The sequence below is a fragment of the Phodopus roborovskii genome, unplaced genomic scaffold, assembly GCF_943737965.1.
Source record: "Phodopus roborovskii unplaced genomic scaffold, PHOROB, whole genome shotgun sequence".
Lineage (NCBI taxonomy): Eukaryota > Metazoa > Chordata > Mammalia > Rodentia > Cricetidae > Phodopus > Phodopus roborovskii.
In genome coordinates this window covers 11,680,688-11,817,359 of record NW_026126480.1, presented here as the reverse complement: position 1 = coordinate 11,817,359, position 136,672 = coordinate 11,680,688, and the positions used below count along the sequence as shown (strand labels likewise).

The 136,672-nt window shown below is 43.0% G+C and overlaps 2 protein-coding genes across 2 annotated transcripts; one reads left to right on the top strand and one right to left on the bottom strand.

Annotated features, from left to right (window-relative positions):
• The first annotated feature begins 19,437 nt into the window (after nucleotides 1-19,437).
• Nucleotides 19,438-74,205, top strand: Rnf169 (ring finger protein 169). Its single transcript, XM_051192336.1, has 6 exons — nucleotides 19,438-20,012; nucleotides 45,548-45,621; nucleotides 58,990-59,136; nucleotides 63,336-63,454; nucleotides 69,406-69,505; nucleotides 70,355-74,205. Exons 1-6 carry the CDS (start codon nucleotides 19,460-19,462, stop codon nucleotides 71,531-71,533), a joined length of 2,172 nt encoding a protein of 723 aa, XP_051048293.1. The 5' UTR covers nucleotides 19,438-19,459; the 3' UTR covers nucleotides 71,534-74,205.
• A 4,975-nt stretch (nucleotides 74,206-79,180) lies between these two features.
• Xrra1 (X-ray radiation resistance associated 1) lies at nucleotides 79,181-131,649 on the bottom strand. Its single transcript, XM_051192335.1, has 17 exons — nucleotides 131,552-131,649; nucleotides 125,553-125,728; nucleotides 121,643-121,714; nucleotides 120,575-120,647; nucleotides 117,474-117,571; nucleotides 112,780-112,913; nucleotides 95,702-95,830; nucleotides 94,842-95,047; nucleotides 93,314-93,354; nucleotides 91,387-91,512; nucleotides 86,285-86,378; nucleotides 85,483-85,598; nucleotides 82,865-83,203; nucleotides 81,041-81,239; nucleotides 80,171-80,286; nucleotides 79,912-80,017; nucleotides 79,181-79,628 (listed from the first exon to the last, which is right to left on the bottom strand). The coding sequence occupies exons 1-17, from the start codon at nucleotides 131,643-131,645 to the stop codon at nucleotides 79,369-79,371; spliced, it is 2,379 nt and encodes a 792-aa protein (XP_051048292.1). The 5' UTR covers nucleotides 131,646-131,649; the 3' UTR covers nucleotides 79,181-79,368.
• Nucleotides 131,650-136,672: the final 5,023 nt, after the last annotated feature.

Sequence of the window (136,672 nt, the reverse complement as noted above, 5' to 3'; positions counted from 1 at the left end):
TCTTTTAAGAAGGATCTCCTGTAGTCAAGAGTGACCTTGAACTCTCTACAAGCTGAGAATGGCCTCAAACTTCTAATCCTGACTCCTGCTGCCACCACCCCTGGCTCATATAGCACTAAAGATGGAACTAGGCAAGCATTCTACCAACCGAGTCACATCCCCAAACCTTATTACCTCTGCTTTAAACACAGTCTATTTGATTATAAGTTCATGTAATTTAACTTTGCAATAACTATGTTTAATAACCAGCTTGCATAATGTCTAGATATTTTACTGTTGGCTCTATTTAGCTGTCTCTAAGCACAGTCTGTCCTCTATATCTATGGGTTTAGCAGCCACAGAATGAACCAACTAAGGACCTAAGTTATTAGAAATGACTTTACTGAACATGTTCAGGCACAACAATAATCAAGCATTTGCACTGCAGTGGGTGAAGGTAACCTAAAGGTATTTAAAGTACAAAAACAGAAGGATCTGTGTTGGTTGTTTGTAAATACTGTGTCCTTTTACATAAGGGACTTGAGCAGCCACAGATTTTGAAAGGTCCTGGAATGAACAGGGCTAGATAGTGAGAGACAACTGCTGTCTACTGTCTCTCCTTGATTATCTCCCTAAGGACAGGAAGGAATTGACACTTTAAAGACAGAGGCAATTCACACACAGTGGAAGGAAGTTCTGTTCCCTCAAACCGCTCCCAAGTAACCACACAGAGACTTAATATTAATTAAAAATGCCCAGCCAATAGCTTAGGATTGTTATGAGCTAACTCTCACATTTAAATTAATCCATATTTCTTACCTATGTATGCTTCTGCCATGTGGCTTGGTACATTTTTTTCAGTGTGGCATGCCCATCTTGCTTCTCTCTTCGTCTGCTGGCAACTCCCAGCTCTGCCCTTCTTCCTCCCAGCATTTTCAGTTTGGCTGTCCTTCCTAACCTTATCGTGTTCAACTATTGACCAATCAGCTTCTTCAATAAACCAATCACAGCAACATATATTCACACAGTGTAAGAGAATATTCCACAGTTATTAACTGCAGAGTCATCTCTACAGCCTCAAATTGCCATTCTTCATTCAGTGCAGTTTGTAGTCTGAGGTTCACTACCTCAGTCTTTTCCCCCAGCATTGGAATGATGGTTGAGAGTCTCTTAATATTTTAGTGTTATAACACAATTGTCCCAAGGATCAAAAGACATCTCAAAGGTCAAAGCACACCAGCTTCAGAGACATGTCACCCTCCATCCCTCATCTTCAATCATTGTCTCCTGGTGTCTTCCACTGACTGACAGCTAGCCCAGCAGACTTTCCTATGAAATCACTCCCACCCACTTACCAGGCAGCCCAGAGTGAACTCTTTGCTTGCACGTGCCCACTACTCTGCACATTGTCAGAGCCTTGTCTTTTCACCAGAAGGTGGGCATGCTCATGCTGACCCAGCAGCCCAGCAGCCCAGTCAGGCTGTGCTTCCCAACCTCATGTAGAATGAGCTCCTGAACTACCAGGACACTAAGAGAACTAGCTCTGTCTACACCAGAGTACCCAGCTCTGCAGTGAATAGGTAGACTCAAGATCCTGGCCTCAGCCACACCTTACTGGAGCATTGTGGGTAAACACAGCCCTCCTTGCTTTGGACCTTGGCTCCCTGAGCTTCTCTTGCATGACCAGCCGAGTCTGGGGGAAACTAGGAGAGGATAAGAAAGGAGAGATGGCAGGCCACACCCACTCTGGTAGAGAATCTGATTTCCAGGTTCAGACAATCCCTGGCAGGGTTAAGCCTAGTTTCCCCCTCTCCTTCTGCATTATTTCCCCATGTTGTCATCTGTTCATCCCAGTGAGCAGTGGGAGGGGCCAATGACCCAGAAGCAGCCTTCCCTGGGGCTTGTAGGAACAGGACAGTGACACTTCACCAGGATGCTTCAGGGATAACTTCTTCCCTCCAATTGTGACTTGATGCTCCTCTGTCCTGAGGGCATAGGGGAGATTACTCCTTTCTTCCTTTTTTCAAAAAATGTTCTGTGCACATAAATGGATGTTACTGGCATTCCTGAACCTGCTCATTCTACCTCATTCTATCCACCTCCACCATCTCAGCTTTCCCTCTACCCTTAACCCCGAAGAGCTCAGGCCATCTTCAGTGTAAACTTAGACATTCCCACAGCCTGTCCTCAGGTCTCCTGCCCTAGTCTGGGCCCCTGAGATATATTTTCCTCATATTTTCTATAAGCGCTGAGCTGATCATTTCAACTGCAAACTGATGTCATTGCCTCCCTGCTTGAACTGATTCTGACCAGCCTGTCAGTCACAGGATTACAATGTAAAACCTTTGGCACTGGACTCACTGTAACTGTCACATACCCTACCTACAGTTTTACCAATCATGCGCCTCCACAAAGTGGCCATACATTTTTAGACCTTTGTATCTTTGTATGCACATTTCCCTTCTACTTCTAAATCTTTGCTCTTGAGCCTAGTAGGCCAGCAGTTTCTGACTGAGTTTCCTACCCACTCTTGCTTTGCCAAATTGTCCAAGCTAGCCTCAGTGATCTTCCTGCCTCAGCCTCACAGGATTATTATGTTATGCACCTCCATGCTGGAGCTTGCTATGACCTGAGTTTCTGTTTTTCTTTTGAGGGACTGTGTGTATGTGTGTGTGCCAGTGTGTGTGCCTGTGTGTGTGTGTGTGTGTGTGTGTGTGTATGTGTGTGTGTGTGTATGTGTGATATATACCTAGGCCCTATATACATGTGTGACAGTTGGTCTATTTGTGGGACCCTTTGCAGTGGGATCAGGGCCTGTTCTTAACACTTGAGCTGGCCTTTGGGAACCTATTCCTCATATTGGGTTGCCTTGCTCAGCCTTAATACAAAGGCAGAAGCTTAGTCCTACCTCATCTTGATATGCCATACTTTGTTGATAACCATGAGGGGCCTGCTCCTTTCTGAACAGAACAGAGGAGGAGTGGATGGGTGGAGGGTGCAGGGGGAGGCAGGGAGAGGGAGCAGGAGAAGAGGGAGAGGAAACTGTGGTGATGTAAATGAAAATATTTAATTAAAAAAACAGGCATGGCAGCAAGCATGTGTAACCTCATCTCTGAGGAGGCAGACAGAGGTGGATCCCAAAAACTCATTGGCCAGCCTGCTTAGCTCAGGAGTCAACTACAGTTACAGTGATAGACTCTGTTTCAAAAGGCAAGTGGAGAACGAGTAATGAAAGCACTCAGCATTGGCCTCTGACTTCTGTGTGCACGTATATAGGCAACAGAACAAGCAATTGAGAGAGCCGCACAGTAGGACACTATCTTCTCAGACACATTTGAAATAGGCATTGATAACCACGAGAACATTGATGAAAAATTAGGAAATGGTGTGTTTAAGTATTCATCATCCTGTTCTATTTTAATTTTATTTTATTATTTTAAGTTTTGGTTATTTGTTTGCTCTTTTGAGACAGGGACACTTGTAACCCAGGCTGGCTTTGAACTACTGATTTTCCTGACCGAACTTCCTGAGTGCTGGAATTATAGGAGTGTGCCACCAACCCTTTGTCATTATGGAATGCTGCTGATGGAACCCATGGCTTCCTTAGCAAGCATTCTGCTGACTGAGCCACATCCCCAGTGCTTACTCTATTTTAAATGCAGCTTGTTTCGTTGTAAGCTTACAGCAATGTTTTTGGTAATAGCTATTTAATGACCAGTTACAAAGTATCTAGAAATGTAGCCCTCTCTCCCTCAGTTCTTCATATCTATGGGTTTAGCATCTACAGAGTCGACCAGCTCAGGTGTAAGCTGTTCAGGAAGGGAAGTATACTGAGCATGCACAAACTTCTGTTGTTGTCATTCCTAAACTCTAACGTGTACCAATCTTTGCATAGTGTTTACACTGTTATGGTAAAAGAAGTCTGGAGGTGAGTTAGAGCACACAAGGAGGAGGATGTGTGTCAGCTCTGCACAAATACATTTTGGTATCCGACCCAATCTTGCATGGACAGTGAGGGACACCTGTTCACTACTTTACTTGATTATCTCCTTAAAAAGGGTGACCTCTTCAGAGTCAGAACCTATTCATAACAGTGGAAGGAAATCCTTAAAGGGAGTGCCGTGGGAGGAGAACCCTGCACATCTGTCACTATTCCCTAGCCCAGTGACTTGCGTAAGTAACACATTTATTTTAAAGCCAATATTAAGACAGACATGGTGGTGCATGCCAGGGGTCCCAGTGACTGGGGAAGTTGAGGCAGGAGAATCCTAAGTTTGAAACTAGCTCAGTTACACAGTGAGGCCATGCCAGTATTATTTTAGAATATATTCATCTGAATCTCCAGCTAGTGTTTTCACCTAAATGAATGTCTGCAGAATGGATGAATGAATCCTCAGCACATTAAATTGTTACTGATGCATCGTGAACATTCAATATCTTTGTGAATGAATGAACGCTAGGGAAGCAGTTTGCTCACAGGCTTCTGTCAATAGGTAGGTAGGGTGCCAGAGGGCAGTGCTGTGTAACTTGAGTCATTAAAACAGACGGTGACCCCCACTGCATCCATCTGAATGTGGGACTCAGGAGTCCTTAGAGTCACCATCTGTAAAGGTCATTCGGAAAAGTCTTAATGTCATCCTTACAATTCTCATTGCTTTTGGGGACTGTTTGAAAGCCCCTTCTGAGCTGTCCCTGCTTGCCCTTGAACTTCCTCTCTGGCTCATACTGGAGGCACTTGGCCTTTTTCTGTCCCTTGGATATTGCACATTCTCAGCCTCTCAAGGTCTTTGCTTTGTATTTTTCTGGTTGCAATTATTTCCCCCAGGCTTTCCCCAGAGCAGACTTGACATGTGCTCAAATATCACATCTTCAATGGTCTTCCAGGTCCAACCCATCGAGCAGTGTCTGGCCTCCATTTTCTACCAGATTGCCTTTTTAAAAAATCTTCTCTTTACTATTTTTTTTTTGAGACTTCCCCCAAACTTGCTAGGTTGTAGAGAACGACTTTGAACTTCTGTCTTCCTTCTTCTTCTTCCAGAGTGCTGGGATTACAGCCCCCTTCCCCTTGCCGGTCAATTCTGTTCTGGGGATTGAACCCAGGGCTTCTGAAAAAGAGACTCTACCACCTGAGTTACATCCTAAGCCTCCTGAATCACCTCTCTCTCTCTCTCTCTCTCTCTCTCTCTCTCTCTCTCTCTCTGTGTGTGTGTGTGTGTGTGTGTGTGTGTGTGTGAGTGTGTGCCTGTGTGTATTTGTATGTATGTGAAGGCCTGATGTTGATGTCTGGTGTCTTCCATTATTTTCCACCATGTGTATTGAGTTAGGGTCTCTCACTGAACCTAGAACTCACTATTTGGTCTAATCTGGCTTGCCAGCTTGCTCCAGGGAGTCCCTGTGTTTGCCTCCTGCTGTGGTGTTCAGGAGGGCTGCCACACTCACTTTCATGTGGATCTGAATTATAGTCCTCACTCTAGCACAGCAAATGCTATGCCACCGAGCTATCTCCCCAGCCATAGCATCTTTTATTCACCACATTCTTTTTGAAGACATATTTGTTATTTTTTGAGAATTTCATACAATGTATTTTGATCATATTCATCCCAAACTCCTCCTTTTAACTCTTCCCAGATCCACTCCCACCTCTGTCCCCCACCCCCAACTTCATGTTCTCTTTGTCCTCCTTCTCCACCCCTAATCCAGTTCCTGACACACGGTGTATCCCAGCTGCTCAGGATTTGTCTTCTCACCCTGTACAGCATATCTTTGTGCCTCTAAGTGTTGGCTTCGTTTACTCTCCCTTCCATTTGGGACTTCTTTCTTCTAGGATGAGTTCAGGTTCTTTCTTTGCATCAGGTTCTTTGCTGCTCTAGTAGTGGTTTCCTAATCTACACTCCCGTGTGTTTTAGTATGTTTTATCTGCACCACTCTTTGGCTCCTCCTCTGGATTAGATACAGGTTCACAGATCTGTCTTTCTCATTGACACTGAGCTCCTGTGAGAGCAGGCATGGTGTTTCTTTCTTTCCTTCTTTCTTCCTTACTTCCTTCTTTCCTTTTTTTCTGCCTTTCTTTTTTTCTGTCTGTCTGTCTGTTTTTTTTTGTACAATTTCCCCACTCCCCTTCCACTCTTCTCCTCTGCCCCCCCTCCCACTTTACTTAGGAAATCTCATCTTTTCCCCCTTCCTAGGTGGATCCATGAATGTCTCTTAGAATCCTCTTTGTTACCTAGGTTTTCTGGGGTTGTGGCCTGTAGGCTGGTTGTCCTTTGCTTTATATCTAATATCCACTTATGAATGAGTACATATTATATTTGTCTTTCTGGATTTGGGTTACCTCACTCAGGATGGCTTTTCCTAGTTCCATCCATTAGCCTGCAAAGTTCAAGATGTCATTATTTTTTTTCCGCTGAGTAGTATTCCACTGTGTAAATGTACCATATTTTCCTTATCCATTCTTAAGTTGAGGGGCATCTAGGTTGTTTCCATGTTCTGGCTATTACAAATAATGCTGTTATGAATATTGTTTTGCAAATGTCCTTGTGGTGTGAATGTGCATCCTTTGAGTATGTGCCCAAAAGTAGTATTGTTGAGTCTTGAAGTAGATTGATTCCCAATTTTCCGAGAAATTGCCATACTGATTTCCAAAGCTGCTGTACAAGTTCGCACTCTCACCAGCAATGGAGGTGTGTTCCCTTTACTCCACATCCTCTCCAGCATAAGCTGTCATCAGAGTTTTTGATCTGACAGGTGTAAGATGGTATCTCACAGTTGTTTTGATTTGCATTTCGTTGATGACTAAGGATGTTGAGCATTTCCTTTAGTGTCTTTTGGTCATTTGAGATTCCTCTGTTGAGAATTCTCTGTGAGTTTTTTGTTTGTTTGTTTTTTGATTATTTGGTATTTTGATGTCTACTTTCTTGAATTCTCTGTATATTTTGGAGATCAGTCTTCTGTCAGATGTAGGGTTGATGAAGATCTTTTCCCATTCTGTAGGCTGCCGTTTTGTCTTGTTGACTGTGTCCTTTGCTTTACAGAAGCTTCTCAGTTTCAGGAAGTCCCACCTATTCATTGTTGCTCTCGGTGTCTGTGCTACTGGTGTTCTATTTAGGAAGTGGTCTCCTGTGCCAATGCACTTAAGGCTACTTCCCATTTTCTCTTCTGTGAGGTTCAGTGTGGTTGGTTTGATGTTGAGGTCTTTGATCAATTTGGACTTGAGTTTTGTGGATGGTGATAGATATGGATCTATTTGCATTCTTCTACATGTAGACATCCAGTAATGCCAGCATCATTTGTTGAAGATTCTTTTTTCCATTTTACAACATAGCTTCTTTGTAAAAAAAAAAAAATCAGGTGTTTATAGATGGTGGATTGATATCAGGGTCTTTGATTTGAATCCATTGACCCACCTGTCTATTTTCATGCCAATACCAAGATGTTTTCATTATTGTAGCACTGTAGTAGAGTTTAAAATAAGGGATGGTGATGCCTCTGGAAGTTCCTTTATTATACAAGATTGTTTTGGCTATGTGGGTTTGTTTGTTTGTTTGTTTTGTTTTCCCATAGGAAGTTGAGTATTGTCTTTTAAGGTCTGGGAAGAAATTTTCTGGGATTTTGATGGGTATTGCATTGAATCTATAGATTGCTTTTGTTAAAATTGCCATTTTTTTTTTTACTATGTTAATCCTACCTATCCAAGAACATGGGAGATCTTTTCATTTTCTGATGTCTTTTTAAATTTCTTTCTTCAAAGACTTAACACACTTGTCATACAGGTCTTTCACTTGTTTGGCTAGAGTTACCCCAAGATATTTTATGTTATTTGTGGTAATTGTAAAGGGTGCTGTTTCTCTGATTTCTTTCTCATCCCATTTATCATCTGTATATAGGAGGGATACTGGCTGATTTCTTTAACTTGTATTCTACCACATTACTGAAGATGCTTATCAGATGTAGGAGTTCCCTGGTAGAATTTTTGGGGTCAGTATGCTATCATATCATGAGCAAATAGTGAAAGTTTGATTTCTTCTTTTCCAATTTGTATACCCCTGATTTCTTTTTGTTGTCTTATTGCTATTTCTAGAATTTCAAGTACTATGTTGAATAGATATGAAGAGAGTAGACAGCTTTGCCTTGTTCCTGATTTCATGGGTTTTGGGTTTTTCTCCATTTAGTTTGATGTTGGCTATTGGCTTGATGTATATTGCCTTTATTATGTTTAGGTGTGTACCTTGTATCCCTTTTCTCTCCAAGACCTTTATCATGAAGAGGTGTTGAATTTTGTCAAAGGCCTTTTCAGCATCTAGTGAGATGATCATGTGTGTTTTTTTCTTTCAGTTTGTTTATATGGTGGATTACACTGACAGATTTTCAAATATTGAATCGCCCTGCATCTCTGGGATAAAGCCTGCTTGGTCTTGGTGGATGATTTTTCTGATGTGTTCTTGAATTTAGTTTGCCAGCATTTTATTGAGTACTTTTGCATCTATGTTCATGAGGGAGATTGGTCTGTAATTCTCTATCTTAGTTGTGTTTTGTGTCATTTTGGTATCAAGGTTAACTGTAGCCTTGTTAAAAGAGTTTGGCAAAGTTCCTTCTGTTTCTATTGTGTGGAACAATTTGAGGAGTATTGGTGTTAGCTCTTTTTTTCAAGTAGTGGTCAAATTCTGTGCTGAAACCATCTGGCCCTGAGCTGTTTTTGGTTAGGAGATGTTTGATGACTGTTTCTATTTCCATATGAATTATAGGTTTATTTAATGTATTTGGTCTTGATTTAATTTTGGTATGTGGTACTTACCCCCAAAATTGTTCAGTTCCGTTAAAGTTTCCAATTTTGTGGAGTACAGGTTTTTGAAGTATGACCTGGTCATTCTCTGGATTTCCTCATGTCTGTTGTATGTCTCCCTTTTAATTTCTGATTTTGTTAATTTGGATATTCTCTCTGTGTCTTTTGGTTAGTTTGGATAATGGATTGTCTATCTTATTGATTTTCTCAAAGAAAACTCTTTGTATTACTGATTCTTTGTAGTATTTTCTTTTTTTCTATTTTATTGATTTTAGCCCTCAATTTATTTCCAGCTGTCTACTCCTCCTGGGTGAGTTTGCTTCTTTTTGTTCTAGAGCTTTCTGTATCCTGTTAATTCAATAGTGCGGGATTTCTCTAGCTTCTTCATGTAGGCATTTAGTGCTATGAACTGTCCTCTTAGTACTGCTTTTCTTGTGTTCCATAAGTTTGAGTAGGTTGTGCTGTCATTCTCACTGAATTTTAGGAAGTCTTTAATTTCTTTCATGACCCATCAGGGATTCAGTGTAGCATCACTGAATTTCCATTAGTTTATAGGCTTTCTGCAAGTAGTATTGTTAATGTCTAACTTTAAGCCATGTTGAGTCTATAAGTTACAGGGGGTTTAGCCTAGACACAGGGGTGTGGAGTGGAGAGGTGCCTTGGTTCTGCCTCAACTAGATGATGGAACAGACTTAGTAGACTTCCTATGGTAGGGCTTACCCTTTCTGTGGAGAGATGGGAGGGGGAAAGTGGAGGGAGTGGGAGGAAAGAGGGGGGGAAGAACTGAGATTGGAATGTAAAAAATATATCAATAAAAAAGAAAAAAGATATAGGGGGTTGAGGTTTTCTCTGTTACCAAGTATGTGGTCAATTTTTAAGAAAGTTCCATGGTGTGCTGAGAAGAAAGTATATTCTTTTGTGTTTGAGTGGAATGTTCTATGGATGTCTGTTAGGTCCATTTGAGACATAACATCTGTTAGTTCCTTTACTTCTCTAAGTTTCTGCTGGCAGGACCTGCCCAATGGTGGGAATGGGGTGGTAGAATGTGGGCTTTGATGTGTGATTTAAGCTTTAGTAATGTTTCATTCACAAATAAGGGTGCCCTTGTATTTGGGGCATAGATGTTCAGAATTGAGACTTCATCTTGCTGGATTTTTCATGTAACAAATATGAAACTACCTTCTTCATCTCTTTCGACTAATTTTAGTTGAAGTTTATTTTGTTAGATATTAGGATAGCTACCCAAGCTTGTTTCTTAGGTCTATTTAATCGAAAAATATTTTCCCAACCCTTTATTCTGAGGTAATACCTGTCTGTGAGTTTGAGGCATGTTTATATATGCAGCAGAAGAATAAATTCTGTTTTCATATCCAATCTGTTAGCCTGTATCTTTTTTTATAGGTGAATTGAGTTCATTGTAGTAATTAAGGGTGAAAAATGACCAGTGATTGCTAGTTCCTGTTATGTTGTTGTTGTTGGTATTGTGTGTTTCTTTTCCTAGGGATTTTCTGGTGTGATATTATCTATTGCCGGTGTTTTTGTGGATGTAGTGAACTTCCTTGGGTTGAAGTTTTCTTTCTAGTAGTTTCTGTAGGGCTGGATTTGTGGATAGGTATTGTTTAAATTTGGTTTTGTCATGGAATATTTTGTTTTCTCTGTCTATGGTGATTGAAAACTTTGCTTAATATAGTAGTCTGGGCTGCCATCCATGGTTCCTTAGTGTCTATATGACACCTGACCAGGGCCTTTTGGCTTTCATTGTTTCCATTGAGAAATCAGGTGAAATTCTGATAGGTCTGCCTTTATATGTTACTTTGTCTTTTTCCATTTTTCTGTTGCAGCTTGTAATGTTCTTTCTTTATTCTGTATGATTAGTGTTTTGATGGGACCTTTTTTTTTTTTTTTGGTCCAGTCTATTTGGTGCTCTGTAAGCTTTTTGTATTTTCATAATATGTCCTTATGTAGGTTGGAAAAGTTTTCTTCTATGATTTTGTTGAATACTTTTTCTGTGTCTTTGAGCTTGACTTCTCCTTCTTCTATCCCTATTATTCTTAGGTTTCACCTTTTTATGATGGCCCAGATTTCCTGGACAGTTTGTGTTAAGAGTTTGTTGGATTTAACAATTTCTTTGACTGATTAATGTATTTCTTCTATTATATTTCAATGCCTGAGATTCTGTCTTCCATCTCTTGTATTCTGTTGTTTATGCTTGCATCTGTAGTTCCTGATTGTTTATGTAGACTTTCCATTTCCAGAGTTCCCTTGGTTTGTGTTTTCTTTATTGCTTCTATTTCAGTTTTCAAATCTTGAACCATTTCCTTCACCTGTTTGGTTGCTTTTCTTTAAGGAATTTGTTGAGCTCTTCCAATTTTTTGTTTGTCTTTTCCTCCATTTCATTAAGGGAATTTTTCATTTCCTCTTTAAGGGCTTTAATCATCTTCATAAAGTTATTTTAATGTTCTCTTCTACTTCATCTGCATTGCGATGTTCATGTCTTGTTGCAGTAGAACTACTAGTTTCTGGCAGTGCTGTATTTTCTTTGTGTTGTTGAGTGTATACTTACCTTTTTGTCTGCCCATCTCTTCCTCCGATTGGCACAGATGGAGCCTGTGCTTCAGGGAGCCCCTCTCTCCCATTGATGTTGCTGGGGTCTCTGGCTCCATTGATCACTCCTTCAGGTGCAGACAGGGCTGAGCCTCTGGAGTTCATTCCTCCAGATATAGATGGGTCTAAGGCTCAGATGGGTCTCTCCTCTCAGTGCAGACTGGGCCACAGTCTGGTAGTTATCCCTCCAGGAGCAGGCAGTGTTTTGGCTCTGGTGATTGCTCCTCTGGGTGCAGGCAGTGATAAGACTGAGGCTTGGGCTTCGTTGGTTGGATAATTTCTGGAAGCTCCTTCTGTTGCCACGGCCTGCCATGACCCTGATGCTCAGCATGGTGTGTTTTCATCTCTACGCACTCAGGAATGGTGGCTGAACTTGCCACATGGCAGTTTTTATGATGCTTGGTGTAATCCTCCAAATTGCATATGACACAGGTCTGCAAAACAGTATTGGAGGTGCCGGAGATGCTGGTTGTTGGTCAAAATACAATTCTCAGCCTCATGTTCTTATAACTCAATTGAGAAACTAGTCTTTTCATAAAAAACAAAACAAAACAAAAACATGAAACCCAGTGTTAGCCAGGAATAATGGTATATGCCTCTAATCCCAGCAATCGAGGCAGAGACCAGGGGATTTCTCTGAGTTCAGGACCAGGATATTCTACAGAGTGAGTTCCAGGTCAGCCAGAGCTGTATGGAGAGACCCTGTCTCACAGGAAAAAGCTTAATGTGGCAGAGCTTGAGTAGAACCCATGTTCGGACACTGATTTCAGTTCAAATGATTCATTACATGCATTTTGACAAAGTATAGTTTTGTTGCATGGATTCTAATTGGTCTTAAAAATAATAAAAACTCAGAGTAAGCTATCAGGTGAAAACTAAAGGATCAGAGAAGCAGAGCTGCCAGCCACTAGAGTTGTCACCTCTATCAATTCTCAGCCCAAGAGGGCCAACCTGTTCTCAGACTGTCTCATCAGACTGACTGCTTCTCAGACTCCAGACTTCAGACTGCCTGCTGCTCAGACTGCCCTGAGCTCCTGTCTCACCCCGCCATATATTCCTCTTTCTGGCCAGCCATATCACTCCTGTCTCCACCTTCCTAGTGTTGAGATTAAAGATGTCTGATCCCAAGTGCTAGGATTACTTGTGTGAGCTCTGATTTTCTTTTAGACTGGACCAATTTTGTGTAGCCCAGGGTGTCCTTGAACTAACAGAGATCCATTTGCCTCTGTCTCCCAAGTGCTGGGATTAAAGGTGTGTGCCACCACTGCCTGGCCTCTATGTCTAAACTAGTGTGGCTAGCTCCACACTCTGAACTTCAGGCAAGCATAAACAACATATAACCGCATAGTTCCCCTCTTTAAACCTTTTAATTTTCTTCTCTATTAATAAAGGAGTTTGATTAGAAGCCTCTTGATTTCAAAAGCCAGCAGGGCTCTCAGTGACTTTGGCTCACTGGAAACTATAGGGAAGAGGCTGTGCAGTCTCTGTTTGCCCCCTGGTGGTCACATAATGACATCACAGTCCTGGGAAAATGGGAAACTGGCTGGCAGTCCCTGGGATGGAAGGGCAGAGCTGAGACTAGCAAACAAATAGTGAACAAAGAACAGTTCTTCGACCAGTCTAGAACAGACAAACCAAATTCATCACTGATCACTATGCTCTCTGATCTTGCATCAGTTTCTTCCCAAACTAGAGTCATCCCCCGCCCCCCCCCCCCCGCAGAGGAAAACTCTTCCTTCAGTATTACTATCTATGCATTCATTTATGATAAAAAATGGTTTTCACTGTCTCTCACACTTGTCCCTGAAGAGGACCAAGGCCACTTTCTTTGGGAACCTTGATTTAGGCAAACCAGAGTGAGTAAGATTTTGTTGTTGTTGAGGTTTTCGGAGGCAGGCTCAGTGAGCATTAAACAGGTGAGCTGAAATATAAATGTCTCGTTTCGAAAATGGGTTGAGTGGAGTTATTTGCTCATTTTTCTCTTAGTCCTTCTAGCACAACCCAATATACATTCAAAGCCATCTCTGCCCCTTAAAAGCAACAACTATAAATAATACACAGTTTTCAGTCATCAAAGAAATTTTGTAAATCTAAAATCAAGCTTGTATTATGTAATCCCAGCACCCTGAAGCTGGATACAGGAGGATTGGTGTGAGTTCCAGGCCAGTCTGGGATTAGTGCGAGACTCTGTCTCAAAAATAAAAAGAAGAAAAAGGAAAAGGAAACTGATTGCCTAGAATCACTAGCCAGTGTGTATGGGGAAGAAGGGAAGGGGAGATTCAGAGTCAGGGAGAGATAAAGAAAGGAGAGGAAGGCCATGGCGGTGGGGAGATGAGGAGGAGGAATACTGCGTGGGACAGGCTGCATATGTAATTAAGTGGATTTACAGTTTATAAAGAGGAAATCCAGACATAACTTTTTCCACCACCAAAGTGCTTATTTGCTAAATAATTTTTTCCTTATGCTTTATATTTTGAAACTCCCTAAATGTTAATGGTATTAACTATTGGATGTTATTCCATAATTTCACAGCATCTAGGATATGTCAAATATTGTACCTAAAGCTTTCCCATGTCATCAATACCCTGCCTTCCTTCTTGTGGCTGAATTCTCAATGTATAATGCTGAGTGACAACTGACAGCTTCTAGTCATATCTCAGATCCAGGTGGGCAGGGAGAAGACACTGTCTTTACTCCATGTTCATAATTATAGGTCTGAGAGTTATCCCTATAAAATTCATGTGACATACTCCTTTGGTCCAAATATGAAGTCTTTTGATTGCTCCTAAGGATCTTGTGTTTTTCTCTGTAAAACAGAGATATGCCCATTGTGCAGGGCAGACAGGCTCAAATCACAGTTACCTCCTTCATATGGTGCCTGCTACATAGTGTAAATTCTCTGTAAATTCTAGTTTTATTTTTTAAACCATTTTTCTCATTTAAAAAAATTATGGTTATGTGTGTTTTATCTGCATGTGTATCTGTGCACTGCATGGGTGCCTGGTGTTTCCTGAGACCAGAAGAGGGCACTGACCCTCTGGAACTGGAAGTGCAGGCATTTGTGAGCTGCCATATGGGTTCTAGGAAATCAAACCCAGGTCCTCTGGAAAACAGCCAGTGCTCTTAACCACTGAGCTATCTCTCCAGCTCCGTTAGAAGAAACTTTTGCTTGTACATTTTTGGGGGTATGAAGAGGTAGAGAGGGGGAAAGGGAGGGAGGTCGGTAGAGAGAGAGAAAAAAGAGAAGAGAGAAGGGAGGGAGGGAGGGAGTCCTGTGAGAGCCAGGCTTGTCTGTAGGGTCAGATGGCAGGAAGTCAGTTCTCCCTCTCTACCACATGGACTTGAGGGTTGAGCTCAGCTCTTCAGGCTTGCTGCCCCTACTTTATTTCCCCCAATTTTAGGCTCACTCCCAGCCTTACGTTCTTCCCACATAGAATTGCTTAGTCAGATCCTCCACAAAAGCTGAGCTTTGCTGCCTTCATGTCTCAGCTGTTTCCTCAGCCTGTCTTCCCTTCTGTTCACTGGGTGAGCTCACTTCTCAAAGCAGAGCACCAAAGCCCTTCCCCCAACTCCACGTGTGCTCTCTGGAAGACCACGTGCCCGCTTACTATACTGCTTCTAGCTCTGTCACAATTATCAGTGCATATGTTTGCCTACCAAAGTGGCAGAAACCAAGCCTTACACGGGTTCACACAGTGTCTGGAGGGGTTCAGATGGCTTCAAAGCGATGGGTAGAGGGAATCTCTTTGTGAGAACTTCTTCCGAAACCAAAAGGAGAGAACAAATAAAGGGAGACAAAGAAGCCACCCAAAGAGAAGAGCAGGGCACCCGGAGGTCGAAGGGATGGGTTTATCTCTTGCTAGATGTGTGAGGTTTTCCTGGGCTGGTGTGAAGGGGCTCCTGGCTCTCCTTGTTTCTACCAGGAACTAGGCAGAATTATCTTAATTATGTCACAGTCCATCAGCCCAGCAGATCAAAGCTGGGGTCACCAGCCTGAAGCCAAGGTTTTTAGGGGTGTGGCTGAAGAGGAGAAGAGTTTTTTGTATAGTTTACGACTTCATGGAGCTATTCAAGTTGAGACACTATGTGGGCCATTCAGTCCTCAGTCTGTATGATAGCAGGGATAGCAGAGTGAACATGAGACTCCAATGTTGTTTGTTCTAGTTAGCACATGCACTAACGTGAGTCCATGGCCCCACTTTTTCCTGGAAGTCTGTGGAGCCCTTGAGGGATGAGGAAAGAGTGTGGCCTGCTATTGTCACTATACTGCTGGGAGCAGGGCCCTGACCCTGAATCCTACCCTCCACCCCAGCAACTTAGGTTCAATCATCTTCCCTTAACAGACCAATTAAAAAGACAGTAACAGTGAAAAACGGACAAAGATTTACCCAATGTGGCCACAGTGGGAAGAGGAACAAGGAGGTCTGATGGACCACGTTCTCCTCCTCCGGCCAAATCCAGCTTCTGGGTCCTAATACAACACTAATATTTAAACAAGGTTTAAATATAGTACAAGGGACCGGCAGAGCTAAGCGACTGTGGGCTAAATGTGGTCCATTGTCTGAGTTGGAGTGTCTCCCTCAAGGTGGCCTGACAAGTCAGAACTGTATAGTCTCTTTTTGAGAGACCAGTTTCTCCTTTGACCTGTCACAAGTTTCTAGTCTTTTCCTCCTCCCAGTATAAAATGTCCAGGGAAATCCCAATTCCATGGGGCCTGTTGTTTCAATGGTTTGAAGTGTCTCTTCAGAATACCTTCATTTCTGCCAGGATGGCTACACTGTTTGGACTTGTTCTGTCCTATACGCTTGGCCTAACCTTGTATCATTTCATAATCTACAAAGCACCCTTAACAACCAGACTCTGACAACACTTCAAAACAAGCCAGTGTTTGGGTCAGAGAATTGCAGGATAAATGAGTGGAACGGAGAATGGTTTAAGGAAAGATGGAATCAATGAAGAGAGGCAAAGAGGCCAGGCTGCTGCTACCACAGCACAGCCCTTACCTCATGAACAATCCAGTGTGGCTATTATCACCATGGTAAGGACACCAGCCCTCCCCAGGATACCTACTGTTTTTTTTTTTTTTTTTTTTTTTTTTTTTTTCTATGAACAAGCCCAAATCTGCCACTCACTGAAGATTCAGAGTTTTAAGAGTGGCAAGGGGGTGGAGCCCAAGACCCATGTCCTATCCTGCTTTCTCTGGGCAGGGAGGAGTTAGCTGCTTCCCTATTTCAGCTTCTCTCTGCTTGTCAGAAATACATATAGAATGAGGCATTTCCCAGCAGAAATGCGATTTAGACAAAGGCAGAAAAACGAGACAGGACACGATGCCTGTCAGACCCTACTCTTCTCTGTCTGGTGCTTCTTTGCAGGTGCTCTGATTTTAGTGGCTTATCAATCATGATCACAATCACCGGTTTACACTTGAAACTTTAGAACCATCTTCTTCTCATTCTTGCTCTCATCAGGAATACTCTCCACAGATCTGCCTGGCCCTCTGTCCCCAGCACTGTGTTAATAAGATTACATTAACAACAACTGTGCAGAGGCGAGAAGGGACTGGAAACTGAGAATTGGTCTTCTGAATTCAGGAGACAGAAGAAGAGACTTTTGAATGTATCCGTTCTAACAGTCTTTCTTGGGAGTTTGTGTCTGAATTCTTATAGCAATATGAATGAACTTCACAGATCCTGCCATCCTTCACCTCAGCTTTTAGCTTAGGGAGGTTCCAGGCAACCCCTGAGCTGCCATATGCCCACGCGCATGTACTCAAACTTCCCAGGTTGAGAACTGTTGAATTCTAGCACCATTATTTTAAATATGAGGAAGTAGAGGGCAGAAAGAAGGAAGTGAGTCAATGCAAAGGACCAGGCCCAAGATCAGATCTGGCATCTGGTCCAGTGATACTCAGACCTCTTACTTTTCCTTGTGGAAAAGAAAACTTCCTGGTTCTCTTTGTGTCCCAGCCAGCAGTGAACAGGCCCTTCAGACTGAAGTCCTACTTGAGGGAACAGCTCACAAAAAGGAGCTATTTCTAACTAGGCTTGTTTTCTGCCTTAGTTAGGGTTAGGACTGCTGCAATGAAACACCGTGACCAAAAGCAGCTTGGGGAGGAATGGGTTCATTTGGCTGAGTCACAGTCACAGTCCACTGAGGAAACGAAGGCAGGAACTCAAGGCAGAAACCCAGAGGCAGGGGCTGACATAGAGGCAGTGGAGGGGAGCTGCTTATTGACCTGATTCCCCTGGCTTGCTCTGTCTGCCCTCTTATAGAACCCGGGACCACCATGTCAGGGTCAGACTACCCACAATGGGCTGGACCCTCCCACATCAATCACTAATTAAGAGCTCTACAGGCTTCCCTACAGCCCATCTGATGGAGGGTTTTTCTTCTTCTTCCAATTGAAGTTCCCCCCTCTCAGATGACTCTAGCTTGTGTCAGGTTGACAGAAAACTAGCCAGCACACTCTCTGTACAAGTCTACCTTGTCAGGAACAGGTAAAATGTTCCAAGAACCTCAAGTGATGGAGGAAGTGCAACGCATAAAGGACAGCCCAGCTAAGACCAGATTCCTGTGTCTGGCAGGCTTACTGTCTGGGCTTCCGACTGTCTGGACACAGTATTAATTTCACTGACCCTTCTTCAGTTGCTGACTTTCCTCGTTAGCCACCTGGCTCTCATCTTAGGACTCCATGGCTTGTTGTTGTTTGTTTGTTTGTTTTTTCTGGCTTCTGAATTTAACCAGTCATTGTGCTTTGAATTAGTTATTGCCAGTTCTGCATAACCTCATGGAACCCAGGCCTCTGGATGCCTCCTTCTACATGTGTCAGCTTGACATCAAGTATTAATTGAAAAATTAATGTCGTTACAAAGCCTCTGGTTTTCTATAAAGATAACATCTTGGTCCAAATGTACCTTAGGGCAAAAAAAGTCAACATCAGACTAGTTGGAGACCTGTCGTAGAAGAGCCATCTTTCCACCATGGGAAGCCATTCTTTTTCTAAATCCTCTGTATCCAGAAAGGGACAACAAAGTCTGAGCACCCCTGGCAGTATAGGCTTTGGTTCCAGCACTAGGGAGGGGAAGGCAGAGGCAGGTGGATTTCTGTGCGTTTGAGGCCAGCCTGGTCTGAGCACCTCTCCCTGGTTTAAACTGGACATTATAGCCAGAGCTGGCCTTTAGGAATGAACTCTAAGAGCCATGGAACAAGGCTTAGAGGAAATGGGGCTGCATGGTGGGAGGTCAGTTTGTAGAAGTTGCTGTTGCCAGTTAGGTAAGAGATGATGAGAAATCATGCAGCAAGACCCAGGAACATGTTGGAAAGGAGCCATTTTGGCCAGAAAATGGCAGGACTATGGGAGATGAGGCTGAAGTCAAAGATGCCCGGGCTGACAGTTTGAGAACCTGTGGAGATGGTTCTGTGAATAGAATGTGGGAAATAAGGGCTATTAGGAAAGGAGTGCGGCATTAGGTTTGTGCATGAGGGATGTCCAGGCATGTTTCCATAGCGGTGGATTCAGGAGCTCTGAGCTGCAGACAATGTAGGGGTTCAGAAGGAAGCAAGAGTGAGGAGATCAAGAGAGCATTCTGAGTGAGATCAGCGGACTGAGGACCTAGCTTAGAAACAATCTGAGAAGAGGCCAGGGTGTGTGTATACGTGTGAAATAAAGTATGCTTTTGCTCCAGTAGAGGGAGGGGATCTCATGAAGGGATGTGGAGAGGATGAGTCGAGGGCTGGCCAGGGTTGTTATTTCAACACTCACTCAAGACTTTTGGTCATGGTAGGCCTCATTTCAATCACGACAAACTGTGGCCCTGAAGAAAAAGCACAGGCCCTTACCCGATGAAGCACTTAGGCAGGTTTCTGGATAAGCTTACATAGACTTAATTACTTTATAAAGCTCCTTGTCGCTCAGAATTTCCAAATAAATTCAGTTCGCAGCCTCTCTGAACTCAGTGCTAGGAGCTGCAAAGATTGGAGGGCGGGCCGAAGACCCGATATATAAAGAATATCATTAAATATTAATGAGCAGTCTTCTGCTTGCTATGCTAGAGGTTCGGGAGGAACGTCCCCAGCCGACTAGGTCCTCGCCCCCTCATGAATATGCAGATAGACTGCCCGCCGCGCACGGCCCCGCCCTCACCCTTCTCCCAGCGCAACAGACTCTCCCTTCAAACGGGAAACAAGATGGCGGCGGCAGGTCCGAGCACTCGGGCTTCTTCCGCGGCAGCCACAGCGGCTCTGAGTCGGCGGGGCCGGCGGGGCCGCTGTGACGAGATGGCGGCAGTGAAGCCCGGGGTTCCGGGGCCGGTCTCTAGCCCCGCGCTGTTAGTGTTGCCGCCACCGCCACGGCCGGAGGACTCGGGCTGCGCCGGGTGTCTGGAGACCCCGGGAGAAGTGGCGGCCCTATCGTGCGGCCACTCGCGGTGCCGAGGCTGCGCCTCACGCGCGGCGGGCCCGGGCTGCCGTCGCTGCCGTCCCCGGGGCTCGGGCTGGGCCCGCCGTCGGGCCCGCGACGACGGTCAGGCCGCCGCGGAGCTGCTGGTAGAGCGCGCCCGTCGCGGACAGCCGGAGCGCTGCCGCCCGCGCCGGGACGGGGGCGCGGCCGCCGCGGGGCCCAGGCCGGACCCGGAGCCGCGCGCCGAGCCAGGTGGAGCCTCCCCTCGCCCCCTTGGGGTCCCAGCCAGGCCCGGCCACCCGGGTCTGGCCTGGTAAGCGGGGTGGAGGATCCAGGGCCCTACTGGAGCGGGTGTGAAGAGAGTTCTCCTGGGGTCGCGATCGGGTTCTGTTCTGGCGCAGTATGTGTTGGTGAATGTTGAACTTTGGAGCGAACTGCGGGCGTGTTGCATTTGGGGGGGGGCAGTGAGGGGACCCCGCGCCTTGCGTAAGTCAGAAGTTTGGAAGGAAACAATTCTTGGAACAAGTTAAGGGCATGTTGAAGTTGGTGCGTGGAGGGGGAGGGGCCCCGGAGGATCCCAGAAGCGCTGGTTCTAGTGTTAGGCAGAGGGCTTGGGGTCGTGTTCGAAGAAGGATGTGTTTTCCTGTGCTCGAGTGGGTGAGCGACGGGTGTTGGGTATCCCAGGCTTGGGAGACAGATTGAATTTGAATCTGTGAAGGGGGCTTTGCAGACTTGAGATCAGAGAGGGTTGGAAGATGAGCTCGCGTGTGTAGTTCCTCTCATGCAATCTTGAAAAATACATGCTTATCGCAGAGCCTGGCACATGGTGAGGATGAGATAATGCCATCTATTTATATTTGTGATAATACTAATCATAAACGCCTCTAGTGCTCGGTGAAAAAGCAAGGTGGGATTTGGTTTTCTTTTTGTGTAGGTTTCCGTCTGTGATGCTGACAATTTAAAGTTCTGCTTGCTGTAGGTCTCTTGGCCTGAACTTTTCTCAGCAGTGGCAGCCCATTACTTGTTGGTGCTGAAGTCTGAGGTAGAAAATCCTTTTTGTAACACAAACCAAGACTTCTTTGGGGCATGCCCAGGCAACACTTCTACAACTGAGATTTTCAAGAAATGTAAAATCAGGAAATGATATTTGCTAGCCCTTTTGTGTTAGGAATTCTGTCTTAACGTCGTTTTCTGTAGGAGAAGGCAGGCATTGCTCTGTGTATGAAAGTGCAGTTCGTAGAAACTACAGGGTCCAGAATGCATCTGTTTTGGTTCAAGCAGAGACACCTGCCAAAGACACCTACCTTGCTTTTCTGTCTAAGGGCTGAGATGGTCTACATTTCACTTTCTGTGTTTCTTGTCATTCCTTTTAGGATATCACAGTGCTCTTGTGAAAGTTGTTCCTTTATTTCTGTTGCATAGATGAGACTGAGGTCCAGAGAGATTAAATAACTTGCCTAATGATGAAAGTCCAATTCCATCTGATTCTTGCTCAATTTAGTTTGCTCTAATTTCTGAGATTATACATATAAAGACAATTTTTGACTGACTGGTCAAGTAGGATAGCAGTTTTATTTCTGTATCTCTAGGAGCAGTTGTGGAATACCTGCTGTGCAATTAGAACTATGAAAGAGAGTATTGTTTGTTGGTTTGTGTCAACTTTTCCCCCTTAAAGAAGTTTGTTTTAATAAAGGACATTGACTAAAAATGAGAAAATGAGAGTCCCTAGGATTTATTGAGCTATTTAGTCTCTTCCAGTTATATACAGGTCATAATGAAAAGTATTTTCCTTAAATTTCCTTTTGGATAATTGAATATATGCAATCATATGTTTATTCAGTAAATTATTTTAGAAGACTACCAAAATACTACTGAACCGTCATGGTGATGCAAACTCAGTATTTGGGAACTGGGCTCAGGAGAGTCAGGAGTTCAAGGTTATTATCTTCTAGGTGAGAAGCTGTTCAAAAAAGAAAACCTAAAAAAAAAAATTGCTGAATAGGGCTTGGGAATTATCTTTTAGCTTCAGTGGGTATTTACTGAAGTTATTAACAATATTAAATTAACACTTTGTGTGTTTGGGGGTGGGGAGCAAGATGGCAGCCACAGTGCCAGTTCCAGGCTCACATAGTGAAGGGAGAGAACTGACTCTGGAAAGTTGTCCCTGATCTCCACATGGGTGTAGTGGCATATGGACACTCCCCCCCAAAAAAATCAATAAATAAAATAGTAAGTCAAGATCTTCCCTGACTACAAAGTTTCAGGGTAGCCTGGGCTACATGGGCCTCTATCTCAACCAAACCAAACCAAAGCAAACCAAACCAAAAAAGCCTTTATCATTTATCTGAGGCAAATAGAAGGTGAAAAGGTGCTTTCTCCACATTCCCTGTCTCTAGTGTTTTGTTTACTTTTTGACAGTCTATTCATCTATATGAAATCCTTATTAAAATTAAAGTTTATCTTTTTGGCTTTTTTATAAAAAAAAGGTTCTGTATGTTATGTGTGTGTATGTTACATGGACACATAGAGGACAGAGCAAGATGTCAGAACCTTCCTCTATGCCAGTGGTTTAAACCTAGTGCTGTGACCCTCGTGTTGTGACCCCAACCATACAATTATTTTCATTCCACTTCATGACTGTATTTTTGCTACTGTTATGAATTGTAATGTAAATATCTATGTTTTCTGATGGAGTTAGGTGACTCCTATGAAGAATCGTTCATCACCCAAAGAGGTTACAACCCGTAGGTTGAGAACCAGTGCTTTAAGCCTTATTGTTCTGAAATGAGGACAGCCTTATTGCTTTGAGATGAGGTTTCTGATGGACCTGGAAGTTCTTCATTTTGCTAGGTTGACTGGTCAGCAAGATCTCAGAATCCTCCAGTGTGAGGTGACAGATACCTGTAGCTGTGCCTGGCTTTTTATATAGGGATTTGAACTTAGGTCCTCATTGCAGATCAAGCACTTATAGCCACAGAGCCATCTTCCTAGCCCTGTAAGTTCCTTTTTTTTTTTTTTTTTTTTTTTTTTTATTTAATAATACAGGCATTCTAGAACAGGAAATGTCTTTAATAGTCTTATAATTGTATGGGACTTTATTAAATAGATAAACATTATGTAGCCATTATTGGTGAATGTATAAGTGGAGTCTTATCTTTTTCTGTTATAAACAATTTTTTTCAAACTTAAATAAAAATTTTATGTGTATGAGTGTTTTGCCTGCATGTATATGTGTGTGTACCTGGTGTCCAAGGTGGCCAGAGGAAGGTGTCAGATTCCCTGGAATTGGTGTCAGATGGTTGGGTTGGGAATTGTGGGTGCAGGAACTGAACCTCTGGAAGAGTAGCTGGTGCTCTCTCTCTCTCTTTTATTTCTTATGTGCATTTGTGTTTTGCCTGTGTGTATGCAGGTGTTAGATTGTAGAGTTACAGGCAGTGTGAGCTGCCATATGGGTGCTTGGAATTGAACCTGGATCCTTTGGAAGAGCAGTCATTGCTCTTAACCACAGAGCCATCTCTCCAACTCCAGAGTAGCTAGTGCTTTTAATCATGAGCCATCTCTCCAGACCCATAGGTAATTTTTAAAAAAGTTGTTTTGTAACAATGTGCATTTTTATGAAGAAATCACCTACAACTTTAACAGATGTTTCAAAGGGTTGCTAAAGAAAAGAAAAAGAAAGAGGTTAAGGACTGTTTCATTCTGGGTTCTCATTGTTCCAGAGAGGAGACTAGAATGGAGGGGAGAAGAAAACTAGTTACAAGTTGCAATGAGGTAGTAGAGATAAACAAAAGCTAAAAGAGTGACTGTGTAAAAAGACAAAACAGACTCAGTGACAGTGAAAAGATCCATGTTGACTTTGTTATTTGATAAGATCTCACGTTATAGTCCAGTCAGCCTGAATAAAACTCTCTATGTAAACCAGGGAGGTCTGGAACTTGTGACTCTTCTCCGGCTTCAGTCTCCTGAGTGCTGAGCTACCAGTCTGGCTTATGATGACTTTTAATGGAGGAGGCTGAAATATTTGCATTGTGATAGCAGCAAGAGGTCATTTATAGGAGCCCTAAGAAGTATCTCTTAGTAGCTTGTTACAGCAGAGTCAGGCCAGCTAATGAAGGAAGGGCTGGACCTGCTTTGTAAGCCTGGAAATGAAATTGTATTAGGTTCTTTGCTGTTTAAGTGAGATTCTTTTGTTCTTATTTGTTTGTTTATTTATTTGAGGCCAGGTTGTGTTCTGTTGCACAGGCTGTTTTTGAACTTCTGCAGTCAAGTGGTGCCCTCCCACTTCAACCTCCTGCACATGCTGCTCTAGCTGCTCATTGTATTTTTGTATTTTGAGACAGGGTCTTGCTGTGTAGCCTGGTAGGCAGTAAGCTTGAGACTTTTTAGCCTCAGTCTCCCAAGTGGTGGGATTCAAGCATGTGCCACCACCCACTAATTATTTATTTTTTTAGAAAAGATTTCAAGGAATTGGGAGTTCAGCTAGCAAGCCCAAAGCCTGGGGTTTGGTCTTCAGCTAAAAACAAACAAACAAACAAACAAACAAATAAATAAATAATAAAAAAAGTGTAGTCTGTGTTTGTTGAAAAATTTGGTTGTGTTTTTGACATTTTATTTAATTTGGACAGGATCATACTGTGTATCCCAGGCTGGTCTCTGAGTGCTGGGATTACAGGTGTGTACCACCACACCTAGTTTACTGGTTGCTTTTGTTCACCTGTGAAACCCTGAGTGTGAAGGCTGCAGCAGTGATCATATCAAACTGACTCCAAGTTGAACTTGACATTGAGCAGGTTCTTGTATGTGTGGACATACTAAGTGTTTGTACTGTCTTGAGCAGTATGCAGGGATTCATATGAATATCTGCATTTTGCTAAGCACTGTTCACACCAGTGAACAAAATACTATAAATCCCTTTCTCATGGGACTTAGATTCTAAATTTAAAGGCATTCTAATGTGTTGATTTAAAAATATTATCCACTTAGGCATGCCTAGGTTTAGAACTATACATAATAATTATATTTAAGCCTTATTGAAAATGATTACAGAATTTTGAGAATTAAAGCCAAAGTTGCTTCCAAAATTATACTCTTTGATCTAGGTAATGATTAAAGTAATAAGCTAGACAAAGGCTGATAACCATTTTAAGTTGGCAGGTTTTTTTTTTTTTCCTATTTTTGTCTTAAAATTGATCTTGAAAAAATTAGTAGAAGAAAAAGTGAATAGTACCTCAGTTCTCCTTCCTTGTTCATCCCACAATCTCCTTGCCCAAATATCGCTATCCACACTTCCTGTTCACTTATGATTAACACACATTTTAAACATTTGCTTTCTGTGAAAAGCAAATAGTTCTGGACTATTTCTCAATTATCAGACAACATCTGTGATATGCACTGCCTAAATTGCTTTTAGGACTTGTGAGTAATGAAACTATGAGATTGTGTAAAAGGAAGGGATTTTTCAGGTGTGTAAGGATTTGTTTTTAGATACATAAGGTGACTCATCCCTTTCTCCTAATGACATACATGAGCATGTTCCTTTGTGTTGCACTAAGCAGGAACCATGTGCCTCCTGCTTGCTTATGTGTTTTATAAAACTCAGGTGGACATTACTTCACCATCTCTTTTACCAGTGAAATGAATTACCATACAAAGAATTGCTCAGATCTGTGGATTCAGATGGAGCAGCAGAAATTCAGGTAGTATTTATTTCCTCTCTTAATGCTGCTCCCTGACTTATAGTTAATTTAGAAGAGTTGCCCATCTTGAATTCATTTATATGTGATTTTTCTTAAGAATATGGTATCCATTTTTTTTAATTTTATTTGATTAATTTACTGAATATTTGGTTCCTGTTGTGTTTATTGGTCGCAATAAATCTAGTCTGGCCCAGTGATTAGAACACAGAGTGTCTAGGAGAGAGTAGAAGGATGGTGGAACAGGACTTGCTGGATAGTAATGAGCTTTGGACACCTTGCCCCAAAGTGAGGATGAACTGAAGAATTGCAAAGAGGAACACACATTTGCACTTTAGAGACTCTCTGATGTGGGTAAAGTAACATGTAAGTTGGAAACCCCAGTTGTCTTTGAAGGATGGCTAAAGTAGACTGTGCATAATCAGACAAACTGATGACTATAGAACAGTGACTTCACATGCATTCCTGAGCTTGCTGGGAGACAGTAGTCAACATACATGGAGCTATCAAAACTTAAGTCCTTGAGCCCATGCCTGAGTTACCCCCAGCAGGCACAGGGATCTGGTGAAGCCTTTCTGAATGACAGAGGAGGTTCTGTTTTTCTCTTCCTGGGGGATTGTGTTTAGCCATGTGTGAGGAGATAAGACTTCTGTATAGTGCTGGTGTTCTTCATTGGTTATATTCTCTGTGAAAGGATTAGCTAAAAAACAAAAAATACCCTCTGTCACAAAGAGAGAATAAAAAATCTTGTCTTGATTTGCCTGAGCTTTTTGCAAAGAGGAACTTAAAAAAAAAAAAAAGTTTTCCTAAGAAACCAGAGCACAGGATGTATAAGCTTTTTCACATTCAAGATCTAAAAGGTTTTGGTTCAAATAACCTCATGCTGAGAAATTAATAGAAAACATGTCTCCAAGCTAGTTAACTATGTAAGTCACCTGGAGAAACTAAAACAGGACTGTCAGGGACTCTCTCCTATCCCAGGTAGCCCAGCCAAGATAAACTCACAGTGGAACTGAAGGTATGAGCCAGCAGGGTTCCACACAAAGGAGAGTCCACAGGCAGAAAATGAGGACTGGTGCTCCCTGAACTGATAGAGTATTAGCTCAAAAGATAATTAAAATTAGTGTAGTGCAGGACTAAAGCTATTCAGGATTGAGCCCAGTAAGTGAGATATTCAGGACAAAAGCTGTCTCAGATTTGGCACCCTGGTAAACAAGCATAATTCATGACTACAACTATTCCAGCATCGACACCCCAATAAGTAGGTATAATTCAGGGTTAAAGCTATTCCAGAATTGAACCCGTCAATGAATAAGACATGAAATTTGTAAAGGCTAACTGTGGTAGAAATTGTCAGTGAGGGTGAATGCTCAGTAGGGCAAACAGTAGTTTACACAGATGAGAAAGTAGGCAAGGATGTGAGGAAACTCCTCAGATACACAGCAGAATAGAAATGTAGGAAAGAGACTGAAGAGCTTGATCAGGAAGTTCCACATGTATTCATTCCAGGAGGAAAGCAGGGAGAGCGAGGGGATGTAGAATCTGAAGATGTAACTTGAGATAATTAATTAAAAACCCTGGATCTTTTAAGATTCATGAAGTCCAGCAAGAATTGAAAACACAGAATCCCTATAACTAAGCACATTGTGGCGAAACCACAGAATTCCCCCACTCCCCATGCTGGGAATTGAACCCAGTTTCTAAAAGTGACAAGACCAAGTGGTCAACTAAAGTTAGAAAAATAACAGCACGTTAAATTCAAAGGAGGTACACACATGGTAGAAAAGAATGGAGAAGTTTCCACTGAGAAGAGGGTTAACAAAACCAAACCAGAGTCACTGGAGGAATATGTAAGTACCTCTCGATGAGTCTTTCCAGAGGAGTGCAAAGGTACGCATGCTCACACAGTTCATCCCTGACTGCAGGACTGGAAAAATTGAACAGTTTCCTTAAGAAAACTATGGGTCATTTCTGTAACTGTTATTGCAATGAATGAACAAAGTTCTTATGTATCTTCATGAATAAATCTTGAAAAAAAAAGTGTAGTGAAAGTTACAAAAGACTCTAGATGATGACATTTATATAAATAAAAAGGTGCATAAAAATGGGCTTATTTGAATGGGCAAAGGACTGACTGAGAGATGAAGGGAAAAGTCAGTATGAACTACTCTTTCTGGCAGAGAGCGAAAGAAAGGAGGAGGAGGCCATAAAGGGCAGCAGAGTCCACCTCTACAGAAGAGGGGCAGAACAGATTTTATTCAGGACTCCAGTGCCTTTGCAGAGGCCCCATGGGATTTTGGTAGAACTTGAGAGCTAAAGTGACAGAGATCATGTTTCTCTTTTGCTTCATACTACAGGAATGACCATTTGTTTATGAAATGCTGCTGGTTTTCCAGGGCTGGAGATTATTTACCTCATTTTGGTAGAAAGCAGTTAATGGTTAAAGGAGGTCAAGGCCAGGCCTACCTCGTAAATTGACACTGACTGAAGGCTTACAATGCTGAACACTGTTCTGAATGTTTCTACATATATAATTCCTACTTAAACCATGTGTGTTTTTGTGTGTGTGGGGTGTGTGTGTGTGTGTGTGTGTGTGTGTGTGTGTGTGTGTGTGTGTTGATAGCCTCTGGTGTCATTCCTCAGATGCAATCCAGCTGAGTCTCTGTCTCCACCTCCCAGTGCTGGTATTACAAGTGCATGCTATCTTTTAACATGGGATCAAGCCCAGACCCTCTGAGGGTCTTTATGGCCAGCACTTCATTGGCTGAGCAAGCATTGTAGTCTATTTTTTGTTAATATTAGCTCTAGATATGGAAGGTGATCCCTGGTTTATTGGCATCTAAATATATGAACAACTATTCCCCCCTCCCTCAGGATAACACCTTCTAGTTCTTCTGTGAGTAATGCACATAAATATGTTTATTTCCTGTCTTAGTTTCTTTGTGTTTCAGTTTTCTGGTCCATAAAAACAAACATCAAAAGCTGTACCTGGTTGCTTGAAGGTTTAGGTAAGAATTATGTATAACAGTATTTAGTATAGTGCCCAACATTTAAGCACTGAGTGTGTCCATTTACTAGGTCCCTGTTCCTGACTGTGGATCAAACTTTCTTGGGTACATATGGTATAAATCTTTTATGCCCTGAGTTCTGTAGGCAGACCACCTGCTTCAAATTCTGCTCTCACTTTTTTGACATTGGTAGAGAGAGGTGTTAGCTTTTCTGAGTGTTTGCTTCCCTGGGCATAAATGGATACAATAATGGCAACATTCCCTAGGGAATATTGCAAAGATTAAAGAAGATATCCAATGTAAATGCTTAGCAGTGATATTTAAACAGTGGAACCAGTTTTTTAAAAAAAGGAGTATAATATTTCCAGTTTAGTGTTTTTATGGGATTCCTGGTGAATGAGTCGGTTTCTGTGTCTATATTGTTTCTTGTGCCTTTTCCTGGGCTCCTTTCTTTCTGTTTGTTTTGTCCTATTCCAATGTGTTAGTTTTTGTTTTATCTTATTACATTTTATTTTCTTATCCCTTAGAAACCTGTTTGTTTTCTAATGAGAGACAAAAGAGATGGGTCTGGAGGGGAGAGAGGATGGGGAGAAACTGAAAGGAATAGAGAGAGAAAGTTGTAATCAGGATATATTTTATGAGGAAAAAAATCTATTTTCTTTTAATAAAAGGAAAAAAGGAATGCAATAGATATTGGCACAGTGATCTTTGTTTCTGTTGTACATATGCATTTGCATGATCTGAGGGATGTGGTAAAATATGTTTCTTACTATGGATTATGTTTTTAAAAAAAGTTTGAATGCCATTGGCCAGGTTCTATCTAGTCCTGTCAGTAATGTTAGCTCCTTTTTTTTTTTTTTTTTTAAAGAACTTTAATCTTCAATAGCTACATATCTACCATAAAATGGTGTGTATGTATATTTGGGAATTTAGTCCAGAGTTTTTTACATCTGCTGGGGAAATGATTAGTTTCTTTATTTTATGAAGCTTTTGGTGACTAGATTTGACCTAAAGTGCTAAGATCAAGGATGGGGTCTGAGGAAGGTGGCCTGATCCCTGTTGTGCTACACTACCTGGCACACAGTACATTCTTGAGCATTTTCTGGTTGAAGGGGTAACTGCCGTTCTTAAACTTCAGAAATTTCTTTACATTAACACCAACTTGATAGAGTCATGGACTAAGAGGTTTTTGTTTTTTTGAATTTCTTTTGCGTAAGCAGTCATAAGACTTATTGTATATGTTTATGTGCATCAGCAACTTGATTATAACATTTAGGATGATGTAAGATACTAATTGAGTCATGAAAGTAGTTACCTGTGAAAGGAGAGAGAAGGGCATTCTTCAAATGTACCCTCAGGTCACAGTTTTCTTTTTCAGCTGGATAGGCACAGTAATATTTTTTTTTTTAAACATAATTTCTTTTGGAGTTTCACATCATGTATCCTAATTCTGCTCACTTCCCAGTCCCCCCATATCCTCCCCTCATCCCTGCAGTGCTCCCCAAAGAAAATTTTAAAAAAGAACAAGAACAAAACAAAGCAAGCAAAACCCCTCTTTGATTTTCTTTCCCTCCTCACAAACATCTCTTCATTCATCCTGGTGATTGGGAACAGGGTGTCACATAGTATACTCTTTTGTCCAGTTAGCTGTACCAGTAAATGTTTATTACAATGAGTCACTGGTCTGGTTCAAGGCCTCTAGTTTCTGGTACACCATCATCACTGGCTCCTCACTGGAACTCCCCTAGGATATCATGCAGCCACCCTGAGTCATGGAGATCCTGTAGGTATTGTTTCATTGGACCAGTCCCTTCAGGAGATCTAGCAGGTCCTACATGGGGTATATGTTAAGGTGGTCCTGTGGGCCTGGATGGTAGCTGAGCTGGTCAGTCCAGGTTACTGGGGCCACCTTACTCGGGTGATACCCTTCTCATCAGGGTCCATTCTCCTTCACCTGTGCTGAGGAGTGGGGTTATCTCTCCAGAGTTCAGGGGCCAGATCTTTTGCTGCAGTGTCCAGTGAGAAGCTGGACCAGCAAAGGGTGGCTACCTTAGCATGGCCCTCTGATTTCAACCTGCATGGTTCCTATGTCTCCCTTAGTTTAACATGGACCACAGATACCAACACAGACCCCAGGTGCCGCTGAACCATGGACCCAGACATGGCTCTCAGTAGCAGCTTGGGCCCAGATGGCATCTGGCTCTGGCTGGAAGCACTGGCCAGTCAGATGGGGATGGCCCAGACACCACCAAGGCCTCAGGTTGCAGCCCTAACCCCAGGCATCTGTGTGACCTTTGGTGGCAACACAGGACTTAGACTTCAGCAGCCGTGTCTGGACCAGCAGTATTCTTATGTATTTTACTGAGACAAAATGATTGTAAAATGCATACATGGTTAGTAATAATCTTCCACTCACTACTGACGTGTAATGGTTTGCATATTGAAAAGTAGTGGATCTGAATGTGAATTCTGGCTTGAGGCCCTGTAGTAGTGGTGAGGCTTTGGGTAAGCTGCTTAAACTCTGCACTTGAAACTCTTTATTTCTAAATTTGAATAATAATTGCATTAGAAAGTGGTATGGAGTAGGTGAGATGGCACATATTAGGTGCTTAGAGAAAGAAAGTATCTAATGTTAGTTTTTCATTATTTGTTAATGTGTCCATTAATTATTGTGTCAAGCACAATGCTAGTTACTGGGGATGTAGAGAAGAGTAAATTACAAGCTTCTCTGAAGACTGTTGAGAGAATTGTTACACAATAAGTATGGATTTACTTAGGCATGGAGAAATTTAGTACTCATTTTCATTCAGTATAGGAAAATTGAACACTAAAAAAGCACAGTGAGGACTGGAGAAGATCAGTGTGAAGCTCCTGCAAGTTTTGGAGAAAGAGCTGCAATGTTCTGGATCGAGGGTCTCGCACCGAAGTTGGATCCCGAGGAGATGAAGCGGAAGATGCAGGAGGATGTGTGATCTCCTCCATTCGGAACTTCCTTATCTACGTGACATTGCTTCGAGTCACTCCATATATCTTAAAGAAGTTGGATAGCATATGAAGATTGGGAATCATAGGGATGCATGGCATGAAGAACCTGGTGACAGTTTCTCCTGTCTGCAGATGAATTGGCCCAGAAAGGTGTAAGACTGATTAAATGGACATAAAAACTCTATTTGTTAAGAATAAGTCGGGTCTTGGGAACTGAGCTTCGCCTTCATAGCTGAAATATAAAACTATTTGGGAAGTGTGAAAAGATGTCGTGTGGTCTAGTGTGCCCTTGGGCCTGTGATAGCCACCTCTGTGAGTGTTGATGGAATTGTAAAGATGTCAAACTCTAAGGGGCTTATGTCTGAAATGGTACTGTCTTGGCAGTCATTTCTGTTTACAACTTCTGTTGAAAGTGTATTTGTGAAGAGTCTGTTTGATGGAAGTCAGCATACACCCACAGTGACATTAAGGCACATGACCGTCAGCCTATATTTTTAATAAACATTCTGATGAAAAAAAAAGCACAATGAGGGCTGGGGAGATGGCTTAGCAGTTAAGGACATTGGCTGCCCTTCCAAAGAATCCGGGTTCAATTCCCAATACCCACATGGCAGCTCACAACTGTCTGTAACTCCAGTTCCAGAGGATCAGACAGACACCCTCATCCAGACATATGTAAAGAAAAATAAAAAAGCACAATGAAGTGATAATATTATATGCTATTGTTTTTGCATTTCAGAGAAAATCGTTGTTAATGAGGATAACTTTGCCAGACTTCTTATTTGCTGTTCCAGTTAGGACTAACTGTCAAGTTGATATAGACTAGAATTATCTGAGAGGAAACCATTGATTTACGAATTGCTTAGATCAGATTGGTCTGTGAGCATTTTTGTGGGGGGTTGTTTGGTAATTGATGCAGGAGGGCCCATCTCATTGTGGATGGCACCAGCCCTAGGCAGGTGTTTCTGGCCTACATAAGAAAGCTAGCCAAGCATGAGCCTGGGAGTGAGCCAGAGAGCAAGCTAGCAAACAGAGTTCCTCCATGATTTTGCTCCAAGTCCCTACCCTGACTTCCCTCAGTGATAGACTGTGATCTGAAAGTGTAAACCAAATAGCCACTTTCCTCCCTAAGTGCTTTGGCCAGGGTGTTTTTATTACAGCAACAGAAAGAAAATTAGAACATGTATGAATATTATGTTGTGTGTAAATTCAGGTTTATGTTTAATCATCTAAGTGTCTCAAATTTCAGAGTCTTGAAAATTTCTATTGCTTCTTCTGTATCACGAGTTTACTTAAATTTATCCTGTAGTGTGTGAAATTTAGTAACTCTGTCTCTTGTTCTTGTAATTCTCTCACGATGCAGGTGTTTCTGACTGAATAAGTAGGCTTGTTAATATAGGGTATGAAAGGATTGTCAGATTTAGGCATTGTTCAATATAGGTAGGAAAGTTTTGGAAGTAGAAGAATTAGCATTTATGGAATTTACTTTGACTATTGCTAAGGCTTTATGCTACATTTAATGGAGAACTCCTAGTATCTATAAGGCACTGAACTGAGTTCCTAGAAAGGGTGGACTTGAGAGCAAAATGTATTAAAAAGGAGTAATGCCAAGGCAGTGGTGCTCTTTTGCACTTAAGTGTGCTTCCTTCTGTTTTGGAAGAATACATTCTAAGAAGCTGTAGGGGTGGCGAGATGTTAATGCAAAGGACAGTGTTTGCTGTTACTCATCCCATTCTTCCCAGGGGGAGTAGATGGCACTGCTGTAAAGAGACAGTGAGCTGCTTTGTCCCAGAGTCATGTTATCAGTAACACTCCTTAGGTATTTTGATTTTAGAGATCCTTAGTGCTTAGAAGTAAGTATAGATTCTTTTTGCATCGTGGATTATTCCCATCCTCTGAACTGTTTTGCATCTGTACTATATAGCCATCCTTAGCTAACCTAGAGGTGTGTTTGGGCATTTTTAAAAGCATTTGGTAAGTAGTTGGATGAAAACAAACAATTACATAAACCAAACCAACAGCAGCAACAGAAGACCCCAACAAAATGGGTTGAATTGAGAACTAAAAAAAAAAAAAAAAAAAAAAAAAGATTGCAGAAACAGATAATCTACATGAGTTTGTTGTAAAGGGAGCAGAGAATCAGTACCTGTGGGGTAAGAGCCTAAGAAGCTTTTCTCTTTAAGATAGGTGATATCAAGTCACCAGTAGATATGCTACATTTGTGTATCATGGTAGAGGGGAGAAATTGATGGTTTCAGAGACTTTGAATAGAGAAAACTGAATGTGGAAGTTTATATTCTCATTGGATAACTGAACAAACACTGAAGGCTCTGAAAGACTTGGATACATACTTGCAGATCATCTGTCTTCATCCTTAGGCAGCGAGGCAGAGTCAAGCCTTCATAGCATGTGTGATACACGCTAGTGCATTTTCAGAATGCTGTGAGCGAGTGTCAGGCAGGTAATGTGCTTCTCTCTGGGTTAGTAGGAAACCTTGGAAAGGAGAAGGCAGAGAATGGGCTTGAGGTATAGGTAGAGGACCATCATACAACAAAGGAGAGAAAACCTATTTTAGGAAGAAGTAGCATGTGTGAGGTCATGGTAAGGTTCAAGTATGATATTAGGAATAATGGTGTGGGTGAGGGCTGGGGATAGGTACTTTGTAGCAAGGGTAAAAGGTATACGTGGAATGGTAGTTTTGGAGTCTCATTGTATAGATCTTGGAGGGAGTTATGTAAGTGCTCCAACTCTGAGCTTTATCACCCTCAATAGTGGGGGGTACACATTAGTTTGGTTTTAGCACACATTTATGATTTACTCCTATTTCTCTTCTCATGCTGCAGAGCGTGTGCTTAATTTACCATTAGAATTCTCCTTTCTGAGAGCTGGCTGTGGTGGTCAATCCTTGTCATCACAGCCCAGGGATCGTGTGTTCAGAGCACATGGTGAGACAGACTGCCTTCACAGAAGTCTCTTTTCAGATGTTCCATCTGACAGTGTTGTTTTGAGGTTTAGTGGATAGGCACATACATACTGGGTGAGTTGAAACTGTCTTGATAGTGACTCTCGTTGCCTGTGCATCCCTGTACTTAGTGTATGTTTTGATGAGGTACATATATCCCCTTTTTCTGTCAGGGACATGTTCTAAGACCCCAGTGCATGTCTGCAGCCATGAATAGGACGAAGCCCTGTGTTTGCTGCTATTCCTTACACATGATTAACTTTTCTCAGTGTAGCTGGTTCCAGTGCTGTATTCAGCTGCTCATAGACAGCTGTGGTGTGTTTTTTTTTTTTTTTTTTTTTTTTGGTCTGACCTTTAATATGGAAAAGACCCAAGCTTCTTTTCTGTCTTTGCTATCAAGGTTTTAACCATTTAAAACCTTCTTTACATTTATTTATTTTGTGTGTGTGCCTGTGTGATCACATGCATGGACCTTTATGTATATCACAGTTTGTATAGCGTCAGGACAGCGTCTCTCCTTTCACCATGTAGGTTTCTGGGACTGAACTGATGTTATCTGGCTTGGTTGCAAGCACCTTTACACTCTGAGCCCTCTTGGTGGTGCCGTTTTAACCTTTTTAGAGAGTACTTTCTGTTCTGTTTTCCCATGGGTCTATTAGGCTTGTCTCTTCCTTCTTATTCCTCTTTTATTCTTAGGCCTATGTCTCATTCACTCAATAATAATTGCTCCAACTTAATCTCCTCCATCCATATCACTACTTCTAGAGGAGTTTCCTGTCACTGTGCCCGTGCCTCTCAGAGGCAGAAATGTATTGTTTTGTGTCTAGAAGGAAACCGCAGGCTTTAGTCCCACCTTTTGGCCTGAGCAACCGCTTCCATCCCTGTCGCCTCCAGAGACTCAGCATTGCCTTCCATTGCTATGCACCACATCCTGTATCCCACTCTCACTGGGCGCTCGTTTAGCTCATGAGTAGCTTTCTTGTCTTTGCCAGCACTTTTTCTTGATACCTGCCATAACTCACCTCCTCCAGGCAGCCTGGCCTTTCTTATTAAGTCAGCTCCTGTGGGTCCTTTCTTCTTCCTTCAGATTTATCTGTGTATCCACATTTGCTTTGTAATGTGCTTCATCTCATAATTTGAAAAAAAAAATAGTTTGGTCTCATTTGTGCTGTGTGATTTTTATCATGAAATCTTACTTTTCTTACAGTGCTTATGAAGTATGTAGATTTTAAATTCTTCTGGCTACAGTGGAACAGATTGTAGCAGACAAAAACCCCTGCTGAGAATAACTAGAAGAGCCTTATTTAAAAAAAAAAAAAAAATCCATGTGACAGCACTGTAAGGTTGCCAAGGCAGCCAGGGCTTCAGACATTCGTGGATTCTTGGCGAAGGGAGGAAGCAGCTAGTAAGAAGCAGAGAGTCAGAAGTGCTGTCCTCATGGGCCTGAGAGATAAAATCATAGTTTGGGGTGCCACGCAGCCAGACCCAAGAGGCTAGGTTTTTAGTAAGGAGGGGGCACATTCTCCACCTGCTGTCTAGGGCATTTGCTGGCTAAAGTAGGTAGGGTAAAAGGCTTGGGAGCCTTACAGAGCCGCTGAGAAACAGAAGGTCTTTTTTCTTTCCTTCAGTGTTGAAGAGGAAAATTTCCAGGAGTTTCTGAGGAAGCTGGGTATGATTAATGCCAGGGATCCTTACTGAACCCCTGTGAAGTGAGAGCAAGGGCAGAGTAAGGTTTACAAAGTAGAGGCTGCAAAGAAGAGTCTGGCCATGTCCTGTTTAGGTTGTGGGGTGATTTGCTCTCATTCTGACTGACTGGAGAACATGGTGACCCTCAGTGGGGATGGCCATTCAGAGCTGCTGCATTTTTATGCATAGTAGATGACATCTTACCCCAAATCACCAGGCAAACTGAGAAGCTAGGAGAAAAGCAGACCTTATAGGAATGACTTATAGAAATGGTGCCCCGCTTATATAGTAGTTTGTTTAGTCAGTCTTAATTTGAAGGTCATCCTGATTGTAGTTTTAAGTATTGTGATGATCTGCAGTAAACATTCTTGTACGTACGTCTTTGCACACATAAATATTTTTAATATTTGGTGGCATGCTACCTCAGTTTCTGCGATTGCCTATGTGTGTCAATCATGTTGACTTAGAGGGTACTGTTTTCTTGCTGTCCTCCATCCCTCTGACTCTTAGACTCTTTCTGTCTCCTTTTCTTTGGGGTTCCATGAGCCCCGAGGGGAGGGATTTGATAGAGATAACCTGTTAAGGGTTGAGTGTTCCCTTAAAAAGTCTCTTATTCTTTGCATAATGTCTGCATTTGTTCTATCTGCTGTAGTGTTTGGTTTTACCCCAAGTCCCTGCTATCTAGTTTCAGGTCTTGGTCATCTGAGCAGTGTCAGGTATAGGTTCCATCTTGTGGAGTGGGCCTTCAATCAAATCAGATATGGGCTGATTACTCCCACAAACTTTGTGCCACCATTGCACTAGTATATCTTGCAGGTAGAATACTATTGTAGATCAAGGAGTTTGTGGCTGGGTTGGTCTTTACATTTCTCTTTTAGTAGCCTTCAGAGTACCTTCCTACCAAAGATGCTAGAAAATAGGGGTGAATGCACTGTGTAGGCACCAGCTCTACTTCTCCGTGTTTAAAATGTTGTTTGGGTGTTGTCTTTAGCAATGGACCTTGCTGTCAGTTAGTAGAAAGCAACAACTTGGGTTGTTTGGGGATTCATGTGGGACTGCTTTGGCCAACTAATTAGATGTAATCCAATCCAGGTAATAGAAGGTTTTTTTTTTTTTTTTTTTTTTTTTTTTTTTTTGATGGCAAGAGATGGCCATTTGGGGCTCTCTCCCCCATTATTTGGCTATTTCATTTAGATTGCCTTTATATATGTTTACATTTTAGGAAGTTTTTCAGTATTAGGTTTCCATACTACTCCAGGGCCTGCACGGGTCTGTACAGTTAGGGTCTGAAAGTCGAAAGGGGAAGTAAGCACATGCCCCTTCCTTAACTCAGAAACAATCTCCAATTGATAAGCACTTGCAAATATAAATTTAGTTTTCTCAAAGTGAATTTCACTGGGGGGAACAAACTACTCTTAAAGAGTAGACTGCATGTCCAGCAGTAGATAGTCAACAAAAAAAATGAACTATATGGCATCTTTGGCATTTCCTTGTCTCATAATATCTTGTCAGGACTCTTTTTTTAATTTCTTTTTATCTTATTGTTTTTTTAATTTTATATATTTCTTCTCTCTTTTTACCCAACAGGGCCTTTGCATATATGTTATGACTTCCAGTTTAGTGTTTTTATGGGATTCATGAGTGCAAACAAATGGGTCTCTGCTTCCTGTGCCTCTCTTGGGCTCTTTTCCTTCTGTTAGTTTGTTTTGTCCAATCCCAGTGTGTTTTGTTTTATCTTATTTTATTATTTTCTAATGAGAGACAGAAAGGGGGTGGATCAGGATGGGAGGAGAGGTGGAGAAGAGCTAGGAGAAGTAGAGGGGAACTGCAACCAGGATATAGTGTGAGAAAAAATTACTTTCAATTAAAAACACAGTGTCTTTACCAACTCTTGTCTGTACCAAACTTTTTGAACTTTGACAGCCTGCTACATTAAAAGTATTTTTTTAAAATGGTTTTTATAGTTTGTATAACCTAGGCTATAATTTCCTGTGTCCTTTGTTAGGGGTGTGTGTGTGTGTGTGTGTGTGTGTGTGTGTGTGTGTGTATGTTTTAGTGTGTGAGAGCACAGATCTGAATCCAGATTGCCTGGGTTTCAATCATGGTTTTCTTACAGCACAAGGGCAATAGCAAACTAAAATCTCTGTACCTTAGTTTCCTTATCTGGAAAATGGTTATAGACACAGCACAGAGACATTATGATCAGTAAGTTAGACATGGGCCCAGCATACCCTGAGTCCCACATAGTTGGCTACTGTTGAGGGATGGGTTACTTTTAGGCTGGTACAAGGCACCGAAGGAGGTGGCTGAAAAGAGTGAGAGTAGACCGTTGAGCGCATTTTGGGTACAGATATGGGGCAGAGCCATAATGCATACCATGACTGTCTCTTGTATTGAAATGTAAGGGGTATAGAACCAACTCTGGTGGTTATAGACAATGGTCCCTTTATGTGGAAGAGAGTGCAACACTTCCCAGTTAATTGTTTTTCAGTAGATATTAATCTAACCATGTATTTTATGGTGGTAAATAACTCACCAAACACTTTAATAACTTACAGCCTTTTGAATTCATTGTTTTATATAGTGTCTACAGTTCTAAGATGTAGTTGTTATTATTATAAAATTGCAAATGAGGAAATTCATGCCAAGAAAGGTTTTTTGTTTGTTTTGTTTGTTGAGACAGGGCCTCTATGTGTAGTCCTAGCTGTCCTGGAACTCGCTCTGTAGACCAGCTGGCCTCAGACTCAAAGAGATTTGTCTGCTTCTGCCTCCAGAGTGCTGGGATTAAAGGTGTGCACCACCTTGCCTAGCCTGCCAAGAGAGTTTTAAAAACAATGTCTCAAGAACAAATAGTTAGTCAGTAAGAATATTCTCACTAAGATTTAAGACTTCATAGGTTTTAAGATTGAGTAAATCCAAAATTCTCTCGTATTGTTACTTCATAAGAAACCAAACCTCGTGAAGGGGGTGCCTTAGTCATGTCCAGGAACTAGAGGACAGTTGACTTTGACGTTTGGGAATGGTAAGCTAGCATCTTCCAATACAATAGAGTAGGGTTCTTTTTTTTTTTTTTTTTCTAATAGTACATTGAAGGACTCAAGAGATGGCTTAGTGGTTAAGAGCATTGACTTCTTTTCCAGAGGACCCAGGTTCAGTTCCCATCACCCACACAGCAGTTCACAACTGCCTGTTATTCCAGTTCCAGGGGATTCCAGTGCCCTTTCCTGGCACCCACAGGCACCAGGCAAATACATGGTACACAGACATATATAAAGACAAAATACCCATACACAACAAATAAAAATGAAAAACAGTGTGGATGTTTTTATAGTGACACTGGACTTGGTGCAAGTAGCAAAATGTCTGTCTTGTATTTCATTTGTTTTTACTAACAAATCTCTAGTCCCCCTGCCCTAGAAAGCCCTTTCTTAACTAGGACCTTTAAGGATGTTTTTCTCTTCTTAGAATTTACATTAGACTAAAGTAAGTTCTATGCTTAGGTCCCTGACCATAAGTGTGTATCATCCTTAGGACATCTCCCTTGGGAGTTTCTTTTCTTGGTATGCATAGTCAGAGGGCAGGGGTCTGTCAGCTCCTGGATTTGTTTGTGAATAGGAATATTCTGTGCTCACAAGCATCCAAAGCCATGTCCAGCCCCCAGCCCTTCTTTTTTTTAAGGGAAGGAAACATGAGTGGTTCTTCCTATGCTACTGAAACACTTGGGAATCATTGAACAGTTGGTAGATGTTTTCCTAGGTAGACACTTTTAATCAACTAAGCAACAATGCCTCATGGGATTGGTAATTTATTTTTTTAAATGAACTCTGCAAGAGAGGGTTGTGCTGCTTTTCCTATTGACTGCTCGTAGTAGTGTTGCTGGTATTTCAGCCTCAATTTCCTCTTTTGATGTGGAGGAATCTGACATAATATTCGGAAGGTTAAGGAAGTGAGGAAAAATTAAGTAAAATCCCACACCAGCAGTTGCAAACTCTCTTACAGATCATGGAGCTCAATAGTTCATACTAACTGACAATGTTAAGTGTCTACTACAGTTTCCATTCAACTGGGAAAGCATGATTTGAAAGAGGGACCAGTAGGATGATTCAGCAGACAGGGTGTATAATGCTAACCCTGACCAACTGAGTTCAGTACCTGGAACCCACACAGTGGAAGGAGTCCTGACTCTGAGGCTGTCCTTTACCTCTTCATGCACACAGTAGCACACATACCTCCTCCTGTAAGTTAATAAACATGTAATAAAAATTTTCTGACTTTTGCTTGGCCCATTTTCTCCATACTCATCTGGGCAGATTAAAATGCCACACTTCATGGAGGTTCAGAGACATTAACAAATTTATTTATTTATTATGCATAGTGTTCTGCCAGCATATATGCCTACATAAGAGGGCACTAGATCTCATTATAGATGGTTGTGAACCACCGTGTGGGTGCTGAGAATTGAACTCAGGACCTCTGAAAGAACAGTCAGTGCTCTTAACCACTCAGCCATCTCTCCAGCCTCAGAGATGTTGTTTTGATGTTATAATTATTCTAAGCCAAATAGTATTTTACCTGTAAGATTGAACTGTGATCGAGTTTTAAAGATTTTAGAGAGTATCGACTAGGAAATAAGAATGAATTAAAAGTTGATATTGAACCAACTATAGATGTGTAATATTGCTTGTTTCTCAGAAACAAACTGGGATCTAAAGAATTTTTAGAGCTAGGCGTTTAGTAGTGCACATTTGTAATGCCAGCATCCAGAAGGCTGAGGAGGGAAGATCTTAAAATTATCCTGGGCTACACTGTGTGTGTGTGTGTGTGTGTGTGTGTGTGTGTGTGTGTGTGTGTGTGAAAACCACACCATCAGGAGCACTTATAGGACTCAGCATGTAGTTGAGCTCATAGTTATGATCTAGAGCAGTAAAAGAGTACTGAGCAAAATCAACAGTAAACATTTTGCAGGACAAAGTCTGGTTTCCATAGTTTTCTCTCAGCAGAGGTGTATATTATTACACTGGCAAAGAAAGTGGAACAATGCATGAATGTTACCAAGGGAACTTGCTGGAGGCTTACTGAGTAGAGCTTTCATAATGAATGGATCACATACATTTTCTGTTGAGCATGTATCAAAATTTCATACTCCTAGTAGGTAAGCAGGTATTTCTAGAGTCAATGAGGTGCAACAAACCATTTTTACCAGTGAAGTTAGGGTGGGAAGGAGCCTTCCTGAAATCCAAGTTCAAGGCATCAGCCAAAGGCTAACTTTGTAGGCAAGCCTTCATAATGATGGGCAGTTAGGTCTTTGATATCTGTCTTTTGGTAATGTGTGGTTTGTATGCATTTGATATTTAGTATATAGTATTAACTGTTGCATATTTTTATCATAAAACTTTTATTTTGTATTTTTGAGGCAAGGTCTTGTTGACCTGACTCAGGCTAATCTTGAATTCAGTATGTAAATTGGGCTGGACTGGAATTCACAAAGATCCTTCTTTAGTTTCCTGAAGTTACAAACATATGCCACACACCAGGTCTATTGTAAGGATTCTTTATTGACTGTTAGCACTAATACTACTTATAATTATGGTGTTTTCCTATGAGGTAGATGCATCTTAAGATGATTTATGTCAATTCTAATGTTAGTGGATACATGAAGGCACACTACTCTTGTCTTTTGATTCAAACAAGTTAGGAGCATAGTAAGATATGATAGGTCTTAATAATTGTGGTCTAATTGCATATGAGATAGGTTGGCCAGTATTTTGATTCACATTTAATAGATAGGAAACTGAGGCAAAGAGAAGCTTCGACATTTCACTTCATTGGCAGAACAAGTGTCTAAACCCAATATTATGAACAAGCCTACAGGGTTGTGATGCCAGATGCTGAGTTCCTGTTTAGCCTTATATGAATTTCTTAATAAATGTTCCAAAGTGAATTTAGCTTTCTTGTGAAATATGCATATAAGAACAGCTACACTAGGTCTGTGTTTCTTACAAGTTTAACTTGCTAATAAAATCAAAGAAGATGAGCTTATGCAAGCAATAAGGAAACAGATCTCAGAAGAAATGTTAGCTACTCTTAGCTCTGTGGAAAGTCCTCAGTTTCACTCATGAAATGTCGTTGTTGCCTCTCAGATTGACAACACTTGAGGTGTGCTGAACAGATGTCAATTTCATGCTGTGTTAGTGGGACCATTACCCAGTGTAGCCTTAGGAAGGAGGGTTTGTTATCTGTTAAAAGCATAGTCATCTTTGGCTCAGCATTCAGTTGTTTGTCCTGTAGATACACAAGCAGTCATCCAGAGGAGCACATGTCTTACACCAGTCAGATCATTAACAGTTCCTGCAGATTGAAGCTCAGTATGGTACCTCTCTCCCCACTCTCTCTGTCTCTCTCTCTCTCTCTCCCTACCCCCCCCCCCGTGTGTGTGTCTTAAATCTTTTTCTTCTTGGTTTTACTAGCTCCTGGTTTACTATTTATTTCAGAGACCTATATGAAAAATAGAAATAGCCAATCCTGTCAGTTGTAATAAACAGAAATCTACATTTGCAAATTTAATCAGGAAAGGGATTTAATGAGAAAGAATACTGAGTAACAGTTGGCAGTTGCATACCCAGAAAGCTCAACTTGGAAAATGATAGTCAATGTTAAAGATGAAAGGCTTTATAGTATGGATTCTTTGAAACTGTTTGAAATGTCTTTGTAATGCAGTATATTATAAATATTTTAATTGTTTCTTGTTTTTTTGTTTCTGTTTTTCAAGGCAGGGTTTCTCTGTAGCTTTGGAGGGTGTCCTGGAACTCACTCTGTAGACCAGGCTGTCTCCCGAGTGCTGGGATCAAAGGCATGCACCACCAATGCCCGGCTCTTGTTTTCTTTTAAATAATAAATATTCTATTCATTGGGTGGACACACATATATATATATAAATTTGATCAAATGTAATATTTTATTGCATATTTTTCTGTTTACTTTTTTTAGTTTGCCTAATGCATATTTTTAATTGTGGTATATTAAATTTACTACCATAATTTTATATTAGTTTCTTCTTAAATTTTTACATATTTGCTGTATTGTAGGCTCATACAAATTCACAACTGTTAACTTTTTAATGATTATTTTGTCTTTTTAGGTAAGTAAGGAAGTATACTACTTTTCTTTTTGTTATAAAATACTGACCAAAATCAAATTAGGGTAGAAGGGTTTATTTTAAAAGAACTTGAAGCAGAAACTGCAGAGGAATGCTGCTGGCTGGCTCAAGTACAGACTCACACTTAGTAACTTCTGCATACAGCCTAGGACCACCTGCAGGGAGAATGGTGCCTGAACTTATTGCCACAGTGGACTGGACCCTCCTGCATTAGTCAGTTCTCACAAGACCTTCTCCCACACACGACAGGAAGACTTTTTCAAGAGGGATACCACTATAATGTTTTTTGTAGTAGGGAGAAAGACTGACCTTCATTTTGTAAGCATTGATCTTAAATCATTAAATAATTTGCCATGCACCTGTGATGCTGTGTCAAGCAGACCATTGATACCCACAGTTGCCTACCTCATTTGTAGAATGGCTAGAATGCCTACTGTGATGTTTCTATGAAGGTTCCACTGACAAATGTGTGAAGTATCTCACCTGTAATAGGTTTGCAGTATGTGCCTTTGAAGTACTTTTTTAAAAAAAGGTATTTTCTGTGATGAATGTTTGGCCTGCAGGTAGTTTTGTACAAAACATGTGTGTCTGGTGCCTGTGGAGAGCTGAAGATGGGTTAGATCCATTGGATCTGAAGTTACAGATGGCTGGGTCACTGTGTAGGTTCTGGGAACGAAATTCCAGGTCCTCTGGAAAAGCAGCTGATGCTAGCTGCTGAGCCATCTCCAGCTCCTAAAGTATTTTTTAGAAAGGAGTTCTGTTATCGTTTCTCTTCCTTTTCTCTCTTAAAGTGTTAGCTTGTAAGTGAGCTTCTTGTAAGTGGGATGTGCTTCTGGATATGACTGAAATAGTTGTCAGGTCTTGAAGTGGGTGAGGCTGATAGGTTGTTTGTCTTCCAGACTTGGGGGGGGGGTGAGTGCGGGGATAACTTTATGTCAGTTTCTAAGTGTCTTCATTCCTCAGTGTACTTTCTTTGGAAAATAGTTGAGACAACTGAAAAAGGACAACAGGCTTTTGAGGAATTTAGTTTTCCTAGAACCAACACTGGGGGTCAGGGGTAGAGTTGTCAATAAATTGTAAGACCATTACTATAGTTAGAACACTACCTATCTAGAGGATATAAGTTGTTGTCATATTTACAGAAATAAAGTGTGTACCTCTCTACATTTAAAAAAAAAAAAAAATAGGTTCTTGCTCTGTAGCCTAGGCTATTCTTGAATTTATGGCAGTCCCTGCTTTTGGCTCCTGAGTTCAGGGATTCCAGGCATATACCATCATGCTTGGCTCTTCCTTTTTGGTAATATTTAAGACATGCCTTTTATTCCTGTCCTAATTTTTCATTTTTATTGCCATTTGCATAGCTTCCATGTAGTTTATGTGTCTTATAGACCTCAACTCTTTGATTTAGAAATATATAGAGAAAAGAGAGAAGATAGAATTTTAATGGGAAAACAGCATATAAAATTTAATGTATATGGTTTTTGTTTTGTGGTTAATTAGTCAAGGGTTGAGCAGTATAATGATATTGTAAAGATGATCAGTTAATGGAGCACCTTGAAGAACATGTTAGGAAGTAGTGATTTTGTTCTGTATGCTCATATGAGAACCACTCAAGGCTTTGGGGGCTAAAGAAAGTAGGTTACATACTGAAAAAATATAAAACATTTATTCACACATCTCTCTCTCTCTCTCTCTCTCTCTCTCTCTCTCTCTCTCTCTCTGTGTGTGTGTGTGTGTGTGTGTGTGTGTTATGTGACACAAGAACTTCAAATACAGTTTTCCTTGTGGTCTTTTGGCATGTTTATCAGTGAGCCTTTTCCAGACCACTCGGATAAGACAGATTTTTCCTTCCACCCTGCATTGATTTACTTTCCACTCAGAATATATTCTCACTTGTTTACTTACGTCTGCTTCTCCACAAGATTGTAATTCATGGCACAAGGACTGTATTTGTTCATATTTCCTCCAGTGCTTAGAACAGTCCTGATTTATAACCTTTATTAAGTATTGACTTAATGAATGAGGGAATATTCAAATGAAGATACCCATACTTTGGCCAGGTGTGATTGCAAACGCCTTTGATCCCAGCACAGAGGCAGAGGCAGGCAGAGTTCAAAACCAGCTTGATTTACATATTGAGTTCCAGATCAGCCAGAGCTATATACTGAGACCCCGTGTCAAAAAACAAACAAACCATATTTTTTAAATGTGATTTATAATGTGGTAGTCAGTGGTAGAACATTGTTATGGTTCCTTCTTACAAAAACCTATTTAAAAGTACTTTCCTTTTCTTCCAGAGTTTATATTCAGAGCACCAATCAAATTAAGCAAGCCTGGAGAACTTCGTGAGGAATATGAATGCCTAAGAAAGGTACAGTGTACATATTAGCATGACATTTCTTTTCTTAAAGTTAATTGAAATATTAATGTTAAAGAATGCTTGCTTTTAGCTGGGTGTTGGTGGTGCACACCTTTAATCCCAGCACTCAGGAGGTAGAGGAAGACGGATCTCTGTGAGTTCGAGACCAGCCTGGTCTATAAGAGCTAGTTCCAGGACAGCTTCCAAAGCCACCGAGAAACCCTGCCTCGAAAAAACAAAACAAAACAAACAAACAAGCAAACAAAAAGAATGCTTGCTTTTGATTCATTGGGCCTTTAAAAGTTTAGAATTCATATCCTATCTTTCTACATACCATTTTATAACAGCCCATATAGATTTAAAGCTACACTAGAAATAAACTTAGCTAAGAACCCTTTTGAGTTGGGTTTTCACAGATGAAAGTGTAGCTTATAGGGGCCGTTACACTCTACCAAGAAAGGTGTTGTCAACACTTAGCACAGTCTTTGCTAATAATTGTTTGTGTTATTTTTTTCCTTGCAAGTGCTTCTAGTTACTTGTAGCTACTATTATTTTTATAGGTTTTACTTTATTAAGTACTCTAGGAGGATTATAATGGAGGCCACAGGGCATATGAAAGTCTCTTAATTACAAAATATTTACCACTAAAGAGGCTTTTAATTGTGTTATAATCTTTTTTTTTTTTTTTTTTTTTTTTTTTTGTTCAATATTGGGGATTGAACATAGGGCATGGTGTATGTACTCTGCCACTGAGCTCTAGCCTATAACTGTTGCTTTTGTTGTTTTAATTTCAAACTAATTAGAAGTTTGATGTCAACCCTCCCTAGTCCCCATGCACGTCCCTCCTCCCCTGCATGACCGCTGCTCACATGGGCTTGTAAGTAATTAGGTAATAATTCTGCATGTGGGCATTTACTTTATAAATGTAAATATCTACTTTTACTTAATCGGAATAAAATAGAGGCAAGATATAGTGATTGTTTATCTCATAGTGGTAAAGGCTTGGAAGAAATGGCTCAAGGAAGAAAGGGTTTACAGTAAGGAAAGATAATTACTCATGGTGGAAGGGCATGGTGGAAGGGTTGGCATTATGGTGACAGGCACAGACCTATGGTGACAGGAGCATGGGGCAGCTGCTTGATCATACTTCTACAAGTGAGACAGGAAGTAAGGCTGGTCAGACACTGATACAGATAACTTTTTCTATCTAGCCCCCCCCCCACACACACAGAGGAACACATGGTCTTCAGTGTAAATGAAATGATATGTTTTTATTATTCATATATTTATTGAACACCTGGTATGAGTCACTGGGGATACAATGTAGAAGAAGACACATGAGGTCCTTGTCTTCAGGGAGAGTCCTTTTTAGGAGTAAGACAAGGAATAAGCAACCAAAATTAACATAATAAAGCAGTCTGAAGGGTCGGAAAGCAGTGGGAGAGAACATTAGAGCAGTTTTGGAAAGAGTGGTTGGGGAAGTTACTTCAGAGGCCAATCAGGCAAAACATGAGAAGGGTACCCTGCAGAGGCCTAGACCAGCAGTTTGCCTTTTCAGTGCAAAAGGATGTCAGTGTGTCTGAAGCATACACACATGAGCAGTGTGAAAGCAGATGAGGGGTTATAGGAAATGAGTTGAGAGATGTTGAAGGGCCAGGTCAAAGAAGATGTAGTTAACCTAGTAAAGAGCCTAATGGGATATGGGCAATGTGATCTTATATATAATTTTTAAATAAACAGAATAGGCAACAAGTCAGGAATTGTATTTGTTGTAAATAGCAGAAACTCTAAAATAATGACTCAAAGTAGTTAAGAATAGATTCTTTTTCTTTTGTTCCTGCCATAAAAACAAAGAAAATGACTATGTGAGTTGATGTATGTTAACCATCTTACTGTCTATGTGTATCTGATGATATCATGCTATACACTTTAAATATATCAGTAAAAAACCATTTTAAAGACTATAAAGACTTCTGTCACCTTCAGGTAACACAAACATGGGAGCAGGTAGGTCAGGAGCACTGCAGCACTGTAACTCAGGGCTGTGAATTACTTTGTTTTTCTGTTTACCTATCTCCAGGAGTGCTGTTTCCCTTGTGTCTATTGGATGGGTTGGGTCCTTTGAAAGAGCTTTACCAGACTCATCAGAATTTTAAATTCTGATGTCACAGATCCCTGTTGCTAGGGAGCCTGGGAAGTATAGCATTTTTGCAGGTGCACTAACTTCCTGAGTAAAATCAGGGTTTCTTTAGTAAGAAAAGAGAGCATGGATACTGTTTAAGAACTTGCATTTTCTGCCTCATACAATAGAAATAATACCAATTAATAATTTTTGTTGTAAGCAATGTTAAGTTAAACCACAGGTTTGCTAAAAGTTTGATAGGAAGGGTATAGTAGATTAGAAGATGTATACAAGGACATTAGTAGAGTTACATACTGTTGTTTTGGTTTTGAAATACAAGTCTTACTGTGTAGCCCAGGTTGGTCTTGTGCTCAGTCCTTGCCTCCCAAGATTGTGAAATTATCCATATGTGGCACTGTGCCCACTAGTTATTAAGACTTTGGGTCGTGGGTCTAGGTCTGATAAAGAAGGGACTTGAAAGTATAATGGGCAGTGAAAAAAGGAACAGTCAGGACTTAAGAAGTGAAGTTCACTAGCATAGGAGTCAAGTTGAGAAGCTAGGACATGGTGGTCTAAATGTGAAAGGTTTGAAAGGAAAGTGATTTCAGGAAGCTCTCTCTCTCTCTCTCTCTGTTCATACCTGTGTATGGGTATGTGCATGTGAATGTAGATGCCTGTAGAGACCAGAGGTCAGAGCCATCCTAGCTCCCGGTGCAGGGTTGTAGGTAGTTGTGAGCCTTTTGACATGGTTCTGGGAACTAAACTTGGGTCTTCTGCAAGAGCAACAAGTGCGTTTAACTATTGAGCTAACTTAACTCTCTGGTATCTGAAGCTATATTTCTAAAAATCCCTTTCACTGTCTTTCTGCTTTAAACTATAAAGTAGAATCTATTTTTCTAAAACTTGAACATTTCACTCAATCTATTTGGCTGTATGTATGTTGTGGCATCACCTAGATTTTCTGTTTGTTTGCTTATTTTAGAAAATACTTGCAGCAACCCAGGGAGTTTAAAACGTTCTGTCATATCACAGAGGCAGCAGCTTGCTGGCCTATTTTAAAATGTTTTTCCTATGTTTTTAAGTACAAATGTTTATTCAGTTGTTGATTATCTAATCCTAAAGCCTCTTTATGAAAAGTGATTTATGTAACCATGTTCTTGACTTGTGATAGGACTGGATGCATTTTAAGATTTTTAGTGTTCTTATGCCTATTCTATCTGCTATTTTTTACTACAGAACATTACATACTGTTTGAGAAAATGCCCATTTCTGACATGTGCTAGTGTTCTTTCTACAGACAGAGAAATAGTGCAGGGCCTCATTACCTAAGAACAGGCAAATGCCTGGTACCAGGAAAAGAAAACCCCAAGAGAGTGTCCTTTAATCCCGACTACAGGAGGGAAGACTGTCTCTATGGGATGGATGTTTAAACTTGAAGAGCTGTAGTTTAGGTTATATTCCCCTGTTGCTGTTTGCAACAGCTTTTTTTTTTTTCAGTAATGTACTTTTTGGGGAAAATAACATATGTAAGAAATTCAAAGTATGATCAAATTTATAGTAGGAAGTTATTCAGGTTATTTATGAAATGTGATATTTTGCCTTGCTGCTTTCATATTTATGATAGGATCAATACTTACAAGTATTACTATATTAATATAATTGTTTTTATAGCTTAGAGAATAATTTAAATAAAATCATCTCAATGTTACTTGGAAACCAGACAAAGGAATTATGTATGTATAACTATTTAGCTTCTAGTATAAATAAAATACAATATTAAACCACTCTGATTAATTAGGCTTTGTGGTAGTTTGAATGAAAATGGCCCCATTGGCTTATAGGGACTGGTGTTACTGGGAGGTATGGTGTTTCTGGAGGAAATGTGTCACTAGGGGTGGGTTTTGAGGTCTCAGAAGCTCAATCCAGGCCCAGTGTGTCTCGGTCTCTTCCTGTTGCCTGTGGATCCAGATGCAGAACACTCAGCTCATTCTCTAGCACCATGTCTTCCTGTGTGCCACCATGCATCCCACCAGGATAATAATGAGTTAAACCTCTGAACTGTAGACCAACCTCAATTAAATGTTTTTCCTTTTATGAGTTTCTGTGGTCATGGTGTCTCTTTACAGCAATAAAACATTTAAGACAAAAGTTGGTACCAGGAACTGGGGTATTGCTGTGATAGGCCTGATTATGCTTTTGTTTGGAGGAATTTAGGCGTTGGGACTTTGGGTTAGAAAAGCAGTTAACATTTTAAGTAGGGCTTAATGAACCACCCTAGTAGGAACATGGAAGACACTGATGTTCAGGATGACTGAACTGTGGGGGCTCAGAGGAGAAGACTATTAATATGTGGCCTAGAGACCCTGGTTGTGTTCTGCCCTTGTCCAAAAAAATCTGCCTGGAGCTAAATTGGTTAAATTGAAAAGTTATGGATTCATAGCTTTGGCATAGGACCTTTCAAAACAACCTAGCATTGACTGTGTTGCTTGGTATTAGTGGGCAGTCTTATATAGATCTATAATGAAAAGGAGTAAGCCAAACAAGGAAAAATACAAAATATAGAGTTTGAGGTGAATAAGAGCACCAGGAAAAAGTTTAAAGAAAAGCTCGATGCTAAACAGAATAAAGGGAGTGGTGACCGCAGGGCAGGACCTCACCCAATTAAGCTTCCAACTTGTGAAAAGGAATTAAAGAAAATCTTAGGTCCAGTCACAGTGATAGATGCCATTTCTTGAGTTAAGGGCCAGCCTGTTCTACAGATTGAGTTTCCAAATAGCCAAGCTTAGGCAGTGAAAGAACCATTGAAAACAGAAAGCTGGTGAAGATGTAATTGAACAAGGAGGCCATGTTCCAGCCCCAGCAAGCAGCAGAACTTGGCAGCTGAGGCAACATGGCTTTGGCTTTAAAGTCAAGGTTAGAAGAAAGGAATCTCCCTCTACAACTAAGGCAAGCCACTGAAGCCAGGCATGTGTCAGGGATGTCTGCATGGAAGCCTAGAAAGGCCATTGTGAAGAAGAAGCCTGAATTGCCCTGGAGGCTCCAAAATGTTGAAGATGCCAGAGCCATGAGATATTTGCCAAGGAGAGCTGCTAACAGGGTGTAGAACCAGTCCAAGAGAGAGAATTGTGTTCCAGTTAACACAGTTGGAAGGAGTTGGAAAACTGAAGAAGATTTTGACATCAGTCATGGAGGTGCAGAGTTTGGAGTTTGCTCAACAGGTTTTCGGTCTTGCTTTGATCCAGTATTTCCTTACTCTACTCCCTCTTCTCCCTTTTGGGATGGTAATATGCATCCTGTCATTGTATGTTGGAAGTATGTGATCTGCTTTTTCATTTTTATTTTTGCATGGGATTACAGTAAGAGATTGTATGAGTCCCAGAAGAGACTTTGAATTTTGGACTTTTAAACAGTGTTGAGACTAGTTATATACTATGGGGACTTTTGAAGTTGGACTAAATGCATTTTGCATTATGATATAGCTTTAAGCCTGTGGGGGCCAAGGGGGTGGAATGTTACCATTGAATGAAAATTGCCCCATAAGGCTCATAATTCTTTGTTAATTCTTTGGGAATTTCACATCATGCCCCCCAATCTTGCTCACCTCCCAGTCCCTCCATATCCATTCCTCATCCTTGCATCATGACTCCCCAAAATTAATATAAAACAAAACAAACAAAAAACCACCTTGCTCTTTCATCTTTCCAATACCTCTTCATTCATCCTGGTAGTTACAGCTTGTCACACAGTATATACTTTTGTCCAATCAGCCCCACCCACAAATGTTCATTGCAATGAGTCATTGGTCTGTTTCAAGGCCTCTGGCACACCATCTCCTCACCGAAACTCCTCTCAGATATCCTGCTGTTGCCTTGAGTCATGGAGATCCTGCAGTTATCATTCCACAGGACCATTTCCTCTACACACTCCAGCTGGTCATAGATGTGGTAGATGTTAGGATAGCCCAGTCCAAGGCCCAGGGTGTGGGTCTGGGTGGTAACTGAGCTGGTTGGTCCTGGCTCCACCTCACTCAGCTAGGGGCAGAGCTGAGCTGAGTCATCTTTATAGCCCTTTTTAAAATATGTAAAAGTCTCACTTTTTTTTTTTTTTGAAACAATTTCTATGTGTATCCATGACTGTCCTGAAACAGTATGTAGATCAGGCTGGCCTCAAACTCATAGAGATCTGCCTGCCTCTGGTTCCAAGTGCTGGGATTAAAGATGTGTGCCACCATACTGTCCACTGACCCTCTTTATAATTAAGAATTTACTTGTTTATCTCAGGCTTTTTAAAAAATGCAGATATTTATCAAATGACATGTATTATACAGTTACTATTAACCAAAGCTGAAAGGCAATATTGCAGAGCTAATTGCCTGATTTCAAATCCTGCTTTTGCTACTTACTAATATGAGAATTTAGGCAAACTACATAATCTTTGTATATCTCGTTTCCTGATCTTTAAAATGGATCCATAGTCAGCAGCTTACCCTTATTATGAAATATTGTTGGCATGTGGACATCCATATATGTAATATCAATTGTTCTTACTAGAATTAAAAAAAAATGAAATGAGCTGCTCCCAGTTGCTGTTACTTTTTTTTTTTTTTGGCTTGGGAAAGAAATGAAAGACTTTCAGAAGTTGTAGTTGGAAGCTGGATAGCTAGTGCTGTGTAGCCCAGGTGAATAGCCTTTCCCTCAGGGTGATGATGTTGAGCATCTTTTCTTGTATGTCTTGTATTCTGTATGTTACATTAGATGTTATATCTGTGCAATTTTTTTTTTGCCAGTATTCATTCTTTTTTTTTTTTTTTTTTTTTTTTTTTTTGCTTAATTTTGTTAAGATCTTTGTATAGTCTAGATTCCATTCTTTCCATGGGTATACACTATGCACCATAAGCTTTGGCTATAGATAATTTTCTTAATTAGTGATTGATGGGGGAAGGCCCAGTCCATGGTTGGTGATGCCATCCCTGGGCTTGTGGTCCTGGGTTCTATTAGAAAGCAAGCTGAGAAAGCCATGAAGAGCAAGCCAGTAAGCAGCACTCCTCCATGGCATCTGCATCAGCTCCTGCTTCCAAGTTCCTGCCCTGCTCAAGTTTCTGCCCTTCACTGATTTTGATGATGAACATCTATAATAAGAAACTGTGAGTGAAATAGACCCTTTTCCTCCCAAGTTGCTTTTGCTCATGGTGTTTCATCACAGAATAGTAACCGTAACTAAGAAACCAATATATTGATTTTTTTTTCAAAATGTGAAAACAAAATAAAAACAAACCCCACAAATCCTGCTCTTCAAATCTGTTATTAAAGAAATAAAAAGGTGGTGTGGGAGGTCCTTCTGTGTATTGCAAATATGTATTGCTTTTATTGGTTGATGAATAAAGCTGTTTCTGTCATTTCTCACATTTTTTTGGAAGTTACTTGCTCGCCCTTCCTGCTTACTCAGTTAATATTATTACCTTCTCAGTTTCCTGAGGGAGTTGAAGACTAGATAGTATAGTTTTCATTGTTTACCAGATTCAGAAAAGAAATGCATTAAGATGTGTTAAATGTGAAAGGTTTGAAAGACATTAAAAGATAATTTCATAATACAAATTAGAATAGGAAGTAAATTAGATACAAGACTTTGGACTCATCAAGAAAGAATAGATAATGAAGTATTTCCCCTGAATTTATCAAATGCTAATAGACTAGACATTATTGATGTACTTATTGCCTGCATATATTATATAGTTATTATACATATTGTATATAGTTTTTCTTATATTAACTATAACCTTCTTTATTTTTAGACAAAAAAGGGGGGTATGTGGTGATACCTTGCTTGTACAAATAAAGCTTGTCTGAAGATCAGAGAATGGAGCATGCCACTAGCTAACCATAGAGGTCTGGAGGTCTGTACAGACAGACAGGAAATTAAATGCCTGGGCGGAGACAGGAAGTAAGATGGCTGGGAGGGGAGAGGATATAAGTGGGAAGAAACAGGAACTCTCTTTCCCGCTAGGAAGCTAATGAGGTAAAGGTGGTTGTGGCTTGTTCCATCATCTTTCTGATCTCTCAGCATTTTCCTCTGTTTCTGACCCTAGTTTTTTCCATTTAGACCAATTTAGAACTCTATTTACAAAAAGACAAAACAAAGATTAGGAGGAGATATTCTCAGAATGTATACCTAACAGTGAACTTGAGTCCTGAATATATCAGAAAGTCTTTTACATGCTAATAAGATAATAAGTAAATAAATGAAATTATAAAAGGACAAAAGGTTTGAACAGATATTTTGCAAAAGAACATAGCCTATTAAGGACATGAAAAGACAGTGTAGTTACCCATCTGGGAAATACTAATTAAAACCACAGAGGCAGTACTTTATATTCCCTCTCATGGCTGAACAGACTGAATATAAGAAAAGATGTGAGCATCTGTAACTTCATGCTTTGCAGGTGGAAGTTTACAGTGCTGTACCCACTGTGGAAAGCGTTTTTGCAGTAGCTTATGTTTTTCAACCTGCACTTTCTAATAATGAGTAAAATTTAAAAGTGGGATATGTTCATGCAGTGCGATAGGTCTTACTAATATAAAGGAATATCTACCAACAAACTCAGTTATATGAATAAATCTCAAAAACAAATTGAACAACTGACATAGAGAATTTAGGGCTCTGTGTGTGTGTGCACATGCACGCATGTGTGCATGTATGAATGTGGAAGCCAGAGGTTAACCATGGGGTTATTCTTTAGGTGTTGTCTACCTTGTTTTGAGACAGGGTCTCTTGCTGGGACCTAGACTTCACCAGTTAGATGAGGCAGGCTGGCCAACAAGTCCCAAGGAATCCTCCTGTCTCTGCTTCCTCAGTTCTGGGATTACAAATGTAGACCAAGATACCTGACTTTTTACAAGGGCTGTAGAACGCAGGTCCTCATGTTTTCATGACAAGTGCCTTCCTGACTGAGCTGTCTTTTCTGTCCTTGAGTGCTATAATTTAAAATTGCCAAAACTAGTTTATAGTAGTAGTAATCAAGTTGATGATTCCCCAAGATTGAATGGGTGGGAGATTACTGAAGAGTCTTGGGCATTTGAATGGTTGGTCCCCAGTTGGTGGTGCTGTTTGAGGATGCTTAGTAGGTGTGGCTTTGCTGGAAGGAGTATATCACTGGGGGCAGGATTTGAGGTTTAAAAGCCGGGTGCCTTTTCTTTGCTCTTCTTCCTGATGGTTCAAGATGTGAACTTCTAGTTTCCATCTTCAGTTGTCATGACTCCACTCTACCATCGTGGACCCCCACTCACTAACCTCAAGCCTGAATAAACTCTTCTGAAGTAGTCTTGGTCATGGTGTTTTATCACAGCAACAGAAAAGTAACTAATACGAATTAAGACGGCAAGTGTGCTAGCATAGCACATCTTCTCACTAAGAGTCACTAAGAGATCAGGAGGACCCCGCCCTCATGACTGCATCAAATCTTAATCTCTCAGAGCCCTGTCTTCAAATACTGTTAGCATACAAATATAAGGGTAACATTTTCAATACATGGACTTTGGGTGAACACAGAGACATATATGTAGATACATGTATGTATATATTTTATCCTGACAGTCCTCATATCCAAAGAATATAGATAACTCTTACTAGCAGGGCAAAGATGTGAATACCCATGCCGAGAAAAAGATGTGCAAGGAGCAAGCTTAGGAAAGGTGTTCTGCGGGGTTGTTATCAGAGGAATGCAGATTGGAGTCATAATGCACTACCAACCCACAGGATGGCAAAAATAGAGCACTGAGTGGTGGAGAATCTGGGAGCGACTGTTGTCCTCCTACACTGAGGGGCTGCCGGTGGGAGTGTAGTTTGATAACCAACTTGAAAAGCTGGCAGCATGCCTATACCTTATGACTCACAGTTTCTCCAGATACTCTTCTGTGGCATGCACATACCTAGAGAAGTGATCAAGAATATCAGCTTATTTCTAAATAGCCACAGACTAGGATGTCTCCAGATAGCTATGAATAGTTAAATTGTTTTAAAACCAAACAATAGAATACAAAAAGAAAAATGAGAAGGAATTGAGCAATCAATGAGTGGCAGTCAAAAAGCATTCCATGTAAGTGAAATTCAAAACTAAGCCAAGTATATGGGCACATGCCTCTATTCCCAGCATTTGAGAAACGGAGGCAGTAGGCTAGAGAGTTCAAGTCCATCTTGGGCTCTAAAGTGACCGCTGCTTCAACCCCCCAAAAGTAAGTAGATAAAATGATTTTTGAAAGAACCAAACAGGATTGGGAAAAAAAAAATGAGATGGCTCCTAATGATATTCTGCTATACTTATAGATCAGTGCCTAGCCCAGTTGTCAATAGAAGCAACATCCAGCAACTGATAGAAACAGATGCAGGGACCCACAGCCAAACATTAGGTAGAGCCAGGAAAACCCTGCAGGAGAGGAGGAGGAAGGACTGCAGGAGCCAGATGAGGATACTCCAAGAACACAGCCACAGAATCAACTAAGCAAGGCTCATAGGGACTCATAAAGACTCAAGTGACAATCATGGATTCTGTTTGGGTCTGAGCTAGGTCTGCTGCATATACATATGGTTGTGTAGCCTGGTGTTCTTATGGGACTCCAGGAATAGGAGGTGTCTCTGATTCTTCTGCCTGCTCTTGGGACCCTTTCCCTCTTACTGGGTTGCCTTGTCCAGCCTTATTGTAATTTGTTGTGCCATGTTTGATATGCCTGAGAGGTGCTCTTTTCTGAAGGCAAATGAGGAGGAATGGATCTGGGGAGAAGGTTGTGTGTATGGCAGTGGGTTATAGGAGGAGTAGAGGGAAGGGAAACTGTGGTCAAAATATACTATATGAGGTTTTGTTTTTAAGGAGAAATGATTGTTATTTTAAAGTGTTAGAAACCAAAATTGTGGTTACTTTTGAGTAAGGAATTGGTCTGGGCCCAGCTATAGCTTGGAAGCCCACTTCTTAAGTACAGCTAGTTTACTGGAATGTTTCCTTAAACTCAGTGAACCTCTTGTGTTCACTTATTCAACTGCAAAATCATACCCACATATATGAATGAAGATATGAATGAAGATCAGGGCAAATCCTGTGGAGACAGTCTGTCTCTTCAACATGGCCTCTAGATGCACCATTCTCTGGCCTACATGTGCTATCAAACGGTATTTGATCTTTTCATGGCATCTTACTGTGGACACAGGCTCAGCTCAGCACCTGGCACACAATTAGCAAATAACAATTACTATGCTAAAACCTGATCACTTTGGGGCCACTTTGCCTCTGTATCCCCTGAAATGTAAGTGCCCAAATGTGTGACTTGTGGTCAACTGTTAAACAAGATCCTTGGAGATGGTAGAAGACATGAATTCTTCCCTGTGGACCATGAGCACTGATGTCAGTTTTGTTTACTGTCTATGTGCATTCGATCTCATTTGAAGTGGGTGGAGCTGGGAGTCCATTTCATTTGAATCTCCTCCTTGCATAACATCGTGTGTGGTATTTTCTGCTTTTATAAAACCACTTGAAGTAGGTTCAGTGTCTTAGAGACTAGTTCAGGCTTATAGGAGTCAGCCCCATAGAAATTGAAAAAATATGGCTAAATTCGTGTTTTGTTTTTGTAAATGTGGGTTATTATTATTTAAACCTAGACACAACAGCCTGTCAAAAGTATTGTATTAGCTAGGTGTGATGGTGCAAGCCTGTAACACTAGCTCTTGGCATGCCAAGGGAGGAGCATCTTGAGCTCAAAGCTACCCTGGGCTGCATAGTAAGACCTTTTGTGGTAAAATAGAGGCAAGTGAGATGACTTAGTGAGTAAAGACACCTGCTGCCAAGTGGGTCCCACCTGGTATAAGGAGAAAACAAACTCCTACAAGTTGTACACCATGTACACCATGGTATGCTCACATGCTCCTTATTTGTGCAGATGTACACACAAAATAAATAATTCAATAACTAAAATAAAACCACTCCCTCCCCTAAACTATCCTTTATCCTTTTTGCTTTATATTTTTTATAAGAAATGAAAACTATAGATATTTTATTGGTGCTTGGGATATTTTATTTCATTTAAATTTATTAAAACATTGAGCAGTAAAAAATGAAATAAAAGTAGAAAGGACTGCTTGATACACCGGAAGAGCACAGCAAGATCCTCAATCAACTATTTGGAATGCTTACAGTCGTCATTTTCTCAGAGTAAGGCAGAGAGGCCCCTATTCTGACTAAATAAGTGATGAACCATTTACCTAAGATTGTCCAGGTTTTTGTTAAAGTTTAGTTGCATAACGCAACATTCCCTTTCCCAAATGAGAAACATATCTATGCTGTAGATTTACTTGTAGGTCTTGTGTCTTCATTGACCTATCTTGTGACTGTAGGATATGAACATAAAATGCAGGATGTTGGAACTAGGAGAAATCATTGTTTTTGCTAACAAGACCCAACACATGCTCTTACAGCTGCTTTGGCTCTTCTCCTGGCCCAGTACAATTATGTGTAACTAATGGGGTAAGGATTTTTAGGTTTAAGTTTTATTTTTTCCTATGTGAATACAACTAGCTTTTTTGGTTTCATGTTGCTTAAGAATGCAGAGTATCACAGAGACTGAACTGACAACCAGGGAGCCTGCATGTGACTGACCTAGGCACTCTGCATGTATGTTATAGTGAGTAGCTTGGTCTTCTGTGGGAGTCCTATCAGTGGGAACAGAGGCAGTCTCTCAGTCTTTTGCTGGCTTCTTGGGCCCTATGCCTCATACTGGGTTGCCTTGCCCAGCCTTAATATGAGGGGAGGAGCCTAGTCTTCCTGCAACTTGATATGCCATATTTAGTTGATATCCATGGGAGGCCTGCCCTTTTCTGAAGGGAAATGGAAGAGGAGTTGGGGGTTGGGGGGAGAGTGACTAGGAGGAAAAGAGGGCAGGAAACTGCAGTAGGGAAGAACAAATAATAATAATAAATCATTTAAAATCATAACCTTATCTTAGACCATATATACATACAATTATTCATATATAGTTATTCATATTATATTTATTTATAAGCAAAATTTATTGGGAAAATATAAAAGAATACAGAGCAACTCGGTCTTATACCATGAAGTATGTTTAGCTAGAGCCAAGTAAAAGATTTATGTTAAAATTGGGGTGGCCATGTCTAATGAGAGTCACCCTGGAGGCTGCCACTTGTCTAGTCTGTGAAGAAGTTTTAAGTCTGGAATTTCCTAAAACTCCACTGTTTCTGTGTGATTTGTATTTTTTCAGCTGAAAGAAGAGAAATTACAAGAAGAAAAAACATGTGAAGATCAGACCCACAAGATACTGCAGGAGGATTCAGAAATGGGGAAAAGGAAAATGGATAAACAGAAAAAAAGAGATGAGCCAGTAGTGTTGAGAACAAGTCTGGAGCAGGTTAGTAGTCACCTTCTGTATGGACATGTGCTCAGTCTGGCCGTTCAGCCAGGGATGTTGGTCTGAAAGATTTGTGTTTATAAACCATAGCACCAGAAACTCCCATTGATTGTGCAGCCCAAGAGTAGGGAAGAACTTTCCATCTCAGTGGAACAAGAAAATATTTTTTGAAAATGTAATTATATTCATGTGGCAAAATAACAGTTTAATATCATTCTACTTAAAATGTTTGAACATCTAATGATCCTGTATATATTTTGAGTCATATCCTTTAAGTATTTTTATATAGCCTTGTTAAAATTTCAGATTAGTTTTTTTAATGGTTTGAAATTAATGAGGCCTTAACATATATGAAGTAAGGCAACATAAAAGAGTAGGAAAAGAGGGGCAGGAGAGATTGCTGTTCTTGCAGAGGACCTGGGTTTGATTCCCAGCACCCACATAGTGACTCACAGTATCTTATAACCCCAGTTCCAGGGAATCTGTTGCCCTTTTCTGAATCCCATGGGGATTCAGGCATGCATGTGGGGAACATGCAGGTCAAATATTCATCAGTAAAAATAAATAAAATAAATAAGAACATACCCAGAGTGAGAGTGAGAGAGAGAGAGAGAGAGAGAGAGAGAGAGAGCGCAGGAAAACAGCTCTCCACAGCCAGCATTGCTGCTCACTGCACTCTGTCCAGTTCCTTCCTGTCCACCTTCTGGCTTAGTCTGTATAAAGACATTTTTTTCTGAGCTTCAGAAAACATGTTTTTTTAAGCTGTGTTTAGATGGTGTATTTGCTGCCTGCCATATGCAGATGACATACAATTTTGTTTATAGTCTTAATCGTCATAAATTATTATTATTAAAAGTAACCACTTGGAAACAAACCATGGTGACACACATCTGTAACAGCAGCACTTGGGAGGTTGAGGCAGGAGAGTTGCAGTTAAGGTGTCCTGAGCTCTGTAGTTGAGCTCTAGGCCTACCTGGGCTACTATATATGTAGCAAAGCTCTTTCTCAAATCAGTAAGAATAAAACAAAGGCACTTGAATTTTACAAATTTTCAATCTTGTGAAAGATTCCATTTAACAAGCTAAAATGCTGTGTGCTCTCAATGTTATGTACCCCAGGAACATTAAAAGGCTTGCTGCTGGGAAGGATACATGTGCATTAGCTTAGGAGGCAATAGGATGTATGCTGGTTTGACCACAGCCCTGGCTGTCACTGCAGTCAGAGACTGCAGTGTCCCCAGGCAAACAGTCCAAAGGCACCAAAGCCTGATAGAGATGGTCTTTCCATGGAAGGAGCCTGCAGATCCAGATCTCCTCCAGGAACTGGTCTCTAATACTGATTCCCTGTCATGGCTGGGAGCCATAGTTATTTTGCTTTTGGCAATACCATCTTTAAAGTAGAAAGCATTTACACCAGTGTAGTTCACGTCTTTAAAAGAATCAGGAAATACACCCCTTCAGATTCCTTTACTGAATATATAATATTCAATATAATAGTGCCAGGTCCATAACATTACTAATGTAAAGCACAGCTATTGCGGTAAATAAGGATCAGGATAAACAAATAGGCCGAATAGATGTTTATTCAGGGAGAAATAACTTACAACCTAGACAGATGAACACCAGGAAATTCAACCCGATCCTCTCCTGTCCGAGTCACGCCAGAAAGAGAGAGAAAGAGAGAGCGCCTTCCTGGCCCCCTCCGACCTCCTTCCTCAGGTCACCTCCGCCCATCGCTCCACCCCCAATGGGCGTGGTCAGTGCTACAGAAGGACTACCTCACTACACACAGCGAGTAAAATCTAACCTGTTTTGAATTTTTTATGATCTGCCCTTTTGTACCCTCCTATTTCCTTTTACATTTTTGAGGATTTTTAAATGGCTTTAATAGTTCTTAGACTGATGCAGGCATATGCTCTCAACTACTTGAGAGACTGAAGTTGAAAGATTGTACTTTCATGTGAGCTCAAGGCTAGCTCTGGCAACTCAATGAGACTGTTTAAAATCAAAATACCAACAAGGGCTGGACAGTAGAGTAGAGGAGCACGTGACTAGCATATGCAAAGCCCTGGGTTCAGTCCTCTGTACTAGGGAAAAGCAAGTGTTTGGTCTTGAACAAATGATTTCATTATATTGAAATTGCGACCCAAGAGAATCTGAAATAGTCTTAATGGAAAGCCAGCCAGAGCACTTTTTGTATGAAGGGTGTGCCATGATGAGTCATTACACTTTCCTACCACCAAACCTCAACGACTCTACACTTCTTTGAGAACTAAATGAAAACTCTTCACCCAACACCCAGGTCCTTCCTTAAGCATGATTCTAGCTAGTCTTCCCATCCTTAAGTATGCTCTAAGACTCTTGGGAGCAGAACTATTTGCTGCCAATGTATACACTCTGCTTTGCTTTCTCAGGAGCATTTTCAACAGCTTGCTGGTGGAAATGTTGTAGTTTGTCTCACTAAGTCTAGTTTAAAAGCTGTACCTTCAAACTGTTAGATCCCTTATGCCTTTCCCCATTCTACCCTTAATCTTTGTGACTCTTACAAGATTTCCTGCTCCCCTTATAGATTTTTATTTGTTTCTATATGAGATTGTCGACATGTGTCTGGCTCAATTAAAAACCTCGCACAATTCCTTGGCCATCACAAGTTTTTCATGCATGCTCATGATATTATTAAACTCAGAATATTCTTTCTAAGCATATTCTTTCTAAGAAAGGAGAGATTATGATCTATTATTTTTATAAAGGGAATAAAATGCTTGAACTGTTGTTTTCTTATGGTGGGAATTGTTGGAAAAGTTATTAAAGATCAATTATCCTACAACCTAGAAGTAACCCCTACAGACATTTTGGTAATTATTCTAATCTGACCTATTTTCTAAGCTGTGTGTCCGTGTGCGCACGCACACACACTCACTCCCTTATGTTTTCTTTTCATGCAGAAATATTGCTTTGTGTACATACTGCTTTATAACTTTCTTTTAGTTAATTATAAATTGTGCCTTTCTGTAAATAAAGAATTCATATCTTTCTTTACTTGTTCGCTAATACAATTTATTCGACTATTATAATCTCCTACAGGTACCTGGCTGTCTTAAATGCCTCTGTGTAAATTACTAAAAGTAGAAGGCCAGGTGACAGGCAGTGTGCTTTAAACTGCTTTGACTTGTTTATTGCCCAGTTATCTCCCCCCCCCCCCAGAGTGTGGTGTAGATGAAATCCGTTCTCAGTGTATGAAAGCTCCACACCTGCTTCCCAGACACCACTGCCTGTCCTTGTGCGGGAGGACGGCACTTGTCTTGAGTGTCACTGCAGACATTTCATTTGTCCATACTCTACATTGTCTTAAGGACCCATAGTGCCTGAGGCTTATTCATATGCAAGTGTAAAGGTGAGAGATAAATATTCCATATCTAATGTTTCTAGGCTGTGGGCATGCGAAGGTTGAGACATGGGTAGCTTTTGTCTATATAGATATTTATTTGCAATAATGCAGTTTAGTTTTCATCAGTTGAAGGAATTTGGTGATACTGTAAAACTAAGCCTTTTTCTTAGTACTATTTAAATTAATAAAAGCAAAATCTCTTTTATGAGGATTTACCTGTTACCTTATTTAATACTTTATCAGCTTAGTGCAATCTCTATAGTAGAGCTGTGGTTCTCAACCCTCTTGATGCCATGACCCTTTAATACAGTTTCTCATGTTGTGGGTGACCCCCCCAAACATAAAATTGTTTCTGTTGCTGCTTTATACCTATAAATTTGCTACTCTTATGAATCATAATAGTAGTGGAGTGGGTTGTGACCCACAGGTTGAGAATCACTGATTCAGAGACAGCAAAAGCAGACTAAAAGATGAATCATTTACCCTGGAGTGACACTGATAGAGATGGGATCTGAATAGTCTTTTACTTGGTACCAAATTGGTTATGAAAAGAGACCAAATACATAGAAGGTTGCCATTGTTTACCTTGTGTTCCAACTCTTCCAGAGTTGGAAGAAAACATCATACAATTTGATAATGGGTTAGTTTGATTTGGGATGTTTTCAGTTAAAGCCACATTGCAATTAGTATTTTCAGAAAGCATTTGTAATCCAATTGGAACTCAGAAAAGAGACTTAGAGACTGAACTTTGAAACTATAGCTATGAGAGATCCAATGGGAACCCAATCTTGCCTCCCTTGTCTCCTTGCCAGTGTCCTGCACGTCTCTCAGATTCAGAGAATGAAGAACCCTCTCGGGGCCAAATGATACAGACGCATCGCTCAGCCTTTGTTTCCAAGAACAGCTCCTACTCCTTAGCTTTCCTGGCAGGGTAAGAGACTGACAACTGAATTCAGTCAGTGTTCTTTCATTTGGGGGATGACAAGGTATTCAGAAGGGGTAAAAGTAGAAAGGTTAAAAAGAGGTGGGAATTGAACTTTATTTTTCATTTTTAAAAACTTGTATGTGGCTGGACAATGGTGGTACATGCCTTTAATCCCAGCACTTGGAAGGCAGAGGCAGGCAGATCTCTGTGAATTTGAGGCCAGCCTGATCTACAGAGTGAGTCCCAGGACAGCCAGTGCTACACAGAGAAACCTTGTCTTAAAAAAAAAAAAGCATAGATTACAGAGAAGGGGCTCCTCTGTGTGTGTGTGTGTGTGTGTGTGTGTGTGTGTGTGTGTGTGTGTGTGAGTGTATGTGTGTGTGTGCGCGCGCACGTGTGCGTACGTGCGTGCATGCTGCATGCTTGCGTAAGGTAACCTCCAGTGGTGTTCCTCAGGAGCTATATACCTTGTTCTTTGAGACAGGGTGCCTGATTAGCTTGAAGCTTGACAAGTGGGCTAGATGACTGACAGCCCAGGGAGTCCAGGACCCACCTGTCCTCATCTTCCTAGCACTGGGCTCACAAGCAAGTGGTCTTTGAAACCAAACTCAGTCTTCTCAGCCCCTCCTGAATTTTTATATTTACCCATTTCTCAAATCCTGTGGGTAGGATTATGTTAATTTTGTAGTTGCAAAATATGACCCTTTTGCCTGTGGAAATGAGTCCTTTTTGGTTTGATGGTATCTGTAGACTTTCCCTCTGGACTGTAAAACTCTTAGAAGGGATGAGGGCTGTGTTGACTTTCTTTTCCTTGACTAGATCTAACATGGGTTTCAGGAATTTTTTTAAGACCCTGTTCAAGGAATTTCTGGATCCTTTAGGCTTTGCAGATCCTGGGAAGGAAAAGAGAGCAGGGTTGGGTGGTTGCTTGACCCTGGAAGAATATTGTAGGGCAGGCAAGCAGACAGGCAGGCAAGAAGTGAATCATTTGTTTAGTAGATATTTTAAAAGTGGCTACTCCATGCTGTGCTCCATTCTAATATAGAGTATGAAGCACAATCTTGACCCCATTTTTTGTCTTTTTTTTTTTTTTTAACTTAAAGCTGGCATTATTCATCCTTCCTGCTAGGGCTCTTTTTTTTTTTTTTTTTTTTATGCATATAGAGTATTTTTTATTTAATTTTATATAACAAAGTCCAATTAAATGAAAACAAACATTTATACACAATATTTGGGAATTTGGGCGTCGTTCTTTCCAAACTACTTCCTGCTGGTAAGGGGCGCTGTCTTGGGGGATTCGAAGAAGATTCAGATATCCTAGCTGTAGTCTGTCCTGCTAGGGCTCTTTTTTTCTTTCTTGCCAACACCATGTAGTAGCTGCCTCTCTTGCTGCCTCTCTTCTTTCCTGGAGAAGTTACTGGTCTCTGTGTGTAACCATGACAAGCTACCATGTCTAATAACTTTGTCAGAGGGTCTGTCCTGAAAGGTCTCTGCTATAATGTCTGCTCTGGAAACCTTTGTGTATGTTCTTCAGGAGCAATCTGGTACCCTTTCTTGAAGATTTCTAAGAGTGGAAGTCACCAGATCTCTTTTTCCTGTAGGTGTCATCCCTGGAGTAATAGTACCCTGAAGGCCTCCCCTTCATGTTCGTTCACTTGTGTGATGTTTGTGGAATGGCCATGTGTGCTAGACAGATAGCTTAGTCAATAGAATCAGAACCAAGTAAGTGGGTAAGCCTATGTCACACAGTGATGAAGATAGACTCACAGTGTGAGCCAGTACAGCATTACAAGTCACAATAATTGTCACTTCATGGTTATGTATACCCAATCATAGCTATATCTTAATAATTATGAAACAGGAAGAAAAATAAAATCATTTTTCTAATAAAGCCAAAGATCACAATATTATAATGTGAAATATTATAACTTAAAGAATAAATTGTTATTATATCAAAAGGCCATTGCCCCTGTTGGAGTACATGCTGAATGGGTGAATTCCAGTTCTGGCTCTACTCTTGTACTTGTATAATTCATTCTTCTGAAAGAGGGCCTGCAGTTTAATGGGCTATTACATAAAGGCCTTAAAAATTGTTCTTTCTTGGACTGAATTGTACAAGCACAGAGGAGTGTGCTTATAGAACGATCTCTTCTATATCTTCTTTCCCATCTCCTAGCCTATTCTTGCCACAACAGGACAGTTAATGTGCAAACACTGACTTTAGACTTTGTTAGCTCACATTAAGGTTGGTATTATGTAACCTGGATCTCAGAGCCCATCTTACAAATATTCAAGTCAGGTGAAGTTCAATTGTTAGTTTAGGTTTTGAGACAGCTAATTGGATAGTATATGAGCATGACCAACCCAGAAGGAAAACACTGGAGTCCATCTCCCACAACTGTCATGCCCAAAGCCAAAGTCTTATTAATATCATATCTAATCTTCATTAAGACTTAGTTTTATTTACCTATCTTTTTTACACCTATTATGTGTGTGTGTGTGTGTGTGTGTGTGTGTGTGTGTGTGTGTGTGTGCACGCGCGCCTGTGGAGGTCAGAGGGCAACTTGCAGGAATCAGTTTTCTCTTCTGCCATCATCTATATCAAATTCAGTTGTATTTCTATATACTAGCAGTGAATAATTTACAATGAGTAAACCATCCCATTTTGATCCATTACTAGGATCAAACAGTATAATAATTAGAAATAAAATTAACCAGAAAAGCATAACATTTTAATACCAAAACCCCAAAGTTTGATTGTTATAGAACCTAAATAAAGGAAGTGACATCTTGGTAGACAATATGTTAGAATGATGCTAAAATTCACATGTGGGATCAGGAGATCCCAAATAACTGAAACTGCCCAGAAAAAGGACAGATTGATGGTAGCAATCAAAACTGTGATGCTAGAATAGGGAACAGATAGAGAGTCCAAAAATGATGTATACATTTCTGGTCAGTTAATTCTCAACAAGGCAACAAGGTGTCAAGATCATTCACTGGAAAAAGAAACATTGCCTCTTTACATGGTGCTGGCACATCTGGGAATGTGAGAGATGAAATCCTTAGAATAACAGACTCTAAGATTATATATAATAATCACCCTCTAATGACACTCTAACGTGGTGGCCTTCAGTGACTAAATGTGCCTCTGAATTACATTGTTATGAGTTGCTCTCCAGTGCTTTGCATCAAGTTGCTATTCAAAGTGTGCTTTCCAAGTGAAATGACAAAGAAAATTTCAATGATGCTAAAGTTTATCAAAAATATCTTCACTCTCAGAAACTTCTTTAGGTGTCTTCATTATATGCTTCACCACAAATGTGAGTTTGCTCCCTGGGTTTTTTCTTCCACCAATATGGAGTCTAGTGGGAGAGATGGGAAGTGGTTTTCCCAGCTGCAGATTGTTGTCATTTGTGTATCTGTAATTTGGACCTGAAACTAGACTAGTGACTGTCACCTTGGACATTTCCCCTGACAAGATGGATTCCTAGCCTGTATTGTTAATTCCTCAATACAGAATTTAGAACTCATGGTTTAGGTGCAGTTTCAGCCTGACTACCTGCAGTGGCATCAAATTCAGTGTTCCAGACAGCTGCTGTACTGGAAGCTGCAAAGGTCTTTTTTGTATTGGTCAGAAAATCTTTTCTTCTCGTTGTCTGTTTGCCTCACCAAAAGCCATGTATTTGAAATAATAATGCCGCCTCTTTCAGCTCTTAATCCTTGGTCAGTGTGCACATTTTTACAAAGTCCTTTGTGCTGGTGTCTTAGTTAGGGTTTCTATTGCTGTGAAGAATCACCATGACCATAGCAATTCTTACAAAGGAAAGCATTAAATTGGGGATTACTCCGTTGTTGTCATGGCAGGAAGCATAGCAGTGTGTAGGCAGACACGGTGCTGGAGAAGGAGCGGGAGTTCTACATCTTGATCTGCAGGCAGCAGCAGGAGACTGTGTGCCACACTGAGCATAACTTGAATATGTGCGACCCAAAACCCATCCCCATAGTGATACACACTTCCTCCCACAAGGCCACATCTCCTAATAGTGCCACTCCCTATGGGCCAAACATTAGAACACTAGTCATTCCTATAGGCCACCTCAAGTGGCTTAGGTAACTGATAGTTTGCCTGGTGTCTAGGAATGCAAATGAACTTAAATGTTTTCTAAGCATCAACCTGGCGTGCATCTAAGGAACTGTCTTCTTAAGGTGATGCTGAATTTTTTTGCTTGCTCCAAAATTGCGAGAGATTCTCATCTCATTTTAGTTAAGTGCTGAATTTTCTTGTTAAAATGCAAGTATGTGTTATGCAGCCACCATTTTTTCCTATGTGGCCGTATGACATAGAAAGGGAGAAACACACAGGTGCAGGAATAGAAGCCATTCCAAGTGCTAGACAGGCCTTCTCTACTAGGATGATCCTTCCTTGTCCTTCCCTTCCTCCCACCCTCCCTTCTTCCTCTCCCCCTCCCTCAAGGTTTCTATGAAGCAGTTCTGACATTAAAATATTTTCTGTAAGAGTTCATATGATGTATCCCATTAAAGAGCTAAATAGTGTCAGTTGAGGAAATAATTTGTTTAGAATTGTCTACATAGTTATGTGTCTGCCTTGATTTATTATAAATACTTATTCATCCAGCAAAATGAATATGCTGTAGATTTTCCAGTTTTTTCATTCCATCTCAGTTATTAATAACCCTCTTTTTTGCCATTTCTGTCTTATGCCATGATGTTTTATTATGCCCTCAAATTGTATAATACTGAGTTATTTGTCCCACTGATCTGATTCCCTGAAGACCTGAACTGTCTCATCTTTTCTAGATCCTCAGTGCCTGGGCCCATCAGTGTCTTATATGTACTAGTATGTTATAAATGCTTGATTAAAGCAGAGTTGAAAAAATAATTACTTGTAGAGTGGTGTAGATGACTGCTTGCTGTCTGCATGCAGTTCTTTAGTAGATTCCATCTAGCGTTCCATACAGCTGAGAGGATGTTAGGCCCAACCTTTTCCACATGTCAAGTTTAGATCAGATATAACAACTAAATTATAAAACTCTTGAGAGGGTGAAAAACAACAACAGCAACAAACCACTTGGAGCTTTAGTTATAAAAAGCTTCCCAGTTCCTTCATTTATCATACTGTAATGCAGTGGACTACAATGTTCAGTGCAGGTACTGTGGGGTGTGGTTCTAAGTCAAGAGATAGCTCAGTGTTTCTGATCACTGGCTGCTCTTCCAGAGGACCCAGGTTAGATCCTAGCATGCACATAGCAGCTCACAACCATTTGTCACTGCAGTCCTCTGCCAGATCCATGGTCTCCAGGTGTACATGTGTTACACAGATATACATGCAGGCAAAACACCCACACACATAAAGTACAACAAAAATTGTAAAGTCATAATACATAAGATAAAAATTGTGCATTCTGGAAGACTTTTAAGTCACTGGGACTTAGGTCTCTGGAAACTCAAATGTAAAGGGGTAAGCAAGAGACTATACTTAATTTTGACTCCCTAAATAAGAACACAGAACATTGTGGTGCATCTTCCTAAATGCTTCCATATTTTGTTTTGTGGCTGCCTTAGATTGCTTGTGGAGAGGTTTGGGTCTAATCAGAAGAACAGGTTTTGTTTGTGAGGAGATTGAATGCTCTACACACCATTCTGAGGTGGGTAAAATACCCTCACTCTGTGAGCCTGGCAAACAGCTGTCCTCTACTTCACCAAGGCAGGGTCTGGAAACAAGCCTGAATTAAGTGTCCTTTCTTTCTCTTTGGCATTTGGTTAATAAGTTAACCTGTTATAGCTACCTAAGGGAATTCTTTCTTGGTGAGTGGCTTAGAATGGTAAAAGAGATTGTCATCCTTTCCTAAACACATGTATAGACTAATTGTAACTATATATTCTTTCTCTCTTTCTTTTTCTTTTTCTTTTTTTTTTTTTTTTTTTTTTTTTAGGAAGCTTAACACCAAGGTGCAGAGGAGTCAGAGCTGCAGTGACACAGTTCAGGACAGAGTGAAAAGCAGGCTCAGAACAGCTCCACCCAACAGAGCCAAGGTACACCTCAGCCTCAGGCTGCTGGGACTCTCCCACCTTCCATCTTATCCCTCAACACACACGTAGCTTCCCCTGAACAAGGCAGATCACATTAGTTGCATAGAGAATTATACAGCAGGTATGAAGGAAGAAGGTTCAAATTAGTGACAGATGGGGGTATTAAGCCATTATAGACACTTTTTTTTTTTTAATTGGTTTGTTTTTAAAGATTTATTTACTATGTATACAGTGCTCTGCCTGCATGTATCCCTGCAAACCATAAGAGGGCACCAAATCCCACAACAGATAACTGTAAGCCATCATGTGGTTGCTGGGAATTGAACTCAGGACCTCTGGAAGACCAGGCAGCACTCCCAACAACTGAGCCATCTCTCCAGCCTTATAGATGGATACCTTTTAAAAAGGTCTCAATGAAACCTATCTTCATATTTTAATGTTGCTAACTCCTTCAAGTGTGTGTATATGTTTTAGTCTGGAGATTTCACCATTTTTTTAGGTACACATTACCCTTCCTCTACCTTCTTTCCCTATCCTCCCACCATCTAAAGGACTTAAGTAGAAACAAATACCTGTATGAGAGGGCTGAAGGATGGCTCAGCAGTTAAGAGCACTTGTCCTTACAGAGAACGAGAGCCAGGTCAGGCAGTTGCTTCCCATAATTCCAGCTACAGGGGGTCCAACACCTTCTTCTGGCCTCTTTGGACACCTGCACATACATGTGCAAACACACACACACACACACACACACACACTTTTTAAAATGAAAAATAAATAATACAAAAAGTAAAGAAAAATACACACACAGACACACATACCACACACATACACAATCTTTTATATTTCTTTCAGGTCACAACTATAACTCCAGGCTCTGCTCCCATTATTGGTGTTCTCTTGTCCAGTCAAAACAACCGCTGCCTCTCAGCCCCTGACTTAACTGTAGAAAAGCGCCTGCCCTTCAGCTCCCTTTCATCCTTGGCCTCATTGCACAAGCCAGAGCGCTCTATCAGCCCTGAAAGCAACGACAGTATCTCTGAAGAACTAAACCACTTCAAGCCCATCGTCTGCTCACCATGCACCCCTCCCAAGAGACTCCCCGATGGCCGCGTGCTAAGCCCTCTCATCATCAAGTCTACACCACGCAACCTGACCAGAAGCCTGCAGAAGCAGACTTCCTACGAGGCTAGCCCACGGATCCTCAAGAAGTGGGAGCAGATCTTCCAGGAGCGACAGTTCAAGAAGACCCTTTCCAAAGCCACTCTCACATCCCTGGCCCCTGAAGGAGGGGAAGAGTTACCAGGCTCTGAAGCTATCCATTCCAGCAAGGAGAGGCCACCTCTGGCTTTAAGTACCAGACTGTCCAGGGCCCAGGTGCTCTCAGAGTGTGCTGGGCCCACCTCCACTGCCCTTGAGTATTTCCCTTCTGTTAACCAGACAAAAATAGAACAGGACTACATTAGAAAAAGGAGCCACGAGGTCCCGCTGGAAACCTGCCATTTCTCAGAGAGAGGAATAGCCAGTGGGCTGCCTTTGCAAGGGGAGCAGTTTGAGGAGTCAAGGTCCACCCTAGACACCACATTAGACAAAACTTGTATAAGCACAGTCATGAAGACCTCGGCAGTTAATTCAGTGCTACCCAAAAATGATGTTTTGGGTGGGGTTCTCAAAACAAAGAAACAGCTGAAGACACTTGGCCATTTTGATCTGGCTAATGGCATTCTGGTTGACAGCCTAGGAGAGGAGCCAATTCCTTCTCTGCGTAGGGGCCGGAAAAGGCGCTGTAAGACCAAGCACTTGGAACAAAATGGTGTTAAAAAACTGCGACCACCCAGCAGTGACATGGGCCTGGCCCCCAAAGACCCAGGGCTGGGTGAGGTGGGGCAGAAATGGCAGCAGGAGGAAGAGGACCAGCCAATGGCTCTGCAGTCACAGCGCATATTTGACAGCGAGAGGCGGACTGTGAACCGGCGGAAAGGAAACATGGACCAGTATCTCTTACGGTCCAGCAGCCTGGCTGGGGCCAAGTAGCACTGAGTGTACAGTGTAACATTACCTGCTTTTCAGAGGCCCTTGCCTCAGTCATTTATCCAAGAGAGCTAGCTGAATGTTCTCACTTCGAGTTTCTTTCAATGGCAAAACACTGTCCAGTATGGTTCTGAGATGCTTTGGGGCCTTGGTAATCAAAGCCAAGAGTCTGCATCTTTGTCTCTCTAGGACCTGGGCCTTACTCCTCACCCGCTGAGTGGGCCAACTCTGAAGGCTTCTGGGCCCAAATCTGGCAGCACCCACTTGGAATGAGATTGGGAATGGATACATTTGTGAACATGATGGCCACAGAGAAGCAGGGAGAGGGTCCCTTCTTACACTCATAAGGCTTCTTACAACAGAGCAGTGTTTAAGGCAGCCTTGCAGAAAAACATCCACTCTTCTGACAAGCAGTGCAGTGCTTTGGAAGGTCCGAGATAAATAGGTGATCATGTTTGTCTTTGTCTCCCCTTTGCCACAAATAACTCTACATACTTAAATCAGTTGAGCTTAGAACTTTTGCTTCTCCAGAGGTTAATTATATTCTCTGTTTAAACTATGACATTTGATTGATGCTGTGTGATTGACACCTGGTCTTCCTGAGACCTAACTTGTAAGTGGTGTCAGCTGGATGATGAAGCTGCAGTGCAGGCCATCTGGTTCTCTCAGCTGCCAAGTGGTGTAGCTCAGGCTGACCATTGTGCTGCCCCCTGGCCACAAATCCCATGGATTCTCCACTATCACAGGGTGCCCAAAGGAAACAGAACCCACGGGGAAGCCAGGGCTACCTAGGGAGACCGGCTAGGCATTGAGTGTGACATTGCAAAGCCCACCTAGAAACAATTAACATTGCTGAGATTGGACCATTGCTGAGATGTAGTGATTTCACCCTCCCCGTTTACAGACTCCTGTTTTCCCAGGAGTCCTAGCCTATGAGATGAACTAACTTTAAGGCTTCTTTACTTCTTTCCACGTGGCAATGGCTATCTGAAATTTTGGTCTGAAAATCAGGAAAAACTTGCCCCAAAGTTAGGCAAGGGACAATATTGAGACTCCATACTGTGGAAGTAAGGTATCTAGCTGGATGCAGCTGGTGAATTCAGTCCCATGGACCTTTGGGGTTTATTTTTCTTAGCAGCTGACACCATGTGTCTTTTGCATCCCTGGTGGTGCTTGGTGCTTCTGCCCTTCTGGGCTCAATGAGAATAAGGATTGTGATATGATTTAGGGACTCTCAGGTGGGCTGGTGTTCCCTGTGTCTGTATCAGCTGTTACCATAGTCATGTGGAAGAAACCTTCCAGGGTGTCTATGCTGTCCCCCTTGAAAGGTCCCAGCAGGGTACTGCATAGTTCTCCAGTGAAGTTGCCTTTGATCGGAATGTTTTTGAAGCATTCAAAGTCTAGAAGTAGCTAGAACTACAGACTCCTTCCTCAGCACTGAGGGAGGTCACCGGTAGTGCTGTTTCCTCAGGGCAGATGTCGGGCTTTTGGGATTCTAGAAGAGAGAACTTCAGATCTGGAATGAGCCCAGAGTGGTTGAAGCTTCTAGGAAGGTGGGAAGGAGCACATGGTGTCCCAAGCAAGGTGTCCCCTTGAAGCAGGCAGAGATACTTTCTCTGCAGCTCATAGCTGACTATTCCCAGGGATGCTGGATGTGTGTGGCCATCACTAAGAAAGGTGGCTTCACAGCTGCTCTGGTGGGGACCTGTGTGTGGCCCCAGGTGTGGGTGTATGTTTTAAAAACATGCAATAGTCTCATTACTTTATATTCCTAACATTTCTCTTTAAGGGCTGCTAGAAGGTGTACCAATGTCCCAAATAAGAGAGCTGGCCCTGGTCTGCAGATGCAAGGAAGATTCATTAGAGAAGACTTTGAAATTTCTGCCATTTCATATATTTCCTTTATGACCTTGGTAATTATTATTGGAAAGAAAGCTAGTCTTAACTGGGTAGTAGCAAAGACACTTATTTTTCCACATGCCACCCTTTTATATGTCACTAATCATTAGAAAAACACTTTCAGTTGGAATTAATTTTTGGTTTTGGTAAAAAAAAGATAAAATATTTTAATAGATGAAAAATATATTTTTTAAATATCTCCTTACCCCTAGTTACTACTGATTTTAAGAGTGTATAGCAGTGGCAACAAGTGCAGGCTGCAGGTGCAGTGTTGCTGCTAAGTGAGTATTGCAGACACTGGGCTGGGCTGTGGCTGTCCCTGTGCACCCCAGTGAGACCCAGGCTGCTGTACACAGTGTTGTTCCCCACGCTTCCTGCTGAGCAGTGGTCCTTGCAGTAGAGGCAGAGCAGTTTATCTTGAGGAGGAAGGTTTACCCCTTAGTCCACTTAGCTTTGAAGATGGAAAAGCTACCAAAGTGCTGCATGCGAGATACTCCCACATCTGGTCTCTAAACCTGTTTCTGAAAACTTCTGTTTCAGTGCTTTACTGAAGTCCTTTGCAAGTACAGTTGTTGACTGGATTCCTAACGAGTAAAGAGACAGGGAAATAGGATGGTTGGGAGGGTTGGTGCGCTGGAGTGAAAGATACTATTCCACAAAATAAATGCTCCTCACAAGTCACTGTAGTTCTGTTCACCCTGGAATTGCCCACACTCTGCTGTGTTCCTTTTGTATATGCGTTCTGCTTGTTTTCTTATTAAAGAGGAAATTATGAGAACAGGAGGGTGAGTCTTTCTGATGGGAAATCAAGAGATGTGTCATCCTCAAAAGGGTTTGGTAGCCCTTCATGAACAGCTGATTATACCTGTTGGAAGACGTCATCTGGACCTGATGGCATCAAGTCAAGGATTATTCAGCCAGCAACTGACCTCTGTCCCTTAGTTACTTCTTGAAAAAAAAAAAAAAAAAAAAAAAGTTAAGTCTGTCCAAGGCTTGTCAAGGAATACTTTCCTAGTTGACCTCATTTATTAAAAGAAACAAAACAAAACTTCTTGTATGGAGGGTGTACTGGTCATAAATGTCTTTTAAAAGTATTTTGAGAGTAGAGCTATTTAATTAATTATTGTCTGATTACAAACTAGCCACTGACTAAAGTGGGGAGCTGATGACTGAAGGCCGTGTTCATTCAGTAGGCACTTTTGCGCTCTTAGACCACTCCACCCTGTTCGGGAACATAGGATAGTCCCTGTTGTTGGGGACTTGTCTAGTGCAATGTGTATGGATGTGTGTTCAGCTAGAGAGTGTGTTAATGGTCTTAGAAAGGCCATTTCATCTGTAACATTGCTCTTCAGTGGTCCTGTTCAGGACATCAATCTAGCATTCAGCCTGTCACTGGCAATGTTTTCCATACCTCATCAATCACTATTTATGAGTTGATTAACTCTGCTTTTTCCATTTCCTAAGTAACTTTTCCAGGGAAGAATGGATTTTCTCCTGCAATGATTATAGGCCAATCACCCTATTCAAAGCTGCATTTACTTCAAGTTCCAAGAAATGAGTCAGGTCTGGACCACTGATAGGGCCAGAGAAGCCCTTTCTTATTCACTTGAGTGACCTCCTAATGCATCCCACAGGCTGACCTGTCACCAAAACTGACAGTGGCTTTGGGTTTCTTCTTCCTAGCTTGTCACTGAGGTGGAGAGCCCTCTGAAGAGGGTAGAGGCTAGCTCATATATGGGATGTTAAAGCTGGACCAGCCCCAGCCCACTTTAAAGTGGACCAGCCCACTGTTTCGGTTTCTGAGGTAGTTCTCTAGGGATGGATAATAGTGAAAGTTATACAGTTGAGTGAATGATGGGGACACCCAAGTAACAGGTTTAGAATGGCTTTTGTTTTTCCTTGTTTCTTTCTGTTGAGATGTACCTACATCCCTTGAATACACCATGATATATAGGATACATAATAGGGAAAACCCCATAGTATGAGCTAAGTAATGAGTGGAATTTTGTTGCATGTTAATTATAGCTTTTGCTAATTCTTTCAAAATCAAACTAATCATTAGGGTCTTAAACCTACCCTAGCCAGCCCTTTCCTCATCAACTGTAGAATGCGCCTTAGATTTAGCCTCTACAGAGAGGAGTTGGTTAAAGTTATGAGGAAGAGCAGGTTGTGAGGACTAGGCTGTGGCAGAGCTTTTCTTTGATGACCCAGAAATGTAACTTTCCCTGTGGTTTTCCCCTGGAGCATTCTGGAGACTGCTCAGTAGAAGAGGTGTAAAGATACAGAGGTCACCAATGTAGTCAAAGTGGATGGTGGAGGAAGCGCCTTGTCCATGGGAGCAGACTGCTCTCTGTCTCTCCCCCGTGCTTCTTCTGAGGGGAAGAAGGTACTTTCCCATTCCCTGAGTTTGTTGCCAGATATGTGTGAGGGCTGACCTTAGCTCTAAACAGGCTCCTCCCTTTCTGGTGCCTCAGGTCCAGAAGGAGTTAGTTAGACAAAGCCATTCTAAGGTTAGGCTTGCTCATCTCCCTTCCCTACCGCCAAGCAAGTGCACAGACGGCGAAGGCTTCAGTGTCAAGCCATGCCGAGCAGAGCTTTCTCCTTGTGCCAGATCCCTGTAGCAGCAGCAGTCAGTTCCCTAGCCCTCCAAGCTGGACCGCCAGTGCAGCCCAGCAGATCCCAGTTTGCAACAGACAGGACCATTAGCCCCCAGTGAAGCAAGAAAACAGAGGCTATGCAAGACAGGCAGTGACTAGTTGAAATGCCAACTATTGTTTTTTCTTTCCCTCCCTCCCTTTCTTTTTGCACCAGATACACTGTTTACTCTTAACTCTACAAATACAGTTGTCTTAAGAGCCAAGAGCCGAACCTTTCCACCTAGAAATAATAAAACAGTTGTCTGGTTTTAGGCAACCTGCTATATATAGCTCCTTGTGGTCTAGTAGTTGTGACTTATTCAGACTGTTTACATTAGGATCGGAGAAGGGGCCCTGCAGCTTGGTGGCCTGCCACTGCTGTCTGTACCCCCTTGACTCATAAAGAGCCTTTTGACAGAGGACTTGGGACAAGGTATTCCCTGCCAGGGATGCTTTTACCACAGTGAAGTGCTGTGGCATCAAGTGGGGTGATGATGTGTGATTAAAACAGTACCAAAGCGCATTCTTCAAAGTGTATGTGCCTGTTCCCCGCGAGGCCCAAGTACAGAATGCAGTAAAGCAGCCTCATGAAAGCAAACAGTCTGTTTCTGACTGGTCTCTAGAGACCTGCGTCCCACACTGGGGACTAAGCTCGAGACAGGTGTTTGCTTGAGTGCTGTCCTGGGGTAGAGAAGCCCCTGGGATGAAAAGCCTCACCTTGGTCTTCAGAATGAGTGGGAAGGCCCTGGGGTAGGGATCTACACAGGGAACAAGTACACCTTTTGATGTGTTCTAGTGGGCAGCATTTACAGTTTCCTGACATCTTGTGATCATTCCTACTTCTCTGAAGACATGAGTTGGAGTAAAGAATGACTGTGGGATGGATGCCACTGTCCTTGCACTAAGAAATGTGGTTGTTAAAAATATTCTTCTTTGGAACCATTGCTCAGAAAGTCATAAAAATACCTTTGATAGGAGTTTCACTTAAACTCAGAAAACAAGCCTGGAATACTATGCCAGTACATGCAGGATCTCTAAAGTCCCTCTGTCCAAGGCCTTGAAGGGAGAGTGATTACAGTGAACATGCAGCCCGCTGGAGACTTGAAAACAGTACTTGATCCCTATAGTAGCAAGACGTTCTGCACACTGTTAATTCCCTTGTAAGTAGGTATGGTGGATGGCCTCCTTTACAGATGGGAACTCTGGCTCTACCAGTTCAGAGCCTAGGTGCTGGGCCCTCTGACTCCAAAGCTGCTGGTTACCTCTTCTGCTGTGGTCTCAGCTAACCTTGCAGTACAAACCTCTACCACTGTCCTTGGCCAACAGTGTAGTTATGGTTGCTGTCAGGACTGGAACTGGCTGGGCGGTGACCAGGCTGTCTTCCCCCTTTACCCACTGTACTATGAGATTCTGAGTTAATTCTGGGTGTGAGCACAATCTACTCCTCCATCTGTCAGGTCTCCCATAGCCTCACTAGTGTCTCGGGTGACTAGACAGCTCAGTTTGGGAAGATTGAAGGACACATGTAATTGAAGCTGAAAGTTAAGAGTGATCCCAGCATTGAGTTTGCAGAGGCAGGAACATCAGGAGTTCAAGGCCATCCTTGGCTGTATAGTTTGAGGCTGTCCTGTTACAGGAAACCCTGTCAGAAAGTACAAAGAAAAAAGATGAAAAACATGACCTGCCACAACAGTTTATCAAGTCTTGAGTAGTAGCAGAATTGGGGTACTACATAGTGGCTTCCTGCTTGGGGTTCAGCTGCAACATTTTGTTACATATACAGAAGAGGCTCATGCTTGAACTCTGCTCTTGATGAAAGCAGCCTAAGAAACCAAAGTAAGGAATTCAGAATGATCAGAAAGTTAGCAAGAGGAGGCAACCAGCATGTCAACAGAGAAGGTGGTGCTTAGCCCAGACAAGTGTGCCCTCTTTGGAGTTCCGTGGGGGTGCAAAGAGCAGAGCTGTAACTGAAGGACAGGCTACACAGTCCAATGTAGCATAACCAATAAAACTGCCACAACAAAGGATGGGGCTCTCCTTCAGAGAGTCAGCTCCTTCACTGGGGAGACTGCAAGAAACTAGGTTGGAACAGTGTGTGTGTGTGTGTGTGTGTGTGTGTAGGCAGGTAGGTAGGTAGGTATGTTGGTTGGTCCATTCTTGAGAATATGTGAATGGAAACCTAGGAAGCAGGGGTTCCTAGGAGGTTCTCCAGAAGTGGAACCTGGTGGGTTGACTGTGACTTGTCAGGGTGGCTTCTCCTAATAAAGGAAAGATGGATTGCTCTGGAACTTCTGAAAGTCCAATCTAGCAAGTCGACCACAAATGCCCTCAATGTGCCTGCTGCTGTTGCTGTGGGCCACGGCATTACCTCTGTCAGGTGTGTGAACGGGCTACTCACCTGGTGTGGCCTGTGTAGTGATGGTACATGCATGTGTTATCTGAGTATGATCACAGCTGGGCGTAACTGGCTACTTGCACAAATCTGTGAAGTTGAGTTCAATACTATGCAAATGGTTGGGAGCTAGATTTGGGGAGTCTGCCTTGCTGAGAATCAAGAAGCATTCTTGGACCCATCTGCTGCCCTGATCTGAAGTAGCCAACCCCAGGGAAGAAGTCTTAGGCCCCACACTACACCCTGGTGGACTTCTCCAGATGCTCTTGAAGCAGGTGGGCACACACTAAGAATGCAGCAGCCCCAGTCTACCTTGGCCAGTGAACCTTTACTGTGAACCTGGGTGCCCGCCCAGCCCAGATGTTTGTGTTCTTGTCTTCAGCCTGTGTCCTGGATTATGGGACCTTGGGAACTTAACCCCTCACTGCTCTTCTACCAGCCATGATCTCAAAAGGGTGCAATCCATCCATCTTCTTTCACCCTCACAATAGAAATCTTCCTATCCTGCCCTCTGCTTTGCTACACTGCCTCTTGCTGGCTATAGCCCACTTAACTCCAAGGCTTTCCATGCTACTCCTGCCTCAACACTTATTGGAGCTGTTGCAAGTGCATCACATCAGGTGGGTTTCTTATGGGATGCAAGTATCAGTGGAAAGTTTTCCTTAGTGATACCACCGCTGTGGCCCTGGCCTGGCTTCCAAGAAGAATGCTTAGCACCCGCTGTATTGCTCTATGCACCACTCTTTATTGCTGCTGGGCCAGCCACCCAGGTGCAGCCTGGCCGGGCGCGGAGGCGAGGTCCTGCCGAGCTCCACATGCTGACCACGGAGTGAGATGGAGTCCAAACCCCCTCTCTTCAGGCCTGGGCACAGTCCAGGGCACAGAGCCCCTGGGGAGGGCGGTGCGAGGCTCTACTCTTTGGAGTCGCTGGCCGGGGTCTCCTGACAGAACTCATCCATGAACTCGAGGAAGCGGCCAAATTTGGGCTGGCTCGCGCTCAGCGCGCGGCGGGTGGGCGGCCTAGGCGGCGGGCTGGCTGTGAACACAGTCCGCAGCGAGCTGCGTACCAACTGCCTGTAGCGTGAGCGGAACTCCTTGAGCAGCCGCTTGGCCTCCCGGTACTGCTTCTGGTTCACCAGGCGCTGCTGTGCGCGCCGCTGCAGCACAGCACCTGCAGGGACGAGAGGGAACAGCACCAGGCTCGCCCTGTTACCCTGGCCCAGAGATGCACAAAGTATATTGGTGGGTGGAAACAGTACAGCCCTGACAGCAGGTAGTCATGTCTTAGTTCATAACCCGGAAGTGGGAGCCTCCTGCCTGCCTGCGCTGCACACACAGTAGACGTTTCGAAAATTCCCGCTTCCCACAGCCTCCCTGCTTCCCGTGCTCCCTACTAGCTTCACACCCAGTCTTCCCTGCTAGACACCAGCCCTGGTGGGACAGTGGCACCATACCCAGTGGAGCTTCAGTGACGTTCCGAGGGTCCCGCATGCGAATGAGGATGTCATCCAGTAGCTGTGCTCGAGTCTTCCGTGGGGGTGGGATTGGTACCCGCCCAACCTGGCACAAGGTAAGGAGGTCTGTCACTTCATGCACTCACAGTGGCCGGCAGAGGGCAGTAGGGAGTGCTGAAAAAGGGACCTAAGTGTCCCAAGATCTGCACTTGCAGAGACCTCAGAACTCAGGATTAGGGTCAGTGGCCAAGGTGCTTACCCGCTTCTCCTTGGGGATGTAGGGTTTCTGGAAACTGTCCAGCCTGGGCTTGGAGGAACGGCAGACGAGTGGCTGCTTTAGCATGCGATGCAGGGCCTGTGCATTCTTCTGGATACCTATCAGAGAAGGCAGCAACAAGTGTCACCCCTGACCTGCTCAGTGCCCAAGAACGCCATTCCTAGGGCTCCCTAATCTGCTCCCCCCCCCCCCACCTAATGCTTCACCATTCATTGAGTGAAATGTCCCCATGAGTTCAGAGCCCGAAGTGGGAAGACTGGGCCTCAAGGTGATTCCTTAACCTCAGGGGTCACATGACAGGGAAAACTGGCTCCCAGCAGGCTCTTTTGGAGGCACAGATACTGTTGGCACATCAGAGTAATTAGAATCATAGCAGAGAGGGCACTTTCTCTGCTGCCCCAAACCAGGTGGGAAGGGTTGAGGATAGTCTGTCTACTGGGCTTTAACAGTGGCTGGTGAGAGTTCAGGAACCTGGCTTTGTTTGGTCATTAACCCTTTGTGAGCTATTTTCTACTCAGGGCAACTGGGCTAATCCAGCCAGTTTGAAAAAGCCATGGTAGGAGAAGAGAACCAACTCACTCTAATTGTCTTCTGACCATCACACATGAGCCATGGTATACAAGCTCACAAACAAACAAGCAAGCACATTTAAAAAAAAAAAATAAAAGGAAAGAAAAAAAAAAAGAAAGAAAGAAAAAACCATGACCCCAGAGCAGTGAATGACAGCAAATGACAGGGATGCTGCCATGCCCTAAGAAACCCCTCTGACAGACATTCAAATGGAGGGCAGCACCAATCTTGGCCCAGCATGGCCTGCTCTGGGCTGAGGGGATGCCCCTGGGCCTGACGTACCCTTTGGTTCCACAAAGGCCGGATCAGGTTTGGCTGTGAGCAGCTCCTCATAGCCGGCGTACTTGTTGACCATAGTGTCAGAGGGCTGTCTCCTCCGAGTCCTCTTTGTCTCTCTGGGTGCAGTTAATGGTCTCCTTTGCTCACTCTCCTTTGCCTCTAACTTTTCCCTGTAGACTGTGGAGGGTGGCACCTCATTCACCTGTGCCAGGAAGAAAACACATTTGATCCCTGCAGAGTCCCAGCATGGGCCCTGATACAGGGAGGGCTTAGGCACAGAGGGGGTCAACAGAATAGGTAATGTGTGCTAACTGGAGAAGGCATGCCAATCCAGGCAATCTCAGAGGCGGCCCAAAGCCAGCCAGAAAACACCATAGGAAGTGATTCCTTCATCTGGCCAAGTCTTGGGCACACAGGAGAGCTGTTCCCAGACAAAACAGAGGGCTTGACTACAAGCTGTGACAAAGGATGCAGCTTCAGTAGTCACGGAACAGCATAACACATAAAAAAGTAATGTAACAGGTGACTAGAGTGCTGAGCAGGGACCAGACGGAGACCTTCGAATGCCATGCTGAGGGTGTTTGTTTTGTTTTGTATCCTTTATTCTTGCTTTGAGGTAAGCCAGGAACAGTTTGGCCTACCGGAATGGTTTTTATACAATACAGGAAGACCTATTCCATGTAGGGATGTTCTGGGGGACCCTGCCAACTCTCCTAGCCTTATGGAGATTGAACAGTTCTTATATGAAATACCCAGGGGAAGAATGTTTGTTTTAGAATATTTACATGACAAGGTAAGATGCCTTAGCATGGACCCCAAGACTACATGTAAAACTTGTTTTATGTATATTTTATGTACATAGCCCAAGGTAATTTCATATATCTTAAGTGATTTTATGCATGAAACACAATTTCATGATGTGGAATTTTCCTCTTGTGGGCATGTTGGCACATAAACATTTTTCAGAATTCAGAGCATTTGGGATTTGAATCATTCTGATTGGGGATGCTCAGTCTGTATTTCCTTTCTCTGCACCAGTGGTTCTCAGCCTTCCTAATGCTGTGGCCTTTAACACAGTTACTTGTGTTGTGGTGACCTCCCCCTCCCCCCAAGGATAAAATTATTTTTGTAGCTATTTTTGCTACTGTCTGGATTATAATGTAAATATCTGTGCTTTCTGGTGGTCTTAGGTGACCCCTGTGAAAGGGTTGTTCAACCCCAAAGGGGTCATGACCCACTTGAGAACCCATTGCTCTACACACTGCTGTACTCACACCTAAACTTTCCATTTTAATTTCTCCCCCTGCACCGCATTTCCTGTTCCCTCTGCCCATATCTCCACCTTGTTCACATCTCCGTGGCCTGGGAAGTGTAGCTCATTCGACCCTTTCCCCTGCCCTTCTGGTTTAGAACAGAGGCAGGCTTCCTCAGGTCTTTCCCCTGGGTTCCCCCAGTCTTGGCACACAGGGCAAGTCTGCTCCTGTCGGCTTTCCCATTAGACCATAAGCACCTCTGAGGTGGCACCTGTATCTGAGCCATCTTTGTTCCTAGGACCCAGGGTGGCATGAAAAGTGAGGTGACTTTTAGCAAAGGCATGAGTAGTTACAAGACTCTGCAAACTGGCCAACACCATATCCTAGTGACATCTGAGATGCTGTTTGTGCCATAGGACTACTAGTGTCCTGTGTTGCCCCTGATCAGAGGGTGCTTGAGAGCTGCCCAGAGAGGTTTCCCTGCCTGGCCTGGGCAGTCTATAGCAGCACAGGTAGCTCAGTGCAGGAACGGGGGCGGGGGGGGGGCACCACAGCCAGGGGTAGAGTCAGGTACCTGGGTCAGGAAGATGGACTCCGTACTCTTGGCGTCTTCGTCTGATGGGTGCTCTGGGCTCAAGAGGTCAGTTGTATGGCTTGGTTGGGACACGGGCTCACTGTGGACGGTGGAGTCGGAGCAAATGGGAGGCATTGGCACAAAGGTCCGGTGAGTTAGGGAGGGCCCTTCTGGGCCCTCAGTGGCCAGCAGTGCCTCATGAGAGGTGTTTTCAGTAGCGGGCAGCCCCTCAACTCCTGGCTCTGTCTCCGGAATAAGACTTGAGGAAGGCTTGTCTGTCATGGACAGGTGATGGGGGACCAGAGAATACCTTGGCACCTTGGGGATGTGGGTCTTCACCTGTGTGAGAGAAAGGCTGTATTAGATTTGCTCTCTAGCTAGGAGTGAGTCCTGGGCCCTGCCAGCCTCAGATGAGTTGTATAGTGGGAGTGTGTCTAGGAAGGCCGGAGGGCATCACATGCGCCCTGCCTGCATAGAGGACACAGCTTCCCTGGGTCCCGCCAGGGTAGCTCAGTAGGGGAAGGGCTCCGGCTGCCAGCCTGGAGGACAGGACTGTCCCTCACAAGTTGTTCTCTCACCTCCACATGGGCGCTGCTGCACACATACGAATTTTATAAATCACCCAGGAACAATGAGCCTTTTCCCCAGGTGCGGAGAGGTGAAAGGCCTGGGCCTGGGCCCTCAGCCTGGCCCTGGCCTCACTCTGCTCTTGGTGTCCCTCTTCAGAGTTTACCACAGTGCCTCTCACATTCCTCAAGGGTTCCCACACCATGCTTTTCCTGAGCCAAGTCTCTGGAGCTGTGGAATGACTCACCTGGGGGCCTATCACCATCTTTCCTGCACTGTCCCTGGTCAGGGATTGGGGCAGGCAGCAGGGGGAGCGGGGGCTGGCCTGCCTTGTCTGTACTTAGGAGTGAGCATTCAGGCTGAGACTCAGTTGGATCCCTGGAAGCGGCTTCCTTGTGAACAGGGCAGACTACTCCTCCTGCCCCCACCCCGCCCGTACCGGGATCTGACACCTGAGGAGTAGGAAGGACACTCCTTTCTAAAATAAGTTTCATTTTAAGAAAAAAATTTTTCTTTTTGATATGTGTAGAGTCCATGTTTCGAATGGAAGCCTGAAGGCCATGGATCTTCTTCAAAATCCATGTCACAGGGGGGAAGACAGCATACACTGGGGCTTTAGGACACCAGGAGCCCTTGGCAGCATGGGGAGGGGCAGATGGAGAGCTACTGGAGAAACACGTTCTCAAGCCAGCTTACCCTATTTTCCTAGCCCTCTCCCACACGGTGATTTGACAGTTGGCACGGCATCCCTGCCTCACTGGAGGCCCAACCCCAGCCATTGGTACTAGGCTGGTCTATCTGCCTCTTGTGTTCTCCTCCAGTTTCTCCTCCTGAGCTGGACCTCTTGCCTTTGTGTAGGGAGTTGAGGAGGAAAAGTCCCAGGTCTGCCTGGCCTGCATGTGTAGCTCCACCTCTCAGCACACTGCACACAGACTGCTATCCCAGCTGTCTTCAGGCCTAAGCCATGTTCTGGGGTCAAGTGGCATGTGCACCTAGACACACTCTAGTGCTTTCTCTGTTTCTCACAAGCTAGTACTGTGTTCATTACAACCTCAATTACTCAGGACCTTGAGCAGGAGGAGGAGCTGGATGGGGGGCGGGCACCCTGAACCCAACACTAATTGTATCTGGTGAGCTGGTGCACCTTTCTGAGCCTGTTTTCTTGGGAGAGAGTGTGAGTGCTCATGGTGTGCCGGCCACGGACCACTGTCTCATGGGCCACTGTGAGAGACAGAAGCCTGTACCTAGCATCCAGCTCACAAACATTCCCTCCACTGTGTGCAGGGACATGGTAGATCCTCAGAGTAGGCCGCAGAAACCCTAGGAATGTCCATTTCTGGCTTTAAACCCTGCTCTGCTCCTTTGAGGGCTCGGGCTTGGTTAGACGGAAACAGCCACAGAGCAGATGGCAAAGGACAGATAGGTGTGTCTACATTTGGGGACCAGCAATGCCTGCATTAGGAGACAAGAGCTTTGCACAGATTTTTTTTTAAATTCCTTTAGATCAAGAGGATGATGATCACTAATCCATGGTCCCCAGATATGAGCCTAGGAGCCCCCTAGAATGATAATTCAGCCTGCCTAGGCAGGGGCTGTGTATCTAGTTCTGGAACCCCAGACTGTAACTTGCACGGGGACCTTGTGGGGCTAAGGGCTTGGGCTCTTCAGTAGAGTGTCATGTGTCCTTTCATCCAGCCCACATGAGGCTCCAGAGCGAGGGATCAGTCACTCTAAGGTAAAAACTCTTGCCAAGGTCACACAGCTACAGACAGAGATGGGTCTAACTTCAAGGCTGATTTCTCCCCCACCCCTTCTCTGGCCCTAGTTTCTCTGTAAAATTAGGATGGTTCTTCACTCTCCCTCCTCTTGTTGGGGCTCTCTTGTCTTATCACCCTGCTTACAGCTGTGTCTGACAAGGAAAGATGGGATGGGAGCCAATGAAGAGAGAGGTTCCAGGTTTGTCTGGGGAGGGATGTTCTCGTGCCCAAGTTAGTGTGGATGCTAAAATAGGCTCCCTTTCCCCCGGGGCAGGGTCCTGTTGGAAGGCTTACCTTTCGTGACTCCTTCCGAGGCATCAACATATGGTGTTTAGCTTTTACCAGTTTCCTTCGAACTAAGCGGATGCCCAGGCGCTCCTGGAGGAAGCTCTTTAGCAGTGGTGGGATCCCTGGTGTTGTGAAGGAAAAGAAGACCATTAGCTGGTATCTCCTGGGGCTTACTGTGTGTTTGGCACTGTTCAAATTACTTTGTGTGTGTTAGTGCAATTGTACTTCTCTTTGCAACCCTAGGAAGTGGGTGTCATATTATTCCTATTCTGTAAGCAAGGGAAGTGTCACACAGAGGCTAAAGTGACAAAGTACAGCAAGGCTTAGAACCCTACTGGTGTCACAACAGGCCCAGGACTCTCATACACCTCCAGCTGTTGGGTTTTGGCCAGGAGATAGTGGGCACCACAACAGAGCTGCATTCAGAATGCTGTGCCAACCCCAGATAGAGATGGAAACGAGACCACACAGCCCTGCTCTGCAAGCACGGTGCAGCTTATAGAGCTCAAGTAAGGGCCAGAAAATTCAAAGTCCCCAGCTCCCCATCCTCCAACCCCAAGTGGTCCTGAGCAGTGCAAACCATTGTGAACTTTGGTTTCCACCAAAGTTCTTGAGGTTAATGCCAGTTTGCCATGGCTGCTGTGGGGCAACCAGGTGCTCAGCAATGACAGCTGTGCTCCATTCTCCAGGGTAGAGGAGCCTTCCCTCCCCTTCACATTCCACCCGACTCCCACTCCCCAGCAGCAAGCGGGGGTTCTAGGGCTGACACTGAGCACTGGGTCGGGGGACAGATCTGTGGCCACCATACCTCGTGTGTGAGCTACCAGAGGGTTGTTGTGGAAGACAAGCTCACAGAGAGAGGGGAAGAGAGCTGCTGGCAGGACAGCATCCTCCTTTGCAATCTGGAACAAGTGCGGGAGACACGTTAGTCGATGCTCTCCACCCAGGTGGGAGGTGCTGGCTAGCAAGGGTGGAAAGCTAGCAGGTGAGGATGGGTGTGCAGGAGACACGTTAGTCGGTGCTCTCCACCCAGGTGGGAGATTGGCTGCTAAGGATGGCTGCAGACCAGATGTGGGAGAGGCAGACAGTAGACAATCCCTCCCTTCCACCATTGCCCACTCAGGACCACAATACTTTGCCCTCTTTTCTAAAGATTCTGCCACACTGCTTCATCATTTTGAAATGTTTTTATTATTCTATGTGTACGGGTGTTTGCCTGCATGTATGTCTGTGCACCACATGTGTGCAGTGTCTCAGAGGCCAGAAGATGGGGCTGAATCTTCCTGGAACTGGAGTTTTACAGTTGTTGTGAGCTGCCACATGGGTGCTCTTAACACCTGAACCATCTCCCCAGCCTGTTGCTGCTTCTTTTAGAGTTAAAAATTTCCCTCTTATCCACACTGGACATAAGAGTATCAAGGATACTGGTGGCCAAATAATCAGTAGCACGTGTCGCAAGGAGCCTTGAGGGGTAGGCATAGCACTAGCTTTGTGTATGTCTGGTTTTCCTCATGGAAAACCTGTGCACTCCAGCATTCCATCAGCAGCACTCCTGGGCACTCCTTTCCATCAGCTGTAAGCACCCATGGATGAGTGGAGAGGGCCAGAGGGCAGGGATCCACTTACAAAAGGAATAAAGCTGAGCCGTGGCAAGGGATACCTCATGGCTGGCTGGAGCCAGGGGCTACGGTGCCCTTGTGCACTTAGCCTGCAAGTGGTCAGGCCAGACTGAATGACAAAAATTACACAAGCATTGTTGAGCAGAGTAGCTAGAACATGGGGACAGCAGTGGGGTGGAATCAGGGCCCCTGGTATCAGAGGAGCCCAGAGTGAGGCTGGAGGCAGAGGCACAGAAAGTACAGGGTTGGGAGGGGAAGGCAGACTTCAGTTTGGCTGCTGGATTCTCACTGGACTGCACCTGTAGAAATGACTTCCCTCATGGTTGTTCATTCAGTCAGCCCAGTACTTGGTTCTCTACAGCACAGGCCACTAAAGCTTCTTGTGAAAAGCCAGGAATTAAGTGTTGGAACAGCATCTCTGCTCCTGACTCAGCCCTGGGAAGTTCATACGCAAATAGCTGGTGTGTTTCTTTTCCAGTAAAATTTCATTTATGGGTTCTGGAATTTGATTTTGTATAATTTTAACACATGAAACACTATCCTTGTTGGATGTTCCTGAAAACATAAAGGTCACTCAGTCCAGTGGCTACGCCAAGCCTTTTGCTTACTCGCATTTCAATGGGTTGCCATCATTCTCCTTTGTGTTCATATTGCCTTTCCAGAGCTAAGTAGCTCCAACAGACCATGCAACAGATAAATCCAACCGATATATTGCCTCTTTACCTAAAACAAATTGCTGGGCTTGGGGATGTGATTCAGTGGTAGAATGCATACCTCACATGCTGAAAATATGTTACAAAAGAGCTCATGGCCCTATGTGCTAGAGTCCAGAGAAGGAGACTCAAGTCTCCAGAGTGGCCTGTGCTGTGTGTAATGGTGGCCCAGGGTGCTCAAGCCTCTGAGCAAACTAGGCAATGAGAGACAAGCACTATAAAAGGGGAGTGGAAATATTAATTAACTCAGTCAAGACGCAAGATCCTGTTTATAATTAAAATACAAAGGAAGCTAAGGGGCACCCAGGAAGTGTGAGTGAGTGTGTGTGTGTGTGTCTGTCTGTGTGTGTGTCTGTCTGTCTGTGTGAGTGTGTGTGTGTGTGTCTGTCTGTGTGTGTGCGTGTGTGTCTGTGTGTGTGCGTGTGTGTCTGTGTGTGTATGTCTGTGTGTGTGTATGTGTTGAGTGTGTGAGTGTGTCTGCGTGTCTGTGTGTGTCTGTGTGTGTGTGAGTGTGTGTGAGTGTGTGTGTGAGTGTGTGTGCGTGTGTGTATGTGTGTTGAGTGTGTGTGTGTGTCTGTGTGAGTGTGTGTGTGTGCGTGTGTGAGTATGTGTGTGTTGAGTGTGTGTGTGTGTGTGATATGTTCTTTGATGCCAAGCCCTAGATGAAAGGCATGAACTCAGGGTTCTGGCTGACCGGCAAGCAGAATCTGGCCCCAGGCTAGCTGCTCCCTATGGGTTGAGTCAAATGACCTCAGGGACAGAGTCGGGTTCTAGTGATAACCTGCCCAATCTTACTGCATTAACAATGACATAATAATCAAATCTATGGGCTAAATAAATATTGGTCAAAGTTTGAGTTAAAGTGGCTGTTTTGCTTTTGACACAATACTTCCATGTGAACATCTTAGGGAGAGAAGTTCTATTTGGAGGTACACTTGTACCTCTGGTAAACCAAACACTAATTTCAGCACATTTAGCTGTGCCTGTGGTATACTACAAGCACACGTGTAAGTAAAACAGAGCCTAGCATACAAACAAGATGTAGCCTGGTGGTCGGTAACAGGTAACTGACACTACAGCACTGGGGGTAAGTGTCACATAGAGAGATGACAGTCGTGGTGAGGATACAAGATAGAAGGACCTGCTACCCCAACAAGAGCAAGCTGGGCAAGCCACATCCCAACTGTGCTGAAGCTGGCTGAGAACTCTAGTCTCAGAGAAGCTCCAGGACCTCTCTGGAAAGCAGGGCATCTATAGTGTGAGTGGACACTGGCTCACCTGTGGTCCGTGCCAGGGCTACACATGCCTTAAGGAAGAATCAACTAGAGATTTAATGGACTGTTAAAAGTCCGGCTGTGGCTCCTGAGGGGTGTGTTAGAGAGTGTGGGTGTGAGAGGACCGCAGAAAGCTTCGTCATAGCACAGCACTGTGTGGTATAATGTGTGCCTGGAGAACAGCTGCCCTTGCAGGAGAGGCAGTGACTGCCCACTGCCCAGAAGGAACAGCCACCCCCAGGCATGGCACTTGTGAGAGGGAGCACCTGCTACGGAGGTGGAGTAGGAAAGCACCTGGGTCCTGCGCAGTAGAGACTCCTGCTGCCATAGAAGCAGCAGTGGCGGGACCATGAGAAGAGCTGTCTTGGAGAGGCAGGGCCACAGTGCTGCCCAAGACTGGGGTTGGGGTCCACCCTGGGTCTCTACCTTGGGCTGGCAAGTGCCAAGGCACAAGCCACAGCAGTCCACTGGGAGGAATGCTAGGGGGATTAACCAGAGATGCAGGGACCTGGGGGGAGGGGGGCAGCTGCAGATGGGAACAGCAGAGAACCACCCTCATGGCCCAGCAAAGATCCGTTCTCTGTGGTCTGGAGGATGTGCCTCAGTATGGACGACACAGGCTGCAAACAGACAATGTGAAGAGGAAGCATTCGAATGTGGTTCAGCCATGTTAGAATCAGATGAGGACAGTGATGCAAGGTGTATCAGAAGCAAAGGGCGGTGATTCACAATTTAAAAGAGGACCAGATATTAGGTGGATGTGTGCCAGATGCAGCTGTCTGCTAACAGACTTCAAAATGACAGAACTAATGGTAGAAAAAGAACAAAACTATAGCCACCAGTGGACTTTTTTATGGTATGGGTGCCCCTGCCTGTGCATGTGTGTGTGTGGAGGCCAGATGTTGGCATCTGGTGTTTTCCTTTATTGCTCCCCGCCTTATTGTTTTGAGATAGGGTCACTCTTTGAACCTGGACTTGTTCTGGCTGGCCTGGCTGGCCAGCAAGGCCCTAGGGTCCACCTGCATCTGCTTCTCTCTAGCACCTGGGTTAAAGGCATGTATTTCCACAGCTGGCTTTTAAGTGAGTGCTGGGGATTTGAACTCTGGTCCTCATGCTTGTATAGCAAGCAACTTACTCACTGAATCATCTCCCCAGATCCATGAGTAGATATCTAAAAACACTGTTTTCAGTAGCCGATAAGCAAGAGTACAGAGGATAGTAGCAACACTGCCAATATCTTGACTGGCACTCATCAATACTGTCTGCACAACTGCAGACACCTGTTGCTTTCAGCGCTCGTGGAACAGTCATCGGTTTTAGTGTGAACCTCAAAACAAGTTTGAATAGACTTTAAAAGAAAGAAATCTCACAAATCATGTTTAACTGGCAAGAGAAATGATGAGTAATCAACAAATCTAAGACACCTAGGAGAATCCTATGATTTGGAAACTAACCAACTGATGCCCAAGGAATCTACATGCCAAAGACAAAAAAAAAAAAAAAAAAAAAAAAATCAGGAAAAATTAAAAATAATACTTCAGCTGAATGGAAACCATGGGCTGGGCTGTAGCTCAGCGGGTAAACGCATGCTTAATGTGCATGAGAGCTTGGGTTTGTTCTCCAGTCCCAAAAAATAAACAACCGCGGGGCTACAGAAAATCAAACAAGAGCTGGATAGTAGCCATAGGAGAAGCAGCAGAGGTCAGACACAGGGACTGTTCAGTGTGTTGGGCCCCCCACCTCCCTTCACCTGATGGAACTCAATGATTCAGATCTAAGCCTAGACATCACTTTTTCAGACCCAGCATCCTGCACTTAACTTGACAATGCTGTGTGTTTCTTCATAGTACCAAACATGCTTACACTGTGACTGCCTGTCCAGGGTCAATCTCCTCAGCTGACTAGCTCTCAAAGACCATGGCTTTTTTCTTTTACACAGTGTCTCTTGCTCAGGCTAACGTCAGACTCACCAGGCGGCTGACCTTGATTGTGATGCCACTCCTCCCACACGGTGGTTTTACAGGGACATGCCACCATACCTACTTTATGCCATACTGGCCATCACACATGCTGAGCAAGCGCTGTATCAAGCGAGTTACAGCCCGGTGTGGAGCTCTGTCTTCTCACACCCCTACTCCTTCCTAGTGCCTAGCACGGAGGTTAGTACATGGCAAGTGCCAAATAATCTTCCATACCTTGAGGACCAGGACCACACACTTGTATGCAGGGGAGAAACTGCTGGGCCAGAACGGTTCACATCCCTTCCTCACATCCATGCACCAAGGAAAGAGCAAAAGCAGTTACCTTGTTGTAGGCCAGGCTAAGGTATCTCAGCTCTGGGAAAGGTGGGGCCAGCGTCTGGTTCCTTGCTTTCAGTGACTTCACAGGGAGAATCTCAAATATGGGAGGAAGTGAACATATCTTGGATGTCTTAGAAGAGAAAAAAAAATGTCAGAGTCAAAATGTCACAATGATTCCAAAAAAAAAAAAAAAAAAAAAAAAAAAAAAATGAGGCTGGCAACAGCCAATTGCTCATTTTACTGGGTGTGGTAAGAAGGTCAAAGAGACATCTGGGGTCATAAAGGCCAGAATTCTGACTCTGGGGGGGTCACAGGAGCTAACTCTCTAGTATTCAAAGTTCCAGTTTTAAGTTCTCTGGGGTCACAGAATACTCCAGGAGTGCTGCAGACACCAGAGGCTCCTGTCCCTCCAGGACAGGTCTGGGTGCTGGGAGTTCCCTGTTCAGTTCCCTCCTGCCCCCCTCTTCTGGCCAAGGTGATTGGTTCATTGGTTGATTGATTGATTGATTGTCTTTATCAATGTAAATACCTCTTCTACCTTCTGGGGGAATTTCAGCTTATCTACACAGGGGGGTGCCTCGGGGCTGGAGCTGGAGGGACTCCCAGACTTATAGCTAGTTGGTCATGGTGTGGAGAACTTACTGTTTCCCCTCTCCTGCATGACTGGTACCTAAAGCGAGGGCAGTTTTCTTAGGAGCTATACCCCCAAACTTGACCTTAACCTCTGGGCCGGTTAGTGTAAGCACTAGTGCTTTAATGCCATCCTGCTCCCCCCCACCCCGAGTTTGCTCTGACAATAGAATGTGCCCAATGCAACACATTCGAATCTCGAGTTCTTCCACAATCGCTTGCTGTCTTGAGACCTGATACTGCCCTGTGGTTCAGGCCAGGATGAAAAGATGATGTGGAGAGGCCAGGGCACACCATATACATCCTTTGAAGCTTAGCTCCAGCTGGCCTGCAAAACCCGCAGAACCACCTTGCTAGCTCCAGTCACTCTGGGAAGTAATCAGCTGAACTGAGATCAGTCAGTGCTTGTTAGCTCTGTGATGCAGCTGTAGTGAACTGGTACGGTTCCCCACACGGCCGTATCTGTGAGGAGATGGCTCATCTCTCAAGGGTATGGGCTGGCTAGGAATGAAGATGCACATCTGGTTGCAAATGGATGCATCAATATTTAGTCCACACATATCAGTCTCTATGAGCTTGGTTAGTGAGCTCTGCCCTGAAACAAAACTGGTCTTCTCTGTTGACAAAACCAAATGACAGTAAGACTAAGATCTGGGCAGCAGTGTAACCAGCAGAAAATCTTCTCTTCTGTGAGAGGGCTCTGTCCCAGCTTTATCACCTAAGGCAGCCACTGTCACAACCCTCTGCTGAATAGGGTCTGAAGGCAGGGGACAATGTCTGTGGACCAATAAGGTCAGGGCCTGCTCAGCTCTCCTGCCGCATCCCCAGTGGTCAGCATAGGGCTGACTCATAGTAGGTGCTCAGCAAAGACATGTTCACTTAGTGTGACCTAGAAAAATGTCTCTTGTGGCTCTGTTAACTTGTTACTATCTCCAACTATTGAAATACAACTATTTATAAGACTTTTCGCTATATCAGGTGAAAAAGAATCCAGATGAGGCTAGAAGTGTAGCTTGGCGGGGCATTGGTGGTACACACCTTTAATCCCAGTACTTGGGAGGCAGAGGCAGGCAGATCTCTATGAGTTCGAGACCAGCCTGATCTACAAGAGCTAGTTCCAGGACAGCCTCCAAAGCCACAGAGAAACCCTGTCTAGAAAAAAAACCAAAAAATAAAATAAAATAAAATAAAATAAAATAAAAAGTGTAGCTCAGAGGACAGTTAGTATAGGTCTTGGGTTCAATCCCTACATGGACAAGGAACAAACAAACAAACAAATATGAAGTAGCAATTTTTCCTACCTCTGAGGTTGAAAATCCAGGGTAAGATGAGAATACAACCTCTGAAACAACAGAGACAGAGGAAAGGCTGGTAAGAATATTGACCTCAGAGGGGTCAAGGCTGGGCATCTTCCCCACTGTGCTCAGGTGCCTCCCACACAGGTTCCAGTGCTAACTCGGAAAAGGATCCCATTAGGATAAAACCCAACTCCTTCGCCAGGCTGCTGAGGCCCTCGAGATTGGTCTCCTCCCTACGTCTCCCATCGTATGCCATGTCTTCCATTTCAGCTCATGCTCCCCTTCTGCTCACTCGGTGTTCAGTCTCATGGACCTTCATCCTAACTTTGCAACATGCTTTTTAGCTCGGTGCTGCTGGGGAGCCTGTGTGGAGTAGGAAGCTAACCAGCTGTCTCATAAAAGACATCCCGTCTGAGGAATTGAGAACAGCTGTAGGGGAAGAGTTCATCCTTGGGGCCGGTGGACTGAGATGAGCCTATCAATAGCTGAGTTTAACCTAGGGACCGAGGCAGGGCACCTGCAGGACTGCATCCTGTGTAGGCAGCACTCTCCTTCACTGGTGCCTGGGCCCTTCCCTCGTGTCCCTGATATGATGAGAAAGGTCACATGAAAACAAACACATTGAGCCGTTCTCTAGGTGGTAATCTGGCAGGGACTGGGAAAGGCATATGCAGCCAACAGCCAGTCTGTCATGGAATGTCAAGGAGGGGGCTGCCGTGAGAATGACTGACAGCAGGGAAGGAGAGGGGGGGGTGTCCCTTGCTTGTGGTGTACATGGAGTAAATAAGAGCAGTGGGAAAGGAAAATGCAGTGATGTTAATGAACCCAACGACATAATGCTGAGTGGAAGAAAGGGGGCACAAAGTACATGCTGTATGGTTTTGGACATGAACTCCAGACTGGAGTGGTTACTCTTGGAGGAGGTACTTATTGCAAGGGTTCCACTGGGATACTAGGAAGGTTCTGGATTGATGGGTAAAGAGTGAATCTAAAACATCAAGCACTACACAAGAGTTCTGTTCTCTACCTGCTGTAAGTTATTTTCCCAGTTTGAACATCAAACAGACAGGTGGTAGATACATAACCAGCTCAGCGAGACTGGAACAGAGTATGCCCAACTCAGACGTGTGCTGCTCTATTACCCTGCTTGGTTTTACAACAAGGTAACAAGTTTCTCCTTTCTGCCTTGGGAGGATGCCATGTGGATGTGACTCTTGGAACTGTTGAACCATCTGGAGAACCTAGTAGGAACCAGCCTAACAGGACAAGCAGGCAGGCTAGGAGGATGGAAAGACCTGGAGCTCTTGAGGACATGGGTATACCACAGGCTTTCCTGACTTCTGAGTTTCTTAACATATGGGATTTACGAAAATGACCCACTTTTAGTTGGATCGGGAAAGCATCTCACCTGATGGAACTGGTTAAGAAGTCTAAGCAGTTCATTTAGAATACTGGAGCTCCCAGAATCAACAACCCCCAAAGCCCATACTCCCTAATGGAGCAAGCATGGGGAACAGAGGGCGTGGCTCACCTGTGCGGTCAACATCCTTCTTCATGGGCAGTACAGTATAATTTGGTTGCTCATCTGGAGTCTCAAATATCCACGTCTGGGGCTGTAGCTCTTTCTGGGGATTCGGCCCCTCTGTAACCCAGTCCCCCGATCCATCACGGAGCTGAACCTGTTGTAGGTACGGGATCCGGAAAATCTTGTTTTGGTCCAGGCTCAATTTCTTCAGTCTTCAATTAAGGAAAGTAAATTCAGAATCACAGCAGTGATGTTACCTCTGGGGTGTTGCTGAGCAAGCTGGGGTACGTACACACATGGGTTAGGCTTGGACATGGACAACTGTTGCATAACCTTGAGATGCAGGGGGATTTACTTTCTCTGAGGCTCAATGGCCTTACCTTTAATGGGAATAAGTTTATTAATCTTTAAAGCTCTATGAAGACTAAATGAGACAATATGTAAATAACTGGGCACAAAGTAGTATTCAGTTAAATAGTAACTGAATTCAAAGGAAATATTCTAAAGATCTTTGTCAAATATGCAGAACTTGGCAGAGGAAGCTCTCTGTGCTTGTGTGTGTGTGTGTGTGTGTGTGTGTGTGTGTGTGTGCATGTGTGTAGGTGGGTGGGAGTTCCTGTCTTCTTTTCAAGATCAGGGTCTATCCTGGGGAATGGCTAGTCCAACACATTACCAGAAATAACCTTAGCGATGTTGCATTTCTCTGGCAAGCTAAGCTCAGAGACAGACTGCCTTACCCAAGGCCACACAGCAGAGCTACATGGTAGAGTAGGGACTTCCCCCTAGGCTGTGTAGACTGAATGCACCACTCAGAGTGTGAACCCTGCTGGGGTCAGGGATGGTGCAGAGGGGGGCTGTGACATTACCTCCTGAGCCCAGCCAGGCTGGCAAAGCAGCTGGGATTGGACAGTTTGTTGTCATCCAGCATCAGGGTCTCCAGTGCTGGGAACCTCAGGATGTACTTCCTGGTCATCAGTGGTGTCATGGACGCCTCCCTGCAGGTACAGATATCTTAGGTACTGATGAAGGTAGAAAATGAGAGCCACTATCCCCAGGAAGAAGGAGAGGACAAAGAGCTGGCCAGGAGAATTAACCAGCTTCAAAACTTCCCCAGTATCTATTGGAGGTCCCCATAGAGATGAGCAGCAGGTATAATTCCCACCTGCTGATCTCTCCCCCAAATCCTGCTTGTCCACACAGGCCACTGCATGGAGAAAGTTTCACTGACATTGGGCTGGGCTGGGGAGGTAGGGTCACCCACTGTGCTGATGGTCAACACCAGGGTGAATGCAGCACAGCCAGATTGTAGAGATAATGCTGCAGAAGGTACACTGTACACTGGCCAAAGGTAGACTCCTGGGTATCCTTTGTCGCCACCTTGAAGATTGGTTACCATGGGAACAATATACTCTTGGCTTGCACCATGGCAGTGCCCTCAAGGTTTCCTTGAAGAATTCCCAAAACACCTAAGAGGGATTTAAGAGGCTGAGGTTGTGATGTGCACAGGTGGGCAGGAAGTGGTGGCATTTTAGGTGTGACTGTTAATATGACCTCATGTTTTCAGGTACATGAGGCCTAGGTTGCTCTAAAGACACATGGGCAGATGACTCATCACAGTTTCATCCCTCCCTACACATCCCATCTTATCCATACAAAATAGAAACACCTGTGACACACACAAACACATTCCATGCATGAGCTATAAGCACACAGGCAAGAGGTAAGGTGAACAGCATTTTCCAAAGCCTACTTCATTCCTGCATGGTGATAAGGGACTTCAGGCATTCTCTGAGAATACCAGTGGAAGAGGTATTGTCCATCTGCTTTTCAATCTGGCTGCTCAGCAACTTGCCCAAAGTCTCACAGCTACAGAGTGGCAGAACCCAAACTAGAGCTTAGTCCTTCCCGATTCCTAAGCCCAGACATTTCCCACCACTGCCTCCTCTTCTGGTCACATCTGGATTAGAGGGTGACCAGATGAAAAGGCCATTGCTGCCTGGTCTAGACTGAGCTTGGCAGAGGTAGATGAATTAAAAAATAGATACAAAGTTGGCATGGGTCTGAGAAGAGTTTGAAAAGGGGGTGGATGAGGTCCAAATGTACTGTACAAAATTCTGAGGACTAATGGAAAATGCAGACACTGGGTCATACACATTACCTTAAGGTAGGCATGTTTCACAGGTGGATCAGGAATTTCCTTAGCAGGTACTTAGTTGCCAGGTACTGGCAGAAAGGGGACACTCTCCTCCTTTCGAGGCATTTCCCGTCTCATGGAAGAGGCATGAGACACTGCCCACAATAAGACAACTGCTACAACTGAAGTAGGTGGAGGGGAGGGGCTCAGAAAAGGAAATGATTAAGTAGAGTAGTAAAGAAGGAGAGGGATCCTGTCATGATCTTAACCTCATGAAAGAGGAAAGCAATACAGGGAGGAATCATCTATATATCTCTCTGGGCAGCAGTTTCCTACAGTGGCGTCCAGAGACACCCACTGTCATCTGGGAGGGTACACGGGCAGCGTCACAGAGAGGAGTGGGTACAGAGTGAATTCTGGGCTGTTCTCCAGTCCTCGGATCTACAGTCTTTGCATAGGTCCTGTCCATCTCTAAGGTACAGTTGTGAGATTCCTGGGTGTTCTTATGATGAAGTCTCCGCCCTTTGGGGATTACTGAAGAACTGCCAGCCTTCTACTGATGATCACTGTGTCTGACTGACCAAGGGGCGGGGCAGATAGTTTTAGAAGGGCACTGGCCACAGAGGGGCCTTTTCTTTTCCTAGAAAGACTTTTTGCACTCACTGAATCTGAGTCTCTACTTTACCGGATACTCAGGAAGGCACACAGCTCTTTATTCTACCCCAGCAAGGCAACGCACACCGGGAGTCAAGCCTTCACACATCCCTCTTAAGCACTGTCACAGTGACGTGGTTCTGTTCATTTCTGTGACAGTAATACTACCCTGCCTTCTTAAAGTCTGCCCTAGAGAAAATAGGGATTATTTTTCTTTGTCTATAAAATAGATGTCTTAAAAGAAGGGCAAGAGCTAGTGAGATGGCTTAGCAGGCAAATGCTTCTGTCACCAAGCCTGGCTGTCCAAGTTTGATTCCTGGAACCCACAAAGTAGGAGAGAGCCAACTTCCACAAGATGCTCTCCACACATGAGCTAGGGCATGTGCATTCAAAGTAAATCGATCCAAAGAACCCCACAATTATGAATGAAGCTGGGGGGGGGGTGTGTCATGGGACCTAGCAGGAAAAGCCAGTCGCAGCTGTAGTTGTCCTGCAGATCCCAGTCTGGCCAGATGAAATTCCTGAAGAGGTAGTTTATCAGGGATGAAAAAGCTGAACTTCCCAGATCTTCATGCTAGAAATGTCTTTGTATTGCCTGGGAAAATGGTTCACTATCTTTTAAAATAGTATAGGTAAATATCTTTTAGACGCTAAGTGCACATCTGGAGATTGGATTCAGCCACAAGAATGCATGCTTCTTAGCAGACACCTGGGCCCCTGCATTGGGAGCTCAGAGCTCTAGCTTAGGAAGGGCTCCTGCTGTGCTTGAGTTTGACTACTAGTGCTGAGCCCAGATCCTCTAGACATACAGTACAGGTGATTCCTTTTACTTTATGTCAAGAGTCCTGAAGCTCTCAAAGCACAATGATTTCAATTGACCCCCGTTCGCAGGCAGGAACAATTTTACTCTGCAGCTCTTATGTGTCGGGGCAATGAATTTCTATGTGGACATACTTCCCCACCCCTACCCCAAGAACAGGTGCTAAATGTTTACTGCCAGTTAATGGCATTATGGAATGGTCATGGAAACTCCAGGATGTGAAACCTTGTTACAAAGAATAGGCCACTACTAAAAGTAAAGTATAACTTGTCCCTGGTCCCTTCTCACGTTCTCTCTCTTTGCTTCCTAACTGCTGTTGTATGTACCCTAAGACACACTCCAAGACAGTTGGCCTGGCCACAGGCAGAAACAAGTCACACAGTGCAGTAACCTTGGATACAGCCTCTGAAAATGTGGCCCAAAATGAGCCTTATTTCTCTGATGGGGGATGTCCTTCTGTGTGCTGTGAATATGTTTCTCTTATTGGATGATGAATAAAACTGTTTCAGCCAATGGACAGGCATGATGTAGCCAGGCAGGAAGTATAGGTACAGCTACCAGACTAGGAGAATTCTGGGAAAAGGAAGAAGAGAGGAGTTTCTAGGGAGACACCATGTAGCTGCCAAAGAAATAACATGTTGGAGTATTGCAGGTAAGCCACAGCCTTGTGGCAATACACAGTTTAATAGAAATGGGTTAATAATTAAGAAAGAGCTAGCCAGTAAGAAGCCTGAGCCATCAGCCAAACAGTTTATATAGGCCTCTATGTGTTTATTTGGATCTAAACTGCTGTGGGACCAGGCAGGGTAGACACTTTCATCTACATTTCTCTTACATTGTTTCTTTTGGACACCAACTAACATCGGAGGAGGCCCTGGCAGGGACTTGCTTTATTTTACACAACAAGGATTTCCATGGAAAACACCTAGAGTGATGAATAATGTGCACAAAAAAAGTTCATCATTTTAAATGTGCAAAAGATCTGAAGGCCCTGAGGAAGCAATGTACAGAATCCAAATCTCCAAAAGAAAACTCAATCTGCAGTTGGACAGCCACAAGGGACATTTGCTGATTCTGTTGGAACTGAATTAAATTGAATCAAAACCCAGAACATGCTGACATAGGGCATCCAGTGAGAATCGGAGATGCTAAAGGGATGTCCACCCTCAGGAAGGTGTGGACCAGTCAAAACCTCTTGTCATCCCACAAGCAGGAAAGCTGACTTGGAGTGAACAGGGATGTCGAATTTGCAAAGCTGTACCCTCAAATCTGTGACATCAGAATCATAAGAAGATAGCCATAGTGAGTGTTCCTGGGCACTGGCCAAAAAAGAAAGAAAGTTTATGGTATTGCAGACAAGTAATGTGAGCCATTTTCCCTGGGCATAAAAGAAAATCGAGGCCATACATACATACATATATAATTAAACAATCTAAGGTGCCCCCAAACTGATAATCCCTGAGAAATTATGGGGCTGAGTTTTAGGAGGTGACCAGAAGGCTGCTTTCCCCAGGGCTGTCCTGCCTAGTACAGGAGTGACGGCAGGCTGGGAAGTGATTGGATAGTGCCAGTGTTGATAGCGCCAGTGGAGGGTCCCAAACCTTAGGTCCATGGTGTGCCACAGAAGAGAAGCCTAATAAAATGCCTATGGGTAAAGGTTAGGGCCATCGATGACTAAACCCTAAGAGGCAGTGTGCATTAGAAATCATTTTAGTTGCTGACATTTAATTAAGAAGGCTTGGAGTCCATGTAAAATCTACACTGTAGATAACCACAGATTCTTGGTCTGACAAGAAAAAAGAAAAGAAGAAAGTGACGTAAGTTGTTCCAAGGGAGCGTTGGGACATCTCATTCAGTTCTGTATTTGCATTTAAATTAGACAGAATTGGGCTTAAATGAAATAGAAAAGCAAGCAGCTAATTTCCAGCACGAGCTATGACTGTAGCTACCACACTGAACAACACCCACACAGAATACTTCCCACATTGCAGCAAGTAGCAATGCACAGTGTTCAACTAGACTTGTACAAACCATCAGACAATACCTCACTGATGTGAGTCTCGGAGGGTGTGAAAGGCACAGGGGGGGGGGGCAGTCAGTATGGGGATCGTGGAGGCCAGAAGAAGATGAGAAATTCAGCCCACTTGTAGTTTTCCCCACAGTTTGAATTAGACACAAGTGACAGAACACCCACACTGGTTTACTCAACAACAAATTGGTGGACTGCCTGTTACTATGGAAACTGCCACACTGAAGCTCTAGAACTTTTCTTCCCTAACAGAATGCTGAAAACTCCATTGTCATCCTGAGGTCACAGCAGAGAGCCCTGTTGGTGTGCAAGCCTGCTGTTTGTTCCTCCGCCCTGTGCAAATGGCAGGTCTCGAAGAATGACTGTAGATTATGTGACAACTCCAGCTGCAGTTGCAGGTGTGAAATCTTTCTGTGGTAAATCAACACAGCTTGTGGCATTTGGAATCGATCTGAGAGCCTGAAAATGGATCCTTTTCTTTATCAGTCAATAGGACATCTTAATCTGACAGGAACAAACTACAGTATGCCTGTGTCCTCTTCCTTCAGGACCACAAGGACTTCAAGCTCTGTCATGACCATTCCACAAGGATTTTCATTATTTTGATGTCCCACAGAAAACGTCATACTCACCAGACTTGCTGATAAGAAAGTCATCCCGACCCCATCCTCTCCCAGTGGCTTAGTAAGACTCACATTTGTCACAGACTAGAGTTAAAGCACACAAGGATTCTAGGGACTGTCACCTTGCTTAATTTCCTTGGCATTCAGGTATCTTAACAATGTTGGGCTGTATCTCCTGTACTTTGTACCACCTGCTGCTAAGAAAAAAGCAGAAGCTTCCTTGGTCCCTTTGGGCTCCAGAAACTACAAGTTAAGCACATGTGCCATTCAGACCCACTGATTAATTATCCTCAAGACACCAGTTTTCAAGACAGGGTTCTTCAGCAGGTTGAGACTTCAGTGTGAACTGGTCTTCTGCTGGACTGTCACTCAGCAGGCCCACCCATGTGCTAGAGGTCCATAGCAACAGGTGTGTCACACAAACAGGGGTGCCGTGTTTCCTGTTTTTCAAAGGAAGCTTGTGTTTCTCCATTTTCTCAAAGAATAACTGTTCTTTTATTCTCATTCAAATATGTTCTGGTTTGGGTGATGAATGACAAGGCTATGCTATAAATAGAGCCCTTTGTAGGTAGAAATAGTGGAAACCATTAAGAGCAAAATATTTCTCTTGTTCTGATCATTATTTCCCTCTTGAGAAATCAGTTTTGGGCTTACTACTGTGTGTTGGCAAAGACTGAGCTACACACAAGACACAAAATGGCCATGTGGCATGAGTCATTCATCATGAACCAGATATATGACAGAATGGACTCATCTAGTGACAGAAATGTGCTTTTTTAAAGTAATTGGGCACATTTAAAATGTATGTATTTATGGAGCACTGTGCAATGCTTTGATAATATATACATTGTAAAATGTTCAAATCAGCATACACACATCTATTTTCTCAAACACATGCCATTTTATGATAAAACTATTCCAAATCTTTTCTTCTAGTATTTTTTTCTTACTACAGGTTATGTACTTATAAACTGTGTAATGTAACATCCTAGTGTGCAACAGAACATGAGAACTCAGTTCTCTTATATACCCATAGCTTAATAACTTGCTAATTTACCTCTCCTCATTCTCCTCTCCCAACTTTCCTCAGCCTCTATTTATTCTACTCTCAGCTTCTATGAGAAAAATTTAAAAACATTCTGTGTACGTGGGGGCCATTATGGTGTGTATATGCACATGTCTTTGCAACTGGGTTCATCTGTGGGGGGGGGCAGAAGTCCATGTCGGGCCTTTTATCACTCTCCACTTTTTTTTTTTTTTTTTTTTTTTTTTTTTTTGAGACCGGAAGTTGTGGGAAGGCTAGCTGGCTAGTGAGCCTCTGGAGACCCATCTGACTCTATCTCTGTTAGAGTTACAGGAGGCACATAGACACATCCCAGCTTTTGCCCACTGAGCTATTCCCTGACTCCTTTTGAAATAGGATCTCGTGTTTCCCAGGCTGGCCTCTCATTTACACTGTAGTCTCGGACTTGGACTTCCAATCCTCTTGGCTCCACTTCCCAAGTGCTGGTAGCACAGGTGTGTGCCATCCACCACACCTAGCTCACATAGTGCTGGGCGTTGAACTTGGGGCTTTGTGCATTGCTAGGTATTCACTTTACCAACAGAGCTCAATTCCCAGCTGGGGCCAACTATTTTAGATGAGTGAGATCTTGCAGTATTTGTCTGTCTGTGTCTGGGGAAAGCATTATTTTAAGGTCATTTTCTAGAAAGTCTGGAACATATGGTTAGATTCCCGTGGTGCCTACTCCAGCTGCACCGCTGTGTCTCCATCAGCTCACAGCTAAAGCCCTAGCCCCAGTTAGCCTGGGGAAAGGCCTCCACTGTACTGACAAGTATTTTGTATGATATGCTAACACAATGAAAAATGAGCTGTCATGGTATGGCTCTACACAGCAGTAAAGCTTAGAGAAATGCACCTGGCTGTCCATTTGCTTGCTTGAAGAGAGAGTCAGAAGTACAGATCTTTCCCAGGCAGTGGGTGGACAATAAAAGCTTGTTAAAAAAAGAAAGACAGTGAGAGATCACTGACTCAGGTCTGACAAATGGGGAACTTGCATAAGACCAAACTAGACTCCTTTAATATGGGTGGCAGCGGTGTGATTGGGACAATCAATATATGAGGCCACTGGCAGTGGGTCCAAGAGCTAACACTAATGTACAAAACTGACTTAGTGGAGCCCATTCTATATGGAGAGATACCTTGCCCAGCCTAGACACAGGGATGTGGGGGTGGAGAGGTGCCTTGGTCCTGCCTCAATGAGATGATGGGACAAACTTAGTAGACTTCCTATGGGAGGCCTCACCCTCTCCATGGAGCAGATGGGGGGGTAAGGGAAGGAAAGGAGGAAGGGGGAACTAGATTTGGAATGTGAAAAATAAATTAATAAAAAGAAAGAAAGAAGAAAGAAAGGGAAGAATGGAAAGCTGCTAGTGGGTGATTTGGAGTGATCTCTGAAAAGACTTTCAGAATAGATGGAGGGCAGAAGGTTATTTCCATCTCTGTGGGTGTGTATACTACAGAGATCCCGGTGATCAGATGGACAAGGTGACCTAGTTCTGTGACTGTCAAGAGGCCAATTGGCCTCCACAGCGGGGAAGATGAAGAAGAATATGCATGCCCCCTCACTGTGCATCATCTGCAGAGGTCACTGCTGTGTCTCAAATGCACCCTTTCCAGGAGTTCAAGCAACCCAGTAGTGACAGAAAGGCTGCAATATATCCCTTCCTTCAAATAGGAGCATTTGGTCATATTAAAGTGTTGGGCACAGATTTGCCTTCTCTGCCCACATTGTTCTACAGCTGGAACTGCAATATTATTACAGCATTACTGTGTTGACTGTGTATTGACCTATGTAATCTTTGTTTCTGCATGCTTCTTTGGGTTACTGTCTAGGGTTCTTTCAGACTAGTCTCGGGCCACGCCCTCCTGCAACACTTCCCATACAGAAGCAGGTCTAGAGTTCATTTAGCTTTTGCTTATCTTGATATGTCTTCCTTTCTCCCTTACCATAGAAAGATAGGTGTGTGTGTGTGTGTGTGTGTGTGTGTGTGTGTGTGTGTGTTCACATACATATGAATGCAGGTACCCACAGGGACCAGAAAACATTCAATTCCCTGGAGCTGGAGTCCAACAGGCTGTTGAAAACTGTTGGGCATGGCTGTTAGGAATTGGGTTTGGGTCCTCTGTAAGAGTAGCATGCACTCAGCCATCTCTCTAGCTCCCTGAAGGTCAGCTTTGCTGGTCAAGGGACTCTTGGTTGGCAGTTTTTTTTTTCCCTTTTAGCACTCTGAATATGTCAGACTTCTGCCTTCTGGGTGCCAAAGTTGATGAGAATCTGCTGATAATCTTACTGAGACTCCCTCTAATGTGAGGGGTCATTTCCTTTCTACTGGTTTCAAATTTCTCTTTATGTTTGGCACTCACTGTAGTGTGTGCACTAAGTTCACTGAGCTTCGTGGATGTTTATATTTACACAAACGTGGGAAGTTTGGGATCATTATGTCTTCAAATCCCTCCCTCCCTCCGCTGTCCTACCCACTTTCCCTTCTCCCTGCTTTGCTCTCCCTTCCTTCCTCTCCCAGCGTGCCAGCCTCCTCTTCTAGGGCTGCCACAGAACACAGACTGATTTGCTGACAGTATCTTCAGGTCCCTCTGGCTTTATAGAGGTCAATCCTTTTATTTCTCAGACTTGATCAATTTAATTGTCCTACCTTTAAGGCCACTGATTCTTCCTTCTGCCCTGCTCAAATCTGCCCTTGAAGTCCTTGGATGACCTTTTCACTTCAACAACTTTTAGGTGTAGAATTTTTGTTTTCCTTTCAGGCACTCTCTCTTCACTGTTATTTATATTTTGCTTGGATGCCATTTTCTTGACGTTCTTGTTAGTTCCTTTGGCATCTTACCACTGTTGATTTTTTTTTTTCTAGGAGATCTTTCACATTTTCCTGAGAGACATTTCTGTGTGCTTAGTGTTTCTTTATGACAGTCCACATGTTCTCAGCTTGGGATTTTTAGTGGAAAACTGAAGTTGGGATCTGCTAAAGTGATAGCCCTGAAGGTTGGGCTCTTTTCTCGTCGAGGTTTATTTTTATAATTTTTTATAGGCTGTCTTCATGGCAAGGGTCATTCTGGAGGTATAAATGTAAAGTCTTCTCAGATCTTTTCTGACGCTGCACCTTTCTCTGGATATTTATAGTGAATTTCTAATTTTTCCCACATATGCACTTGCTTTGGAATGTTCTATACTTTGTTTGGCTGGCCAAAAGGGGGAAAGACAATTGAGGGGGATGAAGCAACACTATCAGTCTTGAGTTTCTCCACCTGAAGAGGGAGGAGCTTGAAACAAAGTGTGGGGCAGGGAGGTGTCAGGGCAACAGTGAGTGTCCCCTCTGCTTCAGCATCAGAAGCAGCAGTCAGTGGTCACAGGCACAGGCCCAACACTTGGAGAGTAGGGACCTTTCTGCCCACTCTGGCAACTGCAAGCTGTTCATAGTTACCCTCCAAAGGAATATGCGTGACCATTACCCTGAGACAGAGGATTGCAGGGTGGGGCCAGCAACTGGGAAAAGAGCTGAAGTAAGTGAGAGCATCCACAGTGTGGACTCAGGAAGAATCCCCCAGCAGTCTCTTGAGACAGAGTCTGCCAATGTATTTGTTGCTAGGTGAGGAGACAGATTTGGGATGCTTCCTATTCTACTGTATGCCCAGAATCTTCTGGTAAAATCTTCTTGTGAATAGCCTTTATGACTCAGCTACTATAACAGGTGTGTAGAGTTGGGGAAATTGAGGCTCTAACTTGCTTTAAAATGGGGACATCACTTAAATCAGCAATCAATGATGGTGGCTTTTAATTAGCATTCTCATAAGGACCTGGGGATTATTGGAGGGAAGTGGACATATCCTCTCACAATGATATGGACAGTGGGATAATAATGCTATTTCTGCCTCTCATTTCTGCAGCTTTGTACTCTGTGTGTGTGTGTGTGTGTGTGTGTGTGTGTAGGCATGTATGTGGAGGTAAGAGGCCAACTTTGTGGAGTTGGATTTCTCCTTCTACATACACACACACACACACACACACACACACACACACACACACATATCTTTATATATAGCTTCCAGGGATTGCACGCGGGTCAGCAGGCCTGTGGGGTAGGTTCTTAAAGCACTAAGCCATCTTTCTGGCCCCACCTCAGATGCTTTTGACTTAGAGGTCTGTCTTCTCAAAAGAGGCGCTTACTCCCTAGAGGTCACAAGAATAGTCTCATGGAACTAGAAGTTAATGTTACCAGCCACTTGGGGTTCTTGTTTCATTGAACCAAGAGGCAGGCAAAGAGGGGGCTCACTTTTGATGATATGAGTAATTATCAAAAGTAAATTTGGTGTTGTTATTCCTAGCAGACCCAAAAGAATTCCTTTGGACTTCATGAATTCTTGGTCTCCTCTTAGAGAATCTATGACATTTAGCAAAAGTTACAAGAAAACCATAGTAGCTAGCCCCTGGAAAGCAAGAGGTTCAGTGCTCAGATGCTCTGGGAATGAGACAAGAGAACGCCACTAGCTGGGACTGCTGGCCAACGGTGATAGAGCCTTAAACGGGCAATGGGAAACATTGTAAATATCCACCGTGGTCTCCTGACCAAGTAAGAAAAGATGTTGTGGTGGAATATCCTTTACACTGTATGAAGATATGTCACTGTGGTCTGTTTAATAAAAAGCTAAGTGGTCAATAGCTAGGCAGGATTTTGGGGGCAGAGAGAGTGCTGGAGAGAAGAAGAAGCCTGGATCGCCAGCCAGACATGGAATAACCAGGATGAGTATAATGGAGATGAGGTAATGAGCCTGTGGAAGAATGTAGATTTAAAAATATGGTATAACTTAAGCTGTAATAGCTAGTTAGAAACAAGCCTAAGTTAAGGCTGAGCTTTCACAATTAGCATACATCATCTCTGGTGTGTGTGTGTGTGTGTGTGTGTGTGTGTGTGTGTGTGTGTGTGTGTGTGTGTGTGTTCTGGTGGCCCAAAGAAAAATCAGCCTACAAATGGTGGCCAATATTTGGGCACGTATTTTCACATAAGACCTGAGAAACTAAAAAAAAAAAAAAAAAAAAGGTTCCAAACGTACAAAAACAGAGCCAATCATGACGCTTGCTAGTCCCAAAGTATCTCATGTGAGCTGCAGTACAGATAAGTATCTCCCAACCACTGCCTGTGGGCTTGAGCTACCAGCACAACAGAAGTTCAATTGTGTTGCAGTTTGAGGTTTTGCTCATGTAGACAGAAAAGATTATAGATACAAAGGTTTCGACAGAAAAAAACAAACACCTATAAACAGGTTACAGTGTGTTTAAAACTATAAAACTATACACAGGCTTAAAAAGAAAAAATGTGTATAGACATAGAAAAATAGTTCATAAATAACAAGATAAAGTATTTAAAGAAAAATAAAATAGTATAAAAAAGACAAGCCACATAAAGATGGAAAATTCACAGAGAGTCTGGATCCTGTAAGATGTAGTATTGACTTTAAATGTTTTTGATTGCTGATGAGTAAACAATAGCTGCTGAGATACATTGGATTATAAAAATGCTAAATTAAACCAACTTACATATTTTAGAAATGTCTTAAAAATACAAGTCAAAAATATGTTATGCTAGAGAAGAGGTTATGCTTTTGTTTCCACAGAAAATGAAAAGCTGTGGGTTCATTCAAGGTCAAAGAGGATCAGGTTTTATGGGGAGAGCCCCTAAAAATCCTGACTACAGACATAAGGAAATAAACCTAAAAAAAAGCCCTACAAAACAGGTGACATATATTTTACTTTTTCAAACATAAAACAATCCTCTTTAGCTGGCTTGGGTACAATGCACAGTTCATACTTGTGTTGATGTAGACACATATGTTACCTTTAAAAGTTTGTGTGTTTTCAGAGCAAGGGGACCAGACACCAGTGAAAATGGATGACCCAGGTGATCCAGCCTCTCAGAGTGCCTCTGTTCAAAGTTCGGCATCCAGAACTGCTTCAGGGCTGCTGGCTGAGATGGTTCAGCCTCACAAACTATTCTATCCAGGACTTGACCATTATCCTAATTTTCTCAGGGTCCCCCAGACAATAGGAAGTAGTCTAGAGAACATGATGCCCACATTCCCAAGAGGTGGGTTATGGATGTTTATCATCATTTAAGTAGATTGGTTACAAATTATTATTGTTCATGGTCAAAACAAAACAAAACAAAACAAAACTGAACAAAGAAAATTAGTTTCAGGATATAGTATTTTAAATGATAAGATAAAAGAGTGGATTATTTAATCTACTTTTGAACACTGCCAGTCTCAAATATTTTACATTGGTATGGATTTTTTCATATTGATACAAATTTAAGGTTATTTTTGTTAGAACATGCTATACATACTTCTACTCTTGTTTAAGGTATTATACTCCAGGGAGCTCATTTAACAATGTACTGTAAAGTTTAGTCCTTGAAAGTTATTATTACAAACTATCTAGGATAATAAAGAAATGTAGGTTAGTAGTTAGTCACCTATAACAATCAAACTGTTAGGTATATTTTCAAGGTCAAACAGATATATTTTAGACAGATATAATGTTCTTCAAAAGCTTTGAAGACCTACAGAACATGGCATTTAAAATGTTTTGTAAACATAGGGCTTTTCATGACAGTGAGACACATGCTCCTGGCAGCACCAATTTACTTCAGAGAAAATGATGGGCATCGAAGAAACTCCATATGAAGTTTGCTTTCAATGTGGCAAAACTAGCCATTTTGGCAAGAAAATTCTCTTGTCTTGAATGTTGACAGTATACTGTACAAACTGGACAAGCAGACACAAAGGGAAAAGACTGTTGAACTTTGCCAAGATAGAGTGGGACAGTCCTTCAAAATTCGTGCATCATAGAAAAGTCTGCCAGATATTCTGTAGGATACAACTGCTGAACTTCGCCAAAACAAGGAAGGACAGTCCATTAAAATTCTGGCTTCATAGAAGAATCTGCCAGATATTTTAGGCCTGAAGAGTAAAGATTTGATGCTACAATGTTTCAGAGAAACCTTGGGTGACTGTCCAGGCAGCCAGATGTCTTTGTCATTTTATAGGTTTGAAAGTGGTTTGCACTACACTTCCTGTTTGCTCAGTAATATCATATCCTTCTGAAGTCTTCGATGGCATTGAAGACAGGATGCCTTAGTTATGATGGAAGGTAAATTAGGTACAGAGCTTTGGACTCATCAAGATAGAATAATAATTCTAGCATTTTCTCCAAATAATGCCAAATACAAATGGACAGACATTGTAAATGTAATTCATACCTGCTAATTGTTCTTATTATTTATAGTTTCATTATGTTAGAGTGAAACCCTTTACTTTTTATTTAGATGAAAAGGGGGAAATGTTGAGGAATATTCCTTTACATGGTATGAAGACATGTCACTGTGATTGGTTTAATAAAAAGCCAGGCAGGATTTTTGAGGCAGAGAGACTGCTGGGAAGAAGGCAGAGTCACCAGCCAGGCATGGAATAACCAGATGAGCATGACAGTGATGAGGTAATGAGCATGTAGAAGAATGTAGATTTAAAAAGAGTTAATTTAAGTTATAAGAGCTAATTAGAAAAAAAAAGCCTAAGCTAAGGAAGAGCTTTCATAATTAAATCTCCATGTCATTTTTTTTTTTGAGCTGGTGGCCCAAAGAAAATCTGCCTGCAAAGATGACTATAGCAATTATGAATTTTTCATTATGTTTTCTTTCTTGATTTTATATACATATGAGTGTGTACATGAGCTTGTGTACATGAGCTTGTGTACATGTACTGCACATATAAGTTGTTAGATGAGCACTGAGTTCATAACTTAGTTTTCAGGTTATAAAACTTCGATATGTGTGTTTTTTCTTTTCTTTTTCTTTGACAGTATCATTGTACAGCCCAGGCTCCCAGGCTGACATCAAATTCATGATGTAGCTCAGGCTAGCACTGAACTCTCAACCCTCCTGCCTTTCTCTTCTAAGTGATGAGATTACAGGCAATTACTACCATGCCTGGCTCCTAAACTTCTATGGCAATAGTCATTCAGAGACAGATACATTAGCTGATGGAACAACACCTCAGCCCATGGTGGAGGAGGGTGAGTCTTCAGATGTAAGTCACATGAAGCCTATGGTGGTTGACACCCTTGTGTGGGAATTAAATATGGAGAGGAGACATAGAAATTAGGGCTCCAAGGAGTGGGTGAGTCATCTGGCTCCATGCTGTCAGCTGTAACCCCTTCCCTCCATGTTCAGCTCTGATATATATATATATATATATCACTTTTCAAACTGAAAAGTCCTAAAAATGAATATGCTGTATTTGTGTAGCTGAGAATTGGGGACATGATGGGTCAGGGTTCTGGGTGTCTTTCTTTTTCTTGGTCCCTTATGCAACTTCTGTTATGATGTCTGTCACTTACTCTTAGACACCTGCATACAGCTTCATCAGGAAGGAGGCTTTCTCTATGATAGGACAAGTCTCAGTCAGACCCACAGAAACATATTGCAATTAGAGAATTTGCTTGCTCTGAGTAGAGAGGGGTCATCTTTGGCATTTTATCATGGAAAATTTCAGAAATCATAATAGGAAAGTTATGGTTTGAGTATGTAATATAGCCCCTCCAATGGCTTATATACTAAAAAGTAGGTCCCTAGCTGGTGGGGCTTTTCTGGGAGGGGCCAAAAGTTTAGGAAGTGAGGCTTAGCTACAGGAAGTCATTTCCTGGGTAAGGTCCTTGGGGCATCTGGTACTCCTCCCATTCTGGTCTCACTCTGACTCTCCCCCTCCCTGATGTTGGTAACCCCTGCCACAGACTCCCATCAGCCTGATTGCCTCTCACTGAGGCCTAGGGTCAAGAGAATCAAGGACTAGCAGCTAAAACCAATAACCAAAATAAACAATTCCTCCCTTTAAGTAGCTTTTCATGGGTGTCTGTCACAGCCCCTTTCCTTTCCTTAAATATATATATGTATGTATGTATATATTTAATGTGCTTTGTCTGCATATATGTCTATCCACATGTATGCAGTACACACAGAAGCCAGAAGAGGGCATCGGATCCTATGGAACTGGAGTTACAGATGATTATTAGCTATTGTGTGGGTGTTGAGAACTAACCCAGGTATTTGATCCAAAAGCAACAAGGTGCTTTTAACTGCTGAACCAACTTTCCAGTCCTCCTCTTTCTTTTTCTATGGGAGACAAGGTCTCACTACGTAATCCAGGTTAACCTTGGACTCCCATGATCCTCCTGCCTCAATCTCTCACATATGACATTATAGGTGCATGTTACCACTAGTAAATAACCTTTTCTGTCTCAGTTAGTTTGAACTGGATTTGTGAAATACAGTTTGAAAACAAAATAATCCAATGGTCACTATTATCCCAACCCCCTGGAGTGACTAACAACCTGCTATCACCACTGTCATTGTCACCTTACCTTTCTTTATGGCAATGGACATCATCACTAGGACCATCACCACCAGTCTCTATTGGCCAGCATCAATTGGCTACATATTACATGAAAAGCATGTCTAGCTGCTATAGATCACTGATGACTGAGACAGAGCCCTTGCTCTGAGAGTCCTCCCGACCCTTATGGAGAGGCCATCTGTCCACCTTCTACAAAGATACATGTCTAGGTGGCCCAGGTTATAGCAGACTAGTCAAGTATTAGACTAGGAAAACATTCAGTTTGCCTGGTGCTTAGAAAAGGGAGGAAGTAGGATAGGAGCTGGGCCTTGGGATATGATCAATGTATATGAGAAGCCATGATGATGACTGCAGGTTCTGCCTCTCCAGTCAAAAAAACTTGATTCAAATCTTGGCTCTGTGAGAAACTAGCTTTGTGAATTTGGGGGAAGCAATTTAACTTGTCTCTACCTCAATTTCCTCATCTGAAAAATGGGATGATAATCACCTGGCCATAAAACTGTCAGGAGAGCTAAATGAAGGAACACAAGGTGTGGGGAACAGCGTCTGACACAGTAAACGCCACTTAGGTATTATTCAGAAAAGAAAGTCAGTATGTTCCAGCAGAAGGAATGGCCTCAACAAAGGCACAGATGGGAGTGCACAAAGCTGATTTAGAGACCAGCAAGCAGACAAGGACCTGGGATAGAGGGCTTACAAGGGGAGCAGCTAGCAAGAGCAACACCCAAAGAAACATCCAGGCAGTGGCTTTGTGTGTGTGTGTGTGTGTGTGTGTGTGTGCGCGCGCGCGCGCGCGCATGTGTGTGTGTTTGTGTGTGCATGCGCACGTGTGCGCGCGCGTGCGCTCACCCATGTACATGTTTGCATATGTGTGTTTGTGTTCATGTGTGCATACATGTGTGCATGTATGTTTTGAGACAGGGTCTCACTGGCTGGAACTCACAGAGATTGACCTGCGTCAGACTACTAAATGCTGGGATTGACGGTTTGCCCCATCATGCCTAGCTCTAATATCTCTTAATAGTAAACAGGAAAGCATCCACTGGAGGCCCTTCCTAGACGGGTGAGCAGGCAGCATTCTCTCTTCAGGCATGAGAGCCTGTCTTTACAGAATTTCCAAGAGTTGCTCTGAACCATACCTTTGATGTCAGGACTCAGGCTTCTGAGGGGACACACAGGAAAAACTCAAGGGTGTGGAACTTACTGTTCTCTGACAGCCATGTTGGGTGGCAGAGAGGTGAGCCCGTTGCCTGTGAGGAGCAGCACACGAAGATGCGGCAGAATCCCCAGGTCACAGATGGCCTCCTCAGTCAGGCTGTTGAAGGAAAGGTCCAAAAACTGCCATTCGAAACAAAAGAAGGGAAAACAGAGGCAACCTGTGACAATGAGGCCCAAACAGTTGTGGGAGCTGGCTACTCCTCCCTCCTCACATCTGGGAAGACCTCATCACCCACAGGACAAGTCTCTTGGGTTGACACTCATAGCCTACAGTCAGGCTCATTCCTTTTTCAATCTTAGCTGCCACTGTGCATGTCTTGGGGGTGTTGCTCAGACTCCTCCCTACTCCTTGTCTATTCCTCCAGTCACCCTCTTTATGTTTCCACTGGAAGAAAACCCATCTCTGGGTACTGGAATCTTAGCCCCAGAAGGCCATCTCAAAGATGCTTCCTTATAAAATATTCCCCCAACCTCAGCCAGGTAGGCCATCTCCCTCCCCTGACTTTGTCAGCTTTATCTATGCTACCCCAGGATACTTGTCTAATTCTGCAGGGTCTTGAGGTAGCTGGAGATGTATAAGAAACAGGGGTGCCATGTACTATGTCTGCTACACAGTAGAGGAGTGGATGGTAAGGTCCTTTGTGGTCAGGGTCCGTGTCACTGCAGCTCTGTAGCCTTGTAACTGAGCACAGGCCCTGACACAAAGACACACATCAAAATGAGCTGAAATGAACTAGCTTATAAGGACAACGAGTCCAAATGGTCACCCCTCCATAAGCCATCATCTTCCCATCATCACCCCATACTGAAGGCTTCTTTTGTCCTTGCCCTCCGGGAGCTCCAGGCTTTCTTGGGCTGCAAGCTATCTGTGTCCATCTGCTAATAAGTGATGCTGCTGGGCTCTGAGGAGCTGCTTTTGTGGTGTTTGGTGGTCAACACAGAGACTCATAACCCATTCAAGTGCAGAGGCAAAGTGACTGTGGAGGGCTTGGCCTTGACGGGACAGCTATATCCTCTCCTTCAAGGCTCAGGGAACATCACAGAAGAGGGGGTGGTAAGAGTTTAAGAACCAAAGGTTGGGGAATGCTGTAAAACTGTCTTCCGGGTATGACATGGTGCACTCACTACCTCCCTGTGGCTCTGGTTAACATCAACATTCCATCATGGAAGGCTTATGGGGCCCCACCCCTCTCTGAAGGACTACTGGTAGTTAGCAGCAGCAGAGGAAGGGTGTCACTTTCTTCAGTGGTGATACGTTGTCCATGTTTTGGTAAATAACCTCCAGCTACACTCAAGCAGGTGGCCCAGGGGTCACACACACTGGTCATTAAAGAGGGAGAAGGACTGGGGAAGAAGGGTTTCAGCAGGAGAGGAAGGGGGGTGAAACAGGGTACTAGGGTGGAAATGATTAAAATTCATCATACATGAAACAGCCAAAGAACAACAAATAAATAAAAGAGAAAAGAGATGATTCCTAGATGTCTAGACACACATCACAAGCCACAAAGGCAACAATAGCCAGGTCTGCCAGAGTGTCAGCACAGGCCTCCCACACTGGCAGCATCTGAGCCGTCCTCCGACCTGATTGTTAAAGGCAAAGACAGCTGGAGTGAGAGAGGCACCAACCAGAAGTAGACTACAGCCATCCTGCTTCTGGGAATTTGCAGTTCTTCTGAGAACTGTAGGAGGTTGGCATATCAGTGAAGCTTATGATGTAGGAGAGGCCTGATTAGACTGGCCAGGACCTGAAAGATTCCAAGCACCAAGAAGAAAGAGAGGGCTTGAGGTGCACAGAACAGGGCCTTCGTGGGCTGGAACAAGGAGAGGGGAAGACCTGGAAATAAGCTCTGAAAAGCACACATGATGATGGGGGAAATCCTTGTCTCTCATACAAATGTGTGGACTGCCAAGATGTATGGATTTTATCTGCTTCCTTCATGTCCCCCATGGTTTCTCCAACCCATTCCTCATACAGCAGCCAGAACATGTTTTCTAAAACACAACTCTGACCACAACATACTCCAGCTTAAAACTCCATGGACCCTATCCCATAAGACAATTTCATCTCCTTAGCAACCTCTGCAGACTCACACAGCACTACCCATCCTCAACTCTCAATTCTCCATCCCATTCACATTTGAACTTGTTCACCAGTATTCAAGCTCAAGCATCAGCAAGCCAAGGCTAACAAGCCAAATCCAGCCTGACACTTGTTTGTGGCCAATCTTGATCTTTGCACGTGAAAATAAAGACAAGAGGCTGGGTTTAATCCCAGTCCTTGGGAGGCAGAAGCAGGAAGATCTCTGTGAGTTGAGGTCAGCCTGGTCTACAGAATGAGTTCTAGGATAGCCAGGATTACATTGTTTCAAAAAACAGACTAAAAACCAAATAAGTAAAGGAAGAATGGTGTGCACGATGTGGCAACTATGAGAAGTTCACATTTCAACATTATGCTCATTTACCTCTGTTCTGTCTATAGTTCTTCCTTCTACAGAGGCATGGATGACTAGTCATGACCATCATAATTAATTATAACAGATGGGCCCAAAGTTTAATGTACTTAATTTATTGTCTCTTACAGGCAAAACAAAAACAAAAACATGTAGACACCTATTCTACTGTTTTGGCTACTTAATGTTGGATCCAGATTGGCTTTCCATGAAGGGTATCTCAAGAAATAAACATTTGTAGAATCATAGATCACAGAATTTTAGAGCCAGCCCAGATTTTACAAAGGAGGAAACTTTATTCTCAAGGGCAAGTTATTTGGGCAAGGCAAAGTGCCAGCAAAGGGCTGACAGGACGAAGACTACAAATGAAGCTTCTGGCTGCTGGGGTAGGGGTCCTACTGGACAGTTTTCAGATTAGTAAGCAGAGAATAAAATCACAGCAAAGTTAAGTTTTCCAAAACTGACTATGGAGGAATTCCACTCTGGGCTGCTCCCGTTGTGGCAGGTTCATTGACAACCAAGGACAGAGATTCCTAGTCTGGCTGCTGTATCTGCTGAGTCACAGCTGAGTTTTATTACACATTAAAGTATTCATTACTGTGAGATGCAAATCAGGATATTTGACATGTTTATATTTTTTTCCTAGGGAGCCCTTACAAATCACAGTCAAGAACAAATGACTGGTCCAGAGATTTCCTTTTCTCATTTATATTCTGCACCATAAAATGAGTCTGTTTTCTTTTGTTGACAAATTCTTTTGACTAATAACAGGTCTGTGAGATAAATAATCTTCATCGGATGCAATTATCAAGCAGGGCATATACAAAATCAATCATGACGAACATAGGTTTGTTCCAAACTAGTCATTCAAAGCTAAAGCCTGTGATCACACCCTCTGGGTGTCCACTGGCACTTCTGTTTGGGATATCTGGAAGGAGGAAGACAAGATTCATGGAACAATATGCAATCATCGGGAGTTCAGTGACTGTTTTCTGTTTCAAAGAACAATGGAAGGAAGTCCATAGGAGATGCCTGGGCCTGGAGGCCAGGGCAATGGCTCCCTGGATCTCTAATGTCTAGGATCTACTTCCCACTCTCTGCACCAAAATATAATATCACCATGCTGATTTTGTTGGACTTTGAGAGTTTGCCTACTGAGGGAACTGTTGTCATCGTCAGTGTGACTCGAAACCATGGGGGAAGTCAGCATTGCATTCAACACGGAATGTTTTCAGAATGTGAGGACACACTGTCCATCTTGGGAGGATGCCCATTCCAACATGTTAAAGTGTTTGCAAACTCTGGCATATAAAGGCCACCTACTCCTTGAAAAGGCCAGTCTCTCTGAAAAGTTAAGTGAGGCACACATGAAGCATGGCTGACCTTTGATGTTTGCAGATTGAAGTTACCAAAGCTAATGGCATGTAGCCATGCTGCTAAGGTGTGAATAGAAATGCTTTCCTATGAGGCCAGCTCGAAAGGAAGAGTGCATTACTCGGGGGGTGGGGGTGGGGAGTGAGCCTGGCCAGGTGGCTGAGCCCCACTTCTGACTCTGCTCTCTACTCCATGTGTGCAGTGACTCTTAGGTAGTGACAAAAACGTCTTCCCTTGTGAAAAGTGGCCTTCTAGTCTATCAAAGTCACAAGAGGCAATAAAGCATGAAGATATGCAAACCAAATTAACTATCCCAAGGTTCTGAGAAAATTTGGGATGCACATGCACCTAGAATGTACAGGAACCCTATTTTGTCCATCCTAATCTCTAGGTCTATGGGACAGATGTACAGCCTGTACTACCTGAGCCCACTGGGAACAGCCTTGCTTACTGAGGTCGCGTGTTTTTTAATTGGTCCATAATGTCTCTATCTTATTGCAGCTAACTCTTAACCTCCACAGCTCTTCAAACACCCAGAGAGACCCATCTCCTATGAAACTCTTCCTTCTATGATACTCCATTTAAACTCACTTTTCTGTAGATTCTCCTGAACATGAGTGACCCTTGGCACTTATACACCTTGGTCATAGTTACCTATCTGCCACAAGTACCACTAACACAATCACCACTGCCACCAATATCATCATCACCAACAACCTCTCCAGAGGCTGCCCACGAAGGGCCTAGCAGTGAAAGCCCAGAGAACCCTTCCCCAAAGATGAAATCTGTAAAGTCCCCTATACTAATTCCTTACAGGGTAATGGGTAGGATAAAAAACTCCCTACCTCCAACTTACTTCCAATGCCTTGAAGTCTCCATATTTCACATAGACCATCTTGATGCCATTGAATGCAAGCTCCAGTTCCTTTAGGGCTGGGAATGTGTGAAAAACATCTACATGGGAATAGACAGAGAGAAACTTGAGCTTGTAAAGGCTCAAAGACAAAGATACTAATAATGGCCATTTTGTGAGCTTCCATCGGGGGAAGGCTGTAGACTGCCCTTTATGTAGCAGGCCTCTAGATCTCTAACCTTAGGGCTAGAGAGCTGGCTTGAGGTTAAGAGGATTTACTGCTCTTGTAGTTCCCAGCAGACACACTGGGTGGCTTCTAACTACCTGTCATTCCAGCTCCAGAGGTTCCAATGACCTCTCTCTCCTGCTGTCTATGGGTACCTGCATTCATGTATATATACGCAACACACACACACACACACACACACCCTTAAAAATAAAAACAACCATTTAGAAAATTTAAAATCTCTAACCATGCTCACTAACAGGAATTTACGGCTTTCATTCTGTGGCTGAGGAAATGGAAGCCCCAGCAGGCTAAGTGACTTGTTAGAAATATGATTGCTAGTACTTGAGGAATTGAATGTAGTAAGTCTGTTCAAATGCAAAGCCCTTTTAAAAATTTTCTTTTTTATTCTTCCCAGGCCAGGAATCAACCCCAGGACCTTGTACATGCCAGGCAAACTCTACCACTGAGCCATACTCCTAGATAATCTCTATTATTTCTGACTAGAGATGCTAATATGCTCACCCCAAAGAGTCAAACATCACAGGAAAAAAATGTTCCTTTAATCCCAACACTGTGTGTCAATTGTTTAAAAGTCCATGTATATACCTCATGTATTTGTTGAAATACAATCTTCTTTTTATAAACATGGAATACATGCTGTATTGTGGCTTTTCTCCTTTAGCAGTGTGACTTGAAGATTATTCCATGTTAGGACAAACAGATTTGTTCAATATCTTAGCTACCTTCTGGTTTAGACATGCTGCAATTTAACCCTTTTCCTATTGGTAACATTTAGGCTATGACAACTGGATCTTAGATTTTCTTCCTAGTCTGGTTTCCTTGGAAACCTGAAGCACATGCTATGGTAATTGTGTTACTAGGCAACTATTACTTGTGGTAAAAAATTATCACATACTGGTAAACTGTGTCTGGTCCAGGAGAAAGTATAAATCACAAACATCCAAAGGGGATGCTTTTCTGTAAGTGGTGACTCCTATAACCACACATGTCCTTCATAAGAATGCTACAAGCTACAGAACTATAGGATGTAACAAGGAACATTGGTTCCTGTGATTGATGAGATTTCCAAGAAAGGGGGATTCCAGCATTTACCCAGTGACAGTTTGTGTACTGCATCTGGGGTGACACTTGGCTAGTGGGTAGCCCTGCTAGATGGGTAGCCATGCGGATTCCACTGAAGAAGCTGTGCAACATAGTATAGAATTACTCAGAACCCTCTAAGTGAACCTGGTGTACTGTGTGGCCTATAGAAGGCTTGTGAGTCAGAATGATCAGTAAGGCCTAATGAGAGACTGCCCGTTGGGGAATCTCCTTGTGTAAATCTCCCTGTAGAATATAGTCCTGGAAGTGGGACTACTAAAAGCAACAACTATTTCAGTTTTTAAAACATTTATGTACATATGTATTGTTTGTTCATCTAGTGTATGCGTGTGTTCCTGTGTGACTTCATGTGCACCCAGTGTGTGCAGGAGCTCATGGGGGGCTAGAAAAGGGTGCTAGACCCCTGGAACTTGAGTTACAGGTGGCTGTGAGCTGCCCCATGGATGCTGGAAACTGAACTCGGGTCTCTAAACAGCTGAGCCAGCTCTCTGGCACTGTTATAAACTTTAAGAGATGATACCAAATTACGGCCATGGTGTCACATCACCTTCTTATAGTTCACTTTCACCAAGAGTACCCACCCCCACACCAGTGCCGGCTGTTATCAGTCTTTTTCATACTTGCCAACATTTGATGGGCATAGCATAGTATCCCAGTGTTTTTTCTCCTATTAGTGAGGCTGATTGTCTTTCCGCATGCCTTTTGGCATGTTTATGCCAAGGCATATCCTAGCAGACCACATTTTCTTCTAAGGCAGGGATCTCGTTAGATGTCTCTTTAGAAGCTCCCATCCAATATATGGAGACAAAGCAAGCTCATTTCATCAACAGTCTTCCTGGACTGTCTCTGAGTGGTCCCCTTGATTCATCCCTTTCCTTGTATCTCCACAGGTTGCCAAGCCCTGTGAGTCGCGCTCTTCCCAAATCACTCTCTCGATCCCCCTCACCCACTTGGCCTGTCTCAAGTATCATCTCCCCTCCCGTGGAAGACTGAACTGATCCTTCAAGTCTCCAGGCCTCCATCCCTCTTCACTGAGCTTCCCTGTTGAAAAGCCTTCCAGGACTCTACTGTCTGGAGGACTAAGTTCAAAGCCCTCCATGTCTAGCTTCAGTTGGAAGCAATCTTCCTGACTAGGCAGCACACAGCTCAAAATCAGGTCACTGAGGTCGGCAGCAGGTGCTTTGATGCACTCAGCCATCTTGCCAGCCCAGCCTATTTATCTTTTTATTTTAGCTTGGGTGATCTTATATTTTCCTGACTCACTTGTCTGGGTTAAAGTCCCCTTGTATGCTTGCATAGTGTTTCCTGACTTCCCTGTACCATTGCTTATATGTACCCTGCTTTTGGTCTGAGTCTGAGCCCAAATCATAAGCTCTCCACAGCAGTAATTCAGGCACACTTCTTTCTAAAGGCCACACATTCAGACACCAGCAGGGGTCACTGCAGATTTGCTGAATTACCAAGAGGCTTTCTCTCTGGTAGGAGCATATGCAGGTTTAAAGGCCTCTCTCCCTGGAGTTTGCAAGGTGTCTACAAGGTTGCAGGAATGTGAGTGTGGAGAGAGGAGCATCAGATCACAGAACGTGCTCTGGTGATAGCACAGGACCAGAGTGCAGATCTGAGTGCTCTCCAGAGCCCTTACTATCCCACTCTACAAGACACAAATGACCAGTCACAGTTGGATGGGCAGACAAGTCCAATCACAAGTGATTTTCCTGGCCAGGAGGACAGTGTCCAAGAAGAGGAAACTCACCAAGAGGCAGCAGGTTTTCAGAGGCATTGATATAAATCACAGAGGTGAAATGTCTGAAGTCCTTTTCCCTTGCCTGTCAGAAAGAATTCCAGAAAAAACACAGGATTAGTTTCCTGCCTAGGAGCCCTGCAGGGACACCAGTGAAGCTGCCAAGAGGCCAAATGCCTAAAGGACTAAGAGACATTCTTAGTGCAAGAGCAGCTATGGGGTGGGGAGAGCTGTGAGGGCTTTTCTGTTCATTTTCTTCTACTCTGAAATACTTCAACCATCAAAAAGTACAGTGAGTGATCTTTGAAGATGACCCATTTTTAACAGATCTGAATCTTAACTGTTTAAACATGAAGGAAACCATTAGAGGACTTGTCATCAAGCCCTCCATGTGCCCCCCCATCTCATACCACATCCCTGTTCTTGATTTTTGAGTATTACATACATTCATGTGTTTATATCCATCAACTATACGAAGGGTTCTTTAAATGTTTTAAAACGTTATAACCATACAGTCTTATCATTCAATATGCCTTTCTTACTCAATAGTATGATTTTGAGATTTATGTGAGAAATGTATTAACTCTTTGGAGTCCAGTTTATCCATTTGAATTCCTTGCTTGAGTACATGACCAGTTATCCTTTCTGAGTGGATGCACATTTAATCTGTTTCAAAATTTCTATCATTAAAAACAATGGTGCCATATACATTCTTGTACATTCCTCCTTGTCATATGAGCTTCTTTACTCCTACCAGATGGTAAGCTCATGTGTTGGGAACTTCCCACAAGGAATTATACTCTATCCAGATTTCCTGGACAATTCACCCCATGTTCTATGCCCCAGTCTCAGGAACAGATTCCTTAAGTGAGTTTTTCTAATTTATATGAATACCAAATTCAAAGCAAACTTTGTATGTGAATATTGCTTCCACCCACTGAGCCCTTGTTTGCCCTCTGTCCTCCCTCTTTCTACATAACTGATTTCTAGTGCCCAAGGACTGTGGAGGCTCCATACACAAACCAGAGCATTCGGGTGCCCTCTCACATCTGGCTGTTACATCTTTGCTGCTGGCCTCACCTTGGAGAACTTCATGCCGCTCACGTTGACAGTGCAAAGTTCTGATGGCTTTTTAACACAATGGTGCTTCATCTGAAACACAGGACACAGAGTTGGTCCCCAAGGTCCCAACCAAACATAATGAGTTAAGCTATTACTGTTGAATATTTTCTCATTGGGCACTCTCATAAAACTTGTCATTTGTTTGCATGTGCATTCATCCATCCATTCATTCATTTGCCAATATTAACTGAGTACCACTTTTGAGTCACAAACTGACTATATTAACTAACTTTTGTTTAATCCTAACTGAATCCTCTTTAATGTCAGTAGTGTTTCTTCTTGTTTTTTAGTTGTGTCAAAGGGTTTACCTCTCTCTTTTGGTATTACTTTAGTTAAAGGGTTTTCTTCCCCTCTCTAATAAGACTAAGAGACAGAAGGTGCCTTGCCTGAGGCTCTACAGCTACTGCATGATTGACCTATGAATTGAATTAAAATCTATAATCATTAAACTGCACATTTTGGTCTACAACATGTCATTGTACATAATGAGAAAGTTAGGATCTAATATCAGCTTCCAAATATCTTCTAGTTGAAGGCTGCAGAGGTCTTTGTCTCACCCATTATGGTCCATCCCATATGGGGCCGACTTTGAAGAGTCTCTGAACATGTTCAGGGAAGACAGTGGGGAAGCAGCAGAAGCCTTCCACATCTTCACTTAGTGGGAAGCCAAATGGCAAGTACATGGCAAGGTAATAGTTATTTTAAAGGAGAAATATCAGATCCCATGGGTATGGAAACAGGAGGTCCCAACCTCAGTCTTAGATGGAGGAAACATTTACTTGAGGAAGTGATTTTTCCAGCTGAGGGCTAAGAGCAGAACAGGAAGTAATCCTATGAAGTGGGTAGGGAATATGCAGACCTCCCAGGCAGGAGAAGGCATGGTGTTTTTGAGAGGTAGCCAAGACAAGGTTAGAGAGGGAGTTGTGAGACCATTCGGATCCACATTGGTTCTGAACAAGAGTGTGGGTTAAGTAGTGGCTGACAGCAGTTTCATAAAAATCAGTATTGTCAGAAGTTGTTAATGACCTTTCCAATAAACATCTGTCTACGTCTTCCCTGTAGAGAACACTGAGGTCATTTCCCTTCCCTAAAGCAGACATGTTCCAAGCTCCAGCCCCAAGAACAAGCCTTAACCTGTCCCAGCCAACTGTCAAGGTTTTGTTCCTCCAAGCAATAATTGGATATGTAGGTCATGCCAATAAGATGTTAGCTGCTGAAAGTAGGAATAGGTGACAGCTTAGGAATGACTTTTCTTCTAAAGACAGGCATGGTACAGGGGCAACCCCTTCTCTGCCTCTGGATGTTGTCCTCTGTGTGTGTAGGATGATCAGAACTGTGGCAGCCATTTGGAATAATGAAGGGATTCAGGAAAGGAGGACAAATCAGCATGCTGAGGATGACAGAGCAGAAAGATGGAAGGATGTTATGTAACCATCATGTAATAGATTTCAAACAATGCCTCAGGCTTCCTAAGAAATAAAAGCATTCTAGATTTTATTTACTTATTTATATTATTATTAACAGCAGCAGCATCTGGGTGTGTGTGCATATGTGCACATACCATGTCATACATATGAAGGTTAGAGGACTTTTGGGGGGTTGTTTCTCTCCTTCCACCTTCTCTCCTGGGCAATGAACTCAGGTTGTCAGGCTTTGCACAGCAAGTGCACTTACACACGGAGCCCTCTCAATGACCCCCAAAGAAAAACATTCTAATTGGTTTGAACTAGTTAGAGAGCTGTGTGGTTAGTACAATAAGAGATGATGGCGGCTGGGTTAAGAGTTGTAGCATAATTGATGAAAGGAAGATAAGGTTAGTGACTATTTAATACAAGTTCCAGGACTTGGTAAAGGTGTGAGTGTTAGACTGATGGAAAGAGGCAAGTATAAAGTAGAATCCCAGGTTACAAGCTTGGTGATTGGTTAGTTAGTGCCAACATAGAGATATTATTATCCAAAATGATATATTTGGGGGTGTGGGGTCATTGCATTGTGTGCAGTGGTACAATCTGAGTTGCCAGTGATCTGACAGGCAGCACAGAGATCCTGTTACTCTGAAAAACATTCTCATTGCTTCTTCTACCCAAAGCAGCAATACAGGTAACAAGCCATGCCGATTAAATGTGGGGACAATTACCCTCTCACAACTTCTGGAAATGCTAGGAAGTGAAAACAGGGACTTTCAAGTACCTCAGAATTTTAAAATCAACTCTATCCTATATGCCTGGATGCTTGCATATTTGTATGTCTGTGCACCACTTGTGTGCCTGATACCTGTGGAAGCAAGAAAAGGTTTCAGATTCCCTGGAGCTGGAGTTACAGTTGTCTTAAACTTCTATGTATGTGCTGGGAATTGAACCTAGGTCCTCTGGAAGAACAGCCGATATTCTCAACCACTGAGCCATCTCTCTAGGCCTCTAATCTCTCATTTAAATATGGTGTCATATTTGCTAACAACCTATGTATTTCCTATACACTTCAAACCATAACTGGGTTATTGATAGTACCTAGTATAGTACAAATATGTAAATCGTTGTTAGACCATATGGTTTAGGGCATAGTAATACAAAAATATGGACGGGTGTAGTAAGAAAGAAATTTGCTTTCTTTCAAACATTTCAGTTTGTGGTTGTTTGAATCTATGGGTAAGGAATAATGGATATGCAGGGTCAACTGTATTTAGAAATAAGGGTGTGAAAGAGAACACTGAGGAGTGATGTGGTCTGTCCCACCCTAGTACTGCTGTACTCCCAGGAGTGGTCATAACAGTCAAAACAAATCTCACAGCTCTGCTAAAACCTTCTGCTGCTCCACGAGGGCAGGTGGAGCCAAACACGTGGCGTTCTCTCGCAACCTCTGCTACACATCTCCTGGGACTCATAAGCAGAATGTGGAAACAAGGGATGCTGCCAGTTCTTTTCAGGGAGCAATGAGAACCACACTACCAATTAATATTAATTTACAAAACCCGTCTTTCTTTGCAAAGCTCCTGAAGCATTGCATAGAACAGATGGGAAACTACCTGGCTGGTTTCCAACCCGGCACCCCAGCTCTCCCCAGAGAGACTGCCTGCCTCAGGCCTAGCTGCAGTAATACCATGAGCTCCTCCTGTTTCCAGGCAGATTCTAAAACCAAAGGACCAAGGCTGGGGGAGATCAGGACCACTCTGGTCCCTCTGGCTCCCACCCCAGAGCAGAGCACAGCATGGCACACAGGAATCTCTTGCTCCTCCTCAGCACTGACATGGGGTCCTCAAGTTTACCCTTTATTTCTGAAACACTCTTGCCTTTCTGACTCACATATGATTTTGCCCTTCATATGATGTCTTTTTTTCTTCTTTCTTTCTTTCTTTCTTTCTTTCTTTCTTTCTTTTTTTTTTTTTTTTTTTTTGGAGGCAAGGCCTCACTATGCAGATTCAAAGAGATAAATCTGCCTCTGCCTCCCAAGTATAGGGATTAAAGGTCTGTGCCACCCTATCTGGCTATTTTACATAATATAAAGGTACAGGCTTTAGAGTCAGTAGATCAGGGATCTAATCCTGGTCCAGCCATTTATTGGCTGTATGGGGGACCTCTTTATCCCTGTCTATAAGTGGCAATAAAATCAGGATGGTAATATTGGACCTATCTCACAGGGTGAATATAAAGGCTTCACATGATAAAGGAAATTTCCAGGGTTCTTTCATCATCAGCCACACTCAGTTGCCACCATCACTCTCATGGCTTGGAATGGGATAGGAATAATGGTACCTGGACAAGACAAGTCCTTGCCCCTATTCAGACAAGGGCAGGGAAGGGGAGTCCTCATTTCTTCACTCCACCTCCCTTAGCTAATGCTACCAGATACTCAGGAATGAATTTACTCTCACCAGAAAAGCCCGGTCCAAGATGTGCCCAAGAGCATCTGCCTGGCTATCCCGCCGAGATACTTTCTTCAACCCAGTCTCGAAGGAAACCTTCTTCAGGTGTTCCTGGCCTTCAGCGCATGCCTTAGTCACACCCTTCTTCATGCTGCCTTTGCGAGACACTAACCAGTGTCCTCGGCCTGTGGGGAAGATTGGAACAAGTTACTCACCACCGCTGGGGTGTCTGCATACACCCTGTCTCATTTCAGCCAGCACTAAGCTCAGCGAGGGGTGGGCTACAGATGAAAATGCTTACAATGGGGAAGATGGGATAGCTGTCCAATTCCTTCCTTTATCTCCAAACGTGTGCCTCCTAAGTCTACTGCTCATTTAAGAGACAAAATTGGACTCTTCCTGCTATGTGATGTCCTCTCTGATCCCCCTCAGTATAGAGGGTAACTCTCTCGGGTGCTAGCCAATTACTCTCCCATTGACCATCTCTTGGGTAAGGCCTGTGTATGACCTGGATTCCATGCTTGAGCAAAAAGAGTATGAGGGCTGGGGTTGTAACTCAGTTGGTCAAGTGTTGTCAAACATGAGTGGAGACTTTGGTTCAACCCCTAGTTCTGTATAAAACTGGTTACGGTGGGGCAGGCCTGTAAACCCAGTACTCCGGGAGGCAGAAACAAGGGGATCAGTAGTTCAAGGTCACCCTTGGCTACATAGCAAGTTTCAGGCCAGCCTGGGTTACATGGGATCCTATAACAGAAAACAAAAGATTATGAAATTCATAAGTTCATTTAAAAATCATGATGACATTCTATGATCTACTCTCTTCCACATTAGCAGTTAATCTACCTATGGCATTAATTGCAATCTGTAATTGTATTATTTTCTTACTCATTTGTTGTCTACATTCCTCTCTGGAATAGCAGCTCTGTAACAGCAGGGGCCTGTCTAACTTATCTTCACATCCCCATGGCTTGCACAGAACTTGCCGCTGTGACTGCTGCTAAATGAATGACTTAGTGAGACCACATGATAATCTGTTTGGACTTTTGTGGACATCTACTTTACACTGAGAGTGGGGATTATGGGAATGAACAGGGTAGAAGCACTGACCCCAAGAGTTCAATAATATGTGAGGTGCTGTGCAAGCCCAGAAAGCCTACCAGGATGAGGCAGATCTAGTAAGCTGAAGGAATGTATTACATGAGCAATGGAATCAGGGCGGTCTAGGCAGAGGGAAGAAGAACAAATAAACAAAAAGACCCAGAAACATAAAGGGCCCAGATGACACAGATCAGTCTAGCTCTGGCCTGCAGCAACTCCTATTCCTGCCTCTAGGGCCTGTCCCCGTGTGACCACCATTGCCAGCTCTGCCTGCTCTGACTTCACATGAGGCATTTCCTGTTGTGGAATAATCTTTTTGTACACTGTGAAGATTCATCAATTAGATTGGTTTAATTGTCTAGTAGATAGGCAGTAGGTTTTGGGGTAGAGAGAACACTGGGAGGAAGGGCAGAGATGAGGGAGAAGACAGCCAGACAATGAACAAGTGGAACACACAAAATGGGATAAAGGTAAAAGCCACGTGATAGAACACAGATTAATAAAAATACGGGTTAATTTAAGTTATAAGAGCTAGTTAGAAACAAGCCCAAGCTATCAGCCAAGCTTTCATGATTAATAAGAAATCTCCATGTGGTTATTGTGAAACAGGCTAGGTAGGACAGAAAAGGTCTGACTACAATTTCCCACTCCTGCCATAGGCTAGGAAGTTTGGTACCCCATCACCAAAAGTGTTGTTCCACTCAGGGAATAGGCTTCCATGCTCCTTGACTCACTCTTCATATCCCTGAATCCCAGAGATAGCAGTCTGAGTTGGGTGAAAACTCAAAGTGGCCCAGAGGAAAGGCCTAGACATGCCATGAGATCTATGTGAAATGAGACTGGAAGGTCAGGGAGGCCAACTATAAAAATGCTGAAACTGGATGGAGCCTGGTAACAGTACAGACTTTTAGCAGCAAGGGGGAATCAAGGGAGGACTTCTTGCTTTGTTTTTCTTCATAATTTTTCATTTTGAGATCATTTTAAACTTCCAGAAGAGTTGCGAAGATGGTGCAAATTGCCACACAGCCTCCCTAATATTCTGTTCTGATCTTATATAACAGCCACACAATTACTGAACCTGAGCAATTAACATTGATGCAACATCAACTACTAATGTTATTCCTTCTTTGAATTTTGTCAGTTTTCTAATGCCCTCCTCCTGTACCAGGATCCAGGCGAGGATCTCACATCACATTCAGCTGGCATGACTCCTTAGTCTGCTCCAATTGATGAGATGGTTCTCCAACTCTTCTTTTTCCTTCTGCAGCCTTGACACTTGTCAGTTAAGTATTAAATATTAAAGTATTTAAAATAAAATATTCCCCAGTGTGGACTTGTCTGATGCTTTCCCATGTTTAGACTGACGCTTTGAACTTGGCAAGCTACCACAAAATCAAGCTGTGCCTTTCTCTGTGTATCATTTCAGGAAACTCATGAGGTTGTTACACTTTATTTCTGACGGTGGTTACTTGTTTTGGGGACAGGTTTTCAGTATGTAGCCCAGGCTGCCCTCAAACTCACAATATTCCTGCCCAAGCCTCCTGACTGCTGGGGTTATAGGAATGTACTATCATACAACACATTGATACTACAATGTTTATTTGATGTGTGTGTGTGTGTGGTATACACACACATGATGTATGAGTGCATGTGTGAAGGTGTTCACATAGAAGCCAGAGAAATATGTGAGATGTCCCTGTCACTCATTATCTTGTTTCCTTGAAACAGTGTTTCTTGTTGAACTGGAAGCCCAACTCCAGCTATGCTGGCCAGCAAAGCCCCCCCGCCCATCCTCTTGTCTTTATCCCCAACTATGGGGTGACAGGCATATATGGCCACACCCAGGCTTTACATGGATGCTGGGATGGGTCCTCATTCATGCTGCAGGTACTCTTCCATGCTGAGCCACCTCTACAGCCCTACAGGGCTAATTTTGATCACTCATTCAAAGTGAGGTCTGCTTAATTTCACTACTGAGACGTTCCTATTTTTACCTTTGTTATTAATAACTATACCTAGAAAGTTGTTCAAATGTCTTGTTTCTCATATTTCTACCCATTTTTTCTAGCATCCTAAATTTCTGTGTTTCAGCTTTACTGGGTTTTAATATGCAATTGTTCAGCACTATGTAGTCGTGGAAGTATTTTGTAGTTTTAGCTAGTATCTATGATGAGGTGATGTTAGTGAGAGAGGTATTTAATGATGTAGGTGGCCCTACCACACTTGGTTAATTGAAAAAAGTAAGGAGCAAAAAGCTGAGATTTCTTATATGAAAAAGAAGTCCTGTTTCAAGACTACATAGGGATGGGTGTGAGGCATGGTGGCACATGCCTTTAATCCCAGCATTCCAAGGCAGAAGCAGGAAGATCTTTGTGAGTTGAGTTCAAGGGCAACCTGTCTTCATAGTGAGTTGTCAGAAAGTCAGGGCTACCTAGAGATACTGTTTCAAAAAAAAGAAAGGAAGGAAGGAAAGAAGGGAGGGAGGGAGGAAGGAAAGGGGGCAGACAATAGGTTGGTATGTAGCTCAGTGATAGAACACTTGCCCACTTGTGCAAAGCATTGGTTTCCATACTCACCATCAGGAAGCAAAACAAACAAACAAACAAACAAACAACTTCAGAACCAGCTCTTCCCCAGGAGTTACCTCAGCCTCTAAAGTCACATAAGCTAATTTCTATTCTATCTACCCATCTTCTCCATCCATCCATCCATCCATCCAGACATTTTCTACTAGCATTACTTTAAAGAACCCTGACTGATATATTATCCATAAGTGTATTTTACCTGAAAAATATTACTGTGATATTTGAATGGTGATTTTATATATCCCTCATGTCTTCTGTATTCATTAATGAGATTTTTACCACAAAGAAAAGCTATTTCTTCTCTCCTACTTATTTATTGACCTAAATGATTATTTATGTCATTATGGACTCATGAATATTTATTGCATGCTTTAAAACCCAATTCTACCATTATTTATTTCCCTATTTCAGCTGTCCCAGATTTGGCTCTGTCATCTGGCTGCTTGTTTTTTCAACCTGCCCTCAATGTTGTTGTTGTTTTTCTGGACACGTCTTTACTTTCTGGTACCACAAGATGTTCAAGGCCCAACCTGAATTCTTTTTCCTTGCCTCAGACCTGTGAACACTTTTTCTCTGGAGAGCTCTTACTCCTCTCATTGGAGAATGATGTTTAGAAACCAGGATCCAGGCAACAAGTATATTCTTTTCACTACTGACACTTCCTTGCTTTCAGTGAGTATGCATACCAACACATGCAGACATACTTCTCCCTCCTCTCTCTCTCTCTCTCTCTCTCTCTCTCTCTCTCTCTCTCTCTGTGTGTGTGTGTGTGTGTGTGTGTGTGTGTGTGTGTATTTGTAAGAGGAGGGAGGGAAACTGAGTATGAGAAAACATAAATCCATAGGTTCTCAACCTATGGTTCATGACCTCTCTGGGGGTCAAATGACCTTTCACAGGGGTCACATACCAGGTAAACTGCATATCAGATATTTATATTGTGATTCATAACAGTAGCAAAATTATAGTTATGAAATAACAATGAAAATTATTTTATGGTTGTGGGTCACCACAATATGAGGAACTGTATTACAGGTGTCAGCATTAGGAAGTTTGAGAACCACTGCCCTAGGGGATTCAAACAAGTCCAGGAATGAGGCTTAGGTGAAAAAATGACATTACTCTAGAGAAGCCGAGAGAACAGGGCTGGGGTATAGCTCTGTGATAGAGCCCTGGTCTGATAGGTGCGAGGCCCTGTGATCCTTCTCTAATCACTATGAACCCCCCAAGATTGGAGAATAGACTAGAGGAGAGCCGATCAATATCCTATGTATTCTACAGGCCCCTTTATTCAAGTGTGTGTGTGTGTGTGTGTGTGTGTGTGTGTGAGAGAGAGAGAGAGAGAGAGAGAGAGAGAGAGAGTATGTGCATGTTTTCAGTTGCTGTTACTCAACTACAGCCTAAAAATATTAAGTGGAAAATTCCAGAAATAAATGATAATTTTTAAATAACTTATTCACTGCAGCATGTTGACATAATTATTCTATTTATTCTTTGATTCTATGTACTCTGTATGTTAATCTCATATTATTCCTAATTTATAAATTAAACTTTATCAAGTCTGTATGAGAAAATATAGTATATACATGCCTATATGTATGTATACACACATATGCATATATGGTTTGCATTACATTTTTGGTATTGACTGGGGAGTCTCCCTAGTCAATACCCCCCCCTGATGAAAAGGGAATACTTACAGTAGATCGGGCAACAAGTCACAAAACCAGGGATTAGAGAAGGTGTGCTTCTCTCTTGATCTACCCATCCAAAGCAAGAGACCAACCTATCTTCTAGACAGTGTTTCATTTATATGGCTGTGCTCTGTTTAGAAGCCCCTGCTCCAGAGAAGTTTTTAACTAGATGGATATCTGAAAAACTACCAAAGAAGTATTAGTGGTTTCATGTAGGAGCTGAATGAAGAATGATTACTCATTTAATCAGAGAAATGGGAAGGAAGATATATAACAGATTAAGGGCTCATAGGGTGGTTTGTTGGAAAAACGTGGGAGAAGAGTAGGGCTTCGTGTATTTGAAGACTTTGGCTAACTGGAATAGAGGCTGGAATACTCTGTGAAAACCGCCCTGAAAAGAAGGGAACATAAACAACGGCAAGGGGCTGTGGCAGAGAGTAAGCGTAGGTTACACTGAATGGCATGTGTCTCTAGAGGTGTCAGCAGTGAGAGGCCACTGAACAGAGGGCACTGGAGCTGCTGCGAAAATAGGGATGAGAAGGGACAGCACTGGGAGACACAGGGCAAAGTGAGAAGAACAGTGCGAGGCAGGAGCTGGGTGTGGAGAAAAGGCAGCAATCCGGAGTCATCTCACCTTCTTCTGGCATCCGAAGGAGACTTTTGGCTGGAAAGCAGTTGTTGAGGCAAGGCTTGCCATTGTCCATTTTGTACATTCCTGATGACATCATATCCCTGAGAGAGAAGACAGTGGGGAGTCAGAAGGGTGAGAAGGCACAGGGGAGCCCTCGCCAGTGCCACTCATGAGCCCATCAAGACCACCGTGTTCTATACACCTACCTCTGAGGACCAAGAGGCTCTGCCTCAGCAATGGGGCTGCTGGGAACAGAGCAGGGAGGCGGGACCTGGGCTTTCCAGTTCAAACAGTCCTAACTCAGCAGAATACTAGGTGAGGGTCACACAGACCTGGTTTGAGTCCCAGTTCTGTCCTTCCTTGCTGTGTGTCTAAACACGTTCCTCTACCCCTCTGAGTACCAGTGTCCTTGCCCATGGGGGCAATGTTCCTGCCTTAACAGAGGAACGAGTGGGTTGAATGGTAAGGGCTATTTTTTCTGCTCTAACAGAGTTCAGAGAAAGGGGGCTCACATTTAAGGAAAAGTGATGATCAAACCAAATTTAGACTGGATAAACCTTGTTTGAGGAGTAAACTGAATTTACTGATGGAGAGGAGAATAAACAGTTCAAACAAAAAGAGCCACAGGACAGAGGGTATCATGGTGCATAAGAAGGAATAGTCAGACCCCAGGAAGGGGAAGGCTGTGCGTTTGGGACTCTTTGCCTGCTCCTAAAGGGTGTTTGCTATGAGGGGTAGGGACACTGTGGTTTCATACTGTCTTTCATACTTTTCTCCTAGTCACTCAATGACTAGGAGACAAGTCAACCATTGGGCTTTACACAAGCCATGACCAAGCTGTGCTTGAGAAGCGGAGGTCTGACAAAATTATATCAGTGAACGAAACTGGGGTGTTGCTTGATAAATAAAAGACCCAGAGACTGATACTGGGGTTCAAGCTTCAAAATGAAGATCAGAAAATCAAAGCAGCTGATCACTAGCTCTCATGCTACCAGAGACAAATGTGATCTTGGCTCCACCAAACCTCAGACTGAAGCCTCTCCTCGGCATGGATGGAAAATCCTGAGACTTCAATGTGTTCCTGTCCTCAAAGGATGGAGGATGAATGTCTGATATTGACCTTGCTCCTGACTTATATACCTCCCTAATTCTGGGATTAAAGGTGTGTGATCCCTGATATCATCTTTGAGTGAGCTGTTTCTCCTTAGGACTGGATCAATCTTGTGTAAATCTGGATGGCCTTGGACTCACAGAGATACATGTACCTCTTAATTCTAGAATTAAAGGTGTGTACCACCACCTCCTAGCTTATGGCTGCTGGTGTGTATTGAAAGACCTGTAGAGCATGGACCTTCACGCTCCCACTCAGGAAAGGCGACACCCCAAATCACTCACGAGAAGCGGTCTCGATACAAATAGCATGAGAAGTTTTTATTCCAAGTGCACTGGGTCCACAGTCATACGCCATGCAGGGGTAGAGGACTGAGGACCTTGAGGGCAGAATTGAGATAGTTTTATAGGATTTACATCAAAGCTAAGAAGGCCAGTTTCAAAGCTAGCCTGTTATTTTCACTAGGCCTAAAAGGAAAGTCATGGGATAGTTCAAAACTTGGAATAGTTAATAAAGTTTCCTAGGTTACAGAGATTTCATAGAGTACACAGTTTTTACAAGGTGGGATTGTTTAGTGCACCTGCAAGGTTAGGGGGTTTTCTTTCTCTAGGACCAGTGGGCTCAGTGGCCTTGTCCTTGAGTGGCTGGGAGAATGTACTGTCCAGTCAGGGAGTTATCTATATCTATTGGCAGAGGCACTTGTTCTTTCTAGTTTTCCCTTCTTGCCATGAGTGCCATCTCTTTTAGTTATTAATTTTCTTTGTAGACAGGATGACCCATAACAATTCCCACACTGTTGTTGTGGATAACAACATTCTTCAGAAACTAGGTGGTTATGAATAATAATAATAATTTCTAGAAACTGGTCATTGTGACCAAGATATTTCATGTATTTTTCTTTTTTCCTGAGCTTGGCATGCAGCTATGGTGATTTTTAAATACATGCTGATAGACTTTTCTTAAATTTCTAACTTTTAGTGGTCATTAGAGAGTTAGGCTGTATTTTCATCCTTTCAGTTTCACCACTGCCTGAGGCTGACTTTGCCTTCCGAATCCTCAGGCAAGCTTTAATAAATCATAAATAACATATTGCCACATGGGGGACTGTTAGTAGGGAGTACTATACCCAACTAGTTTGTGCTGTGAGGCCCATGAAACACAGAGGAACCAAACAAAAATAAAGACAAAAGGATGGGGGATCAAAAGAGGGAAGGCAAAACACAAAAATAAAAACCAGAAGCAGAAACAAGACTAGAAACCAATTGTAGAGCAGTGAACAGGAAGGTGGAGGATGCCTGTGGAGCTGTCAGGTAAACTGAGGGACCACAAAGCTTAGGAGAGCATCTGAGAGGAGGAGCTGAGAAGTCAGGGAAAGGTGCCACCTAAAACAGGTCATAACAGTCAGCATCCGGGGAAGGTCAGATCTAAATACTGACGTATGGCAGAGTGGAGGAAAGGAGGCAGTGCAAAAAGTAAACACAAGCAAGGTTTCCAAATACCTTGGCCGTGAAAGGGAGGAGACAGGCAAGCACAGTCCAGACAAAGCGGCCAGCAGGGCAGGGACTTTGGGGTATGTGGCTGGGCCGGGTGGGGGTGGGGGATCAAGGGATGTACTCTCTGGCTCACAGAGTGGACAGAGGCAATGCTTTTTCTCTAGCTCTGTGGTGATATCTTGCTTGTACAAATAAAGCCTGTCTGAAGGTCAGAGAATGGAGCTTGACACTTGCTAACCATAGAGGTCTGAAGGTCTGTAGAGACAGACAGGAAGTGAGATAGCCGGGAGGAAACAGGATGTAAGCAGGGAGAAACAGGAACTCGCTCTGGTCTGCTGAGACGCTAAGGAGGTAAGGTATGGCTGTCGCTTACTCCTTTTTCTCTGATATCTCAGCATTTTCCTCTATACCTGACTCCAGGTTTTTATTATCTAGACCAATTAAGAACTCCATTTACATTTTGGCATCCACATGGCAAGAACTTTAATGGCAGGACAGAGGCAAATCACTACATGAGGGTCCCAGTCCAGCCCTGAGAAAGCCACTAGCAGCTATGGGCTCCCTCAGTCAATCAGACTGTGCCTGACTCCCTGCTACTCCCCTCTACCCAGTGCCAGTGGCTTACACAATCCCTAGAACATTTTTCTTTGAATTTGGTGGTTTGAACAAGCTTTTATTTAGACTAAGGGACACACTCCCAGACCTCGAGACTTCCTAGAGTCAGCACATCCAATCTGGCTCACGGCTTCAGCCTGCGGGTCATGGCTTCAGCCCACAGCTCACGGCTTCACTCAGCCACACCCTGATTGGTGATTGGCAATCAGTGCACACAGGTTCCTCCTTTTTTCCTTTTCTCTTTAGTTTGGTTTGAGTTTTTGCTTAGTGTCCAAAGGTTGGACAGCATTGGAAAAGTCAGCCCGTAGCTTCACTGTCTTTGGACTTGCTTTGGCAGTATATCTGTAACACCTGCTGACCAAATGTCATCATTGCAACTTCAAGTTAAGACTGTAAGAGACATGACTTTCTGAGGACTTAATTTGAGGTAAATTACTGGATAGATTTGCATTTTAAGCTAGCAAATAAATTAATAAAAATTTATTTCTTACAATTTGGTAACTACTACTACAACAATGGTGGACAATATTACCATTCAGGAATTTAAAAATCTTTTTGCTTCTACTTTGGGTAGAATTTTAAAAGCGGTATTCAACCTATCTGGGTTGTGTACACTCTTAGCCATATTGCTATTATCTTGGTAATCCATATCATATCCTTAAAGAAATGGTTTGATTATATAGCTAAGAATGAGGAACTTATAGAAATGATTGACTTTACAGACTGGTAATGAGAGCTTAGCAGAAAGGATTCATACAAATGAAAATGACAATCATAATTTGACAAACAGAATTCACAAAATGTAACATGGCAATGAACTCTTAACAGAAAAATATCGTTCCATGTCTAAGAGTAAATAGAATATTGTTTTTTGAAGGCAATCTGCATGTCATACAAATAATTTCTAAGGATGACAATATTAAATCTCTGGAATCATATGTAAATGATGAAAACAAGAAACTGACTGATTTAATGAAATCATTGGAAGTTTTTATATTTCAGATGGTGCACAGACTACAGGCCATAGAATACCTTCTTAAAACTGATACACCAGGAGTTAAGGTACAAAATAAGATAATAAAAAAAAATTTACCTTAATCAGTACCTTTCAGAGTCAGAGATGACTTATCAAAGGCCATATCATCATCATCACCTGCTATGGTCTATCTTGTTACTATTATTCAAAAGCCAGCAAGAACACCAAGGAGGATAGACAGAATGCAAATGGGAAGACTATACATATGAAAGATTTAAAAGGTATTAAGGAAGCAGTAGTTTCTTATGGCATGCATTCACCATATGTGAGACTTAGTAAAGGCATGGGCTACAAGAAATAGAATAACTCCAAATGACTGGCTTCAATTAGACTCAGCTATTCTAGAACTTGGTCCACATCTGCAGTGGAAGTTATATTTGAGGGAAGAATCCAAGACCTTTGACATCAAAACAGAATCAAAGGTTATGAGATCAAAGTCTTGGTGAGGGCCATTATGCTGATGCAGACACTAAAGCTACATAAATGAACACATCTTGTCCCTATGCCTTACAGCAGCCTTGAATGCTTGGGACAAGATTCAAGAACCAAGGAAAAGAATTGAGTCACATACTAAGGTTATACAAGGTCCAAAAGAACCCATTAGTTACTTTTTGCAAAGATTGACTAATGCTGTACAAATGAGGGTAGTAGATCCAGAAGATAGGTGAGTACTCATTGAATCTCTAGCTTTTGAAAATGGTAATTTAGAATGCATAAAGGTGCTTGGGCCCTTAAAGATCAGATCAGCACCAATGGATGAATTGATCCTACACACAGCCAATGTTGAGTCTTTTCACTATAACACTAAGACTTGGGTAGGATCTCCAAAGGTATGAGGAGACATCAATATAACAAATGTTTTAATTGTG

Bases quoted from the DNA above. Each gene is read 5' to 3' on its own strand.
- Rnf169 (XM_051192336.1), top strand. From the start codon at position 19,460: ATGAATATGCAGATAGACTGCCCGCCGCGCACGGCCCCGCCCTCACCC. The intron at 20,013-45,547 runs GTGGAGCCTCCC...CTTTTCTTCCAG, and splicing joins GGAGCCGCGCGCCGAGCCAG to AGTTTATATTCAGAGCACCA. The intron at 69,506-70,354 runs GTACACCTCAGC...TATTTCTTTCAG, and splicing joins CTCCACCCAACAGAGCCAAG to GTCACAACTATAACTCCAGG.
- Xrra1 (XM_051192335.1), bottom strand. From the start codon at position 131,645: ATGATGTCATCAGGAATGTACAAAATGGACAATGGCAAGCCTTGCCTC. The intron at 86,379-91,386 runs GTAACTGCTTTT...CACTTGTTCCAG, and splicing joins TTAGCCTGGCCTACAACAAG to ATTGCAAAGGAGGATGCTGT. The intron at 83,204-85,482 runs GTAAGCCTTCCA...TCTCTCACACAG, and splicing joins CTCGGAAGGAGTCACGAAAG to GTGAAGACCCACATCCCCAA.